Source organism: Poecilia formosa, unplaced genomic scaffold (assembly GCF_000485575.1).
Source record: "Poecilia formosa unplaced genomic scaffold, Poecilia_formosa-5.1.2 Scaffold2, whole genome shotgun sequence".
In the NCBI taxonomy this organism is placed as follows: domain Eukaryota; kingdom Metazoa; phylum Chordata; class Actinopteri; order Cyprinodontiformes; family Poeciliidae; genus Poecilia; species Poecilia formosa.
This window is the reverse complement of record NW_006799941.1, coordinates 6310534-6438033: the sequence shown is the minus strand read 5'-3', so window position 1 is coordinate 6438033 and position 127500 is coordinate 6310534. Positions and strand designations below refer to the sequence as shown.

At 38.9% G+C, this 127500-nt stretch overlaps 3 protein-coding genes across 10 annotated transcripts; 1 reads left to right on the top strand and 2 right to left on the bottom strand.

The window, feature by feature from the left end:
* Positions 1-6426: 6426 nt before the first annotated feature.
* On the bottom strand, positions 6427-98659 carry bsnb (bassoon (presynaptic cytomatrix protein) b). 6 transcript variants are annotated; one of them, XM_016671740.1, is made up of 14 exons: positions 98326-98659; positions 84728-85118; positions 61871-62716; positions 28777-29562; positions 20358-26642; positions 16434-18510; positions 15407-16051; positions 15198-15307; positions 14720-14831; positions 13655-13804; positions 13471-13526; positions 11651-11763; positions 11130-11265; positions 6427-9424 (listed from the first exon to the last, which is right to left on the bottom strand). In XM_016671740.1, exons 1-11 carry the CDS (start codon positions 98502-98504, stop codon positions 13486-13488), a joined length of 11622 nt encoding a protein of 3873 aa, XP_016527226.1. In that variant the 5' UTR covers positions 98505-98659; the 3' UTR covers positions 6427-9424; positions 11130-11265; positions 11651-11763; positions 13471-13485. The 6 variants fall into 6 exon arrangements, with proteins under 6 accessions (XP_016527226.1, XP_016527228.1, XP_016527221.1 ...); XM_016671742.1 differs by having other exon boundaries at positions 15419-16051; XM_016671735.1 differs by having other exon boundaries at positions 6427-6663; positions 7109-9424; positions 15198-16051; positions 98326-98658.
* A 1718-nt stretch (positions 98660-100377) lies between these two features.
* bap1 (BRCA1 associated deubiquitinase 1) lies at positions 100378-110380 on the bottom strand. Its single transcript, XM_007552101.2, has 17 exons — positions 110213-110380; positions 109975-110004; positions 109801-109855; positions 109545-109677; positions 107962-108081; positions 106930-106991; positions 106614-106756; positions 105687-105765; positions 105464-105587; positions 105177-105273; positions 104469-104644; positions 104050-104183; positions 102857-103320; positions 102526-102752; positions 102260-102352; positions 102092-102164; positions 100378-101168 (listed from the first exon to the last, which is right to left on the bottom strand). Exons 1-17 carry the CDS (start codon positions 110250-110252, stop codon positions 101035-101037), a joined length of 2184 nt encoding a protein of 727 aa, XP_007552163.1. The 5' UTR covers positions 110253-110380; the 3' UTR covers positions 100378-101034.
* A 62-nt stretch (positions 110381-110442) lies between these two features.
* On the top strand, positions 110443-127249 carry rad54l2 (RAD54 like 2). 3 transcript variants are annotated; one of them, XM_007552089.2, is made up of 22 exons: positions 110443-110530; positions 114317-114519; positions 114772-115051; positions 115150-115286; positions 115375-115515; positions 115983-116215; positions 116314-116496; positions 116589-116722; positions 116804-117000; positions 117790-118132; positions 118227-118404; positions 118491-118715; positions 118810-118928; positions 119866-119984; positions 120210-120309; positions 120380-120585; positions 120706-120881; positions 122023-122219; positions 122790-122974; positions 123111-123200; positions 123280-123372; positions 124303-127249. In XM_007552089.2, exons 2-22 carry the CDS (start codon positions 114366-114368, stop codon positions 125286-125288), a joined length of 4476 nt encoding a protein of 1491 aa, XP_007552151.1. In that variant the 5' UTR covers positions 110443-110530; positions 114317-114365; the 3' UTR covers positions 125289-127249. The 3 variants fall into 3 exon arrangements, with proteins under 3 accessions (XP_007552151.1, XP_016527205.1, XP_016527198.1); XM_016671719.1 differs by lacking the exon at positions 110443-110530 and adding an exon at positions 112133-112303 and having other exon boundaries at positions 124306-127249; XM_016671712.1 differs by lacking the exon at positions 110443-110530 and adding an exon at positions 112133-112303.
* Positions 127250-127500: the final 251 nt, after the last annotated feature.

Below are 127500 nucleotides of genomic sequence, written 5' to 3'. Positions count from 1 at the left end.
GTCTTTCAGACAATCAACACTTCAAAATAAATAAGGTCTCAAAAATACAATTAACACTTTACAATAAATAAGGGTTCAAAAATTAAAATCAACCATTCAAACTGTATAATGGTAACTGTTTCTGTCTGTTCAGTCCATAAACTAAGCCTGGGATCAAAACATGTATTGAAGATGTTGCTACATTAGCCCTCAGTCCTGGCTGAGCAATGAAACATTTCTCTCCTTATGAGCACAAAACTGAAGACTGAGGAGGCAAAGTTGTAAAATATGTCATGATGATGTATAAAATATCTTTCCAACATTTAATGAGTGATTAAAACTATTTTTTTGCATTTCTTCTTATTCATCTAACAGATTAGTTTGGTTTTCAGTTCAGTTGAGTAGGATTATGGTACAATGAAGTTGGAAAAAGTTCAGAAATGATTTATTGTGGTCTCACACTTCTGTATCCCACAAACAAGGATTTTTCTCAGGGGTGGACAAAGTTTTGAGAGCCACTGAATGAAGGTGTGATGCAACGCAGAAAGCCGAAGAACATTTACAGATTTTCCAACATTTCATGACTTTGACATTTCAGACTAATTTTCTCTTTTGACAGTCATGGCAAAAGATGCTATGAAAAATATAATCAACCAAGTATCTAAGCCTCAAAATGTGAGAACAAGGTTACTATCTGCTAAAGCTCCGGCATATTCCTGTAGTATTCAGGCTGCCCCGAGGATACAGTGACTGTCTGCAAATCCCCTGAGCACTTTTCTGTTGAAACATAAATCTGTCTGATCTCATGACATCATAACTGCCATCATGAGAGGTGAGCGTGTCCTCCATAAACGTGTGAAGAGAGAGCCCGGCACACGTTTTCAAAGCAGAACAACCCCTCCTGGCTGCAGCGCCGGCTGCGATGCTCCTCCTTCCTTCATGCAAAAATGACATTATAGGTACTTTGTGCCGTTTTATAAACACTGACTGTAAGTATAGCTGACAGGACGTCAGCGTTTCTGAACAAACACCGGCTCTCTGCTTTTCCCTGTCAAACTCTTTGTCATACCATACCATACCATACCAACTTTATTTATAAAGCACTTTAAAACAACCACAGCTGATACAAAGTGCTGTACATCAAAACACAACATAACAATAAAAAAACATAAAATAAAAACTTACAGTTTAAAAACAAAAACATACAATTTAAAACTAGATCCCGCTAGAGTTGAAAGCCAAGTAAAACAGATGGGTTTTAAGACGAGCTTTAAAATGGACACAGACAAGCAGTGAAGGTGTGAAAGGAGAACGTTACGAACAACAAAGAAACTCTCTGGCCTTTGTTACTCTTGGCTTTCCATTAATACAGAGTTAGGTTAAGGTTTATATATCGTCAGTCGTATTTTAACGTTTTCGGAAAACAAGAAAAAAAAAAATTTTTTTAGCAAACACATTGGAAATTTGCATTCATATTCTGACAGAAAGTTCAACCGGAACAAGTTTCCAAAGAAAGTAAGACACAACATTGATTGCGTAACAAATAAAAACAACTTAAGCAGATATTGCATTGCCTTAGGTAATTCTACTCTACCAGATAAACACAATATCCTAACCAGTGTTGTTTTACTCTCCTAAACATAAAGTTGAATTAGTTTAAATTACAAAAAAGATCTGGCTTGTTCATAGAAATGCATAAAAGAGGAGAGATTCGGCGAAACAAATCACCATTAAACACCATTTTTCAATTCAGCCTTCCTCACTGTCATCACATCACTCACCATGTGTGTTTGTTACTTTCTTTCCCTACAAAATCTTTACTCACTTCACCTGTCCGTATCCTGCAGATATTTTTCATGCCCTGGTTGTGTGTGTGTGTGTGTGTTTTCCCTACAAAATCTTTACTCACTTCACCTGTCCGTATCCTGCAGATATTTTTCATGCCCTGGTTGTGTGTGTGTGTGTGTGTGTGATGGTTGTCAGTAAACACGTGGATGAGTGACGGGTGAGACTGGAAAACCTGAGCTGGCAGCTGTCCTTCAGCCACATTAGCTCCATCATCCACTCCACAGCCTGCAGGATTCAGGGCTGATTGGGTTATGGATCTGCTTCCTGTGTTGTGCTTAAGCCTTTTTAAGTGGGTTCTTAATCACTTGTGTGATTTATTAGTTTATCCCATAGATTTTAAGGAGCAAAAAAAGCTTAAAAATGTAGTTTTACATCACAAAATAATGGCACAAGCTGGTGCTTGCCATCCAATGAATCCAATTCCATTTGACACTCAGTTCCAGTTATCCATGATGGTACTTTGACTGTAACAATGACAAATATCTAATTTGCAGGATAACTATTCAGCCTCAAGTTCCTGTACTTCCCATCACTTGCCCATGAGTCATGAACTTCTTCTCGGAGGTCACCGCCGACGTTAATAAGTGGTTAATCTTCAGAGGCACAGGCTCTTGTCACGGCTTTCAGGAAATGGATGAATGCAGGCACCCCAATTACAGCTTAATGATTTTACATTTATGCCTTTGATCTGAGGACACTGAGGTCAAGCAGTCCAGATGATAACCAGAGACTGCTAATCAATCGGCTGTGTGCAAGCAGCGATTCTACTCATTCAGAAATGTCTAAGAAAACTATCCTTCATGTTTCATGTTAAACTTTTCTCAGTTGTTTGAGATTAAACGCAAAACACAAATGTGCATTATCAATTTGGCAAATATTTAAACAGTGCAAGCTTTTTAAATGTGCAACCTGAAGAGAAATCAAAGAAGGAAAGAAGGACACAGAATGGAACGAAACTAACAGAGGACGAAAGGACACAAGGAAGAAAAAGATAAAGGAGAGAAAGAAAAACGATAAAAAGAGGGACAGAAGGTAAAAACGGACATTGTAAATGTGTCTGACCCCTGGGGCAGGAAATAAAACTTGGTATCACAAATACTTATCCAGACCGGGAGAATACTGAAATTCTTCTTTAATTTACATACGGAAATCCTGCATATAACAAAAAGATTACAAAAGTGAAACTTACAGGAACTAGGGTACTTATTTATTTTTTAATTCATGTGGGTTTAAAATTACACATACAGTCACAAGTATACAAACACCCTTAATAGGTGGTAAAATAGGCCTTGCCAAATTATACCTCAATAAACATTTTCATCACCAACAACAAGTTCCTGGCATGTTTGATCACTGCTTTCAGTAGAAGACGTGGATCCTGTTTAAATTGATTGGTTTCTCGTCAGAGTGCTGATATTAAGGCATACATTTTGAATAAAGTTCAGCTTTGTCCCAGCTAAAAACAGCATGATTAGGTGTTCAGGATCATAGTCATGTTAGGAAATACAATTGTGCCCAAATTTGAACCATTTGGCCCAAAAAGTAAAGGACATTGATCATGATGTTCAGGAACAATCCAGGAATCACAAAGACTCGAGTTTCATTATATCTTGGGAGATACTACACCAGCGTCACCGTCCACACTAGATTAACATCACCATGAACAGAGCGGGTGCTGACCAATAACCAGATCTTTCACATCTCCACCAGGACGATGATCCCAAACATTCATTACAACCGTTTGTAGACAAATCAAACTAGCATAAAACGTCTGGATCAACCTTTCCAAAGGCCCCGTCCAATCATTTAAAGCACAAACCAACACGACCCAAAATACAACAAAATTGAAATGCAGAACTCCAGGTGCTCAGAACAAAACAAAACAGTGAAAGCAGCAATAACTAAAATGTTAAACACTCAGGAATCCAATCAATCAATACACTGTGTAGTTGCTACAGAGTTTTGTGCATGTATGGCTCTGGGGTAGAAACATTCTTTAGTACCTTTGTTTCGGTTTTATGTGCATTGTACAGTCTGCAGAAGCTCAAACAGATGATGTCCAGGGTGGGAGGGGTCTCTGGCCATGTCTACTGCCTTCCTCAGGAAGTGACAGGTGTACAGTTCTTCTAATGATGGCAGGGACAGCAGGTGATCCTCTGGGCTGCGGTGATGACCTGCTGGAGCGTTTTGCTGTCGGCAGCTGTGCAGCCTGAAGGTCAGAATGCTCTCTGGGTGAAAGCTGCTGATATAAAGCTATCAACAGTTTTGATTTTTCCTTATATTATTATGTGTACTATCAGTACACAATAATTATTTTAGAAATATTTTTGATTAATTATCCTACTTTTGGAAGCCGCACAATGTTTGTTTGACTTTGTGCCGTCAGTTCTGTTCTAGTCCAGTAGAGGGCAGTCTTCTTCTGCAGATGGGATTGTTGGCCACACAGAGCTTCTCAAAAGTCCTGTTATTAAAGTCAAGCCAATTTGTTTTTCTTCCAAAATTGTAATGATATATTGTAGAAACAATATCAGCACTGGGACATGTTTAGTGTGGAGCAGTGTGGATGTACATCAGGTAAGAAACAACAAACTGAAAACATCAGTGAAAGTAATCCTAATATGAATCCTTTATGCATAAAGTTTTCTGACTGACTGATTATATGACTGGATTTTATGTAGGCAGATAAACTCATGTATGAAGGTAATTGTGCCCAAGAACTGAGAAATATTTTAAAGACAAAGAACAAAGAAAGAGAAAAGAAAATAAGTGCTGTAAAATTGCATGCACACCCATAAGATGACAACCAGAAGCTGAAATACTGCAAACAAAATATGAACCCAGCTTAATCAGGTTTTGCATTAATTTCTCATCAATAAAACATGAATGGAACATCAAACTTAGCAGCAGCAATGATTTGACAGAAATAATGGCGATAATGCAATTAGGGGGGTGGGCAGGTTATCAGTTTTCTGTTTGTTCTCTGATGGAGGGTGGTGGATCGCCCACACTTAAAATCTTTTATCTAAAGGTTTCAGGTATTCGTTAAGGTTGCCGTCCTGAAGGTGAAGCTCCACCCAGCTCTTTGTGGCTCCTAACTGGTTTCTTTAAACCTAAAAGTCAATGTTTGACTCCATTAATTTCCCCATCTCTGCTGGGAAAAAATGACATCTTCACATCATGATGCTGTCACCACCATGTTTCACCACAGGGTGGGCTGGCATTAAGATGCAAAATGGTTTTTGGACTTTGGTCGAAGAGTTCACTGGTGGTTTCATTTGACCAGAGCACTTTCTTGCATCCCCTACATGGGTTGAGCAAACTGTCAACTGGAGTTCAAATGGCTCTTTCAGCAAAAACATTCTTGTTGTCCCTCTTTCATAAGGGCCAGATTTGTGGAGTGCATGACTACTGGTTGTAGGCACTAACCATGGACACAGATGGACTCTATTTACTAAAGCATTTATATAGCAATTGTTGGACATCTGCCAGCATGAGTGCTAAGCCATGTCAACAAAAAGATGATCTGATGTTAAAGTCTCTGCTCTCAGATTGTCTGTCTGCATTCTGACAATGCCAAAGGTCTGGACTGAGGATAGAACGAGGCATTCTTTAATTCCATCCTCCTGGAATTAGCTGCAGAATGTGTTTTTTAGATATGGAAAAATATGCAGATGTTTTCATGCTTAACCCCAACTTTGATTGTATTTGACAATATTAAAAGTGATGAATTAAACATTTTCCTTGACCCTTTTCCATGACCCTGCTGAAAAAGGATTTTAAATTTTAACGTAGTGTTTCCTGAAATAATAAAAGTGAACTAAAACTTACTAATTAGGTGACTAATGAAGGCTTACAACTCAGAGCAAAGGGGGATGAATACATCAGCATGCCAAACATTTCTGACTTAATAATTCCCCACGTTTTCATTAAGCAACTGCCCACACTAAAGTTTGCAGTGGCAATGTTATAAAATGTGAACAACTTCAAATAGGTAGTTTTCCAACCCGTTGTTGCATTTTTACACAACAAAAACAACATAGTAATAGCCTTCTCCTGTATTTTGCATTTACAAATCCACAAGCAACAGACGGAAGAGCTTGATTTCTCTTTCTTGCACAGAATCATCCTCACACCTCCATCTCTCCCAGCGCATTGCCAAGCACGGCTCTTCACACTTCTCGCTCTCTCTACCACCCACACCAGGATAAATCATCACCACCTCTGCAAGCAAAGCGCTCTCTTATCCGAACAGTCTCATAGCTGTCGAGGTCTTATTCTTGATCTCTCTTCTGCATCGGCAGTAAGCCCTGAACTAAACTTACCTTGCTACGGCCGAGCGCGAACCACACACACACGCACGCACCCACCTTGACACAGAGTCTGCACACAGTAGTCACAATAAACTTTTTTTCTTTTTATTCGTTTCTCCGTTTGGAAATTGCAGGGTCAATATTTTCACATTACTTGACATGATGCACCAAAATGTACTCTATCTGTTTACAGGAATACACTGAATAGAACACAAGGGTTTCACAATGGATACACGACTGACATTTTGCCCATTGCACTTACAACAGTGAATGACATTTTCCAGATTTCTTTTTTTTTTCCCCCTCTTCTCAACCTCCGAGATCACATCCATCAAAACTGATAGCCTTCTGTTAGCCTGACAAAGGCTTCTTGAAACGATACGAAGGGAAACTCTACACACACTGGATGGGTGGATATGTGCACGAGTTTTGTTCCACTGTTGTAAAGAGTTAGTACAAGTCAGCCACATACACTAGGCTTAGGCAACAACAGTAATAATAATAATAATCATTATTATTATTATTACTTTCATCATCATTATTGTGATCATAATAAATATTTTTTTTTATACACAAAAGTTGGCAGCAAATACGGCATGGGGATGCACATGACAGCCGTACTCCAAACTGAAAAGCTGTACAGAGTAATGAGGTTGTATTTACAGTAAGGAATGTGAGAATGTGTCCGTCTGCCTCCCTGCTTATCCGCGTGGCTGCACTGAAGGCTGTTTTCATCTCGTATCGACCACACTGCACCTCCGCTTTGTTCTGCCGCACGTCTTAAGAGAGGCGCTGTTACGCACCCTCTGTCCCTGCACTCTGCCGAGCTCCACCAGTCAGGCTTGTGCTTTCCAAATGACATGCCCTGATTTGTGAATGACTGGCTGAACATTTCAACTCACTGATATTATCATCATTGGCCGGTTGGAGTCGAGGTTTGTGAGGCAAACCTTCTTAAAATCATGCTTGACTTCTCTTTTTTATTATTATTATTATTTCTACTATGACGTTCAAGAATAATCTAATCATGCACTTTTCAAATGACTTGGCTGCTGTGTGGGTTGAGTCAACAATGACGTATATCCAATATAAACATTCCATTCACCCCACAGGTTATACTGACACCCAAATATGTACACTGACACGAATTGATGAGAAGTGCTCGACCATCTGCAGTACAGGTTCATAGCAGCACAGACAGTCACTGCAAGCCAAACAGGTCAGCCAAAATGCACGACGACTGAATGAGGGATTACAAAAACAAAAACAAAACAAAAAAAACAAAAAAACATAAACAACAGCCAGATGAAGCCAAGCAAAACCCCATGCTTCAAAAGCAACATGATGGTGGACATTCATAAAACTGACAGTCTACACAAGTTTACCCTTTGGCAACAAGTCCCCCACAATTCCCCATTTTTTTTAGGGAGCGTGAGGAGGGTTAAGAACATGCCACGAAAATAAAAACAAGTCTAGATCAATACTCAGTATTCAAATTCATACAGACAAGATTCCAGGTAAAAACATTTTCATTTCACTTATTTATTTTTTTTATACCTTTTTTTTTTTGTTCATGATTCTAATGTTTTGTTGTGAGTACAGCGACGGTGCTAAACTGCTTTAGAGTGAGTCACTTCCACGTTTCAAAATGAGTCATTGCATAGAACGTTTGACTTTGATAATTGCTTTTTGTCCTCTCCTGTGTCTGTGTTGTTCTGTGTGTGTCTTGCAGAAACAGAGGCAGTGGGCTCGGCTTGTTAGTGGATTGGTAACCCCATTAATCAGCAGGAGGTTAACAAGTCTATTTGGTGAAAACTCAATTAGCCTTGGCTCTGAAGTGGAACTGGGATTGCAAAGTGTTGGGTGTGTGTGTGTGTATTGAGCTTGTAACAGACACATATATATAGAGAGAGTGTGTGTCGGCCTTTCTGCATGCTCTTACGCATCCAAACGTCATCATGCATGTCTGTACATGTGGTGCTGTGGCTGTAAACCCTCTGACAGATTTTTATTAGTGATTTTTCTTTGATATTCCCCCTCATCACTGATTGAGAAAAAAAAAAAAAACATTTATACCATTGTGCTATATACCATTTGCTGCATGCTATTGCTTTTAAAAACCAAGAAGCAAATCATTTGATGCAATAACAGAATCAAACAATTACAAAGTGAAAATATAAACTTTTACAAAAAAAGAAAACACATAGCAACAACAACAAAAAATAAAGAAATTCACCGGAGAGTGACTCATTAAATACACAAAAGACAATTTACATCATAGATCTCTGATTTGTTTTATGTACATACAATAGTATACAGTGTAAAAAGAAATTCATGATGATATGGACATCTTAAAACATGAGGTATACAAGTAAAAACATAAGTGAATAAGGCTCTTCCATTCATTATCAGGCAAAAGAACAAGAAAACAAAAATAAATAATAAACAAAAGATGAGACAAATCAATAAATGTCCATAACGATGGCTTAGCAATGGCTGATAAAGAGCCGTGGCCACTCTTTCATTTGGTCCTCTCATCTGTGTGACTCTCACACGTATGGGCACGCTGGTAGTAAGTCCCTTCCTTTAAAAAACCAACACCTAATGAGTAGCGGCATCTTATATAAGTGGTGAGAAAAAAGAACTGATATGGGCTTATTTTTTCCAGATTTTTTTTCCTTTTTTTTTTTTTTTTTCCATTTGTGCGTGCATTCCTGTGTCCACATTTACACAATGCATTCTGTAGACACAGTAACGAAGAGACGATAAATTAAAAACACATTCAGAGAACGGGTCAAGCTCCCTATACTGGAATGTACTGTGGAGAAGCATTTCCAGGGTTTCCAAGGAATCTCCAAGCCGGTTTGTTGTTGCTGTCAAAAGCTTTGTCGTTTCCGGGTACATGTTGTCATTGTCGGGTAAGACTGGTTCCTTTGAGACGAGGAAAACCTACGCAATACAACCTTTTCTTTTTTTCTTTTTTTTTAGAATGCTCCCAAAGCATCAATGTGGAATCTAGAGTCCTTGTGCAACCTACATTCCTCAGAGGCGAGTGGTGTTACAATTAAAACTCTGCAGAGGGCGCTGTGAGGCTCCTTTTTGCTGAGCTGAATCAGAGGTGACATGCATGGACGGTTTGTCCAATATGCCCCTACCCTTGCTTCTGTTAGTGAAGATTGTACTGCTTTCTCACAGAGTCCATGCTGGAGCATTCCTCTGCAGGATGAAAGAAATGCAGAAAGAAGTGCTGCTTTCTCCCAGAACTTCACCACTTCCTTATTACTCACCTGGAAATAAAAAAAAAAAAAAGCAAATCAAACAGAATTGGAATGTGAATGTTGGCTGTAATAAATAAACTGCTGGCATAGAAGAAGCATAAATTACAGTTTCCTTATATTGAAATGTAGTTAAACTAATATTTACATTATTAAAATTATTTCTAGATGAATTTGGGCAGTGAACCTCATCTTCACCCAGTGCACTATTGAATTATTAATGGTGCATACACAGTTCAATAAAGAATTCAGCTTGATCAAATGAAAACAAGTCGATATAAGCCAGTAGCTAATTCTTGTGCAGGGGAAAAAAATAAACAAACAAAAAAGCTTCTTTCTAAGAAAAAAAAAATATATATATGGCAGTTTCAAATTTAAGAAAAATTCAGTCTGGTTAAAATTTGTGCTAAACAACTTTGGCTACTCTCACCTTCTAAGGTGAACTCCTCAAAAGAAATCAGCAGACAGTCACAGGAGGGTTTTGAACTTTAGTCGTTATAATGAGATTAATCTTGGGGGGCATGTTCTTAAATAAGACAACTCAAAATCAGATCAATTGATAAAGGAAGTCCATTGCGAAGCTCATCCATAGCACCTGATCTGGTTTACAAAAATTTAAATTAATTAATTTGTTACAACTATGTTTTTTTTCATTTGGTAGACCAAGAAGGACATACTTGTAATGTGGCAGGAAAATGACACATGGTTTTCATAATTTTTTACAAAAACATTCTGAACAGTGCATCGATTTTTATTCATACCACTTTGCTCTGATATCAGATAAAATCCAGCAAAATGCACTTTTTCAAAAGTCAGCTATAAATAATTACTTGGGTGATTTAATTTTCACCTAAATTCAGCTGTGAAAATCTTACAACATGGTGGTGGCATCATGTTATGGGATGCTTTTATTCAGAAAGGGCAACAAAACCAGAGTTGCCCCAAATTTTTAACTAAAGTGAATAAACAGAAGGGCAAAATTTTGGCCCAAATTTTGTAAATGACCCCTGCTTTAGGCCTTGAGAAACCCATCACCATGCTTCGACTCAAAATGGTTCTCCACACAATACATTACTTGTGTAAAATATGATTGTTGATTTTAATCTTAACCAACAAAAACAGAAGCCAAATAAGATTCTCAACTGACTCAGCCTTGGCTTCATGTATAAAATGCACGAGACGTGTTTTGATAAAAGCTAAATACAGTGAATTCAAATTAGCTTTATCTGCACTTCTGCAGCTCTGCTCAGCAGAGCAGAAATTGTTCAATCTACTATGTAATGAATGATGCGTACCATGTGTCATGATTCAAAGAAGCCACGCATTCTCTAGATTGTGCCTTTGCGTGTGTTGACATTAAAGCCAAGACGTGTTTAGCTTTCTGAGGCTGATTCCAGCACGCCTTGCTTGGTCCAGATTATTGCAGGTGTGCAGAGTGAGACGCTGCTGACTCACTCTCTTCAGGCTTTGGCCTTTCCCCTCTGCAGCCAAAGTTTCAAGCATAGTGTAACTTTATTTTCCGGCCTTAATATAACTCTAAACTCCACACAGAAACCATAAAATATATATTTTTTAAAAATCTAAGCAAATCTGTGTTGGGGAATGCAGAAATATCTATATGCACACTCAGAAACATCTGCAGGTATCTTTTAGCAACTTAACATTGTTCTAATGAGGTCTCAAGCATCTCCACAGCTCTTTCAAAGCCTCCACTTACTTTCAGGCCTCTTCAGTCCTCCTCTCATGTCTTGTAACAGTCTGCTGACAAAGCGATCCCCCTTATTTAATTCACTTCAATCGGGAGCCCGTGTCTGGGGAATTCAGTGCTGACAAGGCATCCTTTGATTCCAGCTCTGTTTGGTAATTTGGGGTAAGGGAAGGGTGCAGAGAGTCACAGCACTTAATGAGTCATCACTTCACCTGAGTCTTCTCATTATGCAGACATAAACTATGCTAATCTATGTAAATACACATATGATAAAGCGCTAAGCTATTAATCCAAATGTAACATGATTTTGTTTTTTTGTTTTTTTTTGAGAACCAGATTAAACAACTTAATCTTGATTAAAGGAAAAACATACAAAAGTGCCAACATTCACCATTTTTTTCAGTCCATTGTAAAATTTAGCATAATTAAATACAATTTAAAATTTGTAAAGTATTTTCTGCGTTATCATGTTTTCACCTGCTTAATGATATAAGGAACAAAAACAGAATAATAAAAACATCCATACTGACTGATGCATTAAGGATCATTCTTCTTTTTCATGGTGGATTTAAAATATATTTAAGATGGTGTTGTAGGTTTTCCAGCACAAAGAAACCAGTCCATCTCATTGTATTTGTGTTCTCTAAAAGAAAAAAACACACAGTGAAGCCATAAATCAATATATCATTATTCCACATGAATATCATACATTACGTTCTCTGCGATGTTTGGCATCTCATAGGAGATTTATGCTTCACCCAATTCTTTTTTTTTTTTTTCTGTCACTTGCACGTTTTGTCATGTTGCAATAAGGAACATCAATCTACTTTTTTGAGATTTTATGTGTTGTAGCAACAAAGTACCACGATTATAAAATTGGAAGGAAAAGATGGTTTTCAAGCATTTTTTACAAAAATAAAAATTTTATGAATGTGTCGTACATTTAAATTCAGACCCCTGGTAAGAACACTCTGCTGTGAGTCTGCAGGGATATGTCTCTATTAGCGTTGCACATCTAAAGAATGACATTTTTACCCTCTTTCTTGCAAGACAGCTCCAGCCCAGTAGGATTAAGTGGATATTATCTGTGAACATCAATTTTCAAATCTTGCCCCAAACGCTCAATTGGATTTAGGTCTGAAATTTTACTGGGTGATTCTAATACATGGATGTGCTTTCATAGTAGCTTTTAAAGTAGTCCTCTTGCAATCCAAAAGTTGTGGGTTCGATCCAGCTTCCCTCTGTTACACGTGGACCTACCAATCTGTGTGTCACTGAATGTAAGTCTGCACATTAATGAGTGTGATTGGTTGGCTGTGGCTTTTACGAGAGGTTATCATGACTCGAAAAGGACCATATGCATTCAGTCCATTTGATCTAAACCATTCCATCTTAGCTCTGTCTCCATGTTTAGACTCATTTTCTTGCTAGAAGGTGAACGTCAGCCCCAGTTTTAAGTCCACTGCAACCTCAAACAGATTTTCATTCAGGATTGCCTCAGAGGAAATCATGTCTTACAATCATAACTTTGCCGTCCCTGCTGGGGTGTTGAGTTTGGCCTGATGTGCAGTTGTATTTTTCCACATGTATCATTTTGGAAATAGGCCAAAAAGTTACATTATGGTCTCATCCGACCAAAGCACCTTCTGCAACATGTTAGTTTCACCTCCTATATGGTTTCAGGCAAAGTACAAACAAGATTTTCTATTATCATGTTTCAATAATGGCATTCAACTTGCCTTTCTTCCATAAAGCACATGTCGGGGAATTCATGATTAACATTTTACAGTTTTCCAATCATCAGATTATATAATCTGATCTCCTCAAGAGTTACAATATTTTAGATTAAGGCTGGACCCAAATACAAGCAGATCGAGGCAAGAAACAGTTGGTGAAAGTTTAACTGAAAAAATAATAATACAAGAACTAACAAGGAGATAACAGGGAATGAAAGCTTGCTATTATTGTTTTATATCAACTATGCTATTGACAAACCTCTGAGGTTTTTCACTGAACAGATGAATTTATACTGAGGTGAAATCAGACACAAGAGGACTCAAGTTACCATTGAATTCGATCAATTTCAATGGCACTTTTATTTCGGGGTTTCAGAGTCAAGTGCCAGTCACACTTTTTAAATACTCATCTATGACAAAAATAAAAACTGCAGTAAGTATGAAAGTTTTAACCTTTTCTCTAAATAAAATATGTTTAAGTTTGTGGTTATAAGATGAGAACATGTTAAGAAGATGAAGAGGTCCAGAAACTTTTCCAAGGCACTGAAAAAAGTCTAAATTAAGGTGTACATTGTGATCAATTTGTGTGAGAACAAAAGCTGCAATGTACTTACTCGCCTCCTGGTATTTCACCAGAATGAGGTGAACTTTTTCCCAAGGCCAGACAGAGCTGCCAGATGGACAAAAGAGATTTAGAAGTACATGTTACAGAACTATGTGCAAAAAAAGTTGTGTTTTTTTGCCCTAGTGATATTGAAAGACTAGTTCTAAAACAAAAGTTAAAAGAAATCATCATACCATCTCCCAGTTTTCCTGCCTGCTCGGCTGCCCCTCCCTGCAGGATCTTGGTTAGAACATTTTCCCCTTCAGGACCTGGGGGCTGACCGGCTGCAGCGCTGCCTATGCCTCCAGGCTTGCTACTGATTCCAACAGGCGCTGCCTTGGAGCCTGGAAATATAACAAAAATGATTTCCAACCCTACGCTGTGGTTATAAGTTATGTTAGTTTGCTGACACATTAAAGAAAACTAACAAAGAAAAACCGGTTAGCATTGGTGAAAGCGAAGTGTTCAAAGCTACATGTAGGATTTAGTATGCTATGAAGATGATTAAGCCTTTTTTACAGCAAAAACAAATGTATTATTGAGAAGTGAAGTGTTTTTTTTTTTTTTTCAAAATGTGGTACTGTTCATTATTGCCATTAATCTTTCCTTTGGAGTCCAAAGTTTGGACTCATATAATGGACGACGTCCTGGAGGTCCTGCGGTTTGTTAATATGCAACATTGCAAAAGCAAGTTTGCTGCCGTGTTATTTTCAGTAAGGAGTCAGTACAACATCTAAACAAGCCATATTGACATGAACTGTAACATTTAAAATGCTAACTGAGACATATTTAGTCTGAGATGGAGTTCATACATTTTTTTGGAATTTCTCTGAGCATTGGCTGGTCTGAGCTTGAGGAAAATCTGGTGGGACTGCCACTCTTCGATAGATTTACAACTAACTGCCTTAAATGTTCTTCACTCAAATAATGTTCCAATAACCTTCTGAGATGGAAAAAACAGCAGAGCAATGACTATTTTCATCATAGTTGTTGATCTCTTTCCTCCTTGCAATCATGATCTTTCTCTGTTAAAGGAATCATGGCAGAAAATATAAAAGGAGTTATTTCAAATATAACTTGTCACCTCAAATCACCCCTATTTAATAATACACACAAAAGGATGCATATAAATGAATATCTTATAAAATTTGAAAGGTAATTTAGAGAGTAGAATAACTAGTGACTAATTATCAAGAGAAAAAGGACACATGAGTAAAATGTCTTATCTTTGGAAAAACAAAAGAAGGATTTAATCTTACCGATGCCAGTTAGCGGTGGTGTGGCTATTTTGGTAGGCTGAGGTGGTGCCGCGATTCCTGATGCAGGTTTCATTCCTGGACTAGCAGCAGTAGGGGTGGCATCCATTTTTCCCTGCACAATGTCAAGTAGACATAAAAATGTTTATGTGCTTTTAGCATAGCAACAGAGCAGCAGATGGTAAAAATCATTGTTCTTTACATTATTTGAGGTCTGAAAACAATACTTTTGTTATTATAATGACTTTCCATTTTCTGCAATTAAAGTCTCAAAATAAATATTGCCAGTAAACTGCAGAATAAAATGAAAGTTTTCATTTTTAAAAAGACACACACTGCTAAATCTAAATCTAGATTTTTTTTTTTTTTTTTTTTTTTTTTTGCAATGGTCGTAATGTTTTCCAAAGCTGTTCCTGAAAAAATATCACAACAAAAGAAGCAAATTAATCGAAGCAGGTAAAGTAAAACCGGACCTACTTACCACTGTTGCTGGCTGCCCTGCTGCAGACCCCACTCCTGGTTGGCGTCCCTGTGATGCAACCTGCCCAGGTTTGGCTTGCTGCTGCTGCTGCTGCTGCTGCTGCTGCTGCTGTGCTGGTCCACTTCCAGAGTTCGTAACTGGTTGGCTACTCTGTGGAGTCTGACTATGCTGTGGCGGCTGCTGCTGTTGTTGCACACTCTGTTGTTGATGCTGCTGTTGATGCTGCTGCTGCTGCTGAGCCTGCTGGCTACCATCAAGTTGTTCAGAACCCGAATGTCTTCCAGTCTGCCCCTGACCTCCTGATCGCTGCTGCCCTGCGTGGCCCTGGGGTGGCTGCTGGTTCTGTGGCTTAGAAGGGTCTTGTCTCCTGCCCATTGTGCGGTCACCTTGAGATCTCTGACTCCGACCTCCAGTGCCATGGTGATGACCAGGGACCGGCTCACGAGAGAAGTCTCCTGAGTTGCGTGGGCTACCGTGGGCAGACCGAGAGTCTGTACCGCTCCTTCTTTGTGTGGATGAGGAGGTCCTGCTATCAGTGCGACCAGATGGGTCTTTGGGGTGTGTCCTGGAAGAGCGTGAAGACTTGGGGTCCTCTGAGGAGTGACGAGAGGAAGTGTGTCTGCCAGAGCTGCTGCCGTGATGGCGGTGGTCCCGTGACGAAGAGGAAGGGTGACGCTGGTTGTACTCATCCTGTTGACTGTATTCCTCTGGAGGCTCATCATAGTCATGGTAAGTATGTTTACTACGTCTTCCTGTGGAAGAGTGACCTCCACTCCCATGATGTCTTGAGCGATCAGAGCGGGCCTCCCGTGGTTTCTCAAACCAATCAGTCTCCTCTTGACCCAAATGATAGGCTTTTTGAAAAGCAATACACATATTATCAATTAATTGCTCTAATATGGGGAGTGGAGTAGCATGCAGATTCATGTGGAAGTGAGAAAACATGCTCCACAGTCCAGAGCCATGCAGATTCCAACAAAAAATTAAAATATAAAAACAGAAAAAAAAAAGAAAAAAAGCAAAGACCACAACTCACCAAAAACTTAAAAGCCATGCACGCAAAACTTATGTTCAAAATACTTTGGCTTTTCATATGAATAAGACAAGAAAGAGACAAGAGAACAAAAAATAATGGAGTTCTCCTTCAGAGTTCACATGCAGTCTTTTCATCACACCTGAAGGGTGGTAAAAAAATATATATATATATCACAGAAAAATTAATTCAGCACCAGTTACCTTCGCTATCAGAAACAGCACAGTGCATGTCGTCTACGAGGTAAGGATCATCTGGTTTATAGACGTGACTTCTGGGAAGGTCCTTCTTGTGGTGATCTTGCACATCCGGCAGCGAATGGCTGGAACCGTACTGGTTTCTCACATCGTGGGCCTCTGACATGGCAGAACTTCTTCCCATACCTACAGGCTTCCCTACAGGACTAAGTGGGCTCTCCTCTTCTGAATTCTGAGTTCGCATCGGAGGACGTCCACTGCGGCTACTTCGGTGAGATCGCTCCATAGCATCTCTCTCGTAGGATTTGCTGCGGTGGCCTGTGGTGTCTCTGGAGGAAATCTTATCCATACCGTATCCTGTAGATCTGGACCTTCCGGAGCTGTACATGCGGTCATCCTCTTCAAGACCCTCATGACTCGTGCCATAATATTTCTGTTGATCATATGCATTTTTCTTCATGCCGTAGGCGACGTCATCTTGAAGCTTCTTTGATCTTGACCCTACTGGACAGGTGCCTGCAGTTGATGTTGTCATTGTGTAAGAAGCAAGGTCTGACTCCACATCCCTAGCTTCCTCAATAGGTGAGAATTTAGAAATCTTCTGCTCCATTCCCTGTTTTCTGTGCTTACTTCGTTTAGAGGAGACTACAGCAGGAGCAAGATTTTTGGAGGAAATTTTGTGGCCACCGGAGCGAGAAGAATGCTTATAATCATCATAGTAGTAAGATGAGCCTCCACTCACTGTGGTGCTGGTCCGACTGTCCACTGTGCTTTGGTAACCAGCTGGTCCTGCAGGTCTTCCATAAGAATCAACAGGCTCCTCATATCCAGTTGCTCGTGCAGAGCCATTCTCACTGCGATACCGCCCTCCCACAGGATGACCCAGAGCGTCAGTGGGCTGACCAGTGTTGTCTTTTGTCAACTCACTGATGTCATCAATCATCACATAATTCCTTGGAATATTCTGCTCCAGGTTGGATGTGTAAAGACCATCTGAAGTGTATGCAGAGGTGGGACTGTCCACAGAGTGAGTTAGCCCAGGCTCAGGGGGGCGGTATTGTCCATATGCATTACTGTAAGCTGGTCCAAAGTTGGTATCTGGAGCAGAAGTGGCCACTGAGACTGCTGGGTTGCTAATGACTTCATAATTTGTAGGGAGTTTTTGTTCAAGTTCAGCCAAAGAAGTTTGCCGCGGTCTTTGATGGACAGTAAGAATTTCTGCTTGCGGCTGGTAGGCGAGGCCAGGCTGGTAGGAACTGTGAGTAGGATAAGGAAGGCTCTGTCCTGGCATAGGCTGACCAGGTGAATGAAAGCCCTGGTGACCATGCTGCTGCATGGTGAAGTCAGTTTGATAGGAGGACTGGCCATACATGCGGGAGGAATAAGTTCCCTGGTTCTGGTACCCAGGGACTGTTGGAGGATGAGGCTGGAATGTTCCAGGCTGAGGTGCAGAAGATGAAGGGTATTGAGGAGTTTGGAAACCTATTGGCTGGTAAGTAGAACCAGGCTGATGTGTAGATGGTTGAGTTTGAGGGTATGGGTAGGGCATATAAGATGAGGTTGAGGGATACTGGGATGTTGCATTGAGGTCATTAGTAAACTGACTCAGTGGTGCAGTACTCGGTCTTGTCAGTAAACCATTAGCATCATATGTTCCAGTTCCCGCACCCATCCTGAGGTTATTGAGCTCACTGTCTGACATGTAGTCTCGAGGATCACCCATACATCGCAGATAGGCTAACTCTCTCCTCTCCCTCTCCTTCACCATGGTCTCCTTACGCTGAGTGATGCCCAGTTCCAAATACCGCAGCTTGGCATCAATCTCTTTTTCTTCTTCCTCCAGCTCAGCCTGCTGTTTGCGTAGCTTTGATGACTCTTGCTCCACTGCTTTTAATTCGCTTAACAGACCCGCCTTGGTGACTCCTTGGGCTGGTCTTGGAAGCACCCTCTGAGGCATGCCAGGGGAGCTGTACATTTGTGCTGGAGTAACAATGGGGAGCGGAGCTTCCTCTGGAGGGGGGCTGGGAAGAGTCCTCTTTACTTTCCTCATCAGAGAGTTCTGCTGCTGCTGCAGGGAGGCCATCTGCCATGAGAGCCAGAAACACAACAGCAAACACTCAGCTACAAACAACAATGCATTTATGTAAATTAAATGTCTTACTATTTAACTGATATTTGGAGAGGACCAGCACACTCTGTATCTCAAAGACAAATAAAAATCAGTCTGCAGTGTTGTCAAAAATACTTGCTGTTAAATGTCCAATGCATCGATATTTCTAATACAATTTATTATTGTTCAAAATAAGATGAAATTACTCTGTAATGCTTTTAATTTATATCCGCTGCATTTTATCTTTATTGTAAATGTAAATCAGTTGAACTCCACATTTAAAAGTAAAAGCAAATTCAATCGCAATAATGTGATATATTCTATAAAGCTAATTCTCCTATAAAAATAAGCTATTTTCATAATACTACATCTGAGCAGTTTGGAAAGTGTTAACTGAAGCCGAAGAAATCTGACAAATTAACATGTACATGACAACAAGAAAAAAATCATTCTCCTAAGATTTTATTCTATCGGTTAATTTCCCCACTGGTCTTGTGATTAAATATCCTTAGTATTTAGTCTGCTACATAAATATTTGAAAACTACATGCAGGCAAGAATTAATCAAACAATCAATATGAAAATATAGTAATCCAAAAGAAATATATGGTATTGTATTACTTACAAAATATCAATGTTAGGTAGATCCATGATGATTTTATCAAGCATTCTCCAAATGAGCCTTGTATTAAATACTAAGAGTCCAGATTGTAAGTACAAATGTGAAGACTAATTTCGGTCTAAGTGCAAAGCAGTATTAATTGACTTTGCCCAGCTGCTAACAATCACACAGAGAGCAAAGCAGCACCAGGATTTCTTCACATTATGTGTCCTCTTGGCAGCACTTTAGGGGTTTTCCAGATATAGAAGGCACTGCATGAACACAGTGTGTGAGAGAGAAACAGACTGAGAAAGTATAGAGGGAAAATGAGGGAGGAGATACAGCAGAGAGGCTTTAACGGCATGGCCAGATGCTCATGTGAGAACATTCTGTTTCCTCCTTTCTAATACGCCAGATCTGGTATGAATACATTAATTAATCTATATGAAGTAGAAAGCCATTTAAGCTGTATGTTTTCCCATTTATCTTTACACAGTTAAATTGTAAAGATAAATTTACAGAGTACTGTACCCCATGGGAAGATGGGTTATTCTTACGCCATATTCCCATTTTTTAATGCTACTTTCACAAACTAGAATGTCTTTTAAAGCAATTTTATAGGACGGAACATCACAAAGTGGGGGGAAAAGTTACACTTGCTGTTTATTGTGTTGCAAATGAAATGTACTGTATTTAGCTTAATTTATCAAATTTGTTTATCTTACTGGTCTTTTCTAATGAAATACATTAAAGTTTTGGGTCAAAATGGGAAAAAATGTGAAAGGGGTGAGTTCTTGAGGCATACCTACAGCTATTTATGTATTGGAGCCTTAATATCTTTCTGTTTCTCCTATAAATCTCAATATAAGTCTTAATTTAACTCATCCACACAAAAAACAACAACAACAAAAAAAAAAACATTTGTATATACATTATTCTAAAACAGGGATCCTCAAATCCAGGCCTTGAGGGCCAGGGTCCTGCAACTTTCAGATGTATCTCTGATTCAACACATCTCAGTCAAATGACTCAATTACCTGCGAGGTATGTAGTCAATCTGTCCAGGATCCTGCTAATGACCCAAGTATTTGACTCTGGTATGTTGAAGCAGAGACACATCTAAAGCCTTCAGGATACTGACCCTCAAGGCCTGGATTTGAGGATCTCTGTCCTGGAATGTATACTTCTTGTCAGACAGACAAAAAAAAATTATACTGTACCTGGCTATTGGACAGCACTTGATGATAGGGGGAGAACCGATTCTTTGTGGGATCCTCTGATGTTGGGCTGAGAGGTTTTGGATCTGACATGGAGCGTTGTACACTTTTAATGGGCCTTGGCAGCGTCTGATGGCGTGGAGATTCAGCAGTGAAGGATTTCTGCTGGGGTGTAACATGGGCCTTGTTAAGCTTCTCCTGAGAGGCAAAAGTTGTCTCCAACATCCGATGAGGAGACAATGGAGAAACTGGGGAGTACAGTACTTGGGGAGATTTTGGGGGTTGGCGAGATGAAGACTCATTATGTTGATGATGATAGCCTATTTCCAGAGGATCTGGTTTCCTCCTTTCAAACTTAGCTACTCCTTGGAGTCTGGGAGAGGCTGTGTCAGATGTATTTCCACCTACTATATGGAGACTTGTAGAGTATGGACTAATAGTTGTAGGGACACTCAGCTGAGGGGCTACTACTCCCTGAGAATGTGATTCTGGTTCTGTCTGGCATGCTAAACTCTCACCTTTGTGAGTTCTTTCTGGAGCTGCTATATAATGCAGTAGGTCAACTTTTGAGGTCTCTGCCATAGTAATGTGGATTGCAGGTGAAACTCTGCCAAGTAGGTCTGACTCTGTTTGACATGATGAGTCATTAGTGGTCTGAATAGCTATACTTGCTGAAATTACCTTGGAAGAGCCATCAGATTTTGCCTCACCACTAGATTCAGAGTGCTTGGACACACGAGACCGTCTGCGCCTTACTGGTTGTTGGTCCCATTCTCCCTGGTCTTCCTCATCAGTCTGTACACTGCAGTCTGCAATTCGTCTTGTTCTCCTACGCCTATTCATGTACCTTTCTTCACCATCCTCATCATCTGTTTGCACACAGCTGTCTGTAATTCTTTTGACAGAGTCCTCCTCTGAACCATCCCTCAGCCGAGGCATGGAATTCTGCTTTTTCATAGTCTTGGAATCACCCTGCTTGTCACTGCTTCTCAAAGACATTTCAGAGGTGGAGCTATGAATGGGTCGAGCAGCCACTACTGCTTGGACAACTTGTCCATCCTGCCAAAATTGCACACTTTGCCCATCTTGCTGAAGGACTCTACCAGTCTGATCACAGATTATAAATCCTTGAGGGGCCCCTGCTCCAACAACTACTCCTTGGATGGCACTCTGGGCTGATGTTGCTGCAGCCACTGCTGCAGCTGATGCAGCAGCCACCTCAGCAGCTGCAGCCGCTGCTGCTGCTTCAACTGCTGCTGTTTTTTGCCTTTTCTGCTCCTCCAGTTGCTGCTGAAGCTGCTGCTGCAGGGTCTGAATTTGTTCAAGCTGCATTCTTTGCTGGGCCAACTGCTCTCTTTGCATTATAAGTTGTGTCTCCCTCTCGGCTTGCTGTTGTTGTAGGACTTGCTGTTTTATTGTCTGCAGTTCTTGGATCTCACGTTGAACAAGAAGTTGTTCTTTTTCTCTGTGACGCTGAAGCTCCATACGATCTCTCTCTAGCTCCTCGTGAAGGCGCAACTGCCTCAGTTTTTCTAATTCAACCCGTTCTCTCTCTAGCTGCAGAAGTTGTTCTTGTTGCTGATTGAGTTTCTCATCTTCCTTGTTCTTTTGTGCATCAATGGGAGGGGACAGTTTGGAACTTGATGCCTGGGTACTTTCAGCTTGTGTCTGTCCCTGAGAGAGGACTACTGGTTGAGGCTGACTGGCGGGTTGTGTTTGAGGTTGGGTTTGAGTCAAAGATAAAGGTTCTGTCTGTGCAGGTAACTGTTGCGGTTGCATTTGAGCCTGCACTTGAGCCTGCACTTGTTGGGCAGATGACGGTTGGCCTTGAACTTGAGAGAGAGATGCAATACTTTGTGAAGTAAATTGAGATCTGTCGATTTGTTGTTCTGCTGTGGTTTGTATACCAGCTCCAGGTACGCTTTGTATTCCTGAGTGCGCTGCAGGTGGTGTCGGGGGAATGGTGGCAGCTGTTGGTCCAGATATTGTTGTTGACGGCTTCCCAAGGTATACTGGAATTTCTTGGTGAGAGCTGCTTATTACAACACCACTTCCTGTTGGTGTGACAGACAAAGGATACTGGTTTGGAGGATAGGAATATGCTCCTTGTGTGGAAAGAGGCATTCTGGGAGTCAACTGAGGCAATCTGGTAAGACTAGCCAAAGGTACAGCAGTTACACCTGCAGGGTAGGGTCTGTAAATTCCTCGGGGCATGGGACGAATTACTGGGGCAGGCTGTGTAGTAATTGGTAAGGTGGAAGCTATGGGAGTGTTTATGGTGGAATATATCATGCCATCACCACCTCTCATAGCAGTAGGGTATAAGGCTCGTATACTTGCTTGCCTCGCATTGATTAAATTTGTTAGAGCTTGGCCATTCACAGCTTGTCTACTATCTGGACCATAAAGCAAATTTGCCCTTATTGATGCTAGGCTTTGTTGAAGATTTAATCTGGCTAAAGGCCCACCTCTTCCAGCACCATATGCTGCCAATTCAGGGTTATTTCCAAAACGGCTTCCAAACTGGTCGACAGTGTTAAGGGCTGCACACATACGACTTATCTCCCTAGCAGTAGTTGCACTATACTGAGCCAGATTGGAATCCTGTGAGCCTGTAATATCACGTGAAGCACTGGTGTAATCAGAGTTGATATTTGACATGGAGCCATACCGACGAAGGGGTAATGAAGGGCCTGTAAAATCTTCCTGATGACGCAAATCTGTGTAAGATCCATACTGTGCTCCCATGCCAAGGTATCCACCATCATAACCTTGATTCATACTACTGAGATCTACAGCCAGTCCACCCTGGAGAGGATTCTGATAGGACCCAGCATCACTCATTGAAGGCAGATTAGTATCAGACATAGAAGGCTGTAATCTCCCTGCAGAAGCTATAGGTGGTGGATATAGTTTGTGTTCGTCAGGAAGTCCTTGTGTAATTTGAGGCTGGAGTTGTGGCTGTTGTTGCTGGCTAACACTAAATTGGGGTGGCTGAGGAGGGTGGGCTGCTTGAGACTTTTCGGTGGTGGGACTTTTATCTGAGGACACTGTAGCAGGCTTCTGAGAGAATGTCCCTGAACAGGTACCAGCAAAGGGCAATTTGTAAACAACATCACAACAAGCCACTTGGTTTTCTTGTTTAAGCTGTCCAGTTAGATCCAAAACCTGAGGAGGAGGTGGTGGTGCAGGGGGATGCTCTTCTCTTTTTACCAGCTGAGTCACGGTGCCACTTTTGGATGTGTTATTCTCATCAAGTTGTACCATCATAACATGGGGTTTTCCTGTTGACAAGTTTATAACAGTTGGCTTATTTTTCAGCTCTAAGGCAACTCCGCCATACATTTCGAGGGGTACATTAGAAGTAAGGGCCACAGATGCTGATGGAGGAGCGAGAGGAGACACTCTAGGAATGGCATTAGCAGTCACCACAGGCTGACCAGTGCTTGTCTGACTCACTACAAGGTCTTTTTTCATCAGCAGTGGCTGTACCTGATTGGCTAAATTATAACGAGCAAAAGAAGACTGCTGCTGGTGCTGCTGAAGCTGCTGTTCAAGAAGTTGTTGCTGCTGCAGGAGCTTCTGCTGTTGTAACTGCAGTTGCTGTTGTTGTATGCCAAGATTTTCCAGACAGGCATCAATTTTGGGTATAGTTGGATCAGTAATTGGGACTTTGCTTTGGGTTAAACAAACAGCTGATCCAACACCCTGACCCAGATCCACACGGTTCTGCAATGGGTCTCCATATATGACAGGTTGTTTGGGTTGAGACATGAAGGTTGACACAGCAACTGTGACACTTACTGTTGTTGGAGTTGAAACAGAAACATGTGGTTGCTCTTGTGCATTGAGGTTCATAATAAGAGGCTGCACTGCTGTGTGTCTACTCGATGACTGCTCTGCTCCTAATGAATATCTTCTTGTGTCAGAAGCAAGTGATGTGAGATCCATTCCTTGATCTGTCATAATAATTGGAGCTGGTCTCATTGGAGCTCTCAGATCTACAACATTTGTGCTTTGCTGTGTTTGACTTTGTCCCACAACCTTTGAAGCACGAGTTTGTGTACTTGTCGCTCCTGCACTGATACCAACATTTACTTTTTCAATATTGTGCCCCATTTGTGAAGAATGTTTTAGCTGCTGAGAGGAATGCATTTGAGGTGATGTTGGCGAACTTGTTGAAGGGGGCTGTGAGCTATATAAGGTTTTACAACTGCCCTGTGTTGGTGAGGACAAGGGGGAAGTGGATGAGTTTACAGTAATTGGCTTGGCAGGGCTTGACTTTTCAGAGCCTAGTGTTATGACCATCACGGGTGAATCTTGGGATGACTGCTGTCGTACAAGACGAGGTGACATTGTCCTTTGAGGTGCTCCAGTATGGGATACTGGAGCTGTTGTTGCTCCAGAAGGCAAAGATGGTAGCTGCCTGCCACTACCACTTGTGGGTCGAACAGATGGTGAATGTGTTGGACTTTTTGTTGGAGAAGTAGTGGGTGAGACTGGAGGACTAGGTCCTTTGAACATTGAAAAGACTTTGGAGGTCAAAGATGATGATCCAGGGTCGGGTGTTGCTTGTGTTGACCTCTGGGGGCCTGCTCTGTTGCTAACAGGCACTGCATTTCCTGCCTGCCGAGCTGAGGCTGCCTGACTAATTTGAGCTTTGGTAGTGGCAACTCCAACAACTCCTTCAATTTTGGCACTCTGTGTCATCATTCTGTTTTGTGTTTCTTTTGATAAATGCTGTGCAGCGTGCATGCTGCCTGATGTGGAGAAGGACATGGGTGCAGTTACTTGAGTTGGGCTAGAGCCAGGGGTTAGGGAGGTTCCAGCATCAAGATGATGGCCACTGTCTGGCTGAGAGGCACCTTTTTGACCCTGCTTCTGCATGAGTTGTGCTTTCCTCATCATCTCTTCATATACCTCTTCTGCACTTTTTAAGGTTTTATCAGATGGCAACATTGCTGATGTCTTTTCTGTTGGTGAATAGAGTGATGTGTAGGTTGGAAGATTAAATTCATTTCCTGATTTGTAAAGCTTTCCACCTATCATCTCAAAACCTTCTGCTTCTGAGTCCATAGAAGGTGAGTATTCAGAACATGATGATCTATGAAGCTCCTCCATTTCTGCAGCCTGTCTCAGCTCCTCTGTTGGTGATGCATCCTCAATAGGGGAAAGATTACTGGGGGGAGTTTTGGATCGTTCTCTGCGCCTTTGTGCCCGAAGTTCTTCTTTATCTCTTTTTGTTTTCCGAGCAGTACTTCGAATCCTCTGTTGCTCCAGATCTCTCATCTGCTCCTGTTCTCTTAGTAGTTCTTCTTCTTCTCTGAGCTCATCCTCCTCAGAGGAGTCTTCAATTGTAGGGAGGAGAGGCCCATGAGACCGATGTCGAGCTTTCCTTTGCTGCTTTGCCTCTTCAAGTCGTGCTCTTCTACTAGGACTGCTGTCACTGTCATCCTCCATAGATGATACCGATGTGGGTGATGTTCCAGAAGTGTAGCTGGGAGTCGTGGCCGGTAGGGTGGATGAATAATCGCCCTTAGATCGCTCCTCTGGTGAACCAGTCAGACTTTCCATTTCGAGTTCTGGCTCTCGAAGGTCATGTTCATTACTGAGCTCAATGTCTCGGTTGTAGCTGTTGGTATTATTCAACTCAATCGTTTTAAAACGCCGAAGTCCTCCAGCCATAACAACATCTTCCTCTTCATTTGCCTTGTAAGCACCCTCAGATACTTTTTTGTCTTCTTCAAAACTATTTGACTGATGAGAGAGTCGCCTTCTCTCTTTGCCCGACTCTCCACTGGTTTTATGAGTCTTCTTGGTTTTCTGGTTTCCATATTCTTCTAATTCTTCTTCATCAGCACTCATCTCCATGATCTGCCTCCTCATGTATTCTTCATCTGTTAAGTCTTTATGGGACTTCTTTTGTCTTATTGGCAATGGCGAGAGACCACTTTCACTGCTGTCTTCCACATAATCATGGCGAAGTTTACAACTGAGGTCATCTTCTGATTCATCCCTTCCTGCTTCTTCATCAGGATTGTAGTCTCGTTCTTGCCCCACAGAAAGTGAATGCGGTCTATGCTTTGGGTCTGAGGCAGACTTTGATTCGAGCAGAGGTTTCATAGAGCTCTCTAATTTGTTGATGTCTGAAGGGATGGAAGCACCTCTTTCATTAAGCTTGATTCCCTCTTCCCGGATCTGACCTGTAATCTCCCCTTGTGAGCTGGAGATCCCATCTGAAGAGTATCCAGTGTCACTTAAGCTCTGCGTACTTGATTTATTGGAGTCCTAAAGAAAGAGAGAACATAGGGATGTTAGAATCTAGAAAAGGCCTTCATAATTACTCATACAAGGTACATTACAAGCTTCACTGCACATTTCATGTCGCACTATTTCATCCAGTTCATCAGCATTGACATTTTTATGCATATTGTCAGGTGATTGTAGGTAACACAATTTATTTGCAATTATTACAGATGAAATAGTCTCTAATAGTAAGATATTAGAGAATAATTACATTGGAAATAATTAACAAGGTATTTTAACACTTTAGGATAAAATCAAACCAAATATTAACTTTTGTAACATTAGAATGTTCAAATAATAATAAAATAAAACATGAACAAATGATATTAAATTACCTGGATAAGAATAACTTTCACTACACAATTAGGATCATATTCCATTAATTCGGATTGAGTTTATCCTTCAGTGTATTGTGCACACAGATGGAAAAATTGACATTGACAGAGAGTGAATATAACAAACAGTTGGACATACAAACATCTACAGACAAATGTCATTTGGTTACATGCTTGTTTGCCATCTTTGTCGCATTCTCCATTGCATTCTTCGACCCATTGAAGAATAAGGAACATGCTCGGAATGCTTAAAATGTCATCACAAAGTGTCACATTACACAAAAGCTTGTGATTTGTTTAACAAAAGAACAAAAAGGTTTTCAAAAACAAAACAAAGAAATGGTTAAGTGGACAAGAAATGAAAATTTGCCTTTAAGGCAATAATAAAAAAATTAAAAGCACAAAAAAGCAGATGGTTTTGATGTTGATTGTGATGATGACTGTTTAAAAAAAAAGATGATCGTAATAATGAGAAAGTTAGAATGTCCAAGACATCTGTATCAGTGGGATTGGGTTTGGTTAAAAGTTTGATTTATGTTATGATAAACTACAACATCTGATTATTATTATTTATGGTTATGGCCAAAATTAAAAGTAATTAATTAAAGTAAAAACTGATACACTTTGGCTATTATAAATCTAAGGACCATAAACATAGTGTATGTTCCTTTTTGTTCAGTATTTGAAGTATTACAGCATTTTTAACCATATGTATGCATACTCATGTCTTTCGTTTTCACCATGTGATTGCAATCCATTACAGTTATTGAATCAATGTATCAATAATGTATCCAACTTAACAGAGAATGCCTTTATTCAGATCTCAAAATTCAAGATTAATCTTGACATAATGAGGACCAAAGAGCATGCAAGATACTTTTGCATGCTCTTTGCCAGAATAAAGTGTTTCATACACACAGATAAATTGGTGCATGATTTATTTTCTGAAGGTTATTGTAATGGTGTCTTTACTAGTCTTCATAAAAATCAATAAAGTGGCAACAGTTCATAAAAAAGTCTACTACATGAGTCTTGTAAAGTACAAGACATATTATATCCGTTCCTGTTTGTGTCACTATAAAATTTAAAGTCTTGTTATTGGTCTATAAGGTGCTGAATGCTGACACACATGTCAAAGTTAGTGTGTCAGGTATGAACTATCTACACTCCTTTGGACATTAGACACTCTTCCACGCAGTTCTTGGGGACCCAAACTAAACAAGGGGAGGCAAACTGTCTATGTCCCTCAGCTCTGGAGTCACTTTACTGAATAATTAAGATGTATACAAACTGTTAGTTCTTTTAAGTTATCACTGAAATCATTATTGTTTACTTCATAAAAGTCAACCATTTGTAAAAGTCACATTTTAGTTTTGTACTTTTACTCGCTTTTCATTTGTCCTAACTGTGCCTTTTAACATTTTTTCTCTTTATGTGATGCATACATTTCACCATTATACTTTGGATGTATTGCATTAGCTTTTTTATCTCGCTACCTACATTTTTACATTTAATTGTCTTGCATAAAAATATTGCAATTTGAATAAGTTTTCCTTGACCAAAAATGATGATGGTACAGCAAGAATAATGTTTGTGATAAAAAGTGTTTAAAATAAAAATAAAATAGTTTTGATTAGCTCAAAAATAATACATAAAAAAATAAACATTATGATTTAAAAAAATATATGTTTCCAGTCATTTAAATGGAGCAAAGCAAAATAAAATGGTGAATCAAGTAACAGGAGTAATAGGTGAAGGCGAAGAGGTTGCAGGTAGCTCACTTCGTGGTGTCTTGACTTCTTTTCTTCCTCAGTTATCTTGATCTCGTGTGGGGAAGTCACAGTCTCTGACAAAGCCTTCTTGGGTAAGACTTTGGTATCTTCTTTTAGAGATTTAGATGCAACTTTCATCTTCTCCTGGCTTTGTGGGGTCTGTTGTTTGCGGGTCTGGTTGTTACCTGTGGGTTTAGACTGAGTAGGAACTGGTTTTGCAGGTGTGGAAACCTTGTTATGGTTAGGAGCAGATTTATTAGAGCTAGGTGCAGCCTTGGCACCAGAAGGATGAGAAGGGCCCTTAGTCTGAGCAGAGGGCTGAACAGATCCTTTTGTCTGAGTCGGCCCTTTTGCCTGACTTGGGCCCTTCACTAGGTTAGCAGGCTGTGCAGGGGCCTTATTTTGAGCATGTGACTGGGCAGGACCTTTAATTTGAGCAGGTCCTTTACTTTGAGAGGAAGGCTGTGTTTGACTCTTAGCTTGGGAGGGTGGCTGAGCAGAACCCTTGGTTTGAGGGGAGGTTTGGCTGAGCCCTTTTGATTGAGGAGCAGGCCCAGCCTGTTTCACATTAGAGGGAGGGCCACTTACTTGGGGACCCGTAGGTTTCTGTTGTTGAGGACCTGTAATCCTAGGCCCTGAACCTTGACTGGGTGCTTTCTGCTGAGGTGTTTGCTGTTTGAATGGAGCAGGTGCCCGAGGAGATCCCATGGAAGGGGCTGCAGGAGGTGGAATATCTCCCAAACTTCCTGACAGAGCCCGCTGTGTTTGGCAGTTTAAGCAGAGCCATTCTTTCTTCTGAAAAACAAGAACAGAAGGCAGGAATCAGCAAAGTCACAATGAAAAAAAATTTAGTTTAAGTTATAAACTTAAATTATAAGAATCTATGTCTATGGGGACTTCAAGGACAGTGAAGCTCCGTTCAGCTGACTAAGTATGTTATTGGCAGAGAATACTGTGATTAAAGTGCAGCTGTAAAATGGTAAATGGCCTGCATTTGTATATAACCCTTTATCAAGTCCAAAGACTCCAAAGCCCAACAGGACGAATAGGATGAACTCCTACCTTCTGCACTAGTTTAAACAATGTTCACATAGATATTTGTACTCTCTGGTACAGTACTTGACTGGAGCAACTCTTACCTAAAGAACAGTGACTTCTTCATGCCAATAGGCAACTTCTCATCAGAGCGTACAGAATTGGGGTACCTCAAAGTTCAATCCTGAACCCCTCCTACTACAATAGTAGTTACCAATACCTATGTAGATGATACACCGCTCTACCATTAAGTGACCTTTCAAGCACTGAGCAGATGTTTAAAACAAATTGTTCTAGACTGCTCGACATCTCCAGAACCAGAACCAAAGACGGAGAAGCAGAATTCAGTTGGTATGCTCCACAAATCTTAAAGAAACTTCCAGAAAACTGCAAAACAATTGAAACGTTGAGTTTCTTTAAAATGAGGATAAAAACCTACCTGTTGCCTTTGAGTTGGATTTTTATGGAGACTGGTTGGTACAAGAGCGCAGAATTGCTAGTTTGGTAAATTAAATGCTAATGCTGTTGCTTTATAGGTGATCATGCAGTGCCAAGCATTCAGTAGGACCCACTCTGAACAAGTGAGTACTGGAAAGCCTGTCCAAACAAGGCCTTTCATCTCTTGAAGAAGACTTAATCTTTTGACAACATTAAGCACTCTCAAACAGGGTACACAGAAAAAGAGCACAGTGTGAATACAGATGATCGTGTCTGTAAAGAGGTGCAACAATCACTAGACCTTTGATAGAGCTCACAGCAAAGTCTCCTGCTTCTTGAAGCAGGGATTTGCCCTTCACATTCACCCTCACAGTCTTACATTGGGCCATGGTTATATATTCTGACACTGCTAAAAATCCAGAACAAAACCCATCAACAGTAGGATATTAACATAAGCAGATTCAATTTCAGGTCAATGCAACAGATCGATGAAAACGCTCGCTGGAATAAAACGGTTCTATTGCGAGCAATGGTGCCATGTTAGTAACACAGCCCTTCATTAATGATAATCATCTGTGCCTCAGGCCTGAAGACGGAGTGTTTTCGTGTCACAGACTCGTTCAACAAAACAAATAACCTCATAAACACCTCGACTGCTGATTACCATCTGCCCAATAAATCATGTATTTTATTGCTGTCACATTTCAAAGGCATAAATACGGAAGATTTAACAACAGGCTCTGTCAAATCTATTAAATAAAAACAATTCAGGTGTTCTGGGACTGAATCGGAGAACATCTTTACATCAGTGCAAAGATCCAAGGCACCAAAGAAAGCAGAACATAAATTACTGGTTTTAAAATACTTTAACGTTACATTCATTCAACCAAAGAGTGAGCATGGATCATCCTAACATCACAACAGAAATCTTAGTGTCGAGATTCAGCAGCTACAAAGAGTTTATGGTAGGACAGTCCACCACATCCTGAACCAAAATAGAGACATAAGTCAGAGGGACTTCCTCCTTTTTCTGAAATCCTTGTCCAACATAATTTGTCTCTTTGTCCCCGAGGAACGGTGAACATGACAGTACATTTCGACCAAGTCTTATCAGATACAAGATGATGTGAGAGGTGGTAGATAAACCTCAAGGGTTTAGAAGTAAGGATGTAGGACAAAGACAAAGTCAACACACCCCTGTTAAAATGTCAGACTGTTGTGATGTAAAAAAATTACACCATTGTGAATTATTTCAGAACCATCTCGACCTTTAAAGCTGCAGTAACTTTTATGAAAATATGTTTTATATATAAATATAATTGTTAAATTTATCACTAGATGGAGCAAAGAGGAAAGGGAGAGTGTCATTTACTGAGAGTGATGTACACATGTTGACATAAAATAAATATGATTTTATCATCAACAATGCAATTACAAACAATTTTCTTTTTAGCATTTAGATTTTGGCATTTGTACAGATTCTGAATCTCAGTGCATATGGTATTAAATATTACAAGACATTTATGAACAGCATCAAATATTAAGATGAGTGTAGTGGATATATGGATAGCTTTTTATATGTTTAATTTTTTTTCTCTACTGGTCGCAGATATTAATGTCTGCAGATCCAAAAATGTTGCACCTGGTGACACATTTTGGTATTGGTGACAATAGTCAGACTCTGCTCTGCCAGTTAAAACACGTTCAGAGTTCATAAGAAGGAAATTATTATACAATCTGGACCACAAGTAGGATGTGATTGATAGAATACCAGACTACTCTTTGCAGACAGAGGCACTGACACAGCAAATATAGTTCCTCATAAAAACTCAATTAGGGCTATTATGCAATGTGAGTGACAAATTATGCAGCACCTTCCTTTAGTAATGATGTCATTTAAACCTTGCATATTATGAGAACATGCATTTCACATTTGATGGTGCAGCAAAACAAAGAATGAACCAATCCATCATATTTTTTTTAAATTTCAAACAAAGATTAAATGTAAGAATCTTGAAGACTTGTTAAAGCTGAGCGTGACAGTGAGGGAGTGCTTTACTTATAATTTTGGCTTCTTAGTTTGACAAGATAATGAGTTCAAGTTCAGTAACCTTTCAAAACAAATCATGAAGCATTGCAGCGAAGACAAAGCCCCCACACTGGAACCTTTACATATGAATGCTATTTTTACTGACGATTTTTCGTACAAGATAAAATCTAACTGTGTCCAAATCCATCAGAAATCTGTTGTCTCAAGTGAGACCATGAGGCGTGGATGCAGCCATTGGTTTGCCAAACTGACAGCTTTGCTTTGTTTTCATATCTCTCAAGTGCTCTACTGAGAAGCTAAATATAAACAGGTGCAGCTCTCTCAGAAGCAGCCATCTGTTCTGGTTCTTTCATGACCAGCGACTGTGTTTGTGGACAGCAAGTTCACTATGGGACCAGCAGACATTTACTGAAGATGCACGCCAAAATTTACCATGTATTCTCACTTTATGGCCATCACAAACCAGGTTTGAAGTTTCTATGAAGAATAAATTCAAATTTCCATTGTTGAATCAATGTCTAATTAAAATACCACCATGCGATCCTAACTTCCTTTCCGATAGAACAGCTTTCTTCCTGCCATGTTGGCTAATGCCAAACTCCCCTATTTGCTCCTGAATCAGCATAACACGATTGCGTGGGTAAGAGAGAGAGAACCAAGGCCAAAACGAAGCTGCAAGTATCAAATTATTCATGTAGAGTGCTTTAGCTTGTACAGCAGTAAGCTATGTGGGCAGTGCTTCCCACCTCAACCCACACAGTGAAGAGAAAATCGTGTCTGCATAAGATGAAGACTCTGTTGCTTCCGAGATGGTCTTTCGGTGTTCTCTGAAAACAGAGCAAATTATGTAATTTCCAATATTTCACTCGGCCTAAATCAAACTGTAGCCAAACGTTTGAAACAAATAACAAAATGTCCTGAATGATATAGAAAGACTTCTTTAAACTGGATGTTTATTTTATTTTATTTTCTACAGGGAACCTGATCTAACTCTACTTTTGCTATGTGTTAGAGTCACATAAAAATTGTCCAAAATTGTTTGTTTTGAAGTGAGGTATCATTTAAAAACAGGTGGGTTAGCTATCCCCATGTAATGGTTCCTCTAACTTGTCTCTTATTTCGTAAAAACAGAAAGAAGTGATAATATTTTGCAAAATAAGTATGTATATTCAAATATGTCTACTAAACCCAGCTTGTGTTTATTACATATTTTGCTTTAGTCTTCCATTACTGTGTGCATCTGTAGGAAATAAATCTTTTAAAATGAACTACTGTTTCTGCCTGACAATAAAAATTTTAATTTAACTGCATTTGACAGAAGTAACATTTAATTATAGACTTTTCTGGAAATCTTAATCAGAAAGAAGTTATTTAATTCATCATCATTAGTATATAAATGTATGTGGCTGTGCTCTCAATAACACTATATACATTTTACAGACAACATCTTTATACAGCACCAATCATAGCAGCAACTATACATTATTACATCTAAAAATATAAGTATGTAATAATTGATGCTTTTTTGGTACCTTGAAATCAGTCTCTTGTATGTATTCAGCCATACCCCAGGAGAATATTAGTAATTAAAATCATTTATTCTTAATTTTATTTAACAATAATTTACATTTACATTTTTTATTGTTGTGATCTTTTTTTTATTAAAGTATCAACATATAAGTTTAAATAAACTGCTTATTTATATATTTATTTACTTAAATAATATCTGTTATAAGTTATATTATATTAATTCATATTTTATTTCAATTGTTATTAATATTATTTCTATACGTTTATCCTAATTCTGGTTATTTCATTTTCAGCACTCTGCCAGTCTTCCTCTATGTCAACTCAACATCACTTTTAGCAACATATTTACTGTATGTACATCATTCATGGTTTGTCTTTGCAAGCTCAATATTTATTTTCTGTTAGTTTGGTTTGTTGTTATTTTTTACTGCCTTCTGGTTTTATGTTCTATTTGGCACTTTCTGTTGTCTAAGCTATTTATGGAAAGTGCTCTATAAATGCGGACTGATTGAGTGATTGATAAAGCCCTGCCAGTGAAAGCGCGGTCTCTGGGATGAAGAAGATATCGCAGGTACTTACACATACAGCATGCCTTCGTTAATTCTCTTTAGAAGAGAGGTGATTACAACGTGTGGGAGTGGATGATTGTTCGACCAACTAATATGTGGCCATAGATTCCAGTTTTGAGTCCACTTTGCATATCCAAAGTCCATTACAGGCATCGGCTGGGAAACGTGTGCTGTGTTGTTAAAATGTTGTTACTGGTGAATTCCTTAACAGTCATCTGATGGATAACACAGAAAGAAGTGATGACAAAATGCAGTGGTTTTTTTTTGTGTGTTTTTTTTTTTGGTGGGTGTGCGGGAAAGACGTTAAACACGACTTGTCAGGTGCATTAAAACTGCAGTATTGAACTTTTATAAAAAAAAAAAAAAAATTACATGTTTGTTGAAACTATCACTATGTCATGACAGTATGGTATGAGACAGATAATCTGAGAAAATGTCAAGCTCCTCTGCCTACTCCCGATGCTAAATAGAAACAACCAATCAGAGCTAGAAGGTGGGTTTTAGCGCTGTAAATCACAGTCTTGTAAGATGCTGCTCATTCCCTGCCTTTCCCCATTCCTCTCTGCTATCAGAACCTGTTGTGAATGCTCAGGCTAGTTAGCGTGCCCCCCCCCAACACAGCAGATAAATAATTTTCCTGAAACTGAAACTTATTTCTCCGCCATTAGCACATTTAGCAGCGAGAACATGAGATTGATTGGCAGCACTAAGACCGTCTATCTGGCTATGATTGGTTGTTTTTGGTTGGGAGTGGTGGACAGCAATAGCAGAACTCGGAGGAGGTGCAGAAGATTTATTTTTTTCTCAAATTATGTGCCTCATAACATATTGTGATGGCATGGTGGCAGTTTTAACAAATATGTAAAAAATACATGTATTTTATAAACATTACATACCGCAGATTTAAGAGTTTATTATGTCATTAACAGCTGAGAATGTAAGAAAGTAATGACTAAATTTAATATACCATGCATCACCTCTTGATTAACAAATACATAACATAATCATACTGTAAATTCACATTTTTTTGTTAATTAGGACAATATTTTTATCTTGTCAACCAAAAAAATCTTATTTTGATAATGCATCCTATGCATATAAATGGTGAGAATAAACAGTCTAAATGTGTTTTTTTTATTATTTTATAGTCAACAGTGTGATTTTTGCCAAATGTAAGGTTGCTCCTATTCATTTCCTGTTTGTTTAAACCTTGTTTCAAAAAACAGGTTTTGCCAATCATTCTATCAGGTTGCAAATGTCTTAGCTTAATCCAAAGACAAATCCTACAAAACACATGCACTTACAAATCTGAGTGCACACAGACTGAGATGCAGGTTTACAACCCTTAAGACGCATTTACAAATAACCTCTTCCTACAATAAGACACCCAGGGGTTGTTTTCTTTGATAGGGCTTTATCTGTTTGTTTTTCTTAGATGCAGTCTGTGGAGCTTACATTGCCCCGTGTGTAATTCCCGAGAAAACCAGCAGGAATTGGCTTGTACCTTTCTCCAGGAGAAAACACATCAATAACACAGAAAATAACCCCCAGCACCATCAAGGTACTGGCAGAGTTTCAGTCTCCGAGAACAAAGCAGCTGAGGAGAAAGCCTTTTGTTGCATTTGATGCAATGTAAAATATCAATTCAGCTCCATGACTGAAGTTGGAAGAGCAATCAGAGTGTGATGCTGGCTTGGTCATGATATAAGGTGAATACCCTGGACATTTTTGTAGTAATGCTCCATCCAGATGGCTCGCAGCCCGAGACGCTGCCCTTTCACTTTTAAAATAAGGAGAGATTGAACATTGTGAGTGACTAGCGGGTAAAGGTCGGAGAGATTGACCCCATTTCACAGATTGATCTCACTCTAACTGGAGCCTGCTGAGATATTACAGCGCCGCTCACATGTACAATGTCTGTTGGCCTGCTGAGTGTGCTGATTTGAGCTTGAGTGCACATCTGACTTAAACATGTGTCTGCGGAGGTGATCGGCAAGTAAAGTATGGATCCCATATGCCTACACTGAGTTTTATAGCTTGTACTGGCAGAGTTTCAGTCGCCTCACGTTACAACTACAAAGAAAAGGGATTTTAAAGGGATTTAAAGCCGTAGACCATAATCACCTAACTGCAAAGCGAAAGGGAAAGGACCCATGGTTTTATAGCATTTTCTAAAAATTGAAATCTAAAAATTGTGACATGTAATGTATGATCTGTGAAGTGTGCGACTGATAGGTGTCCCATCAGCAGATTCTCCCACCTGAGCACAGGTACCGTAGACCTTTCTGATTAATGCTCTCTGCATCCAGCCTGTCAGGTTAGGAAGATGGAGAAGTTTGCAAATGTGCCATATTAGATTAGATTGAATGAACACTGCACTGTGATACGTACAAACCTTGAGACATTCTTTTATAACCTAACCCTGCTTTAAACATCCCTGACCTATACTGTAATCCTTGGTCTTCATGATGCTGCTTGGTCATTAATTTTTTGTAATAAATCAAGCTCTGAGGGCTTCATAAAACACTTTGAAATCATGCACCATGTCTTTATTGGTCTATGACAGTAAAATACATTAACATTTGCAGTTGTAAGGTAGCAACGTGAGGGGAAAGTAAAAGGGCTATAAATCAGTTTTTAATGCATTGTATCAAAAGATCAAAAGAAACTACCTGTTCAAAAAATTGTGATTTATTGGCAGCTTTATTAATGTTGAATAAAACAAAAACAAACATAATAGGAGCTAAATAAATGAAACCAAAATAAGGAGAAGCTAAACTCCAGTTTAGGTGCTATTTAGTTTTCTGTAAGTGATCAACCACAAACAGCATAGATGCTTCAAACTGCAGATATATATATATAAAAAAAAAGTTAATACAGTTTTACAAAAACAGACATCAAGTCTCACACGAGTGTGTCTGACTGCTAGCAATACTGGGGCACATTACAGAGAGGATTTAACCACATTTACAGCTCAACTTCCTGAATTTCAAACCAGCAGAGGAAAACGCTTCATTAGCAAGTTGTTAAACTCTAACATTTTGCATGTCACCATTTTCTAGTTTCTTGCTTTTTCTTGAGATGAATATGTGCATGTGTTCTACCTGTATAAGAGAAAATCTGCAAGGAAACAACTTTTTTTTGTCAGGAGATAGAGCAGAGACAGAGAGGAAGAAACTCCAAAGAGAAAACAATCCGGGTGCTGCAGATGCGCTCAGTGTACTTCATTGCCAATAAATCCCAAGTGCTTTTGCTGCCATTAGTAGAACTTGGCAAGGGCACAATTTCAGGATCTATCCAGCAGGAATCTTTAGTAAGTTTATATCACCCAACAGTAGAGAGTTCCCTGATCTCACATATCCTGGTGAAACACTGACTTGCCTTTATTTTCCATATAGACTCTATATCATAGCTCAACAATACAACAAGAAGCGCATTCTAATTACCAATGTTAGGTGTAGGCTTTAAAATTTCCTCAAACTTTATATTTAAAGTAAACAAAAGTACAAAATGTACTTGTCATTGCAAGCCTGCCTATTAGAGCAGCAGTATTTCTCAGCAAGCACTTTCCTTTTATTACACTTCATTTGACTTAAACATGCTCTTTGAAGTGCACCCCAATGGGCAGCTGCTCCATTGTTGCTAGTGGCATCTCAGCATCTAGTCGCAATGCAGCTATTACCAATACCTTAAAGTTGAACCATCCATCCATCGATTATCCAACATGCTTATTCCTTGTGGGGTCATGAGGGCTTCTGATGGGGAACACCCTGTCAGGTCGCCAGTCCATCGCAGGGCAACAAGGGGACAGACAAGGACAAACAACCATGCATGCACACACCCATACCTAAGGAGAAAGACGCCGGTCTGGGATTTGAACACAAGACCTAACAGGGATATCAACCATGTCACTGTGCTGCGATTACATGTTCTCTACAGGGAAAGCGATTTAATTCCACATTTGCTATGTGATGAAGCCACATAAACAACTGTCCAATACATGATGGACATCTGCATCCCTATGAAGCATTGCATCATGTGGATGCAATACATCAGTTGGATGGACAGTTGCAGTTGGATGGACTCTAATTTTCCATCAGACCTGGTGCAGATGTTTGGTAGCTGAGAGGCTTAAGCTCAGGAAGATTGAGGGACACGGTGATCATGGACGTCCAGAAAAGGCATCTTAACCTTAATTAATATTATAGTCACAAATTATTTCAGCAATAGTATCACAACATAGTCATTGTTCTAAAAACCTGACCAAATGCCTATTATTTTCTGACGCAAATCCCTTTAAAATGTTTCAATCATTTGAATGAGATTTACAATACAGCTAAATCAATTTCAGTTTTGACTGATGCAAGTTTTAAAGGCTGTTTTTTTTTTTCTCTCTCTCTTCTCTCTCTCACTCTAAACCAAAAGAAGAAACAATGAAAAAATGTATAGAATAGAAAATGATGGCTTCCTACTCCCTGAAAATACTGACAAAGCAGTAAAAGCAAAAGAAAACCACAAAGTCATGGGTCATAAAATCAAATCCTGCAAGGACTATGGAGGCAAGTTAAGGCAGATAATCCTTTAAAAGGATACCAAAAGAGTTACTATAAACCGGTTACCACATTAATGTACATATTTCTTTCTCTCTGATTGGATTTGTAAAAGCTTTCTTTAAACAGTTTCTCTTCTATAGTCAATATTTTAAAAAGTAGAAATAATGAGACATTACTTCTGAAGTAAATCATTTTAGATTTGCATTTTGTTTCCATTTATTTAGTTGTGGTATTATGCATATATTTGTTTCCATGTCTTGTTTAAAAACTATTTCATTTTTACATGCATTTTTAACTTTCAGCAATAATGTACCAGTTTATCTTTATGAAAGCAGGTATCTAGTATAATACAGCAACTAGAAAAAACTTTGCTAGGACGGTTTCCACTAAGACGCTGTCCCATCACTTGGTGTAATACATCTTAGATTACATATTCATGTGTGAAATTACATGTATATATCACACATAACTAATTAGATCAATACATTAAATCTCTAAATAATTGTTTTATTTTTACAACTTTAGTCAGAAACATCTGGAATACAGGTACATCTCAGTAAATCTGAGAAATACTGAAAGGTTCATTTATTCAATAATTTGGTTTTAAAAGTGAAACTTGTGTTCAGACAGACTTATGTATATCATGCAATTATTTTTGCTAATTTTGAAAACTTTAATTTCTCAGGAAATAAGTGTATTAAATAAGACTAATAAAGAAGGTATTTACCAAAAGCCCCCTTTGTTTAGGGCAATGGCACTGATCCAAAAGACTCTGGGAATCAAAGGTTTAAAACAGAGTTCAAATGGCCTATGCAGTCATAGGAATGACCAATGACTTCCACAAGAAGGTTAGATGAAAAAAAAAAGTTAAAGAAGCTGGCTGTTTCCAGAGTGATGTGTACAAGAATATTAATGAAAGACTGAATGGAAAGAAAAAGTGTGGTAGAGAAAAGTGCAGAAATAATGGGGGAATTGGAGCCTTGAGAGAATTGTGATGCATAGTTCATCCAAAAGTTTAGGAAAGATTCAAAAAGTGTGCAGGGTATCCTGCAAATTTTAGATGTGACCCTGGTCCAACACACCAGAATCAAATGGCTGAATGGAATCAAGTTATCCACAGTCCTGCCAATGAACTGATTACTTAACTAATGTGTATTGAAGCAAAGACACATGTAATAGTTGCAGGACACCAGATCTGCAGGCCTGGATGTGACGACCTCTGGACTGTTGCTCAGTGATCCATAGTCCTCTTTTAGATGAAAGTTAAGTTTGCATTTCACTTAAAAATCAAGGTGTCGGAGTCCATAAGAAAAGTTAAGAGGTACAGAAGCCGAGCAGCTTGAGGTTTAATGTAAAGTTTTCACAATGAATTTGCCACTGTGTTTTATCAAATTCAAAATCAGTGCAGTTATCAGTTATCTGCCAGGAGATTGTCTGGACCTTCATGTTTCCTTCTGCTGTAAACCTTTATGGAGATGCTACGTTGCACTTTTCATCTGCCAACACTGCCACAAACTAATACCTGCTTTAATGTATCAAGCTGACCTCTCAAGAGCCAGATGACACATCAGGCTTCAGGTCGCTACTAAATCAACCTCATCTTATTTAACACATCAGCAGAGCCACAGGCTGATCACCTCCATATCTTGCAGCATTACTCCAGTAAATTATGCAAAAGGAGCCTCAACCAAGTATTGTTTGCATATACTATGTAGTACAAGGACATACTTCTACCATTGGCCAACATTTCTGTATTTTAAAAAACTTATTTTAATGACCTTATACAATGTTCTCCTTTTTCTAGAATATTTGCTTTTCATTAGCTGTAAGCCTGAATTGTTAAAATTTACCGAAATAAACACTTGAAATAATAACTATATGTAATGTATCTACAAAATATGAGTTACAGCTTTTGAATGTATTTACTGAAACAATTCTTGTTCGAATTACAGATCTAAATCTACCCTTTGCCATCAAATTACAGAAGTGAAAATCATTCTGTCATTTTTGGTGTTTCATTAAAACTTCAACTAAAAATGCTGGCTATTAGCCGAAATTGAGAACCATTTTCTTCAACTTCAAGGAACAAACACAGAAATATCTCCAAAAAAGTGCACAGACTGCAAGTGACAAGTGAAACAAGCTTTACCACTTCCTGCCCATGGAGGGAGTCAGAGAGTTCATTCACAAAGAGACTTACAGTCTCTGGGAGTGTACACACATGCTCTCTCACACACACATCAACATGAACCCCAAGACCTATAAACCAAACACTACATCCTTAAAGTCAAACTTTTTTACTTTCAAAATCAATTTTAGTTTGCATTCTTCATACCACTGCCCAAATTTACTTTTAATACATACAGACATATTTATATTTTCTAGCCCAAAAAGTCAAAGAACTCATGTAGCAGCACTTGTGTGTAAGCTTCACAGTCTCAGTTTTTGCCCTCTTACTGTCAGTCAGCTCACAGCGAGAGTCAGTTCTCCACATGGTGCCTCTGCCAGGACCTGACAACAAGCTGTGAGCAAGAAATGTCAGCCATCATTAAAAGCAGTCACATATCTCATTGAGATGTTGTATTTTAGGTGATCATTACCTGCAGGAAAGAGGACGGTCCTTTCAGTTTGAGGCAGCCAATCATTGACACAATAGTGCATTTAAATGTTATGATGCCGAATGTCTATGAATAAAATGTTGGTCGGAGTGAGGTGCAACATTTTCTGTACACACATAAGTTACAGCTGAGGTTGTCATATTAAAAATAAAACAGGAGTTGTGGGACCATGACAGTTACAGTATGCACAGTCATAATAAATCATGTGCAGCAGCACAGTCATACATCATATGTCATCCTCTAGAGCCAAATTTATTTTGTCTGTTCTCCTTACACTACTTAGCTGCAAAAATACAACAGCCCAGTTATCTATCCCATCAACACAGCTTTGGTCATCCTGTTGCCTGAATATAAATCATTTTGGACACGGCAAAAACAAAACCTGATGCCACGTCCACAACCTTTAAAGGAGCAACAAAGCATAATTCAAAGGAGCGCAACGGTCCTTTGCAACGCCAAAGGCAGAAATCATCATTTTAATCCTGCGAGTTATGTCCCTCACAGAGATTAATGAGGCATACAACGAAGGAGGTTATAATTAATTTGTAACAAGTGAAGGTCAGGGGAGCAGAGGGTCAGTGTGAATTATTAACTAACACTTGCACATGGGTGTGACACCAAACAGGTATGAGTTTTGGTGAGGAGGAAAATATCCCAATGTGTTTTTGGCCCAGAAACGCATCGTTGCAGGAGAGAAAAATATGATTCCACACCACATGGGTGTATGCATATACCTAAAAACAGAAAGTGGAGAGGTTGCATTCAGTGTTTTGTAAATTTACAACCAATAAAAACATGGTGAATATTTCAAAATATGGTGTGTTAGAAAAATATTCATCCCCTTTGATCTTTTCCGCATTTTGTCTTGCTAAAACTACAAAACCTCAATGCCGTTTAGTGAGATTTTATTGAGGTATTGCAAATTAGGAGATAATTATAAAAACAAAGGAAATAAAGGACATAAAGCCACATAAGATGCTTGTGTAAAAATAAGCTTCCATAATTTCCTATCAAACACAGACTGGCAGAGTCAGATCGGCGGGCGACGCCCCAAGGTGTGGCACCCAATGTTTTCTTTTTTTAACCTTTTCTAATAAGAAGCAAATACTGCTGATAAAACTGTGCAATGGTGAATTCCAATGATGTGTTTTGTTCTAGCACACTTTAGAACAATGCATGTAATGTGTGCAAAAGGTGCCAATTGATGCAATTTTTGATGAAGTTCTGCTAGCAGTTTGCCACAAGCCATTGGCAGTCCTCTTGCATGATTGCTGCAAATATTTGAATGAGGGTCCCCTGAACTATGCAATAATGCATTCATGCAAAATTATAATTATGACAGTAAGCAAACACTGCACATCACTCTGAAAACACAGCAATGGTAGCATAATGCTGTGGGGATGATTTTTTGTCTTCAGCTGGAACTATTAGGGTTAAATAGAGGGCAATTATGTAAAAAAAAAAAAACTGTAAGCAGCTGCAGACCTGCTAATGGGGTGAAGGTTTGCCTATGAAGTGACTGACAAGCTTAAACAAAATTTAACTGCTGTGAATTGTGGCTAAATAACATAATGTTTCAGTGGCTCTGAATTCAAATGCACACCACAGATTTAAATTTTCACATAGCCTATGAAAACCATGTGTCATTTCTATTACTATAGCACTTAAAATACAATAGGTTACAACTAAAGATTATACAGTAGTTATATAGAAATGTTAAGTGGTTTTCAAAGTACTGAAAATCAAAATGGATCACTACATATCTTTTGTCAAAGCCCCGTGGGAAACTATTAAGCCACTGCATCGATTTCTATTATGCACGGCTTGAATGAGCAGTGGTTTAACGCGCAGCAGGTAGCATGACCGAGCACATGTCTCAGCAGTGTGCCAGGCTGAACCACGGCATAGTTGTGACAGGTTAGTAAGAGTCAGCAGGTATATAGGTCAATCCCCCGGTACTCCTTCAATGGGGTCACATGGTGAGGACTCTGGATTAGAGAGGAAATGAAGGATCATCCATTGAGCAAGCAGGACTGGGGTATGATCACAGACACTCATGTACAGTCTGATGAACCATTCAAGGAGTGATTACAGAATAGATTTAGAAGACAATGACAAGCCAATGACACAAAGTGAAGCGGAGATAAAACTGCCAGTATCTTTTATGGGATGTTCTTGCCATCCAACAACTTCAAGGTCACAGGCTCGGTTATTTATAGGCTACTGAGTCAGTTTTATTTGTAGACACTGAGACAATGTTTATTAAAGTAACATTTCCAAACTAGTATCAGGTTAAGCAAAAATATGGTTTCATTCTTGATGTTGACAGAATTAATTGAAAACACAAAAAGTTTTAAATAGATAGGTGTTAGAATTTCCCCTTTCCCTTGTTCTAAAATGGCAATTGAAGTGTACTAATAATAAGTCCTATCCCAAGGTGTGTGCAGGCGCAGATTAGATTAGAGGTTTCCAAAACAGTGGCACTCTGCACGTGATATATTTGTGTGTGTGGTGGGGGGGTGTGTGTGTTTGTGTGACTCCTCCAGTGTGTTCCTGCAGGTCAACAATATGTCATGGGCGATTAAGCGTGCGGGTCTCTGCTGTCCCTTCAGGGTCAGAGTAACACAGGCTCAGGTCATGTTCTCTGCTCTTTATTTACATATTGTGTCTGTTTCTGTTTGTTTCAACGTGGGTTACAGGTGCCCTCTTTTTGTCCAGTAAACACATGTGGCCTGTCCACGCTGGGGGGTAAATGTCTTGTCTGTATAGAAGGAATCTCAGAGTATAATTAGAAACCATCTGGAGAGCGCTGAGGTATTTTAAACCTTAAAAGACAAAAAAAAAATCTATTTTTAGCCACATGTGAAGATATAAATTTGATTTTATTGGTCGTGTTTTATATTTGGACACAGTTTGTATATTTAAAAAAACTGATATTGTCCTTATTAACTTTCTACAGATCAGTAATTGCTTCTCTTCTATAATAAATCAACGATATTTAGCATACCTTGCAAAGTTGTAAGTTAGAAATGTATTTGGTTAAATATGAAAGCTGAGAGGTAACACTCCATCAGAGTTAAACATAGTCAAATATTTTCTTGACAGGCATCACTTCAAACTAAATGTAACATTTATACGACAACCAGTAAACAGTATTGGTGATTATTAGAGGCTATTGCAAAATTTAATTTGTTCACAGTGATGTGAAAAAGGATTTGTCCCCCAACAGGTTGTTTCTGTATTTACTTTTCTGTAGGACTTGCATGTTTCAGGTCATCAAACCAATTTAACATCTGACTCAGATAAACCAAATAAATTCAAAACCTAGTTTTCAAATAATGTTTTCAATTATTAGGGGAAAAAAATCTACATATACATATTGTCCTATTTAAATAAGCCTTCACCCTCTGGTAAATCAAAACTTAACTCTGAAAAACAAAATTATGTTGAAATTCACAGTCTAAATTAGGGTTTTTGAATCAATATGCAGTATTACTTCAGTAGAAATTGTCAACATGAAGCAGGAGGAAAGGTATAAAAATAAAAATATGTTGAATCTAAGGAAGTTTGTGACAGTCTGAGAAAGTCACAGACATCTTTCAATATAAAAAGGATTGCACAATTCTTAAGGCTTCGGGATTCCAGTGAACTAAGATGAGAGTCATTTTACCCCCCTAAAGAAAACATGGAGCTGTGATGAACCATCTCAGAGGCGTCTGGTCTAACAAATTTACCGTAGGACTGCATCAACGTCTCATCCAGGAGGTCACAGCAAAGGTCACAGCACTGCATGTGCTCAGTTAAGGTCAGAAATCTCTAAGGCCAGTGTTCATCATTCAACATGAAGAACGAGACTAAGTAAAATTGACATCTGATGCAACAATAACACAAAAAGAAAAACAAAACTTCATAGTTACAGTCAAATGTTATGGGTGTAGAACTACCATGAAGCTTTTGGAGCGATCTAGTCAAAGTCCAGACATAAATTTGATTGAGATGCTGTGATATGGCCTTAAACAGGCTGCTTATAGTTGAAAACTCACCAGACTGTCTTAAATAAAACAATTCTGCAAAGTTTTCTTATGGAAATTTAAATGTCCTGTTCATTTTTTTTTTCGTTTTGATCCAAAGAAATAATGTAAAAGGGTCCGCAATGAACTCAAGCCAAATCTATTCAAGTAAGTACCACTCACAAAGTGACACTATTCATTTTCCTCAAAAATTGGAAGTTGAGGAGGAGAATAAAGCTTTAATAAGGTTGTCTTGACTATGATGGGTTTCAATGCAAAACTTTAAATATTTTTCTCTCACTATTCTGTTGTAGACATGCAGCAGGATTAAGTATATTTGTTTTGATGAAAACCCTGCTTTAGTTGTCGGACTTATGATCTCACATTTGACCTTAAAATAAAGATACAGAATGTGGAATCAACCCTGTGACTGCAAGGCATCTAGAGGCTTTGGCTGTAAAACAGGGCCAAGTCATAACCCATCTACCACCAGAGTAGACAGCTGTTATGAGGTGTTTTAGTGGATATGCTGTTTTTGGTTTTTGTGAAATGTGGCGCAATGCCTTGAGGCCAAACAACAATAAGTCTTTTCTTTTTGAAAGAACCGCAAATAATCCATAGTTGTTGCTCACTGAAGCAGAGGCTGATATGAAGCTGTTTTTTTGTTTTGTTTGTTTTTTACCAAACTCTCTAAGTAATTAGACTTTGGGTTGGATTTGTGGAAATTCTGTTTCTGGAAAGACAGGCTACTAATTAAAATGTATTACATTTTTGAAAAACATTTCTCAGTGTAGAATACCACGTGGACTCATAGACTCTTTTGAATTACTTTCTAATGTCACTGCTGATTTCTTAGCAATTTCGCATCATGTTAACACACACTTACTCACTACAACCCTGATGTGTCCCTTAACAGCACCTATAGTTTATGTTGGCAAGCCCATTTTGACTAAAAAAAGTTCATACATGACATTTTGACTCCCTGATATTTTAATCATAATAACTACAAACATGGCTTAAAATTACAGGTCAACATCACAAAGTGTATAACTCCCAATCCTAGTTTCATAATAGGAACATTTGAATGTAAACCTAATTTATTTTCTGTGGTACCCTTTCAAACTGCAGGTTAGATTTGCCCTTGTGTTTGTATCTTCTGGAAGATCAAACTTACACTCTTCTTTCTTGCTGAGAAAAAAAAAACAAGAGTGTTATTGAGAAGAATGTGACGATCTCAAGGTTCTTTTAAAAATGCAAATGATATCCTGCTCTCTCTCTCAAAACTATTGCTCTTCAATTTCAAAGCATTGTGAACACCTTTTGGGTAGAATAGGTTATTTGGAGTTTGGCAAACCAGATTCCCTTTGTATCCATCATTTAGCAGCCAAGGCTCTACATACGCAAACATGTCTAAATTAAACCTGAGACTTGGCACATTATTTTAAGCATCCATTATGTAACTCAAATTGAATGTGCTGAAGCTCAAACCCTGAATAATCTAAACTGTTAATATCAGAATAGCTGTTGTATAAACTATAACAAAAGGTAGGAGGTACTTCTACAAAAGCCCTTATAGGAACTCATCACCTCTTTTACTGTTGACAAAGACGCAACATTTTTTATTATAGCATTTCTCAAATTCTCTATCTGTTCAGACACTTCATGGACTTCAAGCATTTCGACATTGACAGCTTAATGGTGCTTAATGCTGACTGCTTCCACGGTTTTTCATATTATTACTCATCTCTGCTAGATTGGCCGGGAAACATTTAAAAAGTTTAAATTATTTCTCAGAAACATCCCCATAAAAACTTAAAAGCTCTTTTGAGTAACAGCACAGAATTTCAGAGAATACACCTTTTTGTGTTTTGCTTGACTGCATAGTTTTATTGCCCATTTCATCCACTGATCCCCAGATTTGCAGGCTGTAATTTACCCACTGACCTAAAAGCAGTGAAATAAATGAATACAGAAATGCTGCTTGGTTAAATGAGATTACATCAGATACAGAACATGAACAGGTTGATAACAGTGCATCTTGTTTGGAGCATCCAATAGTAGATTAGTAATCCCATGCCCAGTGCTTTGAACAATAGCTGCCCTCCAGTAGATTTCTTCAGGGTTTTTTTTGATTGTTTGTTTGTTTTGGGTTTTTTTTTGTTTTGTTTTTTGCTTTAATTGCCACACCAATACAGTATAGGTCATTAACAACATGTTTATATCAGACTGCAAAAACCCAGGTATATAAAGATGCCGTTAACAGATGATGATTTAATTTAATAATAAAAAAGCTATGCAAACCAACTTCTCCTGTATGAAACATAAAACATACTTGTGCCATCCTGTGTTAATGAAAACAGACTATGATTCTTTTACATACAGATAAGATGCAGAATCTGCAGAATCATATAGATAATCATAAGTAAATACCATGTGTAATGAAGACTGTGATTTGCATCTTGCAAAAGTCGTCCAAGCCGAAATCATAACATAGACAATGTCCCTAATAAAAGGTATGCCTGTTATGTACGTCTGTCACGCAGGAGGACAATGAAACTGCAGTAAACACAGCGAAACAAGTCCTCTTTACACTGCAAGCAAAGTTTTGTCAACCCATACACAACCCATACATCTCATCTTGTCCCATATGTCAGTCTCAAGGACAAGTTAATCAGCCTTTTTCCTTTGCTCTGAATTATTTTCAAATCCTGCCACGAAAAAGCTACAACCATGAGCCAATAAAATACAATCCACAGACCGCACTGCAGAAAACAAGACAAGTTACACAAGCTGTAACCTATCGCCAGAATGTGGTAAAATGACAACTTTAATCCAAGTCTGGGAGTTTCACAGAAAGGTTTCTTATTACCCCCCACTCTATGCACACATGCATATTTAAACTGCAGTCTATAGGGGAGCTTAATCCAACTAACCAGAGCAAACAGCAAATCTACAAGCTGCAAAAAAACCTTGTTACAAAGCACAAGAAGTATAAGGACTGACACATATTAAGGATTATCTAATATGACATCTTAGGAGCTATTAAAGATAGCATTGTTAAGGAAATGAAACATATTTCATGAAAAAAATAGGACAAATTTATACAAATTTATCAAAGTTTGTGATTTATTTGTTAGAAATATTCAAAATTTGATGGATTTTTGTGAGATTTTAATTAAGTTGCTCTACATCTATTAGAACAGATTATGAATCTGTTGGAAAGCATTTATTAAGACAGATCTGTTCCACAAAATAGAGCAAATCATTACTTGAATTTGGCTTCTTATAATGAATAACATCTGTTTTTTATATATATTTTTACACATAGAATTTGAGATGTATTGTTTGAAAATATACTGATCACCCCGGAGTCAATACTGCAATCAAAGCTGCATGACTTTTATGGTGTGTCTGCACCAGCTTTGAACGTCTAGAGACTGATGTGTTGTCCTGCTGAAAGACAAACCTGTGCGAAGTCTTTTGCAGGCTAACAGGTTTTCATCTAGGACTGACGCTCCATTATTTTCTCCATAAACTCTGAACAGTTTCCATGTCTCTATGATGCTTCCACCATGTTTCATGAAATGAATGAAACATGGCGGAAAACAAACTGTATATGCAGTTTGTTTTGCTCCGCACACACACAGTGTATTTTGCGTATTTGGCAAAAGTCTCTGTTCTGGTCTAATCTGAACAGAGCACCTTTTTCAATAATGTTTCCTGTTTCCATTACAAGGCATGTGGGAAACTGCAAACGGAGCTTCATATGGCTTTCTTACAACAGGGACAAATTTGTGGAGTATGTTAATAATTATCTTGTTTCAATTGAGCAGTGGATTTCTGCAGTTCTTCCAGAGTTGAATACATTGGATAATACTCTTCTTGTCCAAGGTTGCAGTTCAGGTTGATGGTAATATCATAGTAGCTTTGCAGTTGTGTTTTTAAATTATGGATTGAAAAGTTCTGTATGAGATGTCTAAAGCTTAGCAAAGTGTTTTATAACAAACCTGCTTTAAACTTTTCCACAATTTTATCCCTGACACATCTGCTCTGTTTATTGGTCTTCATTATGTTTTTTTTTTTTTTTTTTTTTTTTTTCTAATTTTTTAAAAAAAAAAAAACTCTGATGCCTTCACAAAACAGATATACTAATATAAAATACAATTGGCAGACACCCTAAGGTGGTTTCTGTAGGCAAAACATTGCATTGGGTTTTATTTATGGGTATCTGAATAAAGGGATGATAGGATGTCAGATTTTTGTTTGTAAAACAATTTGAAACCATTTAACTCTTTTTTTCATGTCACATGTATGTGTCACTTTGGATTACTTCATCTAATAAAATTCCAATAAAGTACATTAAAATTTGAGGTTCTAATGTAATAAAAATAGAAAATTTTCAAGAGGAGAAATACTTCGCAATGTGGGGAATATCTACAGTAGGGGTGCTGGAGGTGGAGCTGCAGTGCCTTCACTAATGGAGGAATGGGAACACAATCTTCCTGGTTTCTTGCTCTGGTTATCATGCAGTCATACTTTTTATACTGATGCTTTATAGTGACAATTGTAAGGCCACTTCTAACGGCAGGAGCTCAGACCCTCACCAACTGATCTGATCATCTTCATTCCTGAATGACAGCTGCAGCAGTGAGAAGATTAGCAAGGAGTTAAATGTAATATCAGAGCAATCTGTGAGCTTTATCTCTTTCATTTTGTTTCTCAATCTCCTGCTTTCACTCTGTGTTTCTGTATTTCTCGGCATACAACTGCACGTCAATAATCTCACATTTGTCTCACCAGCCTTTAGTACTTGCGGAGCGCTTTCCCCTAACCCCCAGCCCCAATACCAGCCTTAAGGAAAAGCTGCATGCCTGAGGTGCTGCACGGCCAAGAGGAGAGCCGGAGCACCAATGAGGCGGGTGAAGTGATGTGCTAAGACAGAAAGGCACAGTTTTAGTAGTGGGTAGACTGCACCAGCCCACCTCTGTGATTCTGTCAGGGAGGATAGACATTACACTGGCGGGAGCCCCTGGAGCATAGCTAAAGCTCGTTAGCGTCGCCACCAGGCCTTGAAGATGATGAGTTCTGAAGAGGTGATTAAGCCAATGCTAAGGTCACTTGCAGGCCTTGAAGCACATCTACTCACAAGGTGAGAGAGACAGGGTATTTGCAGAAAAACAGGAAAGAACTGGAGGGGTAATTCAATTTCAGTCTGGTCTCTGTCTTTTTCAGGTAGTCATTCGTCAAGAGCACCATTGGTGCTGCTTGTGCACCAACAGGGTTAGAGAGTGTCTCATAAACATCTTGTTCTAAATAACAACAGAACCACCTTTCTAGTTTCCTTTTATCATTGTCTGGCTGGTCCTGCAACTAATAGTCACTTGTATATATTTTTCCTCTTCGTGACGTAGTTTAGACTGATCCATTAAATGTTAATCGTGGGCTCAAAGCAAGATGGCTAAAGCTGGAGGTACGAGTCCACATATGGGTACTTAATGAACATGGTGCCAGGAGAAGCTTATTAACAGTTCAGTTACATCTCCATGTACTGGTAGTTACTAAGGAGATGAACAAAAATGGCACTGCAGGCGGGTCTATTTCTTGTTACTGCTTCATGCTTCTCTATCACCTTGGTTTAATGCTGCATGCGTCTCCACTCTGCTGCACACTTTACTAGTGGTGCAGAGTCGTTCCTGACTACCTTGATTTAGAACATAGTGTCTCAGAAACTCCCAGCAGACTTGCAAGCCAAAGTTAGGAGATTGTTGAAAAGCAGGTAACTGACCATGTGTCACCGGATTATATATGGAAGAGGTCCCCACTCACGTTTGTCAATTCCTCAGTAATTGCAACTTATTTATGATTTTCCCCTCTTCACGCTGCATTCCTTGACTGATGTGACTAGTGCAACTTATTCTCAGGAGCGACTTATTGTCTGGAAAATATGGAATTATAACTTGAAAAGGAAACAAAATATCTGAAAAACTTAAATGCAAAGAAGAAGATGCTTTGTGTTTCATCTGAACAGAGAAGTTAAGACCAAGAGCATGCAACTTAGTCTGAGCCAAGAGCTCAATGCCAAAACGAAGGTCCCACAGAGGAGAGTGAGTGGCATTTAAGCCTCCAAACCAGCATGCCATCTGTGCTGGGTGCCACATAATCTCAACAGGAAGCAGTCATTGCTGTACATCGTCTTCCTGTCACACGGCAGCACAATAACACACTAAATGTTATTAACTGCGCTGAATAAAATTCAAACAACGCTTATCAGAAATGAAAGGATTCATGATACTTCCATGTTTCAGTCTCTCCCAAGCTGATGTGGTTATCAGCTGAAGCCAAAATGCCATTGTCTCAGTTTAATTATCTGACATGGCTTACTATTCTCAGATGACATTTATTTGTGTGGGTGAGTCCTCACGATGATGTAGTGGGGTTAAGCCCTGTACTCAAGGGGATCACTACGCGTACTGAACATGGATTAGTAACACTCAACTATTAGCTTTTTCGTCAAGACCACCCCTCCCCCATCCTCTCTACACACACAAGTGCAATGTCCTCATGTGGACTGTCCCTTGACATTATCCTATATGTTCCCTAGCTTCTTGCTCTGACAGTAAGATTTAACCGTTGCAACTAAATATTAGATTTTAACCTCTAATGTACTCATAACTAGTCTCTTATTTCTAAAAAGGTATGAAAAATCTAATTTCACTTGACTGGACTGCCAAGTGGATGCCTACATTTACAGGATGTATTTAGCTAACAAGTAAAACTTTATTTATATAGCATCCTTAAAGGATAAAAATCACAAAGTGCCTCACAAACAAAACAAAACAAAAAAACTTCAAGACACATGAGCAGATTGAAAAGAATACGTTTTTTAGCTGATTTTTATTTTCTTATCTCTTTATATGGTTTGAGTAACAATAAACTTTCACAAATACATAGATGTTCACAAGTCTTTTGTTAAGTCTGGGTTTCAAGTCTTTGAGGTGCAAGACCAATTAAAAGCCAAAACTTTAAGCTTCCAGTTCAGATTTGACTTGGCAAGTCGAAGCCCATACTCAAGACTTTATGGGGAACAAACAAGTAAAGTAAATCTCAAGTAGACAAGGGGGAACTCCAAGTCAAGTCTTTAAAATAGCTTTAAGCACCGCTCTGGCTTTTGAGGAGTATTTAAAGCTACCTTAACAGTGACAGGATATGATGTCAGAGATAAATTGAGGTTTTGAAATGGATTCTAAAATTATCCATATCATTTAATACATAGTTCAGGTTAATATCCATATGGTCATTATCAGAAAGCTATCACTAACATGAATTGTTATGAGTTAGTAATAGCCCACGGTTCATGGAGGTCCCTGACTAATAAATGAAACATATGGACATCTCCTGTCAGAGCTGTGGCATTAGTCTGACATGATGGCTTGCTTTCAACCATGATTACATGAGATAAAAATATTTAATGGAATGTGAGTCCCAGACGTCCAAGTCAAGTCTCAACAAGTCAAGTGTGAACTCTTTGGTATTCCAATTAAAGTGCCTCAAGTCTGTGACTCTGGTCTCTGTCTTTGACACACAAAGAAATGCTTTCCTTGTGTCACTTATGGACACTCTGCCTTCTTACATGCAAAGCCTAAATCAACACAAATCAAAACTCGTCATAATTAGCACATAAATTAATAACAACATATTCCCAAAAGTGCTAAGATGTACTCTGATGGCTTAAACCGTACAGACTTGCATTATCTTAAACCAGCTTTCAGTCGTTTTCAACAAAATCGCCACACAGATGACCAGAAAGCCTGTCTGCATTATTATGCTCTGGGCAGGACTGGCATATATTGGAACAATTTTATCGTCTTAATAATAAAGTTTTACTGTTGTAAACTATCCAAGATGACTGAACCTCCGTCTGAACATTTATTGATGGAGACTTAAAGCCTGATGCAAAGAGAAAATCTTTTCAAAGTGTTCTCAAGACTCAGTCTCAAGTTGATAACCGCCTTTTTTCTCCAACACCTTTCTAGCCATCTTATAAATTATTTTGGTTTCTCTTATTTTGATTGACATGTTTTTGTATGTGTTGTACTTTCTGTGAATACTTCATTTTGGTTTTGTTTGGAGCTATAATGACACTATATAAATACGTTGTAAACTAAGAACAAAAGATAATATCTGTGCAAATTACTTGTTGTGCAAATAACTATAACAAAGTTCATGTTTCCAGGCCCTCTTGAGAGCAAAAATGAATCTACTATTAGATACTTATTCATTAAGTTGTATGTGTTTTGTTCCAGCGTGGTAAGCAGACTTCTTGAAGATAATATTAAAGTAATAGAAGGAAGTACCCAGCAGATTTGGAGCGGATGCGGGATTGAATCATGTGACGGGGCACTATCGTCACTTTGGGAGCAACCAGCATGAACACGGCAGTTTCGGATGCCTGATGCCACCTGCCATCTGGCTTTGTATAAGACTCCTGAGGGAGACACAGGCTGGTGCCAACCTTCAGAAAGCATTTTCAGGACATTTGAGAATAAGAGTGACATGTCCATCCAAACTGAGTCTCCATCTGAGAGATATGTGCGCATTCTGCATATGTTCTATAAATACCTGCTTTATCTACAAGGGCACTCAGTCCTGTGTGGAAGAATACAAATTAAAAATGAGAAATCCTGAATATGTGACACCTCGATAGGATATACCTCTCTCAGTGACAGATAAATGAGCACCACGCTACTTTGCACAAAGAAATGTTTTCACGGTTGAACGCTTAAGTGGAATTTTTTTTGACAACTGGTGAAAAAAGCAAAATGTCTCCCACAGCACATATAAAAATGAGCCAAAAATAGCACTAAGTTACTGCAGATAGTGTGACTGAAGTTAAATATACATTTCTAAGCAAAGTAATGGCTGCTGCTCTGCCAAAGATGTGCATATAACACAGTGAGGCTGCTTTTGTGTGCCACTGTATAGATACTTTCCTCTGGGTACCAATGGCTGGATCTTACAGTAGGAAAGTGAAAGAATGAGTCACTGACTGGTTAGTGAGTTGAACTCAGATTATTTTCAGTGAGTTTACTGAATAGATACTCAGCATAAAGTACATCTGTTCATAACCCAATGGATCTTTTCTCATTTTGTCACCATACAACTCCATACTTCATTGTGTTTTATTGGGATGTTATGTGACAGAGTAACACAAAGTAGAAGATAAATGAACTGAACTCATGAATCCCTTTAGAGCCACATTCACCCAGTGGCACTTACAAACATGCATAGATGTATACTAATGAACAAATTAGTAGGCAACTTGGAGTTAAGTGTCTTGCCAAAGCACACATTAACATGTCACAGGAGGAAGCCGGAATCAAACTCTCAACTATGGGATTGCAAATCATTTAGACTGAGTGTCTAACTGAGCCACAGCCTGTACACAACTGCAAAGTAGAAAAATACAGCTCTGGAAAAAATTAAGAGACCACTTAATATTATCAGTTTCTCTGATTTTACTTTATATAGGTATTTGCTTGAGTAACATGAACATTGTTCTTTTATTCTATGAACTACTGACATGTCTCCGGAATTCCAAGCAAAAATTTAGTATTTATTTACAGAGAGTGAGAAATGGTCAAAATAACAAAAAAGATGCAGTGCTTTCAGACCTCAAATAATGCAAAGAAAACAAGTTTATATTTATTTAGAAACAACAATGCTGATGTTTTAACTTAGAAAGAGTTCAGAAATCAGTATTTGGTGAAATAACCACGAGGTTTTCAATGCACTGCACTCTGGTTCAGTGCAGAGGTCTCTTTCTTTTTCCAGACATAAATATTTTTTACAGTTTTAGCTAGTAAATACTTATTTACTAGCTAAAACTAGTATTCAAGTCAATAAATCAGTTTTTTTTAAAAAATGCCTATGTTTAAATATTTATTTATTAGAGAAATTTTATGATTGCATTGTGACAAAATGTGAAAAATATCAAGGGGATTTACAACTCTATGTATTAACTTAAATTAGTCTGATAAATCTTAAGGTCTCCAAGCCAGAGAGGTATCCAAAGTCACTCCTGCATGTTTCAGTTTTCTCCCTGTTGGTAGTTACATCTCCTCAGCATGTCAATGTCGTGCAGAGGCCTGCTAACAAGCCATCATTTGTTCCAGGTGTGTTGAGCCAGGAAGAGAACTAAAACATGCATGATACCAACCCTTGTGAGGACTGACTTTGGACCTACACAGATCCAAGTAGAAAAATAATAATTATGTATGCAGGGTGTTTAATACGCCCATAAATCTTATGCAACAGTTAAATTAACAGCTTTCCATGGACTCATGCAAGTACACGTGTGCATTTCTCTTCAGAGATATTGTGCATGGACGTATACAGCTCACTCAGACATCGACACATACCGACCATGTCTGACATGTGGAATCAAACAGTTCTCTTACTGTTCCACACCCCATGAACTATTTACAATGACCGTCTGAAATATTGATGAGCTATGTTTTCTGTTTCTCTACACCTTTTCTGGAGTTCTGTGAAAAGCTCACTGCCTTATTTATGACCCACTCAGAGCTTCCACCTCATTATAAACACAGGGCAGGCTTCTTTATCATAATAATAGACACGCAGAGTCAAAGCACACCGCCTGCCAAACCATAGGGACGAAAAATTTAGCCACATAGGAAAACTGACAAGGAAAGAAATACTGCTATACAGTTTGCCACTGCTGGGCTCTGAGGGATGATGAATTACAACATCCCTCCGTCTACCTGTACGTACAGTTGAGGAAAAGCTAATGTGGAGCACCAACCCTGTAACTCTGTACTTAGGCTGCAGTATAAAGGTAAATGACAGAATAATGAAGAAATTTAGGAATGAGGTTTGACTTTAGAGTGCTGGAAATCAGACTGAGCAGCAGACACGTCAGTAAAAATACCGTATGTCGTATCTACAGCCAAATCCAAGGGAAAAAGCAGTGACACTCTTTGGGCTTTAATCTACTTGAGAAGCATAACAAGGGAGTAAAAGTCCCAAAACAAGGACGTCTTATTTACTCAGAGCCACACATGAGTTGCAGCTCTAATTGATGTGAAATATTTTGCAATGTGACAAACATTTGGTTTCCTTTCACTCATTAGCTCTGATTCTCACTTTCTCCACAATCTTTCACCTCATCCCTTCCTGCCCCCACCTTCTCCGTTTCTTCCACTCGTTCTCGCACAGACGCCGCCGCTCGTCATCTCATCCGAGATCAAAAAGGAGCTGACTGTGTTTTTATGCGGCTCAGCCTGATTCTCTTCAAATGAATTATGCATTGTGTCACCAGTTACATGACAGAAAACGAAGTTTTATACATATTTCCAGTATAATCTGATTCTCATATGCAACAAAACATCACAAAAAATGATGTGCTAATAAATTCTCAAATTATGTGGGAGGGCTAGACGCTGAAAAAGAGCATAAATGCTCATTAAATCAATGTTTTCAGAAGTTATTATACGCTGATTTATTTTCACACATACAAAAACAAAGTTATGGCACTTTCAATTCAGCCCACGCTCTTGCTGTTTTCTCTCAGTTAGCACTGGCATTCTCTAACAAAACCATTTTCTTAGCTGTCAGCTCTCAAAGGGAACCTTTTCTTTTGCTATAAATCCATTTTCGTGAAGGGAAAGAAAAACATTCAGTAGCATTAAAATCAGTTGTGATTTTAACTAGATATTAGAAATTTGTATTGAATAAATACATTTTAAAAAAATAAATCATTTTGACTGGCAATTATTTATATTTGTTTTAGCGTTGAGAATTCGACAAAATAAAACAAACCGTTTCTTGGCCACATCTGTTACTAAATGCAAAACTAACTTACCAACACACTTCCCACATCAACAGCTCGCCAGAAGAATAATGCAAAAATGGATAAATGTCATCATTATATGATGCCACAATTTTGTGTAACAATAAACCAAACAAATGTCTACGTTAGTGCTGTCATTAATTTAAGCACTTTTTCGTAACAAATTATTCATTCTGCATTTGGTGTCTAACTAAGAGTGCTGTGAAAAACTATTTACTCCCTCACAGATATATTTGGGATACATGTCAGACAGATATACCGTGAAAAAATACAGAAAGTAGTAAAATTGGGGAAAAAAGTTACCTAAACAGCTTGACCCTGTGTGAAATACTATAGCCTCTCCTCAATTGATTAATCATGAATTAATTGTGATAGCTTCATTTTTTGGAGAACGGAGGTAAGTTTCACCACACCCATGACTGATTCCTTTTAAACCTGCACAATAAAGAAATTATTCAAACTGAATATTTCTAAAAGATCCCAAAAAGCAACACATCATGTCCAAATCTAAAGGAACTTGAGATCAGATGAGAAACAAAGTTAGTGACGTCTATAACTCTAGAAGGGTTTACAGTGCCATGTCAAAGCCATTGCTGACAAATAAAGAAAACGGAGAATAGGGAAGAACCTTCTTAAGAATTTTTAATGGTGGTTTGTATCTTTTTTTTTTTTTCTTTAAAAATTGCATTTTTGTATTTGCTCAGGTTTTAAAATGTGCTTGATGTGCTGAAACGTTGCATTGCAAAATAAAAAGCTGAAATCTGTTGTCTGGCAATTACTTTGTATCAGCATATTTTTAGGCTGGACTACCAAAATCAATCCACTTTTAGATGATAATTTAGTTTATTGAGAAGCATAATTTATAACCATATTTTTTAGATCTTCACAGCTACTTTTTGCTGCCTTTTAGTGCACTGAATAAAAGAGAAGAGGCTGATGGTGTTAAAGTGCAGAAGGCAAACCTCTGCTTGTACAATGACTTGCACAGAAGTGAAATCAACATCGATCCAGCGCCCAGTGAAGCAGATGAAAAACAAGGTGCAAACATTGATGGCATGATTGATATTACAGGAGCTGAAGACAAAAATATTGACAACTCGCATCATCGGCATCAGTGTTGACGGTGGTATTGTCACTGATATTTTTCATCTCTTGCTGAAACAAGCATGAAGCACTACCTTTACTTTTTCCCCCTAACACCTTAACAGAAGCAACATTGAGTTTCAGCTTCAGAGACAAATGTGGCAAATTGGCTTTATACAAATAAACTGAAGTGAACTGAATTGAATGGAACTGAACTGAATATTTTTCAGCAGTTAAAACAGATAAACACAGCTTGGGTGTGTTTATCTGAGAGAAACATCACTCTTTAAGTAGCTCTTACACAAAAAGGCTGCTACAGCTAGAAGCCTGAACACTGAGGCATAACAAAACAATACTTTTATGTTGTTTAAGCCAAATTCTGATCTTAGCATCTGAATGTTGCAGCTGAAACTAAGAGTCATTGGACCAGGAAACATTTTTCCACTTGTGGACCAATTTTTGTGAGCATGTGCAATTTGGAGCCTCAGTTTCCTGTTCCTAGCTGATTGAAGTGGAACCTACTATCATCTTGTGGTTCTGCATCCCATGTGATTCAAGGTTTGATGTGTTGTAGGTTTAAAGATGGTTCTGACATGAACTGCCGCTCACTGGACATTTTCTCTTTTTCACACCATTTTATGTAAACCTGAGAAATCGTCGTATGAGAGTCCCAGCAGATCAGCAGTTCCTGAAATATTAAAACCAGATAACACATACCTACATGCTATGTTCAGACTCATTAAAAACAAACCCTTTTATTCCCTACTGTGATGCTAGGCTTAACTTGCTTCCATGTAATTTGGCTGACTTCATATCTTTGTTAATTATTGCTATGACTCAATGCATTGTGCAGCTTTAACAATAAATGATTTTGTTTTACCAGCAGTGGTTGTACTGCTTCCAATTATGTTTTTAAAAGCAGGCAGTTTTAATATGTTTATTTAATGTTATTCTGCAATCCTGTCAATACCCGAGGTATTTTTGCTTGAGGTTATCATATCAACAGACTTTCATACCAGCCTGAGTCTGAATGTGACAAATATTCTTTAAACCCAAGAGAAAAAGCAGAGAAAGTATCAGACGCAGCAGTAGATATAGTGCATCTTTTTCTGCTATAGCTACGTCACCACACCCACATTAAAACTAATGCAACACTGCCAAGAAAACACAAAGGGAGAGAAACAGAAATGACAACATTTAGTGAACGAATGGATGTATGTCAAACTGACAGTCAAAATATCACTAACCAGTGAAAGTAAAAAACAAAAGTCTCAGAAATGTTAAAAATTTTATTTCACACTCTTGAGCAACCCAGCTGAAGTTTGCAGGAGAAAAAAGTACAACAATAGAAAATGCACCTTGTGTTGAAGCAAGTATCCGACCGTAGCTCAAGGAGCAGAAACGAAACACACCCAACAAATACATCTGTCTTGAATACAGAACAGCAGCAGCGTGAAAGTTTTTGGAGACATTCTGCATCGCAGCAGCCAAGCATGAAAGGGGATGGCTGACAGACAAATTATCTCTCTGTTTCCATAGCGATCTATGAATGGCCTCTGCTAGTGCCTGTGACAACCAGATGCCTAGAAAGACAAGACATTCCCATAAAAAGCCAACGCTCTGTAGCAACCCTGTTATTACTGCTATCATTCAATTGGACTTGATTTGCATAATTAAAATCTGTTATTGCCTGGCTCTGGAAGGTATTGCAAGACCCTGTTTTTACCAACTAGACCCCCCACCATGACACAAAATGAGAAGGCCCTTACAAGAGGAATATAGCCCCTGCGTGTCTAATAAATACAAAGATAATCTATTTAATTGACCTTAATAAGGCTCTTTTTCCTGCAGACTGGTCATATATTGTGTGCTGCCCCAGGCCAAAATCACTGATGAGGTGAGTCAGAGCTTGGACTTCACTCTGTTACCTAGATGAAAGACTCTGACAGCGCACAACCCAGCAGGTGCTGACTAAGACACACTGAAAGAGGATGGAGAAGGTTTTTCTTCTTTCTTTCATGAAAACCTGTTGTGATTCCACAGTAATCAGCATAACTGATATGGTGCTCACACCTCAAATAGCAGTTAATCTTCTGTGGAAACATCCATTGCAATATTTTTAAATGATCAGTTCTAATCAAACACAGTGCAATACACCAATACACACAAATATGAGGAAGACTGCTGACATGACGATTGTACAGTAGAGTCACTGACTCCCTCTGCAATGAGGGTAAGTCACAAAGGGGCATTGCTTAAGAAGTTAGCAGTTCATAGGGTGCTGTATCCAAGAATTTTAATGGACAGATGAGAGGAAGAAAAAAGGTTTAGTAGAAAAAGGACAACAGGTAGCACAGATAATAACAGCCTTGTGAAGATTTCCTTAAAAGTTAAGATTACAGGGGAAGAGTGGAGAGGCACAAAATTGAAGTTTTTGGAGATCCTGCATTAAGTTTCCCCCCTAAGCAATGATTTGGGAAGCAACGGCAACTGCTGCGAATAGTTTGAGCAGGCCTGACCTAAAACCTGTGGAGCATTTATGAGGTAGGGAATCGTTTTTGTGAGGAGCTTGGCAGGAAATTTGGCAGGCGTAGGAAGACCAGCAACCAATCAAAGCTCTTCAGAGCAGTGCTTAAAACACATCACAAGCACCACTTGTTCAAACATCGTTACTACACCAAGTTAAATCGATGAAAGCAGTGCAACTGTTTGCAGGGATACTGGATAAATAATTCAGTTTTGTAGTTAAAGTGTCATCCTTCAAGAAAACTACTAAAGCAACCTTCTCAACACCTCAGCTGATCACTTCAGTGTTACACCACATTGATGTAATAATCCATTCAAAAGGAGTCCTGATCAAGTATTAAGTGGGCCAATTTTTCTGTCGGAAAATTCCTTTTCCGTTGGTCTTAAACTGAATTTAAGGTTTTTAAGATATAATCATCCCAAATTAAAGCTTGGAAAATATCCTTTTGTGAGCAATGAAGTTGTGAACAATGTGAGTCTCACTTTCTGATTTGAATTACTAAACTAAATAAGGACCTCAGTACAATTTTAAGTAAAATTGCATTTGTTGAGATTTGCCTGTGAATGCAAAGGTATGAAACAGGATAATGACAAAGAACCTTCTGACCCTTTAGCAGCATTTGGAGTAAACATGAACAGGGAGAGGATGCAAGCTCAAGACAGAAAGGCTTCGGTTGGGATTTACATGTTTTTGCTGTGAGCAACAACAACAACTGGCTCCACCGACAAAAACAAAACAATAAATAATTTAACAAAGCCTAACTTTTGTCTGTGGAATAGCTGAAAAACAAGAAGCAAAGACAAATTGACTCGGAGCCTTACCTCAACTAGGTGTGGAGTGGGATTGAATCCACACATGTTGCACACCTGGGAGTGGCACTGTGTGCAGGTGTTGTAGTTGGGTTCCTCAGAGGCGTTGCCGATATTAAGGTTAGTCTTGCAGAGGGGACAGGAGGCTCTGGGTTTAGAAGACTCAGGGGGAGCATGCCGTTGTTGCTGCTGTGGTGGGGGTTGTGGCCCTTGTTGTGCAGGCGGTCCCGGAGATTTACCTGCTCCGGGTCCTGGACCAGGAGGCCCCCCAGGTTTGGGAGCCGGTTTTGGGGGCTGCTGCTGTTGCTGGGGTTGAGTGGTCTCAGATATGAGAGTGCTGGCCTGGTTTAAAAGGGAAGCGCCGAAGCCAAACAGCTTTCCAAATGTCTGCTCGGGGGGAGGGGGCTGTCGTGATGGGGAGCTTCCAGCACTGCGAGTCTGATCCTGGCGGGGTTGCTGGGGATGGTGGGCAGGCGAGCCTCGAGAGAGATCTGGCTGGGATGGGGCCTTGGCCATTCCAGGGAGAGGGACCGCCCCTGGAGGCAGTTTGGGTTGTTGATGACTGGGACCACCTGCGGCAGGCTGTTTGGTAGGGCCAGGCGCTGGATGTGGCTGAGCCATAGGCTGTTTTTGAGGAGTGGGTTGAGGCTGAGGCTGAGGTTGAGGCTGAGGTTGAGGCTGAGGGTGAGGCTGAGGCTGAGGCTGAGGCGCGGGCTGATTGGTAGCTTCAGGTTTGGGCTCAGGTTGGGTTGGATGAGAAGGAGAGTGAATCTGCTGCTGACTCTTGGAACGTGGTGTGGTCATATCCATCCCCAGCGCTCTCTGCATCTGACAGTTCAAACATAGCCACTCTTGTACCTGAAAGAGGAATAAATTCAACATTAAGCCACAAAGCTCTCCGACAATTCACAGCTTCTGTTTGGATCTGCAATTTCAATAACACATAAGACATAAACCATATTATCTTATATCTGCGAGTACAAAGTCAAATCCAGCTGAAAAACATAAACACCTTTTCACTTTGGAATTTCTCTTTTTTACGTATACTTCCACATATCTTTATGTATACAGGCATTGCTCTACTAGTCACATAATGTAACATTTTGAGAAATAGGGCAATACATTTGAATGAACTTTACAGTGCAAAAAGAAAAAATGTTTGACTTGAGGACTCTGCGTTCAAGCATAAGTTCAGCACTCAAGTGAAGTGCAAGAAAATCAGCAACGATACAGTAGTATACCTTCTGCTCCTAACTTTCAAGCTTTTTCCCCACTGAAATGGATCTGAATCTTTGAACACCAGCAAAAACGACCTTAAACAGCAGGTTTTCTGAAGTGTTAAATTAGTCCTCTCATTGTGAGAAGTATTTGGAAAGCTAAACTAGCGGAAACACTGCAGAAAACTAAAAATGCGGGAGATGATGAGAACAAAAGAACAAGACTTTCTTAAACAGATACAGTAAATTATCGTCAGTGCTGTTTGAATGCTCCCCATACTTTCCCTTGGGTATTAAGTAAATACCCCACTTTCTCCTTGCTGTCCAAAAATATCCAAGAAAGTTAAACTATAAAGTAAACTACAGTCAATGTGTGGTTTTTCTTTGCTGTAATGCAGTATGCACGTTTAATTGTTTGTCTGACTGACTGCATGTTTACCACTCATCCAGTGCAGCTGAAAAAAACCCTTCAGTCTAAATGAATAGGGGGAAATTTGAATGTGGAAAATGATTGAAGTGATTCATAATTGGGAATGATGTGAAATGTCTCATTGAGGAGGGATTTAAGCATCCATAAAGCTCAGCACCACCATTAATTGGTAAACACTGTTTACCCATTTACAAAAGCATGGCAAATAAATGTGACAGATGGAGACAACTTTGGACATCTTTAATAATCCAGAGCTGACCCTCGTTATACGATTCCCCCAAATGTATTATTTGCACCTCTTGCCTTTCTTCTTTTTTTCCATCTTTATTAAAATCCTCTAAACAATCTAATCTACTTTTTTGAATCCACAGTCATTTCTTCTTTGTTTCAGACTCTTTTGCTTTTTCTGCTGCCTTTTTTCTTTTTTGCACCATTGAGGTGTATGCTGAAGAGAAGGCCACTGAGAGGTGTTAGTGATGGCACATGGCCATAAGAGGTAATTGGCATCCTGGTGCTTTGACAGCTGCCACACTATTGTAGCTGTTGTGGATTCATGGTCATTGCATAATGCCTTCATGCATTATAAATGCAGCCAGAGAAAGGCTGTGAGAGAGCAGGGGATCCCTTAGAGATACTGGGCACAAAGAGTGATGCTACAAGCCTGTTGTTCACTTTTTCTTAAATAGTATTAGGTCAAAATGCCTCTTAAGCCAATTTTGGGTTATTTATAGATTAAAGTTTAATGTTTGCTCTAAAAAAGAAGCGATTAGAGACTTTTTTTATAAGTGTGAAATTTAGCACCAATCTTTACATAGTGGTGATTAAATGTTAGTGACCTGCAAGTCCGAATTACAAAAGAGTTAAAAACTGTGACATTATGGGCAGCAATGAATCAAGCAAAAGTAAAAACAGTAGAAAAATAAGAATAGAAATGTGATTCAGGTACAAAGTGGTTGGCAAAGCCAGCAAACTCAAGAGTAGACAAGAAATAAACTCAAAGCTAAATAGTTTGGGGGTTTTTAATGACAACTACAGCCAGAATGTTCTGGATTTTAATCGTGGCCTGAAATCTTTCCATAAGGAGTTTGAAAGTTTTTCCCATGTAAGAATGCCTTCTCTCCAGAGATATAGTGGCAGCCAATAACCAGTCAGTGTTTTAGTCCCAGTGAGGAGTGGGGGATGGTCATATGACCCTCCTCTCATTCCCTACTTTTGCAGTTTTGATCTTTTCGTACTAAAACCTCTGAGATGTTTCATACCTATACATCCAGTGATTCAACCCTTTTATCTATAGTAGTTACTAAAGAGCAAAACCTTTAAAAATCCCACCTTTTTGTATGTGTGTTGCAGTTGATGGTACACTTAAAAGTCACCTTTTTGGACTCTTGTTTGCCCCTACATTCAGGGCTACCTACTTGCCAATCAGTGTAAGTTCACAAACCCATTCTTCAAACATTCTTCGAATGGGAGGCACTAAGTCAGAAAGGATAAACACCTGACAAATATCTTGTCAGTCCTAGAATAAGATCCTTCCAGGTAAAAAAAAAATATTTGTAGCATCAATAAATGGTATGACCAAAGAGCTGAAAGCGGGATGAAGAGGACAGGAGCATGTTGCAGTAGTGTAGCCAATATAAGAGATTAGAAATAATGTAACATACGTAGCCACATTAGTTACAATATCTTACATTAAAATATTTTGTATTATTTATTTGTCATGTACATATTTATAGTATAAATGCTTGTTTCCACCTGAGACCAAAACTCTTTGAAAGGTTCATGGTTAAAAAAAAGCTAAATTTCCCATTTGTTTTCATTCTAACAGCTGATCCAATCAATTTAGGGACAAAAGTGCTGAATGAGGTTTTAACTCATGCATGAAAGAGTTAAAGTAATTTTCTAAATCTACCCGTGACTACTGTAAGGATTATCAGACTACGGTAGGTAATATCTATCAGCAGGAGGTCGCTCAGAGTAATTTTGTGTTGATCGGGGGTCATTGTCTGTCATATTGTACAAGTCAGTCGGCCTAAACTTGAAACAGAATTAGAATTAATAGAAATATTAAGCAATATAAAGACTTCCGAAGAAAACACAGGCACAATTAAGTTAAATAATAAGCGAGATTTTGCTTCAGTTATAATTAACTTCCTAATCAAACAAAAATACTTAAATAAAAGATAAACTAATTCAAATGCAATGGAGGAAGGAAGGGATGAAATAGGATGACACAGTAGTGAAGAGATGATCCACCTCTCATGCACAGTATTGTTGCACTTCTTTTATAGTGCAGAATTAAAAATAAACATTTTATTTTCAAAAAATGAAATGCATGTGTTTTTTTTTTGTTTTGTAATCAACATAGATAGGATTTAAACAATGTAATTTAATATGTGCCCTATTACATTAAACTTAAATATATGATAATGACGTCATACCACTATATCAACATTTGCTAATTACAAGACCTCTTATCCTTCCCTCTAAGCTTATTTGGCTCTCTGTGTAGTAGCTGCTGAAGAAAGCTGATAATTGTACAATTAATTTAATATTGTACATTATCATAATACAATTACAGATCAAAACAATTATTATAACCTTGCAGGCATATTATCACTTCACAGCTTAGCTACAACAGCATGAGTCACTGGACCTTTTGAATTCTTGAATTCCTGCACAGAGCAGGGAACAAACTATCCGCCGTGCTGGGATCTTGTAGCGACACGAGAGGCTCAGAAACTCCAACCTGAGCCGATAACATCTAATTTACACTGTAGCATAATAATCAGATTGCACACCTGTTTCTTTTCACTTTGTTATTCTTTCCTAACTGCTCAATGTTTGGATCAATGTGAGGAAAAAAGAGACAGAGACAATGAGTCACTGGTGTCAAAGTAGGATGGCTCAGCCTTTAGGACATCAAATTCATCATTTAAGTGACGTAGAAAGCTAATTTTGTACGGTGACATGACCCAATTTCTAGTTTTCAAAATGAAAAGCAGCGCTATTAAACCTATAATAATATGATTAGTCAATTATTGCAAACACAAAAATGTCTGAAATTAATTGACTGTTGCTTTGATTTAGATGTTGACAGTCGACGTGTAAGGATTTGCAAATCAGTTTGATTCAGGTAAAGATATTACTCTTAGATTCATTTAAAGTCAGTGTCAGGAGAAACAGTAGCCCATTTTAAAATTTTATTATTTTATTTTTCTTAAACAGATTTATGTAGTGGTGGAAAACCAAAGCAAAATGTAACATGAATCCCCACTGGATTTAATATCAGTTCTTCATTAATTCTTACACGTAATATTTCCTGTAATTAATGTCTGTATGCTGTCAGTGTATGAATCACATGAAGCTGAAGTTACATTTCTTGTTTGTGGACACAGTGATGGTCAATAAAGTCTATTCTGGTATTAGTTCTTCTTCTCCTGTTTATAGAGTAACGATGCGAATCTAGCAAGCCAACACTAGCTGGTTAATTAGCTGAAACATGGGATCTTATAGCTAGCCTGCTGTCTGCTGCTTACCATAACTTATGCTCCAGCATATTAGTGTGCAATCCCATTCCAACGGTAATTGGTGTAGTTTATTTTATGTCCACACAACGATGCAACAAATAACATATTTTCTATTCAGAACAAACCTGTGTGTTCAGCAACATAAGGAAACCCAGTCTTTGGGTTGTGGCCTTCTTTGCAATGTTCTGATATTCAGTACTGAAGCTGATAAAATTCTAATCACAGGAATGTGTCAACAAGCACAGTCAATTAGAAAGTAAACAAGTAAAATGGTATGTATTTTCAAGACAAATTTCACAAAATGCTTTAACAGACAAAATAAAAACCCAAAAGCAGATTTAAAAACACAAGTTTTTAGCTGACTTTTAAAGGAAGCTACTAAGTTTTCTCTCCTCCTTTCTCGTTGACAAAGGAGGAGAGGAGAAGAAAACCATGTTTCCTTCAGTTTTCCATTTTTTATTGGGGATTATAAGCAGCCTTTGATCACAGGACCTCAAGGACCTGATGGAGATGATGGAGATGTAAGGATCTGGTAGTCCTTACATCCTTACTGTCCATACAGAGCTCTCCAAGTCAAAACCAGAATCTGGAATAGCACTCAAAAACTTAGCAAGCACAAGTGTAGCTGCATTAGAGGAGTAAGGTGGAGTGCAGGCGCATACTGATCAGATTTCTCATATTTTAAGAGATGTACTCAATGGGTAGTGAGAACTGTGAATATTGCCAATACTGCTCTGACACACATCATCGACTTGTGTTGTCAGAGTCCAATATAACTCTTCAAGAAAATGATATTTATTGATTGAAGCGACTGCTTTGGCTGGGACAATGTGACCTGAAGCACAGCAAGAATCCTCCGAGAACGTAAAGAGCACAACATCTTGACTTAGCTTCCAAAATTTAAATACAATTAGGGGATTGTGGGAGATTCTGGAAAATGGCATTTGATCAATGCACATCCCTGCTCAACAAAACTTAGAAATTGAAGGATGAATGATGACTTGGTGCCAGATAATGTGGAAAAAGCTGAGTTGAGTCCTCGTCTTTAGAGGTCAGCACAGGTTTAGGAGCCAAAGGAGGAACTGCGCTGTAGTGTGTCGTTGCTACGATGTCACAGCTTTTTAGTGTTTGTGGGCATCAAATACACCCACATATACCATGTACATGTACAAATGTGACGCCAATTTGTTCCAATTGCTGTTCTTTAAACCCTCACACCCACATGCTGTCACTGTCTGATGTCCACACACCCTCTGTCCAGAGACTACAGCTGAAAACTATAAAGGGCAGGGAAAATTAGAGAAAACAAGCCAGAATAATAAACTCACGTTTCCAGTCAGCCTTATTAGTTACTTTTTGTACCACAGTGTTGCACTTATTGTTTTGTATTTGTTGCACTTTGCAAAACGAGTTATACTTGTTGAAGTTTCTCACATCACAATGACAATTATTACTGTATTTCATAGAGATTTGTGTGATGTAATCACACAGAGTAGTGTATTATTGTGAAATACCTGGCAGTCAAAATGTTTAATTCATATGAAACATATGAAAAGTGTAGTGAGCATTTGCATGCAGTTCACTTCAACATGAAACTCCTATAAACAAAATGCAGTTCTACCAAAGTCACTTAGAAGTAATGCAATTACTAAGCAGAGTTCAAATATGTGGAATTTAATCTCAATATAAATATAGAGGTTCTTTAAAGATTTCAGAGGTTTGTTAGAGAACATTAAGGAACCAAGAGTATCAAGGACAAAGCTGCAGAAACATTTAAATTGGGTTAAAAACAACATCTTACGCTCAGAGTATTCAACACCATCTTTCTGTACAAAACCAAAGCTACAAAAACATGGCTGCCAAAACATGGCTGCCACCTGAACTGAAAGGCTGGGAAAGGAGAACATTAATCAGAGGAGAAGCAACTGCTAACTCTAGTAGAAGAGGCAAAGCTTCGAAATCTGAAATAATAGATATATTAAAAACTATTAGCATGAGATGTGAATACTTTTGCAAGGCGCTGTAAATCTAGTCAAACAGGAGTTTTCAAACTATAGTGACAGCATTGAAGGCTTCAGCACCTGCTCCACCTGCTATATGGTAAATATTATTAAGCTCTCAGTCAATCAGTAGGTCAGTCTGTCATTCAGTAACTTAGACAGAGCATGTCACAGGCTCAACAGGATCTTAGCCTGGCCTCCTGCCAGCCTGTACAATAAAAAGTGATGACGCCCACATGGTTGTCACTGTAAGTCAGACAACCAGAGATGGCAAACGTCAAAGTAATGTGGACGGTGTGCAAATCAGGGCGACTCCTAACTAACGCCACACTTCATCCAATCGCTGATTCAATTAAAATTTAATTTATTATGTCTTCTTTCCTTCATATTGTTTTCCAATCCTCTTTCTTTCCAAATTACAGTTTGGATAATCATATAAAGCTCAACAGGAAAAACACAAGCCGGAAAAACAAAGAGAGCAGCTGCAGGGAGGGCAAGCAGCTATTTATCAATTTCTTCATGTCTCTGTTTGCCTCCGCCTCATATCTCCATCTCATTCCTCTCTCCATCCCCTTGTTATGAGGCAGTCATGTGGATCTTTATGAAATCTGATCTGTATCAGCAGAAAACAAGCACACTGCACACTCCATCTCCTGTTCTGCTCTTCTATCAGCTCACTGAAACACCAATCATGCGCTCCTTTTGATGCCTTTAATTCTTCTTATCGGATTTTTTGTTCTATCTAGCCCCCCTTCCCCTAGCTTCAATTTTTAAGCTTATAATCATATTTCTTTATTTATTTTTTTTTACCAGCTCTCATTGAAACACAGACTCCATTCAAACTCTAGCTTAGTAGACAAGAGTGTTCTCTGGAGAGATGCATGTCAAAGGTTACGAGTCAGGACATGGAGGTCGTCCTCAGCCAGAAAGATGCTTGAGTCCTTCATGAGGAACTCGCTGCTAGAACAGGGGACCCACTAACAGTTGGTTATTAAATAATAAAAACAAAAAAAATTATTGGTAATATGTGCAGGTATTTACAATATATATTAAGTCTGACCTTGAATATTATTTTTCTTTGAAATATTTTAATTATTTAGTCTATTACATTTCTAAATAGTGAAGTAATAATATATTTATTCTAGCAAACACAGCAGTATATATAACTATAGTCTGAGTTCTTCTTAAGTCTTGACCAACATAATGAGTTCAATGGTAATAAATTGCAGGTTTATTACCACATAGTAACACCTATTTGAATCTATGGAGGGTAATTTTAGTAAAGTACAGTAAGAAGTAAACAAAAGCAGGGTTTAAGTTTTATTTTTCCCTAAATATCTTCCATTATATAAAACATTTGAATCAACACAATATGATTTATTACATGAATGAGAACTAAAATGCATCAAATCCTAAATCAGCGATGTCCAGTTTCTATTTTTCAGGTTTACCACAGTTTTAAAGAAAATATTTAAAAGCTACTGCACTTTTATGAGCATTTTAAATGGCATGGCAAGGATACTGTGGGTTTTCTCTGGTCATGGGCAGACAGACATGGTCAAGTCAAGTCTCAGCTCACAAGTCCCTCAACTCGGTACTGACCCTGTATGTGCTTTTTCAAGGTTTTTTATGTGTAGTTTCGGAAATAGAAGATTTAATTTGACAATATGATCTTCTGTCTGACTGACTGAGACTTTTTCCTCGATCCTCTTGAGCATCGCAATAAGGTCGCAGGAGGGTTAAAAACATACAAATTTAACATGTTTATCCTTTTCAATAAATTTAATCCAATGTGTGAAAAATACTGTTAAACGCTCTGAATTACTTTAAAAGGAGGGATGCAACTGAAATGCACATTCACTGCACTAAAATATAAACAGTTAAGTTAAAAAAGACAGTAAAAATTGGTTAACTCCAATTAATTTCACATTTCTGAATGAATGAATCACTAAGTGTTTTTATTTTTGAAAAAGCATCATCGCATTAAAAAATAACACGTCAGAGGTAAATTAAGATATTACTTCGTTCTGAATCGATGAGAGTAATCCATGTGATCATCATTATGATGATACAGCAAATGCTGACAGGTTTAATGTTGAGTCAATAATAGCATGACCTGCAGTGGTTCTGGTTATTAAACCAAATGCAGGAGGAAAAGTAATATCAGTCAGAGATGTGGTCTGTGCCTCACTCACTGTAAACACACGTCCGATAGCATTATCAAACACAGACGAACCTGGAAGCTGCCATTCAGTCTTTTTACTGCCACATGCTGTTGGGGAACATTACAGATATAAAGTGACCGGAAAACCTGTCATTTCTACACAATGGCAACTCAGAGGTACATTAGTCATTTACTCAAATGATCTACACGGACCAAGTCACATTTACCCTTGATTACACGGGATAAAGATTGTTCATGAGTTAAAACCTAAAGTCTCAGTCGAGTCGTGAGTGCTTAGACACCGAGGCAGAGCTGACATATAGATGGAGGCAACTGATACTTGAGTCAGCCGTCTGGGATTCGACTCTCAAATCTCAAACCTTTCGTGCATGTCGTCCCTCCTTCTCTCTCTACCTGTGAAATGAAGATCACTAGAGCTCAAAAAACCTTCACAAAAGAGTGTTTACAGCGCGAATCTGATGTCTGAACACCTTGAGCCCATCCTACGTTTCAGACTGTGATCGCTACTTCAGTGTGAAAGACAAATAGAAACTTCTCCTCCCCATTCGGTTCCAGCAAACTGTCAGTGAGCTGTATGTGAAGAACAGGAAGTTACCTCATTGTATTAAATCATTTATATCTCACGATATGCAACACTGATGTTTTGCTCAAATTTGTGGCTCCATCAGAACCTCATTTGAGCCTATAGCTATTTTAGATTCACAGCCATACAACGTTCTCTAAGATGAAGTTACTTCCCCACCTGCTATCATTCATGTATTTGCTGACTGATGTTAAATGCAATGCAGTACATTCCCTAAAAAACATTCCAATCATCAAACTGCGTGTGATCACGATGAAGGAAGAAGCTCTGCCTAGATATCAAGGTGGGGTATCTCCCTGAAGTACATATGGCAGCTCAGCTGACTGCAGTTTCATAATCAGGATGACTGAGATGCAGTGGTTTAATCATTCTTTTCAAATTGGGCCAAAGACATTGAAATTCCTTTCACTGCTTCTCTCTCGGTCTATTTCTCTCACTCGCTCTTTTCTTTCTCTCTGAGTTTGTCTGTCTATGCTCGATTCCAACCCGGCCAGCACTACAAGCAACTACTCAATAAATGCTGTGGCTTTACTCCTGAATGTGGCCGAAGCAGCTAATGGAGTCCATTTAAACAAACTGAGATGAATGAGAATGTTTTAGTGGATGTGTGGAAACGGCTGATGAATTTCTTTTCATTCTGCTTATTGAGAGGCTCTCAACAGGTGAGCTGGTGCAGTGTTAGCCGCAGCAGGGAGCCAAATTGTTAATAGGATGCGGGAAAGTAGTGCGTACTGACTAACATTTAATCCTGACACACGCTGCAGAATCTCAAAGTTAAAACATGTGCATTCAATGATTTTCGCTGTGATCTGTTATGCTTGTGCAGTTTTTATAATTCTGGTGTTATTGAGTTCATGGCACAAAAATCTGGGCGTTATTTAATGTAATGATTACATCAAAGCTGGAAAGCTGTAAGAGATTGAATAAATACTTTCTTCCACCTTAATTTTAGGTACATGTTACTGTGGAATTGCAAACAGGATCACCTGTGAAATAGATCTAGTTGTGATGAAATTATACTTCTCAAAAAGTAACAAAAGTAGTAACCAAACATTTTAAAAGCAGGTATGTATCATAGGACGTGTTGGAATTGAAATGATCACATTACAGTAAATTAGTAATCAAATTATATGCCGTTTTTAGCAGTAATAAAAGGAGCTTGTCAGGCAAAATCGATCTAATAAGCATGAATAATTCCTCCATGTGCTGACGGGATCTGCTGTTTTCTGTTGTTCCTTATTGTGGAGAGAAGCTAAAGTGATAATAACAAGCTGGGACTTTAAATGCAGTGAGCTATGGAGTAATAATTAAATCAGTGTCCCAGATTTAGTCTCTGGCAGCTCTTATTGCAAAATATTTTGGTGTATGCAAATATCAGCTTGTATGCGCCTCGGCTGGATTCCTGACCCAGTTCCCACCATTTGTCAACCTAAAGTTCCAGTTAATAACTGCACCCAGAAACGTTGTGCTGAAAAGCATCATGAAATGATTAGATAGGAATATTTCAGATAGAAAGGAAAATACAGCCTGACACTATTGTGTGAGACTGCAATACAAGCAAATGTTTACAAGTTTTCCCAGCAGAAAGCACATCGTTAACATGCACTGGAGGAAATGATGGAGTTTTACAAATAAATGGCTTTTAAGACACTTCAGTTCAGCCTCCATCCACATTCTCTGTGAAACATGATTTTTCTGGATGTGTAGGTTTTCTTATATATAGCAAAAACAGATTTAGACAGGCATTAGAAAAATATCAGTTCAGATTTTCCTGATTGGGTCCTATAGCAGCGCTCAAAAGTGTAGGAGTCTTGACTTGACTTATCAATATTTGCCCACTCCAGCTACTGAAAGCTTTCCAAAACTCTATGATTGCAGGGAGATCTCTTATCTACATCCCTCTTCAAATAAACCCACTGATTTTCCATCAGATTTAGTTAGGGCAAAAAAGATTAACCTCTTGGAACATTTTTGATACAATTTTGGTATTTAATCTATTTGACTTGACATCTTTCTTCAAACACAGAGAACCTGATAAACGTATAGTAAGTTCAGATGTCCTAGAGGAATGTTTTTGGCCATTAAAGCTGTATTTTGCAGAAAAAAGAACAAAGCTACCAGTCAGGAAAAAAATAACAAAAGTTCATAGAATTTAATATACAATGTGCCTCAATAAGTGGAGAAAAAAACTTGTGACAGCAGTGACACAGGATGCTTCTCTAAAATTAATGAAAAGACAATATGGAAGCTGGTCAAAGAGGCTGCCAAGAGGCCAGTAGCAACACTGAAGGAGTTGCAAGATTTTCTGCCAGGAAAAAAAGAGGATTTCTGCCAAGCACTGGTTGTCTTCTCCATATGTCTGCATGAAGGATCAAGACTACATGAAAGATAAAAAAATAAAAAATAAAACTTCTTTCTTGCTAAAATCCACCCAAACTTTGTAGGATGTATTTTGTGTCATGATCTGAAAAAATGACAATATTGCATTACAATTCCAAAATGTATGTTTGACAGAAACACAACAATATTTCTGTCATTGTTGTGAAAAAAAAAAAGAAAAAAAAAATGAAAGTAGTATTGTTTTTAGAGGTGACTGAATCGATGGTCAGTCAGTTTTTATCTGAAACCTGATCCTGTCCAGAAAGATGAAGGTAAATTTTATCTTCCTCCTTCACAGCGATTCCAAGAATTCTTCCAAATCTAAAAATTATATCTCCTCACCAGATACAAAATAAAGTTTTGAACAAGTAAGCTAAGATTTCTGAACTAAATCTAACAACTACCAATTATTTCAGTAATAAATTAGTTTATCAATTATTCTGATGATTTATTGACTAATCAGATAAAAAGTATTAACACTTTTTTAATATATTTATGTCAAGGGTGTGTGAACACGTCCACGATCAAAGTATTGTACATTTTATATTTTTGTTTCCATCGTGTATTCCTGACAGCCCTCATCTGCCTATGATCACTGAGTAGCAACAGAAATTACTTCCAGGAGTTTAAAATGTTTCAAATTTTCCACCCCTAAAACATTTATTTGCTTTCCAGCTAGATACTTGTGGCACGAAAGGGGAAAAAGTTTCAAGAACCACTATACTTTAACACACATTAACCAAAGAAGATGGGAGAAAATAAATCTAATGAGCTTTCATAAATGTTTTCATCAACCAGTTATTTGTGCTTATATGCAAACAAAAAATAAATAAATAGGCCACGAACAGCAACAAACTGTAAGTAACAGGCAAACCGAGAAGCTCCCAGTACGAGGCATACAGCACTCTTTTGAAAAGTTTAGAAGTAATCACAAGTTGAAGTTGCAACCAAGATCAATACCATACCCAGGACGCTCACTGCCTATAAAGTTTACTTCAAGTGCACTTACAAAAAACATAACCGAGTGTTTATTCATGACACTGTGGACAACTTGCTCTCCCAAGTTAATGCTGCTGTGGAAGCTTGAGAAAATCAATTTTGAGCCTCAGGATTACAACCTCGGCAGCATTGAAATCAGTTAAAACAGCCTGGGGAAACTTACTACATACTGTATGTCCTTATGTCACAGTTTTGGCATTAGGTCCAGAATAAAAAAATAAAAAAAGTCAAATATTTTTAGAAGAGTGCCTATGACTCATTTCCAGAAATTGAAGTTACTTGTGAAATAAACCTCCAGAGAGATTACATCCACAACTTTAAATGTATGTTTCTGCTGTGCATTTGCCACAGGCTGCAGTCAAAGGCAATAATCAAACATTAGAAAAGAAAAAGACATTTATTAAACTTGCACTGACACTGGCCTTTGCACCAATAGGACCAACTGTGCCTCAGCAGATAGAATAGTAGCCACACAGTTGGAAAGTTATGGGTTGAACGTCAAACTGGCTACTGATCTGTGCATCAGGATACGATTGTGTTACTGAATGTCTGGTATAAAATGTTTGAAGTGGTCATTAGTGGTCATTATGTCACCCTAAATGACAGAAAATTGGTGGGAACAACCCATGAGCACCGAGGATCAAGCCTGAACAACAGTGTTACTGTTCACTATGAAGAGAGTTAAGAAAAAAAAAAAAAAATGAGAAGATGTCAAGAAAAAAAGCCCTTGCTCTAAAATTGACTAGAATCAGCAGCTGTTCACATGGACAAAGCTAAAACCGAGTTGTTTCACTACAATGACAAAAATTATGTTTGGATGAATCAAAATGAAGCTTTAAGACCTAAAGACGTTTTAATACCTACCATGTATGATGGTGTTAGCTTGATAATGAGGGCTTGCTTTGCTGTCAGTTACTGTTGCATTACATAAAGCTGGTGGAATAATTTATATGGAGTTAGGCGTCCAAGTTAAGTATTATGTTAACTCAACAGCTGGAAAATAATCCCAAACCTACATCAAAACTTGTTTTAGAATGGTTTTAACTGGCTAACATTTAGCTTCTTGACTGTCGAAGAAGCTAAATATTAGGCCTGTATTTTGAAATCCTACAGGCCTCTTTCAAAATAGGTCTGTAGGATTTATATTTAATTTACTATAATACTTAAGTAAAAAAAAACTCTTTTATTAGGTTTCTCCGTGCCTATATATTAAGAATCAGGAATCCCCTTATCCCAAGCACAAAAATGGCTTAGCCGCTGACACAACTTCTGACTTTGAGTTTAATAAGTCCACACCGTAAAATTATTTAAAATACTTGGTGCACTACAGCTCCAATCTGTTTTTCTGCTTTGGCTCAGAGAACTGGCCCATCGCTTTGATATAAAGAAACAGCTCCGCTACAGTCACCGGAGGAACATGCCGTGGTTCGCTCTCCAATCCTCTGTCACCTGCAGCTGGACCTGTCTCATCTCCGTGTCTTCTGCTCTACTGGTGCTGACAAGCTCAGCAGCTTCTGTCAGAGACCTGTGTATTTTTACCAGTGGAAGTTATAATTATAGCAGGTCCGATTGGCTACGTTTGAACGCTGGCAAACATTAGTTCTGCTGTTTTGTAACTTGCGCTAGAGTGACGTTTCTACCAGGTGCGTCATCACTGCTGCATACAGGATTTGACTAGAAGTGAGAAGCTGTGGAAGAAATGAAGATGCAGCTGTGAACCTTTTAGCTGCTAAAGCAAGGTTTGGTCCATGCTTTTTAGGTTTTAAATCTAAACATCGAACACAGGAGACTAAAATATTAATAACTTACACCACACAGTCTGTATGGAAAGCACAGAGTGCCACAATTCTACACATAAAAAGGCTTTATTTGTAGAATAAAGTAACTTTTAAGAAATGTGAAAATTGGAATATAAAGGGAGCTGTAAGCATCAAATAAATTAAACTGTGTTTATCTTAAATATTGTCTTATTTTTCTTCACAAATTACAAAGCACAATTACTCAGCAAGTCAAACACTAATATAGAAAAGGATGTAATAGTAAATTGGTTCATGATGAACTGTAGCATAAGAATCAAAAAATTTAATTAAAAAAGTTACATTTTTATGTATGATTTTAATATCTAATTTAAATTTAATTTAATTTAAATAAAGTGAACTATTTAAGATATAGTGAAAAAAAATTATATCTGTCCTGTAAATTGTATATGTGTTGCTGATCCAACACATATAAAGTCAAGTATATCTGGATAAAGTCAAGTTCTCCAGAGTCATTATTTGATTATATTTCATTTTCCACCAGTATTAGATACTGCGAGTAAAGACTCTTGCAAAACAAATACAAGTAATATAATTCAGACTATATAGAGTGCAAACTGTTAATCCCGACAGCATGTATTGAACAGTGTGGTATGAAAGCTGCTTTGTTGAGCAGAAAGTTAAAAGATGAAATACCTCTATGTGCAAATATGTTATGAAAAAGTTCAATGTCAATTAAAAGCTGTTGACTTCAAAATGAATTAGTGTTTTCAGAAGGCTGGCATTCAGTGCTTGAATCTGACCCAATATGAATAGAGGTTATCTTGAATCTGCCTTTGAAAAGAGATTACTTCGCCTGCTGTCTGCTGCAAGTTAAACACTGACAACTAATTACTCTCTTTGAACACTTTCAAAAACAAAACCTTTTATGGAGACATTATGATAAGTCTTTGCCTGTCCTGTGACTGCTCCCCTTATTCTCCATGTGTGTATTTAGAATGTCTTTTAATGTGGAAAAAAGGCAGGCCTTTTAACAATAGAAATAACTGGAAAAAGTGTTAAAATATTGTGGAAATCTACAGGAAATTGCAGGGATACATTTGTCAGTTCATCAATGAGTCGTCCAGTGTAAGGGGATACGCTTTAGCAATTTTTACTGTCTTCATATGCAGTAAGTCTGACATGTCTTCACCATGCCTGCGCAACATCAGTTTCAACCTTGCTCCAGACAAACTATTCTGACATCTGCAGCTTTAAATCCAAGCAATGTGCTGCTGCCCGCTTTTATCACAAGATGACTTTATCTGCCTCCGTTCTCTTTAATAGGTGGATAAAAAGACCTTGCCTGGAAGCTATACATAAATGGGTGTGTGTAAGTGGAATAAAAGACATTCTTTGCCCTCTAACTTCATCACTGATCATTTTAAACATTGATAAAGCTGAGCTCACAGTGCAATAGTTAAGCTTAACTTTTATACTTTATACTTTTCATGATCATATCAGAGCACCTCGAGGTTATAAAATAAGACTTTTAGCTGTTCTGAGATAAGAGATAAAATGTCTTGAAGGGTGCAATCAGTAAAAACAAGGGGTAACATAAATACTTAAGTGCCCACCATAATTACTGGCACCCAAAGTGAAAAATGCATCGAGCCTTTATAATGAAATATTCATTTATTGCAGTAGCATAAACTGAGTAAAATATTGCCTGCAGTTCTTGACTAGTCAACTTTAGAGATATTTTTGTACTATCCCTGTGATTCTCACTGCCTACGATGGCATGTTTGATTCTAATCCAGCTGGATTTTTAATTATTGCCCTGAATATCGATATGTTCAAGTTCAGGCAAGTATCTGTTTTTGTACAAGAGTCAACACCAAATCTGCCTCACTTTAATAGCAAGTTCTCCTGTGTTTCCCATTTCTGAGGAGATCCTGAGAGAAACGGTGTCTGTGTCACATCATCTTAATGAAGCAGGGAAACAGAAGGAACAAATCAAAAGTTCCTAATTACTCTAATCAACTTGTAACATTAAATTAAACATTTTAAGAAATGCTGTGGCTACATTTGTTTTGCACAAGTTACAATAATTATTACTCGTTTTGTAACTATTTTTCCCACTAAATAGACGTACTGAAATCACATCACAATTTTTAGCACAAAATTGTGCCACTACAAGAAAAGGTTAATTTATTTTAAGGCTTCATGTATATTTAAAATGAGGAGGTGTAAACAGATATAAAGGTATACATGTGCTATGCTATCTAATAGAAATCTGTTTAACACTTGTTTTGTTGGTAGTATCAACCTTTATTTTAGTGATATATTTTAAACCAGTAAAGTTGATTCTGTCATGCAGTTTCTTAAAAAAAAAAGAAAAGAAAAAAAGGATGAAGAAAAAACATGGATGATCTTAACTCATATTTTGTGTCTAAACACATTGCAGGGTTGGTGTTTATCCAGGACATTCCAGGAAGTATAAAAGAAATAATTATTTTTGCTTTATTTAAATGTGATTAATACTCCTGCCACCTGAATTATTGTGTGCAGAAAAGTAGAACCAGTGGGCCTATGTGTTTGTTAAAAACAACTCTCAGCTTGTTGGATTGTTGGGTAAAAAAAAAAAAAAGAATAAAAAGACCTCCAAGGTCTTCTTCAGATTTTGAAATTGAACTATCGAAATTTTGCCAGTTTATGTTTTAAAATTCCTGTGGTTTTTGAGTGTCACCGGCTCCTTTACAGAGAAGCAGTTTGCCCGGTGCAAAAATTATTTGTTTTATTTATTTGCACATTTTGTATTTTCTATTCTTCCCAGGTGCTGAATCGTTGTACAGTTGCTCTGCCGTGTTATAAACACTGCAGCTATTATGGTTAATTTATGATGATGGTTTTCTCTCCTGTTCCATCTCCTCCTGCTGCTACACAGCTTTTTCACACTGCTCTCTCCTTTCAGCTGTGGCTTCTCAGGACCAGGCCATTGCTGCAGACAGAAGGAGGGTAGGTTCTATAAATAGAAATTGGACCAATTATAAAGCAGATGTTCTCCTGCATGGTGGTGGGAGAACGGTGTCTGGGGAGTGTCTGTGGTATTTTCACTATCTCTCACTGTGTGCTCATGTTCTCTGTTGTTTGAAGGCTGTCTTCAGACGACCTCGTCTCTCTGAATCTCTAGCTGCTCTTCCCCAACATCACTGGTTTCTCAACTCCTTCGTAACTACTCTTTTTTTTTTTTTTGAATTGCGGAGCACATTCATTTCTTTACCCAGTTATCTCCTGCAGAAGATTATCACATGTGAACAGAAGTCAACTGCATGATTGCTTGCAGGTCTCAATTGTCAGACTAAATCTGTAAATAAAACAGTTCCTTTCAGCCTGACTGACAGCCCTGTAACACACTGTGGCACATGACATCCATTTGTTGCTTGCTGTTTACATCTGAACTGCATTCCCGTCATTAAGTTGCTTGACACAACAGTGACTTATATTTCAAGAACAGTCTTTGTGTCCCAAGTCGCTCTGCGTAAACAAGGCTAGCCCTTAATATTTTAAATGAGGACATATTGTACTAAATGTTTTAAGTAAATCATTAAAATCTTTTGCTTAATACAGAGACAGGTGGAAAAATATTGAGTTTGTGGTAAAAAAAAAAAAATCCACTTTATCTCAGCAGTTACTAGGTAAGGTTGCAAGAAATGCAACAGAAAAGATTACATGGCAGAGATGCAAACCAGGGAAATAGTTTTAAAGCAGTTCTATCATTCTATCAAATACTAGCCACTTTTGTGAGTTTTTTTTTATGTACATTATTCGGCTGCTTTGACTTTTTTTTATTTTTATGTTTATGCTTCTTCTGAATGGAAGACGAAAGATTTTTCAACTGATTTTTGAGATGTGTATAAATAATTTTTATCATGTCATTTTCTAAAACAATTTAAATGAAGAAGGAAAAGCTTTGATTAATTGGTACACTCTTCTTAGAATTGTACAATCTTTTTAAAGATGTCTGTCATTTCCTATCGGAAACAAACTTCTGGACTGAGTGATATGAATAAATTGACCTTAACTGTAGCTTTTAATTACCGTGTTTTTCATCAGTTCTTGAACACCTTTAGATCTGAGGTTGGCATGTTGCTTTTTAAGATCTGTTAACCTTGTTTTTAAGTTATTTATTGCTTTTAGAGCTCTTGCAGTGAACAGGGTTTGATTTGGGTTGGAAGGTGAACTTGGTTTCCAAAGATATGATTAATGAAATGTTTTATAAATATTAGATCACTACTGTTTTCCAACATTGCTTTCAATATATTTTCTAAATTCGTATTTGAAATCATAAATTCAAAATTAAATTCTGTTGATATCAGTAATACAAAAATAGAAGCAATAAATCTATAATCAATCTGTAACAAATTCTACTCTTACTGCTGTAATCTGGAAGAGGTAATTTGGCTTGAGCAAAGCATTTGTTAACAAACAGACCTCTTACAAAGCAAGACATAATCTCTGACTAAACATGTCAACAAGTGAGTAATCCTGGCATGTGTAAATGCTGCAGATGTCCTTGAAAGTCCAGAGAGAATGTGCATTTTATGATGTGTAATGCAAACTTCCATTTTGTATATTTCATGTGAATAGTGATAAGGAACATAAAATCTAGAATGTAACTTTTAGAGTTAAGGGCTTGATTTCCAGACGGGGAAGTCTAATGGCCCAAGTTTTTGCACGTCGTCCATATCAGAAACCATTCCTGCTTTAGCAATTAAAATAGGCCTGGTAGAAGCACCAAGCAAAAGATCCTGAAAAAAAAAATACAACCTATCAAGAGCTGATAACCCAGAAGAGATGCTATGATGCTGTAGATGACCTAGCCAAGTCAGAAACTGTAGACTGAAAGGAGACGATTATTAGAGATCAGCACATGAATGAATGAATCACTCAATCTATTAGTCAATCAAATTAATTTGCAAAGTACATTTCCGCACTCAAATAGACTAGAATGTTGTAAATAAGGAAAAAAACAAAAAAAAAAAAAACTCCATGTCTTCAGAAGAGACACCCTCAAATTACCTCAAAGTATCCTGAAGAAGATTATAAATACTGGGCCTGAATTTATTTTAAGACTTTATTAAATTTTACGAGGGCTGCCAGTAAAAATGATGGAGCTGTACGTCCATCTTCTATAAAAGCTTGATAGGATTTTAGGAATACTTGGTGCTGCTCCTGTGAAGGCAGCTCAGTATATTTCCCCTGCCATTAACAATCATTGAAGTCCATCTAAGCATTTATTTTAATGAACAGGTAGCTGAGAAAGCCTTTTGCGTTGATCCTAAAATAAATCACATTGCTAATATGAATTAGGCCATTCCACAGTGTTACTGTGAATCAAGTGTGGCTGTGTCATCTGTCATAAAGTTTCACATCAACTTCAATGAGTCATGTGGCAGAACTGCAATAATGCAACGTTAGTTAAGCTGGCCTACAGGCTACAAGAGGAGCCGCAGGCTTATTATGCACTGGGTTATCGAGAGTAAATGCTTATTTTTTTGTACAAATGCAGCGCCGATGTACGTATACTGGGTAATGGCTGTGTTTTTAGGCTTGGGTGCATCCATGCATGAGGGTAGCATAACTCTGGAGGCTTCCATTGTTAGAGGAAAAGAAAAGAAAGGCGTAGGAATCGGAAGGACAAGAAAAAAAACCTCGTGGACCAAAGCGGAGACAGATAGCGGAGAATGGATCGTGGCAGGGAGTGAAGGAGAGCGAGGGAGTAAAGAGAACAGCGGAGGCGGGTACTTTTCAGCTCAGCCTCAGTGAGCTGGACAGATGCTGACAGGAAGAGAGACGTTGAGGGAAAGCGCTCTGCCTCCGGAGACCTGAAGATTTACCCCCATAACCTAGTTAACATGGACTGAGCTTCGGCTTTTCTGCAGCCTATCTAAAACACGCCTTATCGCTTAGAAGGGAAATTGATTATGGGCAGATCAACGTGATGGTGTTTATCGAGGATGATGATGAGTCAAACTGCGATTAACAGTGATGGTGGCTGGCTTGGATAGTCGAGCTGAAAAGGTCATCAGGAGCAGGCAGAGATTTTTTCTTTTCTGTATGGTTGTATTTCATAAATTTATGATCAACTGATGAAGGATTGTACTCTTAGATTACATTATATGTTTTTTCTATGCTATGTGGATGAATGCATTATAAGTTAGTATTTGTTATATAAATATTTGACCTATATTTCAATTGGGCAAACTAAGCTAAAATGAACTAAGCTAAAATCTTCTTGACTCCAAACAATTTACTTGTTGAAAGTCACAAAGATCTTGAGCATAATTTGTCCTAATCAGATTCGTATACTTTCACTCTATGACAGATTGTTTTCCACAAAACACACTTCCTTTTCTTCACATGTACAACAACATACATGGCAAGATAAAAAGTACAAAGTTTGGAAATAGTTACCAAAATTATCTTCTTCTCTAAATGCATTGATATCTACATTAACAGTATCAATTAAAAGTTTAATATTGACTAAAATTGTGACAATTAAGGCTGAGGTTGGATGAAGTTTATCTTGCCACCCCACGCAGTGAAGAGGATAATAAGTGAGGTAAAAAATTATGTTTGAATGTCACTGGTAAGAGACTTGCAGCAAAGTTTTGTGTGTGAGATTCTGCTACTGTAACAAAAAATTAATCTAATTTGAGACTTTCCACCTATTTTTAAATGTGGACAGTGCCATACATCACTAAACATATACTGTCAAGATTAAATTACAAGAATATCTTATATTGTTTTAATTAATTCTGCAACCTGATTAATTAAGCTTGTGTTTTTTTTTTCCCTCATATTCTGTTACTCGCTGGTTTCTGTTCACAAACACATTTTATGACTTGCAAATTACATCCAACAGATTTAAAAAATCAAGACAAATTGTTGTTAGAACAAAAGGTTCACAGCTCTCAGTCAGCATGTAACTGATCTCTCATGTTCCCTCCTGTTCAGCTGCTGCATTACAGACTGTGAAGCAGTCAAAGCCAACTCAGCAACAATAGTCATCATCAAAGCTGCTCTTCATCGGCGATTAGAAAAATCTTTCCACAGAATGAAAATTTAATTAGAATGTTTTAAACAAAATTGTCACGCATTTAGTATACTGATACTGATATAATACTTGAAGTGTATAATAAACAAACACACCAAGATGCAAGAAGATGTTTTTACCAAACAGAAATAATTGTTGTCAGATTGTCAAACAATCTCTGATCCCTTCAAACATTCAACAGTTCCAAGAATGTCCTGTAATTCAATTAATCAAGGACAGGTTTTTATTTTACATTTTTAAATCTGAAAATTACAAGCCAAGCAATAAAAAGTCAACTTGATATTACTATTCTTTATAGCAATATTTCCCATGTGAATGCACAATGACACACAGTCAGCATTTTTTGTTGCTCATAACTAAGTTACATCATACACTATCACATATATTAAAATCCCTATTAAAGGTATTTTAATAGAAGACATTTATCTCAATGTTATGATTTTTACAAATATCTTATGGGGGTTTTGTTCACATTTTTTATGTATTAAATTGTAATTAATATATTCTAGTGGTATGTTTTTGATGAAATGGTATTTTGACTCGTTTTGATTATTTTTCAAATTTTATCCTGTTGTTTGCAACCCTTATCTTCCACTTTGAATAAAGATTGTCAAATAAAAATATCTTATGTCAAACAAACAACAATAAAACAAGCTTCTTTTTTTTAAAATGCCATAACTGAGCACTGCCTACCTCTGTGAGGTGAGGGTTGGGGTTGAAGCCGCACTGGTTGCACACCATGGAGCGGCACTGTGTGCAGGTGTTGAAGTTGGGCTTGTCGTCCCCAGTGCCCATCAGGTCGGTGGTTTTGCAGACAGGACACAGCTTGCTGCTGGGCATCGGAGCAATTTGAGGCACAGAATAAGGGGAGGTGGGGACGCTCCCACGGTCCGGGGACACAGAAGGGGACCTTCCGGTTCTGCCGCCCCCCAAGTCAACCTGCAGATTCTTCCTGGCTGCATGCCCCTGACCCTGGCCTCCTTGAGGCGCAGCATGCTGACTGGCATCATGGGAGGCCAACCTGTCGCCTGGCCCATGGGTGCTCTGCGCTCCTGCTTTAGGCCCGGGGTCTGATAGAGGTGGTCTGGAAGGGAGGGAGGAAAAGAAGGCGTACAATAAGTTAGATAATTAATTTGAGTCATGAGTTTAATGTTTTACTCCACCAAAACTGGCAATACTTCTCTCAGGGGGCAAAATAGTTTCTTCACACTTAATATTACAATTTCGGCTAAAGGGAGAAACTTTTACTTTTTCAACCTGAATATTTCATTAGGAAGCTCATATTGATTAAAATTTTCTAAAGATTATTCCAGAGCTGTTCTGTCAAACGGCTATTTCCCAGCACTGATAATTAATCTTCATCTCATTTGCTTTGTAGTATGCTGCTGTGTAGCTGACAAACAATCAATAATGGGGTGATACTTGCATTATTTATTAGATATTTTACTACTCACATTGTCATTTATTTTATTAGCAGCAGCAAATGTAACACAGTTCAAGTAAAATGCATGCAGCCACCTTATATCTGACAAATAATACCCAATATAATTTAAAAGAGTATTAGATCTTTAAATACAGAAAAACATATCAATGTCAAACAGAAATCTCTCCAGAACCAAGGAAGACAGTAACTAGCATTTTCTTATTAATTTGCCCTGAATGATCTGGAATATGTTTTTAATCCACCACTAAGCCTTAGATCTCATTTTATTATTGAGTCCATACAAAAAAAGGTTTATATGCAATATAGTTAAATAATTGTAAGAACCTCAAAGTCAGTAAATCATACAAAAATCCCTGAAAGCTAAAACTGAAATGTGACATCTGCTTCATATAATTCAGAATAAATTAACCAAAGTCAATAAAAGAAACATGACTGGAGCACATGGAAAGTGACTCATGGAGTAATTGTGAATTTTAAGTCACGCTGCAGTGTGGCACGCTTGCAACAAAGCAGGTCCTTAACTTCAGTTCCTGACAAGCAGTACAGTCTTTTTGTAAAATCTGCCACTCACTGCTAAAACTGTCGACATATAGGCTTAAAAAAAAAAACCTTATTAACCCATTTTATTTCACTTAAATATGTGGTCCAATTTTGGACCACATATTTCCACATTTTAGCGGAGACACTTCTGGACAGGTTGGACATATCTTCAAACCAAAATGATCGCTTGTTAATTAGGCTTGCAGTAGCAATCACTGTGCACCATAACCACGCATATCTTCCTAGGGTGAGTGAGGGACAGATTGAGGAGGCCGATGAGAGAAGAATGAAGGAGTGGTGACAGTTATTATGGGAAAGAAGAAATTAGTGATTGAGGGGGATGATGGGCATAATTACATGACGAATAAGTGAAGAAAAACTATTTCTGTTCTATACTTTTAAAATCTGTACAGCAATACACGGAAGATAGCTTAAAAACAATGAAGTGCTTTTATTATTTGAATAGTCAGGATTTTATGTTTGTATTTAAATACTTCTATAAGTATATTAAAGCATGCATTAAGATTTTATTACACCTATTTTAACACGTTTCACTAGACAGTAACTGTTGTTAACCAACACGTCCAGTGATACACAGTGCTGGGTTAGCATGAAGAACAAGAGACAAGATTTTAGAAATATTTTCTGGAAAAAGAAGAATCACCACTTATTGTTTTCAAAAAATAGAGTCAACAGGATTTTAATTTATCCTTAATCAGTGTAGAATAATTCAAATGAGGTTTCAGTCGTCAATTTTCTGCAGTTTCTAACCTCGTCTGAGACTGAAGAAACATCCCAGGAAGCCCCAATGCAGATGCCAGCATCAATGTCAGAAGAAGCAAACATTTAACCTGTCGGTGTGTTGTCAAAAAGCTTATAAATGATTCATGTCCTGTCACAAGTCTCCCCGAAATGCTGACAAATTATTTAGAAGTGGTCAAGACTTCTTATGTGTTTACTAAGCCAAGAGTTTAAAGGCAGCCTGATGAGGAGTCTTTGTCTTAGCTGACTCTCATTAACACAATAGGAAAGATAAAAAATGATCTCTATGGTCAGAGCTCTGTAGTTTCAGATCAGTTGACCAAGGAACATGCTTCCAGTATGAATAATCTTTTGAGGATGCAAAAGGATGTCTCCTTGGAAGACATGGTTGTTCGTGGTTTGTTCTAATGATTGTAATCAGGCCAAGTCATTTGCTAACATCTTGGCAGTAGTTCTGGATTAATTAGAGACATCTCGCACTAGTTTTCTTGAAGGGTCTTTGAAATCTTTCACTTGGTAGCTCCAGCAGTCTGGTTCTGTGCTGTGTGGTTCTCTTTAAACTCCAGTCCAGCTCTTATATTTTTTTTAATCATTCTCCTGCTTTGTGAGAATCCGCAGTTATTTTCTCTGTTTTTATCAGAGAGTTTTCCCAACTAACACCTAGGATTTTAACTGTATTTTTTAAACTGTGTGTAAATTAAGAGAAAAACATGTTTACTGTCCAAGGGCTAAGACTACTGACAACTCTTTTTTGTTTTTTTTCTTTGATTTTGTGGAATAATTTCAATTTTGAGTGCAGAGTAAGAAACGTTAGAATCGATTAGAAGCAGGACATTTGAAAAAGCTAAATCCTTCATTTATTATAGGTGTTTCTAAGCTGAGACAAAAAAAAGTGTAACTGTTTTAAACTTTCGTTTTCACACCCACTCAGACCTTTAGGCGTTAGAGCAGACACTGAAATATGAGCAGCGAATTTCCACTGTCATAACAACTTATACCTTGCTTTGTCAAGCCCGTCGTCTTCAAAGACGGTCCCAGCAGCAGCTCGACATCCAAAGCAAAGCGAGAGTGAAACTAAAGGGAGGACTAAAAGAGCTGAAGTACATAAAATGTTAACCATTGTGAGTCATTTTGAAATGGGCTGAGCTGCTGCATAACTTCAACCTTGGTCAACTCTCCACAGGAGTCCAGATTTCACCGCAGTGAGCTCATCTGCACTGTTAGTCTGCTACATCTGAAAATCAACACAAGTGTTCACAGTCCATGGCCAACGTCTCTCTTCAGTTTCATCAGTTATGCACTCTGTACTTAAGGTGTAAGTATAAATATTATGCTCCTGCTGTTCTCACAAAGCACCAGGTAGTTTCACTTGAAAAACCTCCCCTTGAACAGCTCAGACATCAAGTCTCCAATGATTTATACAAAGCCTGAGGCTTTACTTAATGAGAGCAACAAAGAAAAAGTGGAAGTGGAAGACACCTTTTCATAAGATTCCTTTAGATACAGGCAAACAGGAGTCTACTGAGAACAACTTGCAGACACTTTGTCTAAGGCACAACAAATTGTTCGCATTATCGCAAAACGAGTAGAGAGTCATTTATTCAACGACAGCTCATCGTAACGGGAAGACCGAGTAAAACCTCTCATTGTAAAGCAACAGAGAGATGCTTCCACCCTTCACTGTGGCAGCAGTGCATTTAACAAGATCACGCTGTCATCTAAATTAAACTCATTAGCATCACACCTGCGGGGCAACATGAATCTTTAAAAGGAGTTCAACATTTTGGGGGAATACGTTCCATCGGTCCCAGGAGTCAGACGAGAACCATTTACACCACTCTCCTATTTGAACAGCAATAAGGGGAACTAGTCATGCATAACTGAACGGGTCAACTGTGGAGAGTGGTCCCCACTGCACCGATCAACTATTGAGTTTTAGAGTATCTTGCAAAAGTAATTTAACAAGTCTGACACTGACACCTCTAAATAAAATCTGAAACTAATTAGAATTTATCTAATTAGTAAAAAGAGTCCATCTGTGTGTAATTTAATCTCAGTATATATACAGCTGTTTTACTGTTCCCTCAGGAGCTCTTTAGAGAGGGTTAGTGTACAAAGTACACCGATTCAATATAGTCCATTATCCAAAAATATGCACTCCACAAATCTGACAAGAAAACAAAAATTTCACTGTTCAAAGAAACCCAGAAGGAATTTCATTTACAGTTTACAATAATTCAAGCTGGGGATACAGCAAGCTCTGGTCAGAAGAGACTGAAATGTTACTTCCTGGCTTACAAAACAGAATATGAAGAGGAAAACTCATACTGCACCCTGAACACATCAACCCCATGGTGAAGGTGGCAGTGGGAGCATCATGCTCTGGGGTCAGAGTACCAGTGTGATGACTTACATTTCCAGCAGAACATCTACAAATAAGCATACAGCCAGAGCTAGAAAACCCTTTTTGTCATTTGTGTCAAATGCACACCACACCTTTCAGATAATTACATTTTAAAAACTATGCATCCTTTTTCTTCCACTTCACAATTAAGCATTACACTTTGTGTTGCTCTGTTACATGAAATCCCATGTTTAGTTCTGTTGTTGTGACAAAATGTGAAAAGATTCAAAAGGCATGACTAGATTTCAGAGGCACTGTAGGAGAGAGACAGCTCTTGTTATGACAGCTAACTAATGCTTAGACCAGAATGCAATGATGCCCTTGCTAATTAGTTAACGAGGTGTTGGTGTCAACAGCTGGGAAAACAAGAAAGGTGTCACAGTCAATGTTTACATTTTCTCCTACAGCTCCTGCAACCATTTACTGAACAATCCAAGCAACTAAACACATACTTTCAGTACGAATGTTGCCATCATCAGAGGAATACTTTTATTTTTCTTAAGCACACCGACTCTGATATGCGTGATGTCCTAAGCATTAAAAATGAAAAATCAACTACTTTTGTATCTAAAACAAAGAGCCCCGCAAATATCCAATTTTAAATCAGATTTTTACGCACATTGTTTCCTGCAAACCATGACATGAACACTTCCTGCATTGGGCGAATCCGAGGCAGCTTTTATTAATGCAAGAAAATGTTTTGTCATGAACATTGGTTGTTTGAGTTTTTAGGGTTTTGCCTATTTATGTTGCAAGTATTAATCTCTGTTTTTTTTTATATGTATCCTCCTCAGTTTCCTTTATTTCTTGTGCTGTTTCTGAGTTCTTGTAAGTCTGCAACTTTTATTAAACATATCTCACTGCATGAAGATCTCTGCGCCTCAGCTTTTTCATTTCCCCAAGCCGTGACCTGTTCTGTTACTTTTATTATTTTTAATTAAATATGATTACTTATTAAAGTTCCAAAGACACTGAATTTATTGCTCCTAAAGAACAAAAATAAAATAATTTTTTACTGAGTGGAATCTGGCCGAATATTAGCTGCAGAAGCCCAGCCTAATCCATGACTGTGACACCTATAAAATTGTATTTTAGGACCAACGCAGTGATTCCTAAAGGGCTATAATCTGAAAATATGGCACAGTGTAAATGGATTAAGTAAAACACAATGTCTCTCTCAGGTCCTTGCTGTCCAGCTGCAGAAAGCAGCTTTTTAGGTCTGGCACTTATTTTGGTCTCCACTTGTTAAATTTACACATTTGAAATTATACATTGTCCAAAATGCTTTTATGACTGGCTCTAAGGACCGTAATTTTGTGGGAAAAGTAGCCAAAGTCTAGAAAAACGCAACTTCAAAAAACTTGAAGCATTTCTGTGACTTTGAAACAGAAGAGTCTGTTTTTCCTGCCAAGCAAAGTAAGCAATTACCAGACTTACCCTGCATAATACATTTTTACACATATATTTCACAGGCAAACAATTATACTATTAATCATACTTCAGTCTTTGGTAACTGCTACAATAGGTTATTTTTATGTTCGTAGTTTACTACTTTGTTTATTAGATATAATGCATAATAGATTAAAGGTAACACTTCAGAGAAATGTTTTCCAATTTCACTTTGTCTTTCACTGGTCACCAGCCTTATATTTTACCAGGCAGAGTTTCCAGGTGGTTTTATTTTTGTTTTGCTTTGTATCCTCAAGCTGCACACTAACAAGCAAGCAGTGGACATGATGAGAAACAGACAGTAGTGCTGGAAGCTTCAAGCAAGAAAACTGAGACCAAACAAAGTTACGAAATCCAGAAAATACTTTTTGTAGCAAAGAAAGAAGAGCGTCTTCTGCCAACGCTGCTGTTGTTTGCACAGGTATTAATCACGGTGCAGAAATATTCCCACTGCCTAAACTATTTGTCATGCAACAAACACAAACACGAATGTATTAATTGGGGATGTATGCGATAGACAAAGTGAAAAGTTGCACATTACAGTTAAGTGAATGGAAAAAAAACATTTGGTTTTCTAAACTATGTAATTCTGCAAATCTTGAAAGTGAGCCGTCCATTAGTTTCCACTCTTCTACGTTTTATAACACGAAATAAAATCTGTGTAAATTCATCTCAGTACAAATCCCGCAGAAGGTGAAGGTCTCACAGGTTTGTAAGAGAACATTAAAGCACAAACATCATGAAAACAAAGGAACCCAGTCAAGGGTAAAAATTGTGAAGTTTAAAGCACAATTAAGGTATCAAATAAGAGAACAGTGGATTAAAACTGATTAGATGCTTATTTTTGTGTCAGAATGTCCCAGTCAAAAGTCCATTTGAGAATCTGTGGAAATAAAATTCATGTTCACTTATGTTCTCCATACAGTCGGCTGAACTTTTCTACAAAGAAGATATTTTATTCTCTAGTTTCGAATTACAGCTGTGTACAAAAGGTGCAAAACTTGGAAATGTTTGAAAACTGCACATACTTCTTGATCCACTTCACAATCATAGACTATGTTGTGTTTGTCTATCACATAAAATCCCAATAACATTAACTGAATTTGGTGGTTGTAGCAAAATGGTAATGTATTGAAGGAATAAGCATCCTTTTTAAAGGTTCAATAAATGTTCAATTCAAAAGCTGCTGCCACTTCGAAGACTTTCACAAAAAGCTCCTGAGCAACGTAATCCAAACACATAATAACAGAAGATGGTTTTTGAATAACAAAAATTGTTTGTTTCACTAAAATCTAATTAGCTAAATGTATAGTGTCACTCCTTTATCCGCCAAATGGTGTTGCAGACTCTTTTTATTGAAAACATTAATTATGTTAACAAAAACATAAATCCAGGCTTTCTAACGCTTCGCCACATCGAGAGTCCAGACAAAAAACTGTCTCATCTGTTTTATGAATGAGGTAATCTTTCCGTTCAAAAATGAATATAGAACATGTATTTTGCAGCAGTAATCATAATCTGATATGTGTGCTAAACCTTAGCTGGATAGTGTATATCTGCATCAATGTCCTTTTATCGGCGAGGCTACATGTTTCTTATTGATTTGTACATCTTTCACTGTAAGCGAAACAGGCGGATTGAGGCTTTGGATTGAAAAGCTATCCTCTGCGCTCCATTTAGTGATATTTAAAGGTCAAAGCGGAAACGTATCTCAGTTGCACGCGGCAGCGGCATTCATTGTGAGTTTTAAAATAAATACAAGAGATTTGGTCGACACCCTAAATCTGCTCAGTAAACATAACATCAGCAGCAGGATATATTTGTTGTTTGCACATTCATTAAATGTCACATCAAATGAAAGCATTTTTTTTTTACCCAGAGGAAAAAACTTTCAGCTTGATAATTAACCAGCAGGACTGATTTAATTTTATCCTGCAAGTAATTGTGGAGAGTTAGACATTAGGGAAAAGAAAAAAACACCCCGAGAATATTTTAGTTACAGCAAGACAGAAAACACCAATGTGCCTTCTGTCTAACAAATAAATGTGACTGAAGAGTGAAGGCTGAGCAGCCGGCGTCTACTGATGTCGAAATGTAGGAGAAAACTAAAGTTTGATTTCGTGTCCTCACCAAGACCGAGTTTTAATTTGATGCTGTAGTTCATTTAACAAATATTCAAACTATAGAAAGACATTTTTCAATATAATATTTTTTAATATAAACAAACATCAAAAACAGCATCATCATAGAGCCTTTAGCTATTTCTGTCAAAAATAATGCTTATGTGTTGCTATATATTTCATAAGTTATGTATTATTACTTTCACTGACACAAGACGGTAAGAAATTAAACACATACAGTTAAGATCAAAGTTGTACACAGTTGAAATTCATGCCAATACTGTACATATGTAAACATCTCCCCTGCAGTTGAACACTATTATATTTTTATCTATTAGCCTTAAGTGTTAAAAAGTCAATATTAAAATGCCACAAGGGAAATTAAACTAATCATTATGTTTTAGAAAGTGGATAGAAGTGTTTCATCGGGGTCTGCTTCAATCATCACCAAAACATTTTTAGTTACAGCTCACCACACTTTTCATTTTCACATAGACTGTTTTATATGCTTAAATCAGAGAAGGCAAGTTTGTTTCTTAAAAAAAACTTACATTACAGAGAGTGTAGTGGCTATGAATCAGTGGCAAGGTGTATACCATCTGTGCACATAAAAATAAATCCACTACTGTAATTATGCAGACGAAACACTCAATATGCTGCATGAAGGATGATCAGAGTTCACATTAAGCCACAGCATTTCGCCGCCACTTAAAATACATAAAAGATATGAAAATAAAACTCCAGGAAAAAACATTAAGATTATAATAAAGACTCAACAATTTTTTGTGTTTTTTTAGATTTTTTTTTTATCCAAACAATGGGTCAGTGTCCATATGCTGCCAGTCTCTCCCAGGTACTGTAGGTATTGATTTTTTGCACATAAAAGCATAATAAATAATGAGAAAGAATTGCTTTTCAAATCATTTATGTGAGGGCACCATAAACATTCGGCATGTCAAGTCTGTGCAGGCTGCAGTGCTCTTACTGCTGATGGTAAATTAATCATGAGGACGTACTGCCTGAGCATTACGTCCTAAAACATGATGGCATCTATTATTAACACAGACTTGTACTTTTGTATCAGTTTAAAAAGGCATAAATGCTCCCAACATAAGTTTGACAAACAAATCTATCCTCGTAAATTTCCCCTCTCGCAACATTGTGACGAAAGCACCATCACTTGCAATATTTCGCTTAAATTCTAGACAATTAAAACAATTGACATGTGTAATGCATCGATATTTATCTATTTTTAAGACAAATTTCTGCAAAAATAACCTTAGAATTAATTGTCATAAAAACTCGTGCATGCATCACTCATGTTAACGTAGCTGCAGATCATCCACAACTCCTCATGGACACCACACTCAAGGGAAATGCACATGAGGAGAGTTACGGTGTCCTGAAGAGGCTGATGCCCATCAAATGTCACCTCTAAAACACCGTGTGTTGTGCTGAAGAGCACCAAGACAGAGCAGATTACTGAGCTTTAGCTGTGGATAGTTTTGTTATAAGTACCGACGCTTCTGAGTAGGACAGGCTCCAAAAGGATCATCTGCAGACCAGATGTCACTGGTGGTTGGTTTGTTTTTAAAATAAAAACATAATAGTGGCATATATTTTTTTATTCACAGCATAAAGCTAATGTGTGTTGCTCTTTAGTTTCAGCTCTAGTGTTAAACCAGAGCTGATGTTGCAGCCAAAATGTTCAATGGCTGCATTAAAACGCATCAAGAAATCTAGAGATGTTCCACATTGTAAATGTGAATTTAAATGCTCATAGCTTGCTTGTTACATTGTAAATGTAAATTCACTAAAACATATTTTCTGGTAAAACGGTTATTCCCTCCTCAGCTGTATTCTGAACACAAACAGATTTCCTAATATCACTATCTCAACCTATAAAGAAGTTTTTAAAGAAACAGTCAATGTTTGCAAACCCGATTTAAAGTCCTCACTGGCTGCTGCAGTTCTGAAAATGGAAGGCAAACCAATTTCAAGTGTGATTTATTAACACAATACAGCACTATAAAGTCTGACAGAATATATAAATTCAGTTAAAAAATCGTGAATGAGTGCAGGGTAAAGGTTTGAGAAAACAGAGATGCACCAATCAATCAGCCAGACATCATGATCAGCCCTTTTTCCCTTGATCACCTCAGCCTGGTGATTCACCAGATTTCTTAATCAGATCTTTTTTTTTTTTTTTTTTACACATTATTTAAGGAATTCAACCTATTTTTAGGCTAATAACATCTGCCTACAGCATGTGCTTGATTCCCTGTTTTGAGTTGAGTAAAAATCAGGTACAACTTAGGCACATATGCTAATGAGAATCTCAAAACTACTACTTCCTTCAGGGAGCCTGTTATAGTGCTTAGAAATGTTTTGGCAGATTAGTGCTGCAGTACCACACTGAGTATGTTGTTGTAAACAGGAAATATGTGGAGCTTGTGTCAGAATGCTCTTCAGTAACGGTCAATGCTGGGATGACTGTGCACTTAGAGAAAGCTGTTATGATAAGAGTAGAAAACAATTATTGTGGTGCTCACCAGAGCAGACGGGTCGGCCAGATAGGCCCGAAGAAGACTTCTGGAAAGGCTCGGATTTAGCCCTCTTTCTGTGACTGAATGTAATACAATTTGGTCTAACACACAGCAAAAAAAAAAAGTCCTGGGGATCTCACTTTTAAGTAAGGTAATATAAAAGATATAATATCCCTATTCGCATTACCAGGCAACTCATTTCAATTAAAATGAAAGTCGTCTATCAAGTCTAAAGCCAGACGCTGTCTTCTTGCTGCTGAAATTCTTATGGGTTCTTCACAAAGGAATATGTTAAAGCCAGATTCATGATCTCAAGAAAAACCATTTAAATCAGCCATGTGCTGCGATGTTGCTCTCTTTCCTTCTGCTCATTTCTCATTCTGCCTCTCTGTTTGTTAGCACACTCAGTCTCTGCACTCTCTTTATGAGGAACCTAAGGGGGGATACTAGGAAGAAATCCAGATATAAAAAAATCATGAGATAACAAGCAAGCTATGAGCATTTAAATATACCCCACACAATACACAGGCAGGACACGGGGATCTTTTCTACAAAGATATGGTACAGATGCTTGCAAAAGTATCCATTCCACTTGAACTATTTCATATTTCACTTATGGATTTTATGTTACTGACCAACATGAAGAGGTGCACAATCCATGCAGAGGATGGAACATGATCCTTAAATTCCTTTTTTTTTTCACAATTACAAATCATAACATTGTGGGAGTGCATATGTATTGTGAAGATCAATGGACACAGCAGACAGATCAAGGATAAAAGAAGGGAATAAATTAAAGTATTAAAGCAGGATTCAGTCATAAAAACATGACACATTCAAAGCTTTGAACATCTCACACAGCTCCGTTCAATCCATCCTCTGGAAAGTGGAAACAGCATAGCACAACTACAAACCTATAGCGACAATGGCAATTCACATTAATTGACAGGCCAAAAAAGAGGAGCCAGACAAAAAGGCAACTCTGAAGGAGATCCAGAGAACCGCAGCTCAGGTGGAAGATGCAACTGACAGGCAACTATTAGAAATGAAATTCACAAATCTGCACTTAAGGGAAAAGTGTCAAGGAGAAAAAAATGCTTTTCCTAAGCAAAGACAGGGGAGTTTAAAGGAAGATAGACATTACAAAATATGGAGCAACAATGAAAGAAAGCCTGCTATAGTTACAAAGAACTTGAGACTCGGGAGGAGGGTCATCTTCCAGTACAACAAAGACAATAAATATACAGTCGGAGTCATATTGGAAAGGTTTAGTTCAAATCATTTTCATGAGCTGAAAATGGTTCATTTCCTTCTGATCAAAGGTTCCAGTTGAGAATCTGTGACCAGACTTGAAAACTGATCTATGCAGAAACTCTCAGCCTACCTGAACAAGAGCTATTTTGAAAAAAATTAAATGAATAAAATAAATATCAGTCCGTAGATGTGGCAGGTACAGAGCTGGTTTCCCCTAAAATGTCTGCAGTTGTAATTACATAAAAATGTGGTTCTACAAACTATTGATTTGGGTAGCCTTTAACACATATGCACACCACACTTTTCAGATTTGTAATTCTGAAAAAGGCTAGAAAGCTTTGTTTCATTTCCTTCTTCTTCACAGTTATCCACTATTTTATGGTGGTTTGTCAGATATGCCAAAATAATATATTAAAATTTGCAAACCTAATGCAACGACATAAAAAATGTCAAGAGGTATGAATAGTATTGCAAAACACTGCACATAAGAGCAGAATGTTTTCATAAAATGTTACACCTCTGAATTTCTCCCTGCCATAAGTCATAGTCTCAAACAAAGCATCAACTCTGCACCTTGCAATTTAACCACACGAAGGAACGCTCGCAGCAAATCTATAAATCTATTTGCACGCCAGTCTCGGAAACTGTTGCACAGCGACTGCAAGCAGGTGCGGCAAATCCACGATGCAGCAATGTCTGTGTGTGTTAAGGTTTACAACTGTTGAACTGTGTAATTAGGCAATATCAGATCCTGTTAGAAGGGTAATCCCTAACACACACCCACACCGAAAATACCGACATCCAAGCTGCCACATGTGCCCACAGACATGTTGCCTGTTAGTATTTGATCAGTTTACGGCTGCATTATTTTAAGCCATCAATGTGGGTTTAATGGTAGTAGGAGGGCAAATACTGAAATGGCACAAGATTTCTTTTAGGGAGGAGATAGAACAGCACTGTCTCTAGAGTAAATGACCCATTTCTGACCAGCTGCAATTTTAATCTCACAGCATATTAATTTGAGAATGAGATCTGGTAACTAAGACGGCTATGGCATATGTTTTGGTCCTGCACTCTCAATGACGTTGGTGATATCTGATGGGAGCAGTGACATCCTACACAACGCTGTCATCAGGGAGACAGACGTCTGCTGCTGGCAAGGAGGAAGGTGTGTTTTTCAGAATGACCCTGTATTTACTGGAAATCACGTCAAAGAAGCCTGTAGTAGAACCGACCCACCCCTCTAATACGAATTGGAGACACTTTGCATTTTTTTTTCTCCGCCTCATTTTATTTTTATTATTAAATTCTGAAAATCATCACCTTGAATATGAGGTGAAAATTATGCTTCTAAGATTCAAGTTGTAACATTTACTCGGTCCTGCCTGAAATTGTCGCTTTCATTCATGATACTGAATCCTCAGGGCAGACATCGTAGAAAAAGGGCGTAGAAATTCCTGTTGAAATTGCTTAAAGCTACATTTACGTACGATTGCTTCCGTTTACTTGATCGATTGAAAGCAAATCGACAATGACAGACTTGGTGCCAAAATTAAGGAGGTTTCAAGAAGAGGTTGTTAATAGTGTTGACAAGGGTATTGAAATAAATAATTAAGCGCCCATTCATGTCTATCTACACGCAGTCGGTTGAGCCTATATCTACGCTGGTGGTTGAACTAATGTACGCTACAGCACGCTGCCATGAATCCTCCCTGATTTCGCTTCATTGCCCACACTTTGGGTAGTGAAGCCTTCCTAGCTATCTCGGCTACCTGTTAATCCCCGGCCCGGACGCAGCCCCACTTCCTCCGGCTGGCGCTCCATTGCTGGGCTTGATGAGCTGTCCAGAGTCCGGTGGTGCTGAAATGGAAGTCGGAGCCCCCGCTGCAGGGACGGCGGCGCCGGGCTGTCCCGCCTGTCCCTCCCCCTCCATGCTGGCCTCGTTCCCCATTGCTTCGGAATAGGTCTCGACGGAGAGAAACGGTGGTTGTGGGTGGTTTTTACAGCTGGGGTAAAAACTCGGATGGAACTCAGCGTCGCTCCCCTTCCGCCATCATCACCTACAATCCAGCATCCCGCACGGAGCACGCGCGCTGACGGCGAGGCCGAAGGAGCGCGCTGACGCAATGGGTGGTGACTTGTAAGGCTCGTACGTGCGCGTTCACAGTGATCAGCTATCTTAAACAGCACGCAGCCACCCTTCTCAACCCCCTACATCAGGATTGAGTGGCATTTTATTGTTAAAATTTAGTAAATATTATAATTATGAATGACATACTAAGTTTTTACAATAATAAAAGAACTCACAAAGTCAGTCTATAAGCAGAATTTAATTTAGGGTACCATTATCAGTAAATCACCACCAATCTCACCAATAATATCTCTTTGAAATAGTCCAAGCTTGATTCTTTGCGTATTGTGCATTTAACACCTCTTAATAACTTTGAGAGGTGTTAAGGCATTCCTATTAATAAGCAGTAGAAATCGTGTTCTGGGAGCAAAGAGAATGATTAAAATTTGATTTACTTTTTTTGTCCCATCATGGAGGTAGAAGTTCAGTCCTCAACAGCTAGCATCTTGCAACCTTTAGATCAGTGGTGTCAAACTGCATTCATCGGGGGGCAGAGTTCTGCAACTTTTAGTTGTGTCCCTTGTTCTCCACGCTTGAATCAAATGGCCAAGCAGCGTCATTAATATTCAGTCAAGCTTTACAGAGCTCTAACTTGCAGATTAACACTGTCAAGAACTGGATTTGGCCACCCCTGTCTTATGGCATCGCATGCTGACCAAGTCAAAGACTACCACAAAGACTGGCAGTTGTGTTTTCACTACAGTATTAATAGCTTAGACTCAGGAACGTCTGGAAGGAGGGACCAATATAATTGGTTGTGCTTACAAGCACACATGGAAAATTGCCATTCATCGATCAGCAGATTTACAGTTATGTAGGCATGCATAAATCTGACTCCAGCACAGACACAAGTGGTAGAAATAAATGACGAATGATGAATTACCAGCACTAAATAGAAAATAAATATCGAACTACAAATATTGTCCTTTGTATGATTACAAGGACATTGTTCAGTTAATTTATGACTCTTTTACATGTGCTGTTCACATATCTTTAGAGTCAACAAATTCAGGTACATTCTGCATACATGTAGATCCAGATTTGAAGTTTTGACATCTGTAATTCATGAGAACTAGCCTGGAGGACCTAGGCAGCATCCTGGGCCAGCTCTGACAGCACAGCAAGAAGGCAAACACTTCCTCTCCTATGTGTTAAAGTTTGGAACAAGGAGCTGCACTACAAATGCACAACTTTGCATTTACACATAACTAAAGCTTTCTACCATTAATAATTTTAAATTAATATCAAAGCAAAAAAAAAAAGTAAACTGCTTACTATTTTGATACTAATTTAAGTAGCATAGTTGCATAAACTGACAAACTAAAAATCATTCAGAAAATTAAAAGTAGAGGAAAATTAATGACAAAGGCAGCCGATTGCTATTTACATGCAATCAGAACAAAAACTAAATGGGAAGTTTTAAAAATCTGCCTAAGTGACCAATATTTTTTTTTTTTTAAATGTGAGTAGCTTTCGTTACAGCAAATAGATCTGAAACGGTCCAACTTGGTCTGAATGATTACTCTCCCTAGTGTATGGCTACTGTCACTACAACCGATCCACAAAATCAACCAGTGTACAAACCTATAAAAACTTTTTTTTTTTTACATAAATCTAAAGCAACTCATTTAGTGACTCCCAATCAGTCACATTTAAAACTCCAAAAGTCAAAGAAATTTGGCTTAGACTAAAGTGCTTTAATAAACCAACTTTATTTCAGAATAAACTGGCAAGCACAGAGAATTACCGAATTTAGTCTACGGGCCAAATAACATGTAAATATATACAAAAATATAAAGCAGCACAAATTCAACTTAACTCACTCCGAGATCCAAAATGGGTACAAACACAAAACCTGTGTGTATATCTGCAGAATCCCCTAAAGACACATAAACAAGTAAAGACCTTTAAAATAAAAAAGGTATTTCAAACCCTTACAGTCATATTGTCAGTTTTAAATAACATGATAAAAAGACAACAGTACGTTACTGGGTAAATTCCTCCACTGAATGTGTTGACGCTGAAATTTACTGAAAGAGTAAAAAAGAAAAAAAGAAAAAAAAAACCCACATTCAATACTTCATTGGCACTGAGAAAATATCAACTTTTAGTTAACAGTTCAGTTTTACATAAGCTCGAGCTGCTTGAAAGTACTGGCGATAAAAACAATGCAAGCATCACACGAACAAACATTTACGAGAGCACGACCAAAAACAGATTTCATGAAGCACAAAAGAAATAAAACAAAATACAGCACAATACTGTCGAAAGGAATGATTTTTCAGAAGTGAAGCGACATCATGTTATTCCTTACAGTGATTGCTTGGTGTTCATTTGACTTTGACTGTGATTACTGGCGTTTGGCTTTGTAAGGTCGGGAGCGTTTCCTTCGATCAGGCTTCCTCTGCTTGTGCAGCCGGCCGATGCTCACTCCCTGCCGGCGGCGCACAGAGATGTTTTGCTCCACGAGGCTGGCCAGCATGCCTGTAGAATATGCACCGAAATATCAGGGAAGGCAAGAGGACAATATTAGCATAAGTGGAAGGTAGTTTTTTTTGTTATTAATCTTGGGTCAAACAGATGGAGAGGGATAAAGGTTTATGTAGCGTGTGACAGTGTTTTTTTTTTTTTTTTTGTCTAACTGGTGAGATTCTTCACAGCTCAAAAGCTTAGGGCAGACATCCCGAACTAACAAGTTTCAGTGTGGAAACGTCCAAGAGTTTGACACGAATGGTTTAACACAGACCTACAGAAAATACACCCGGTCCTGGGCTTGTGGTCAATCTGCATAGCTAAGCAAGAAAAACATTAACTGTCTAAGAAGCACAAAGTTAAAGATCAACACTTGTAAAACATATTAATCATCCACCCATCCAAGTCCATCTCTGTCGCTTTTTTGAGTGTCTTTTTACTATTTTTGACATGGAAACAAATGCAGATATCTTGACCTTGGAAGGTCAAATAGAACTGATTGTAAAACATTGTAAAGAAAACAACACGTGACCTGTGAAGCCTTTTTGGGGGCATGAGATATGTGAATTTTCATATGGTAGGTTAAACGAGCCTGAGGCAGCTCATTTTTTAAGGATTTTTATAAGAATGAAGATCCTTACAAGCAAGTTAAGCCCAAGACCAACACATTTTTACAATTTAACATTAAATATCCTGAAGATAAGTGAAAGTAGGGCTTCTTTAATCTTTTTAATACACCCGATCTTGTTTAAATATTGAAAATGTTTTGTTTTTAACCTTGAGCCAACAGCCTAGAAGCAAGAAGCTGTGCAAAATTTTTACTAGCTTTCGTTAATTAGACCACAAGAGAGTTTTAAATGACAGACTTTAATAAGAGGGGGAAGAAAGATTAAAAAACAGCAACAAGTATCAAAAACCACTAGTTTTTTTTTTACCTTCTTGGGCCAACATTGATATAAATGTGCAGATAAACTCGTCGTAATTGTGAGTCCTCCTCTGATCATCTATCTGCACAAGTAAAATAAACATTTAGACTCAAAGTCGACAAAAACAAATTTCGACCAAAAACAGTGAATTCAAGGTGAAATAACAAATGCACTTACTTTGAATTTCTTTCTCTTTTCTACTTCCTCCTTTAGAAACACCTCATAATTGGCAATGTCAGCTTCTACACACTTGAGTAGTGCAAGCAGCTCCTGCAAAAGGCAATGAGGTGACTCGCTGCTTGTGTTTACGTGTTTCTACCCATCACAGGCATCAGCTTTCTTACCGGCAGCACAAGCAAAAAAAACAAGATCTAAAGGTGCTATACAGTCCAAATATGCCTTGTAAGGATATGTAGTGCAGCACTTTACAACAAAGGACTTACTTTTGGAGAGTACTTATCCCCTGGTGGCTTGCTGTCTGCTCCAGACTCTGTAACATTGAGCTTTTCCTTGCCAGGTTTCAACTCTGCACCATCTTCGTTCTCGTCTTCTTTCTTCACCGCTACAGATGGTCCCTCATCTCCTTCCTTTATGGCATCTTTTTCATCTTCCTTCACTTTGAGTTTTACCTTCTCAGGGGTGCAGAGCTTCGTGCCTTCAGCAGAATCTCCTGTACAGGTAATGAAGACAGATGCAGCATGTGGTTTACAAATTAGGAACTCGAGTTTTACTTGAGAAAACTAAGACGGCGGCGTTCACTTCCTGTTCGCTCACCAGATGGAGGGAGAGCATAAATGACTCCGTCGTCTTGCAGGTGCAACAGCGACGCACTGACTGAAGGTCCCAGCTCTCTTACGGCGCGGTTGTGTCTGGAGTCCAGCCTCAACATTTCATCCTCTCCGAACAGCACGCGGGACAGATGGGACGCGACTGGGCTCGAGGGACGAGTGGCCGCCTGAGAGCGGGCCGGCGAGCGCAGCGGGGAGTTGAAGGCGCTGCCAATTTCAGAGGCCGTGTCTGTGCTTTCGTTGCTGGGCGTGGGGGAAGGCTGCGAGGCGGACGTGATGCAGATACCCCCGGTGCGACCTTCAGTGCGCACAGACAGAGGGGTGTTTACGCCGTCTTTTCTTTGAGCTTCCTTCTTCAGTTTCTCTGCCAAAACGTTGAGGGCGATCTGGCTCTCCATCCCGGTCCCAACCCGTCCCGTTCTGGACCGCAGGCTCGCCTTTCGTCTGAATCTGAGAAATGAAAAAAAAAAGAAACATATTTTACAGATCTTATCAAAACAAACATATTCATTATTAAAATGTTTAGAATTCTCTTTTAACTTTAACATCTCTTTTTTTTTTTTTTACCCCCAACAAACCTCTGTGATTTTTGGAGGGATTTGTCTCATTTAAAGGAAAATCTTGTTTGTAAAAAAAAATATAACAAAGTTAAATTTAAAAACCCTGATTCTGAATGCTTCACTTTCTCATTCTGACACCCTGATGTGGTTACCAGAATGTGTCACAGTGGGAGTAGTTTGTTCAGAATTGCGTCTTTTTCTTATCAGGGCCAAAAAGTTACATTTTTGTCTCTTCTAACCACAGAATCTTGTTTCACATGATTGCCGTTTCCCCAACATGACGTGTGGCAAAGTGCCATGAAGATTTCCCCAGGTTGTCTTTGACTTTCTTCCTGCCGCTCTTCTGTGAAGAGAATTTTTGTGAAGCGCATGACTAACAGTTGCTCCACAGACAGATTCCCCGCCCAGCGGTGGGTCTTTGACGCTAATTACCAACTTTTTCTCCGGCCTCTCTGCTGTCGTCCTTCCACTTCACTGTACCGTTTGTTCAGTTATGTTCTCTAAGCAACCTCGACCTCTGAGGCCGTCACTGAACAGCTGGATTTATACCGAGAACAAATCGAAGCTTGTGGTTTTAAAAAACTCTTGTAAGACGCTACATAGAAACTAAAACTCTTGCCTGCTGGAAGCACTGGCGGAACCTGCTGCTTCTTCCTCGTCTTCATCAAATTCGTCTTCGTCGTCTGAGAACGGAGGCTGAGGAGGGCCTGCTGTCCGAGAGCGTCCGACACCAGCTGCTAGGTCCTCCTCCTCCTATGAATCAGAGCAAAAACGATTACTGCAGGGTAATTGTTCAGATTTAAGTTTAAATGAAACTTTCACTGAAGGCATTGAGTTTAAAAGTTATTGTGTTTTCAATCGAAGATAAGAGGTTTGCAGGGTTTTAAGAAAAAAAGCAATACTGTGATATATTTTGGTATATTTTTTCGAGACAGCTCAACGTTTGATGGCATTTTCCTTTTTTTCCATGAATGGTGACACAAAACTGCAGTTTCATTACAACCGAAGCGCCTGGAATATCTTCACGCTCGTTCTCACCTGCATCGGGGACTTGGCGTAGTTGTGGTTGTCGAGGAAGGCAGGCAGGCGCTGAACGATGGGGTTGACTTGCTGGGCTCCTCCTCCTGTGGGGGCAGCGGGTTTTCCCATGACCTTTGAGCTTCCAGAGGGACCAGCTCCGTCCTTGGACTGACCCCCCGACTCGTCCACTGAATCTAGAATTAGAACTGGTTGAGTTTTACGCTTCTGAAAAATCCAGGCATGGACTATAAGGGTGTGAGACGAAGACAGATGGCACGGAAGATGGAGAGGGTTTATGAAAAGCGAAGTCTTGGCAAACATTCTCAATTAAATTTAATGTATCTGGCTCACTCTGATGAAAGATTATCCTTTCTGTTTTCTTTCTACAAGGACTGGCCTGTGTTTATCTCCAACCAGCAACGCTGACCAGCTTCTATTTCCCCTTCTACAGACAGGCCTCCTCACAGCATGATGCTGCCACTGCCGAGTTTCACTGTGAAGGTGTAGCTTTCCACTACAAAGAGCAATGGATCAAAACCAAAGACTTAAATTATAGTCTCATCTGATTAGAGCACATCCTTCTGGTTAGCTTGTTGAACACTTCAAACAAGGTGTCCTATGACTTTCTTTGAACATTGGCTTTCTTCACTGTTCCATAAAGACAAGATTGGTGAATTGAAAGAACGGAGTCGACAAAGTTAGCTAAAGTCCTTCTTGGGACAGTACCTGCATCTGCTTCTTTCTTGACGGTGTTTTCATCTGGAGACGAAGAGTTCTGCTGCTTCTTGTCCTGGACAACCTCAGGCTGAGTGAGCCGGATCATCTGAAGACGGGACATCATAATTTTATTAAATCATTATTAGGTTTTCATTAAGACACAGACCTCAGTCTGCAGGAATGCTCGAGAAGATTTTGCTTGGGTAAAGTTTGAAGCCACTGAACGTCGACAAACGCATTTCCACTGAGTCAAGAAGCGATTTAGGATTGAAACTTAGTTTGGCCCAGTTCCTGACCTTCTGCAGACCCTCCAGAATGGTCTGTCGGTTCCTCTTTAGAATATCCAGCTTGGACTCATACTTCATTCTGCGGTCAGGCACCACTGCCATCAGGTTGAAGCGGATATCATGGTACGGCTCACTGGAAAGAGGAAGAGCAGCAGCAGAATGAGAATTAAGCCCAAAGGGCTGGCATAGAAGGTAAAGCACTACTGCTTTTGCTAAATGGTGCGTGACTCACCCAGCAGTGGCCAGGCCGATCCTCTCCATAATAACACGGCGAGCCTTGTCGGTCCATTCCTCATCCTCTCCCCAGGGCCCTAAAGGATTGTGTTATAAATCTACATCATTTAAGAGCAAAACAACTCCAACGGCTCACAGAACAACCCTAGATGTGATGAAAAAGTTCAAGTGAAAATTTTAATAAGGCGATTAAATGCCTTAAGATAAAATAAAGGTCTACTATATTTTCAGACAGACTGGTCTTTTATTTTGTATTTATCTTCGACACCAAAAGTCCTAATGAGACAACATGTGACTTCAGTTAAAATTGCTCATAAATAGTTTTGTTTCATTTTTACTTTGAATTTGGTATTACCAGCATTAATGTAGATGACAGAGTGAATGATAAATGAAATCATAAATTTAGAACTACATCACTTAAGACAAAAGAGCTATTCAAACCAATTTGGAAATAATGAAAATGTTATTTCTCTCCGAACTTAGAAACAACCACTATCAAGTCTTTGTTATTACTGACTTTTAAGTGTTAGCCTTTTAACTGTAGCATCTTCATTTCATTCCATTCTGGACTTTGACTAGGCCACTCCAAAACCTTAATTTTGGTTTTGGATTTTCGTTGAGTCCAGAGTTATATAACCCAGGTACTCTCGAGCTTAACTTCACAAACTATTTCCTGAACTTTCTTAATCAGGCTTCATTGTATGTTCAATTATGACAATTCAAACCCTGAAGAAGTAAAACAGTCCTAGACCATCTTATTACCACCTGCTTATGCCAGATGCAACAGGAAGTTCATCTTCCAAAGCATTTTGTCTTGTCAGTCCACAAAATATTTCATCAAAAGTCTTGACAATTATCATAATATTCTACCTCAAGGGCCAGTGTACAAAAGGAATATATATATATTACCCATATAAAGTCTCACCATGATCAATGGGATAAGCCTTGAGCCCATCAAGCTCAAAGAGGCGGTCTTTGATTGGCACGTAACTGACAAAGTGGAAGGCCTCCATCGTCCGCACTGCACTGATCCCGTTCTGTTTCTCCGGAAGGTGCCTGGGCTCCGGTCTCCATGGAAACATCAAAACAGGGAGTTTGAGAAAGGGATAAATGCACAAAAGCATGCTATGTTACATAACCTGTCGGATCAGAAAAGGAAAAGTTTTTTTTTTTTTGTTTTTTTTTCTCTTCAGACCCAAGGCCATCTGAAAGTTTCTAAAGTAACACAGACTGTAACCTACCTGGCATGGCTGTTGTGAGCCCTGGCGAGCTCTGGAGCATTTCCTATCGCGTAGCCTTTGCTCTGGAAGCAAAGAAAAGCATACAATGTGAAAATTTTGTTGAGAAAATACAGAATATGTTGAAAGAAAAGGAAACACTTAAACTGAATAATTGTAGCTAAAAATAGTTTCACACAAAACATTTACTTAAGTATCATTAAAAAAGAAAAAAAAAGGAGTAGTATTGATGCATTGTATTTTTTAACTTCTACTTGAGAAATATTTTGTAGAAGTGCTATGTTTACCTGAGTACAATTTCTGGCTACTCTACCAACCTCAAGTTACTCCACAGAAAGACGAAGAAACACATTTTAACCAAAAATACACATGTCTGGTGAGACTTATAGTTTGTACACCAGTCTATCTGCTGTTTTCTCAGCAGGTAGAAAAAGTATTGTTCTACTTTTTTCTATTTGCTGAGCCTGTTGTGCCACTTGGAGGCCAGGTGAATATACAGCAGATATAGTCACTGGAAGTACTCTGCACAGTTCTAGCATTTATATTTTACCCACTGTAAGCAAGGGTTTAAAACGTTCTTTATTGTGGAAAATTATTTTGTAATTATGTAATTTATTTACATTTTTTTATTATTATTCTAAATACCAGAACCAGCACAGAATTTTTTATCTGTCTATGAATATTTTGTGTTCAGATCAAGCAAAACTATTATAGTTGCATTTTACCAAATACTTTTTTAGGTAATGATTTAGATGATCACTTTTTACTTCTACTTGAGTAAACACATAGTGAAGTAGCTCTACTCTTACTTGGGTGCAATTTCTCACCTCTGGGTTTATGCTACAAAATGATAGAATACCATAATTAATATTGTGTATTGTTTTAATGTATATTTTAGTAACACTCATACGAAAAGCCATGCTATTTTATTTAGCTGTAAGAATCACAATATTTTACAGCTATATTTTTTTTAAACATGTGGAAAACAAATCCTTTGAAAGCAGAAGTTAGCAGTTGAGTGGAGGGATAACTTACCTCAGGACTGAAGCCTTTAGTAAAAGCCTTAATGCGACTGAGGGTGGTGCCGAGTTCGACTCCACTGCAGTTCAGAAGAACACTCAGCAAGGCATGAGTGGCACATGAGTTTGGTATCAGCTAGAAAAGGACAAACAGATAAAAATCTTGAATGACTTTAATATTTTTTTTTTTTTTTGGGGGGGGGGCAAAGGGCAGAGGGTGGTTTGAATCTACATGCAGAAAGGACAGTGGATTTTTTTTTTAACATGTTACAACCCCAAACATTAGTGCACAGCTGTGATCTATAAAGGTAAATTGCTTGCTTATAAATCACAAGGATTTATGAATCTCATGTTTGTTTTTGTTTTTTTTTGCGTAGACCGTTTTCCGCCTTTTGATCGTACCTACACATTTTAGTATGAATCCCACGTACATTGACTCTGTTGCTATAAAGCCACTTTGTAAATAATTTGATAGTTTAACTATAGTAATTAACCACGACTCACTAGGACACAATCTTTAACATCCTGCCTGTCATTGGAAAGTGTTGCTTAAATATTTCAACACAATACAATCTTTTTGGTGAAGTGCACTGGCCCATTTTGCCCCTTCAACATGATGTGATGGTGTTCTAAGGCACAAGCTTCTCCCTTTTTCCTCCAAATGTAACAGCAACTGTTGTTGGCAAACACTTTTCTTATGCCCGTTAGGGATGCACCGACTGCAGTTTTCTGGCCAATCGCCGATAATCAATCTTTTAAAAGGCCTAATTTACCGATTCTGATTTTGGCCGATACCATTTTTATGTCTGAAATGTTGCTCAATACATCAATAAAGTTGCTAAATTGGCAACAGTGGGATGAGTGTTAACTGTAAATGTGCAGACATGATCTGGTCAGCCAGTTTGTCAGTCAGACCTCTCTAACAGGAGAAAAGAAAAGCACAGTGGTTGATTTTTAGACCTTTGCCGAGGTTGAAAACATCAGTGGATAAGATCGGCTTCACATGTAAAAATCAACCGATCACCGATCTCCAAAAATTAAGAATATCGGCACTGATAAATCGGCTGGCCAATAAACCAGTGAATCCCTAATGCCTGTTTTATTCTTCTGACATGTATCAAATAGAAGTTATCCATGGTAGGAAAAGCTTAGTTTGAATTAATGTCAGACAGTTAGGAAAAAAAATGCCTTTTTAATTCTAACAAAAATCAACATATATGAGCATGTACTTTTTTAACCCAAAGGAATTTTATATCCATTATTTTAAAATACAGTAACTATTCTGATTTTTCAAACATGGATGCATGACTTCAGCATTATTTAAAAGTATAAACTATTTTAATGAATGATTCACTTCTTTAACTTCTTTTACTGACAATTACTACCAAATCGTGACATTAAACATCTTCAACTTACAACTACTTTAACTGTTATTGTTCTACTCTGACATACATAATTTTCATTTAAATATGTATATATGGATGTATAATTTTCATTCATAGTAATCTACACAAAAAATCAAGAATTACTTATTGAAAGAAACACATAAAATAATACTACAATGATAAACACTGTTATATCCATGAATAAAACGGTTACCTGATGAGCAAAGAACATGTCATTTACAATTTCCTCATCTATAACTGAGGTCTCATCCACCAAGGTGTTGACTTTTCTCCTGGACCGCCGCTCTTCAATCCACTTAAACAGGAAGATGAAGCCATAAACAGGACTGAAAAGGAAAATGACACACACTTTTACTGCTGTTAAAAAAATGCATAAACATTTCTATGTTTTTATATGTATATATAAAATGTGTACTCCTGAAAGGTTGTTGTTTTGCAACCAAACTGACCTGTGACATTTACTTTGCAGATCATAGATTTCCTCAACTTGGACGCCTTTGACACCTACAGAAAAGTCCCAAAAAGAAACGTTAAAAAGTTAGGATTCGTTTTATCTTCTTTGTAAAGAGTTTGCAGTTTGCAGCAGCTCTGTGAAAATTTTAGTCTGTAAACCAAATGCTTACCAAAATCTTCCACCAGCAAAGTAAACAGCCCTGCAAAAACAAAACAAGTCAGTTGAAAGTGCAAATATATACACTGAAAAGCTATAAAACAAAATATTAAACTTTATTTTACATGATAGTTGTTTATTGTTCTACATTAAGGTTCATTTCTAAACGTTTATTTTGTAGCTGCACTGCCCAGTTGGCTACATGTGGAAGCTAATGTTTGTTAGCCTAAATATCTACCGATATTTCTCACCTGGATCACTCTCCAACTCCAGCCAGCCTTTGTTGTTCATTTTGAACGTCTGGAGAGGAGACTAATATTTAAGATGCATTCCAGTCCATGTCCAGAGGCGGCTGAAGATGTTTTGTAGCTGAACTCAGTTTCCTCTCGCGTAGCAAACGAAGACAGATCAACATAAACACAATAGACAAAACTGGTCGCTGACCAACTATGTCATCAGAAGGCGACAGATGGTTGTCACAAAAAAAACAGTCCGACCTAACTGGGATTCGGATCGCCTCATCAAAAAGAGAAGGATTTTTCGAATCCCAAACGACTCTTAAAGAACAAGTAAGGAAACGTTTACAGTATATGTTGTGCTTTAGCATTGGAACATTTCTAGGGGAAAAACCCTACAAGCTTGAATTAAAAATGTATTCCCAACCTCAGTTTCTAAATCCAACATGGCTTCCCCAAGCATAAACGAGAGCTGTAACACTAATAGTAAAGTTTTGTTTGCCACCATATAGAATAATTATTACATGTACTAAAAATTGTCTGTTGGTGAACATGTTGCTGCAGTGAATAAATTGGTAGTTTAATGTAAAACAATGATTCATAAAGAATACTCCATGCAGCATTCCTATCATTAAATTCTCACATACTAACTGAATATCAGTATTTGATTATAAATATATTTTTCTGTGCAAATACAACTGGTAGCAATTTCTGATTCAATTCAAATTTTCACAGATTGGGTGTATATGTCCGATTCACATAATGTAATTTCATGAAACTTTACAAGACAAAAATCTTGTCAAAACCATAACCAAAAGAGTTTTAACAGCCATTGTTACAAAAAATAAATAATACATAAATAAAACCTGTCAGTCTAAGAAGTCAAGATTATTCTATAAAATACATTTTTCCACATATCTGTTTTCTGAGTAAAAATCTGATCCCTCATGTTGAACAAGCATGTGACGACAGTGTGAATGAAGGAATCCCTTTCAACTGGAAGAATCTCCAGCAGAACCTGGCTCAGTGTGAACAGTTTTCTGTCATAACCAACTAGAAATCTGAACTAAGTACACACAAAAAGGTCAAAAACTTCTACATGTTGAAGAAAAAGCAAACTGAGTTAATGGCAGCAGTAGAGTTATATATCCTTGGCTTTTCTAGGTTGAGCATGACTCACACCATGTATTTTCTTATGTACTTTTTAATCTATGTAGAGATTCCGTATGTCATGTTTTTCTCTCATTTGTTCAATTTTTTCCCTATATTTGTCTATTTATTAACCACTGTTAACTAGCACTTTGGTTAATTTTAGTTATTTTTAAAGTAAAAATAATAAAAATAAAAAAAATGTTGGCTTAAGTATTCTGGAAACGTATGCCCCTCTAGGACAAAAAAAAAACAAGATGAAGAAAAAAACCGCTTGTACCTTGCAAGCAGTTTGAGGTACAAGGCTGTCTTTACACTGTGCAGTTAAGCATTTAAATTTTAATTTTAAAAAATAAATATTTTTTTAAAATATCCTTATGTGTCTTCAGGCTGGAAGTAACATTTTGGGGTGGCAAAAGATTATTTTGAGGGCAGAAAAAGATTTTCATCAAGAAGCCTCCAACCAAAGAGCTCTACACTAATGTTGAATCTTCAAAAATAGCAATGGAGACATTTATACATCTAAAAGGTTTGATTACAGCAAATAAATATTTTTCCATTAAGCATTAACAGTGAAGTAAATGTTTTTTCACTGTCCTCTTATTTTTTCCTAAATTAAGTTTACATAACGTCCCTTCTTTTATCAACTTAGAAAATGTAAGAGCGTATAAACACACTCGTCAACTTGATTGCTTCTTTTGATATTTACAAGCGTTGTCGGAAGTGTAATTTGTGATATAAATGTAAAAATCTGCATCTTGCTCCATCTTCACTGAAAGTAGGGCGCAGGAACCTTCGTTGGAGTTCCGTTTTCGGGGGCAGTATTTATGGTCACACTGGGAAAAATGGAAATTAGCAACGTTTATCGTTTCATTTACACAATTACTGTACTTTTCGACTGAATGTTGGTTGCATCTACTAGCAGGCTGACTACCTGAATGACAGAGCGCACAGAAGGTGAGCTCTAACTACACCTGAGTGATTTGAGGGCAGCTGATGCGCATCAATTAGCCGAGCGTGTTAGCCTCGCTGTGTTTTAGCTTAGCTTTAGCTACGTTACACCCACACATTTATCAAATCATTGTCTAGCAGGGACATCCAACTGGACATCACTATTAGTGGGATAATGTATCGCTTGTTGTAGCTCAGTGTTCAGTAAAACATTGCTTCTCCAGCACACGAAGAGCTTAACTGTTTTCGAGCGGCTGAAAATACCTTTGTTGTTTAGTAATTAGCGAACATAGAGATTTAATTTAGCTTGAGAAAGCGCCATATGTCTGGACGCCGCGGTGTTCCTCGTTGAATAGCGAATCAATTGCCTATAGTTTGTTTTTTGCACAATAATAATAATACAACACAGCAGAGGTGGTTTAATGTTAACTGGTAGGTTTCTAATTTAGCTCTGAGGCAGTGGGGTAAGCTTAGTGTAGTGGCCCCACTGAGAAAAAGGACCAGAATTGTGTTTTATGTTTTAAACAAGTTCATTTAAAATAACATAAAGAGACATTTGAAACAATGCTAAAATTTGGGTTGTTAGCTAAAAAATCAGACATGCAGTATTTAAACACATAATTTAAGGATAATGTACATCCATCAAAAATCAAATGAAAAGTATGTTGTTGTTTTTTTTTAAATATTTCTAATCATACCAGTTAGCTTTTGTTAGTCTATAAAGATCAGAATGGCAAATATATTTAAAGCAATACAAATGTGAAAAATAAATGCTCAATGTAGCTGTTTTTTAATGAAACATTTTTTAAGTCCATGTATCAAAATTACAGCTGTAACAGTTATAAAGCTCTGTTGTTTTGACTTGAATAGGAACAGTTGTTGCCCTCCTGTTTTAAACAAAACTGATAAAATCGTGTTGTTTTAATGTTGTTTATGTTGTGCTAATGTTGTTATGTCATAGAACTGTGGTATTTTTACTGAAGGAGACCATAGAACCTCATATCAGGCCCTGCCTACTTGTAGTAGTCGGCGAAGATGTTTTATTTGGATAAATGATTAAATAGTTTTTATTATTGCTAAGCCTGTTCAAACACCGAGATAAAATAAAACGAGTGTTCATCAGAATGACGAATCGATGGAAATGATAGAATAAAGTTACACAATATTTATTGAGCCATTTTTATTTACAGTTCCTGTGTTTCACTCATCCATTTCTGGATTTTTTCTGATGAATGTTTTGTTTGTTTATGCAAAACAAACTCTCAGTATCAGTTGATTGGACAATAGCAGTTTGCATTTAGTGGCACGAAATAAGAATTCAATAATAAAGACTTGTGATGAGCAATGAGTAGATTCCAGAACAAAAGTAGTGTAGTTTCAGACTTTGCTCATTTGAAATTAAGATAATATTTTCTAATCCTGTGTACCTTTGATAGGAATCAATCAGCTCTGCAGATGACATGAATTAGGGGGAGGGAAAGTAGCTTTCTGGAACAATGAATAAGTGAATGAGTCTAGAAAAACCTCCAGGTAATTTATTGGAGAAACCTAATCTGGTCTTTACACCGCAAACGTCTGTAATTGTGTTGTGTTTGTCATCACCCAACTCTAGTAAATACTTCGTAAAAATAAACCCAACACACTTCTTACAGCTTGGCCATCATTTTACAGTAAAATTGTCAGAAATCTTATTTTGAATTTATTTTTAACATAATTGTAAATGTTACTTTAAATATTCTTATCAGACTTTGACAGCGTTCCATTTTCTTCCTGTTAGGCTGGAAAATAGTTGCACAAATTAAAATGTTTGTGACCAAGGTTTGTTTATGTTCAACAATTTGTAAAGCACGTGATCTTCAAGCTCTGAGAACATAAAGTTTTTAGCTCCTTACTGGTCAGTCACTTACTTTGAATGTTTTCAGATGCCAGCTTAATATTCACAGAGGCCACTGATATCAAACAAATGTCTTTTAGATGCATATAACTGGGACAGAAAGGTGAGACTTTTTTTCTCTTAAGTTCCTGATGAAGGCATGTAGGTAATACTTTGACTGCCCTGGAAGACAACATGTCTGAAGAGGCAATTTCAGAAAGTGACCTGGAGGCCAGCATTGACAGCGAAGAGGAGTGTATGGAAAATGAGGAGGAGGAGGATGAGGATGAAGAAGACCTGGAGGAAGACGAGGAGGAAAATGATGGAGACGACGAAGATGATGGACTTGGTGGGTGACGATATTTTATATTCATCCATAACTCATTAACATAGCTCTTAATCAAACTGTATTTAAAAAAGGACTTTGTGTTGCAATGGCCTAATCAAAGTCAAACCCTCAAAATGATTAAAACTGTGCAACGCTAATTCCCTTGAAACAAAGCAATGTGTTTTAATTTAACTGTCTTTTTGTCTGAATATACAACATGCAGACTTGGATAGTTGGGCGTTACTAACTGTAATAAGTCTTTTCTCGTTGAAGAGCGACCTGCAAGTGCCCAGAGTCGAGCCGATGGGGACGGCAGGGACTCCAACTCAACTACCTCTGGAGAGCCTTCCTCAGAGCCTCCTTCCCGGCCGTCCTCCAGACCCGCCTCTCGATCTCAGCTTCCGACCGGGGCGGGGAACTCGAGTGAGAGCAAAGCCTCGTCTAGAAAAACAAAGAAGGACAAAGCCTCTAAATTAACAAAATCACTCAAATCTTCAAAAAGCTCCAAACCTCCAAAGCCAGCCAAGCCAGCTCACATGAGGAAGAACATCAGGTATGTCTGTATGTATGTGTGTTTTACGTTGAGGTGAGCCGCGTTAATGTCTTTTTCGGTTCACGAGCAGGTTTGCTTCTTTTTACTTCTGCTCACAGAAAGATGCTGCAAGAGGACCAGCTGGAGGCTGGAACCAAAGCAGCTCAGCAGGAGGAGATGGAGAGGCGGAAACGACTGGAGCAGCAGAGGAAGGACTTTCCTACGCAGGCCCCGTCTCTCGCGGACGCTCAACTGGGTGAGTGTTTGTGATCAAGAAATTATTAATGATTGTCCTGCGATATTTTAATTGTAAATCTCCTGTTTTCTTCCAATTTTTGCAACAGTGGAGACGGCAGCTTTATTAGCAGAAGTATCTCAGTTGGTTCCTGCTCTCCAGGGTAAACAGGATGTGATCTGTCTGGATAGTAGCGGTGAGGAAGATGAGAAAGCGGATATAAATTTGCCCGCCCTCGCCATCGGAGATGGTGAGTACATAGCACAGCTCTAGCCAGTTTCAAGCAGTATGACTAGGGGTGTGCATTTATCGTGAAAACTTTATAACCATGATAAGAGTTTTGATTTATCGTTGCCTCGATAAATATCAATTCATGATGTTAACTGAAAATCCAAATTAACTGTATTATCAGAAATGTTATAACTATTTTCTCCACCGTTTCATGAGAGCATCAATAAACATCAGTAAATTTGTAACTATTATTAAATGCAGTCACTGTGGAAAGCTCAGTGACATAAATCACACTTCTTTTAACTGAGCAGCGTCTTGAAGAAGCCTGTTTTTTTTTTTCAATTGGAATGTTAAAAAGAAGTAATAACTGGATGTTGTCATCATTTTTATCATTATCACAATGAAATTCAGAGTCCATATTGCCCACCCTTCGAGTGGGATTTGATTACGCACCAACAGTTGTTTATTTCCTCAATGGTGTTGCAGATATAATTGAGCTCAGTTCGGGGGACGAAGACACCCTGCAGATCAGCAGCGAGTCGGCTGACGAGGAAGCCGACGCCGCCCACGGCTCGGAGGAGAGCAGCGGCGCTCACATAAACGATGCGCTCAACTTGCCTGACGCCCAGGGTCGAGTGCTGGTGAACATCAACCACCCTCCGGAGGAGAAAGACGTTTACCTCGCCCCGCAGCTGGCCCGAGCTGTTAAACCTCACCAAGTACGACTGCGACCTCTTTCTACTCTTCTTCACGTAAAGCTTAACGTGTAACTCGCAGGAAGTGTGTGGTAAGCCTCATTTTTTTCCTTTCCTTTAAGATTGGGGGAATCCGGTTTCTCTACGATAACCTGATCGAGTCTTTGGACCGGTACAAGACCAGCAGTGGCTTCGGCTGCATCCTCGCTCACAGCATGGGCTTGGGCAAAACGCTGCAGGTCATTTCCTTCATCGACATCCTTCTGAAGAACACGGAGGCCCACACTGTTCTGGCTATCGTCCCTGTAAGTGATGAACATATTTTGAAACATCACGTTCTGGATTCTTGCGTCTCCTGAGTTTCACCTCTCAATGCTTGTATTTCTCCGCACCCCAGGTGAACACGCTCCAGAACTGGCTGACAGAGTTTAACCTCTGGCTCCCACCCCAGGAGGCACTTCCTCCTGACACCGACCCCGCGTTCGTCACTGGCCGCACGTTCAAAGTTCACATCCTCAACGATGAGCACAAGTACGTAACGTGGCGGCCGCTGTGACCGTTTACGTTGAAATATTTTTTACCCATTGATCGTTCTGACCGTGTGACCCTCAGAACCACGGTGGCCAGGGCCAAGGTTGTGGAGGAGTGGTCCAGAGACGGAGGTGTGTTGTTGATGGGCTATGAGATGTACCGCCTGCTGTCCATGAAGAAGAGCTTTGTGATGGGGAAGAAGAGGAAAACAAAAAAACCAGCTGGGCCGGTTATTATTGACCTGGACGAAGAGGACAGGCAACAAGAGCTCATGAAAGGTAACCATAGCGATAAGTAATGTGTGAAAATATACAGCGGCTTGTACTAGTCGTGCACCATTTGTAGACATCCGAAGGCTGAAAATGACACCCAGAGGAAAGACGTTAGCTGCTCAAGCTAACCCAGCTAAGCAAGACTGATGGCATCAATTAACTCGCTCACTCTTTGGTTACCTAGCAACGACCTGTTGAGCAACTTGAGCAGCAGCAATTTCAGGATTCATGCCTCATGACAGTTTAAACGGCCTGGATAAAACGGTAAAAGTCACATCACCAGTTTGGCAGTATTTAACAACCACAAAAATAATCAATCATTATCGATATTGACCGATAGCATTTGCCCAAGAGGTAATTAGGTTTAGGGGGCTATGACTTTTTCACACAGGGTCCTGAAGGTTTGGATTGTTTTCTCCCTTAACAATAAACACCTTCATTTAAACACTGATTTATTTTTAATTTTACTTTTGTTACTTTGACTAATATTAAAATTGGTTTGATGTTCTGAAACACTTAGACATGCCATAAAAATAAAAAATCAGGAAGGATTCAAACACTTTTCACACCACACGAAGGTGAATTTTGGGGTCAGTTTGGTGAACGGGATTTCATTTAGGAGCATCAGAGTAAAGGGCACTGAATGCACATGAATGCTACTTCTTGTTTTATCACATAAAATTCAAATGAAACGGCTGAAGTTTGTGGTTGCAACGTAACAAAACACGGAGCAGTTCAAGGAGGATGAATGAATTGGACGGCGCTTGTTAATAATCGCACTGCCTCATCCACCAGGGATCGAAAAGTCGATATCACGGCCCGGTCCCGACGTGGTGATCTGCGACGAGGGCCACCGCATTAAGAACTACCACGCCAGCACGTCGCAGGCCTTGAAGAACATCCGCTCCAGGCGCAGGGTGGTTCTGACGGGGTACCCGCTGCAGAACAACCTCATAGAGTACTGGTGCATGGTGGACTTCGTCAGGCCCGACTTTCTGGGCACGCGCCAGGAGTTCAGCAACATGTTTGAGCGTCCCATCTTGAACGGTCAGTGCGTGGACAGCACGCCCCAAGACGTCCGCTTGATGCGCTACCGCAGTCATGTGCTGCACAGCTTGTTGGAGGGCTTCGTTCAGAGGTGAGCCTTTCTCGCTTGGAAACGCTTCACCGAAGGGTATCTATTATTACATCTGCGTTGCCATTGTTTTCTGCGTCGCTTTTGTCCTTGGCAGGCGAGGCCATGACGTGCTGAGGCACCACCTCCCGAATAAGGAGGAGTTTGTGATCCTGGTGCGGCTCTCTCCCATTCAGAAGGCGCTGTACACCGAGTTCATGAAGCGCTTCCGAGAGGCAGGGAACAGCGGCTGGCTCGGCCTTAACCCACTTAAAGCTTTTTGCGTCTGCTGCAAGGTCAGACTGCTTTTGTCTCGTTTTGAGAGCCGCCTCCGTGTCGCAAAGTTCCTCGGCAAAGCTTTAACCTGTGGTTTTCTGGACAGATCTGGAATCACCCCGACGTCCTCTACGAAGCCCTGGAGAAGGAGAACCAGGCCAATGAGCAGGACCTGGACCTGGATGACATCACCTCGGCCAGCAACCCGCGCTGCCCTGCTCCCTGCGCCGGCCTGAAGACCAAAGTGGCCGACTCGAGCAAAGGCAACAACAGCCTGCCGCCGCTCAATCCGTCTCAAGAAAGAGCCAATCAAGTCATCACATATGAATGGGTAGGTTAGGGCCAACCCCGGCATTTAGATGCAGCTAAAGCAAAGCAAATACCAGGGAAATCCAGCCAACTTTCTGCGCTTAATTCTTTCTCAGGCAAAGGACATCATGTCAAACTACCGGACGGGAGTTTTGGAAAACTCAGCTAAGATTGTTCTGCTCTTCCACTTGATTGAAGAAAGCGTCAGAAGAAGAGACAAGATTTTGGTCTTCAGGTAAGTCTTCTGTCCTGCATGAGTGAGAAAAAAGACATTTATGTATTTATTATACTTTTCTTGGACAGAAAGTGGAGTGTGACAGGGTTACTGTGCAGGAAAAGTAACGATTTGGTTTTTAATAAATTTCAGATCTGAAAAAGTGTGAAAAAGCTTTTCTGTTACTCCTGTTTTACATCTAAAACAATAAAATATGATGTTCTCTTAAAACATTCGGCATATAAACAGTTCTCACTACCCTCTTTACTCTAATACCCCGAATGAAAATCCAGTCCAGCCAGTTGCCTTCAGAAATCTGTATAAATACATCTGTCCTGTGAAGATGTTAGTTAAGAAACGACTTCAGCAAAAACAAAAAGGACAGATCTAAATTCATTCAAGAATCTGTAGAGAAACTTGAAAATCAATCACACACACACACGTTCTCCTTCCAGCCTGACCGGATCTTGAGCTGTTCTGCTAAGAAAAATAGGCAAAAGATTTATGATTTTAATGTAAAACGCTGTTAAAGACGAATCCTAAAAGACTAAGTATTTTTTCCACAATTATCCACTTTTTAGTGTCAGTTTGTCACATTAAAATCTCTCTAAAATGCACCAAAGTTTCTGATTGTAATGTGACAAAACGTGGAAAAGTTTAGTGGATGAAAAGAATACTTGAGCAAGATGCCCAAATCACCGTCTTTTAAGAGGAAAACAATAAAAAAACAACTAAATCCTGCTTCATAATAAGTTTGAAAATGTTTAGAAGATGATTGTTCAGGATTTTAACTTTTAAAATATGCAATTCAACATTTCTTCAGCTCGCCCCCGTTTTTGGAGCATACAGATCCAGCCAGTCATTCGTTGCATGCAGCTTAAATAATATGATGCCTGTTTTCTTGGCTGCGCCTCTGAGCTCAGTAAATGTTCTGATGGATTTTCATCGTGTCCAACAGCCAAAGTTTAAACACTCTGACAGTCATCGAGGATTTCCTTTCAAAGAGACCCATGCCCCCCGGCATCGCCCCCAGCGACAGCCAAAACCAAAACTGGGTTCGCAACCTCAACTACTACAGTAAGTTGTCCGACTTTTGCCTTTTTTCCCCCCCAAACCAGTCGCTAATCATAAAGTGTTTTGCACTAAAATCAACTTTTTTCACATTTTTGCTTCATCTCTGATAACTTTTTATTTACATAGCAAGTGATTTTTTTTTTTTTCTTTTTCAATATTTCATCTCTGTCAATGCTTTCTGAGTTACCTAGCTTGTCCAGTTGTTTCAGCGCTGATGTGTGTCTGCAGGACTGGACGGGAGTACATCTGCGTCAGAGAGAGAACGTCTCATCAATCAGTTTAACGACCCAGAGAACAAAGCAGCGTGGCTGTTCCTGCTTTCCACACGGTAGGCCGCTTCGTCTCGCAGCCGGACCTCGTGCTTCTTCTCTGCGCTAAACGTCGTCGTCTTCCCGCAGAGCGGGCTGTTTGGGGGTGAATCTGATCGGGGCCAGCCGTGTTGTCGTCTTCGACGCGTCGTGGAACCCGTGTCACGACGCCCAGGCGGTGTGTCGCGTGTACCGCTACGGCCAGAGGAAGCCTTGCTACATCTACCGCCTGGTCTGTGACTTCACCCTGGAGAAGAAGATCTATGACAGGCAGGTCTCCAAACAGGGCATGTCGGGTAAGAGCCTCACATTTTTTTTTTTTTTTGATGGATATTAACTCATTCGCAGCTTTCGTCCTTCTTAGAAAGTTGCCAATGTTTTCTGAAACAGAACTCCCTTATCTTTCTCTTTTAAAGACCGGGTGGTTGACGACTTGAACCCAGTGCTGAACTTCACCCGTAAGGAAGTTGAGTCGCTGCTGCACTTTGTAGAAGAGGAGCCTGAGGCTGAGAGGATCTCACTGGAATCGCAGAGAGAGTTGGAGTCGGTGATATATCGAGCTTGTGAGCTTTACCCGAACCTCATCACCAAGGTAGAGTTACTTGAAAGGCGTTACTCCGTGTAACAACTTCAGAAGCTTCAGGCATGCTTCTAGATTTGTTGCTCTTCAAGCCTAACGGGAGGTTTGGGTGTTTTGCTGCAGAATGAGCCAAGGGGCTCAGATCCCTACAGGCTGGGTTGATGCGTCTCTCTTTGTTTGAGGAGTGCAAAAACACACAGATGTCTAAAACATCTCCAAACTGAATAAACAAGGAGGACATTTTCAGGTCTGCGAAATTTACTGGAATGTTAAAGTCCAGTAACAAAGTCAGTCAGCTCTTGTTTTCGTTCAAGGAAACGAAGCATCTGTGTTTTGATGGCCTCATTAAATAAAACTCCTCAATTCAACTAAATGCCCAACCCTGAAGTAGAGTGTTAAGTCTGTGACTTTTTGTTACTTTTAGGATTGAGGTAATAAATATCAACTGTTCTTATAATTAGCTCTGTAATTAAATCCAGAAATTTAGAAGTTTACAGTTACAGATTTAAAATATTTGAGCTTATCAATAACAGCAAAACAATACAGTAATTGTCCAACCCCGAATCTGTCTGCTGAAACGTCGCTGGCAGAATTATGTTGCTGTTCTGTCAAAACGAGTCAGTCTCTAGATGTACGAGGCTGGTAGAAACTCAGAGAGCTGTGAAAGTATTGAATCGCTTTTCAGATTTTGTTTAGACAAATTTCTTCTACTTCACAACTCTGCGCTGCTCTGTAATTATCACATTAAATTCAAATGAAACACATTTGTTTTAATAATGAATCGTTTAAATATAACTTTATTTTTAGTGTTTTTCCTGTTTTTATGGAGAGAAAATTTACTTATAACATTTTTTTTTATTTGTAAGTTCTGATAATGCTTTCATTTTGCTTCACCGCATGTTTTCTGTGAAGCACCTTGCGTCTTTAGTCGCATTTATTTAGTTTAATTCGGCTACCAAATAAGAAATGGTTTGTAAGAGCCCACAACATGAAAAAAACACACATTTCTCCAGTATATCCAGTAGAATCTAACATGAAAAGATTTTATGTTTTGAGGTGGTGAATAAGTAAGTAATCTGAAGTCTCCAAATATCCCTGATGTCTTTCCTGTGGAGCTGAAGTCCATCTTTTTCTGTCCGATGTGTCCCTTTAGCCACCTTTCCACCATGAGTCGCTGCTGATGGACCGCAAGGAGTCAAAACTGACCAAAGCAGAGAAGAGAGCTGCAAAAAAGAGCTACGAGGACGAGAAGCGAGCCTCTGTGCCGTACTCCCGCCCGTCGTACGCGCCCTACTACCCAACAACTGAACACTCGCTGGCGAGCATCGCAGCGTTTAACCAACGCGGCTGGTAGGCTTCACCGTTTTCAGTTGATTATTGCTTTATTTTTAGATCTTTACGTCTGTAACCCGTTAATCTTTACACTTGTTATCACAATAGTGATAGATTGCAGCAACCTGCGCCACCCACTGGATGCAGGGAGTTGGTTGGGTGAACAAACTCCTCCCCGAGTCAGTAGGTGTTGGTGATCAGTAGCACACTGCTGGTGGATGTTTAGTGCACTATGGAGCAGAAAGGTGACGTCATCGTTTCTTCCTACATCCAGTGGAGGGCGCAGGTTGCTGCAATCGATAGTAGCCACACAGGCACGCCCTCTAGAAGGAAACAAACGCACCCAGTGCAACACTTTCATTTTATTGGCAGAGAGGTTGCCAGGCGACTGTGCCAACTGGCGTTTCCAAAAGTGAGCAGAGAGTGTGAGCGTGAGGAGAAGTTTTGAGTACAAGCATTACAAGTTTTGAGAAGAAAGACATGAAGTCCTGTTTTCAAAATGAAAATGTGTGCTATTGGATTTTGGCAGAAAAATCGCCCGTGATTTACTATTGGAACTGCAGCTCACGTTTGTGTTTGTCTCTCCAGGCGCCACATAACGCGGCCGGACGACAAGCCAGTCGCGAGTGTCAGGCCCATCCAGTCGACCCCGATCCCGATGATGCCTCGGCAGGTCGGCATGGGAATGGCCGGCTCCAGCTCTGCCGGCAGCCTTCCTCTCAACTTCCTGCAGAAAGCAGGAGTTTATGTGCAAAGGATTGTCACCACAACAGGTATCTAACAAATAGCTACTGCAAATAAGAGATTTGTAGCAATTCAAGTGTTTCAGACGTTACCAGCAGTAAAATGTTTAACGAGCTTTTGAAGTGTAATCAGATTATAACGTACAACTTTCACCCGGATCCGCAGACATTGTAATCCCAGGAGCAAACAGCTCCACAGACGTTCAGGCTCACATCAGCGCAGGAGAGAGCATCCACGTCATTAGAGGATCGAAAGGTAACATCTTCATCAAGAGACCTCTTCAAACAGAACATCTTGGCGAACCTTTTCAGTCGTTTAATTTTCCCTAATACAGGTACTTACATCAGGACGAATGACGGAAGGATTTTTGCTATTCGATCTGGAAAGATCAGCCGACCGGCAGCTGGAGCGTCTGCTCCATCTAGAGGTGCAAAACGTTTTGCTGTTTCATTGACTTCTTCCACATCACTTTGCTTTTTTAATTGTCTGAAGGGATTATACTACACACGTTGCTGTAATCGTAAAGCTCTTTCCTTGCCACGTACATCAAGTAAAGCCTGTATTAAAGTTTTAATCGTGCAGCGTGGGGGTAATGAGTAATGATCCCCTGCTCATTTTGTAAGTTTACTCACCTGGAATGGAAAATTAATCTTTAATTCAATGCAAATCTTTTTAGGGTGATTTTATTTGCTCTACAGAGGCAGAATATCATCAAAACTCTAGAACAAATACTTTACATAAAAGGTAAAAAAAAAAAAGGTTATGTGTCGCTGAGTAAAATAGTAATAATTAAATCCCCTTCAAACAACCAGGATTCTGAATTGGTCTGGTGCTCATCATGTGGAGCACAAATACTTCTGACCACAAGCTGTGTGTGTAAAACACACTCCTCCATGGAAACACTTTCTCCACGTTTTTCTTTAACATCGGTTGTGGAAGATGCTGCTAATGTTCCTACAAGACAATAAACCCCTTACCGCTGCGCAGCTCAACAAAGCAAAGTTATAAGTGGCGTTTTGTTTGGAAGTGATCTTTGTTTCACTAAGCGGCTTCTTTATTATTTTCATGGATGCGTTTTTTTGGGGTGGGGGGGATTTCTAACAGATATTCTGTTTCTCCGTGTTAAAATAAAAGCTACCTGAGAAGTTGGACATTGTTTATATTGCAGGGGAACCAACAATGCAGTAGCTAATCGGATGTCTCTGTTTCTGCTTTGAAGGAGGATCTTGTAGGCACTATCAAGTTATACGTCATTTATATTAATATGTGATTTCCTGCCATTATCTGATTTTTTTTTTTTTCAAAGTGAACTAGGGTTACTCCCACATCTTCTTCAATATCATCTCTATCTCTTCAGCAGACACCCAAGCCTCCCTGATTCACCCAGTGAGCAACGGCTGCTCGTCTCCAGTCGACCAGCCGGGGCGCTCCCCCTCCGCCGACCAGCGGCCCCCGTCTCCCCTGAGCTCGGATTTTTTCCAGGAGCTCAGCCATTACGCGTCGTCCACAGGCAGCGGCACTGCCGGCAGGGCGAATGAATCGTCGTCGCTTCTGGATTTGCCGTCCGCGACGGCGGGGGACCAGGGCGGCTCTCAGACCGGCGATCAGAGCCGACAGCTCGGCAACGACCTGCTGAGTTCAGCCGCGGAGGCGCAGCGCGGCGGCAAGCGGAAGCGTGACGGCGGCCAGGACGACGCGCAGACGGGAGGAAAGCACACCTCGGTCCCGGCTCATTTCCCCGGATTGTCGGTGAACTCCGGCGGGCTCAGTTTCCCACCGGTGGGTCTGAACCTGGGGAACCTGGGGAGCCTGGGTCACGTGAGTCAGCCGCTTCTAATGCCAGGAGGAGGATCTTCGTTCCTCCAATCTCCGGGACAAACGCTGGCCGACCTGCAGTCCATGTTCCCCTCGGTGAGCTCGGACCTCCTGAGGCAGCCGGCCGCGGGGAACGGACACCTCCCTCCCTCGTCCTCGGCTTTCTCTTCCGCCTCCTCCACCATTCCCATGTCGTCGACGGCAACCTCCTCCTCCCTCCCGTCTGGCACTTTGCCTCCGTACTTGATGAACCCCAACATGGCCGGCCTGCTTTCTTCAGGTTTCCCTCTCAGCTACAGTCAGCCACTGCTCTCCTCACCAAGAATGTTCCCCGGCCCTTTGCTCTCGGGGTCGGGGGGCTTCTCCGTGCCCAACTCCAACTCTGCGACGCCCAGATTCCTCTCTCATTTTACCAACCCCACCTCCAGCCTCCTGGGCGCCGCGCTGACGCAGCCGGACAGACACCCGAGCGCGGTGAACGGCGGGGACAGCTCTGATGATGACGTCATAGAGGTGACGGGACAGTAGGGCTTCAGAGTCCCACTACAGGTTTTCTTTTGTTTGTTTGTTTGTTTGTTTGTTTGTTTTAAACAGTTTTACAGTCAGAAAATAATCAAAATACATTAGAAATGGGAATTATTACACAAAAGCGATAAAACTCAGAGGCAAAAGGCCTGGAATAATTCTGTGATGATTACATCCATCATGGTTTGAAAGTGCATTCAGAATCCAAATGTGACCAAGAAGAGGAAATGTGAAACTCAGCTCTGAGTTTACATCTAAAGTGGGTTAAATGTGAATAAGTTGTTCCTCAGACATAAAGTTGGCTACTTCTGAGCCAGTTCTTTGAAATAAGCAGGTCACACGGGTTCTGTTTCACTCGGTGCCTTGCAGAAGTTTCCGTATCCCTTACAGCCTTTCACACTTTGTCATGTACCAGTCACACACCTCAGTGTATTTCATTGCGATTCTATACAATAGACACACCCGTGTGCATAATTGTGAAGTCGAAGGAAACTAAAACGTGAATTTGTTTTCACAAATAAAAACCTTTTGAAGTGTGGTATGCATTTCTGTCCAGCTCCCTCAGAGTTAATACTTAGTATTTCCACCTTTATGTGCAATTACAGCTGCGATTTCTTTGACAGTTTTTCATACCAAATGCATAAGTTTTTGCCCATTTTTCCATCTTTCAAAATAGCTCAAGTTTCATCAGAATGGATGGACGGTGAACATTCCCAGTTGGATTTATGTCTGGACTTTGACTAGGCCTAGGCCTCTATGATTTGATTTAAATCATTCCATTATAACTTTTTGGCCTGTATTTAGCTCCATCCATCTTCAAATCAACTTGGATCAACTTCCCTGTCTTTTGATTAAAAATCATCCCCTCAGCATGATGCTGCCACTGTCATGTTTCACTTTGAGGATGGTCTGTTTAGGGTGTTTTCTGCCTTAAATAACATTTTGTAATGTCGTCTGATCAGAGCACCTTTTTCCACATAGTTGCTGTGGCGCCTTCAGGTCTTTTTATTGTTTTCTTTCTGCCTGTTCTTGCCAGCCTTTCATTGGAGTGGAGTCCTGTCAACAGATTACCCTAACTGAGTAGTGGATGTCTCCAGCTCCTCCAGAGTTCCGAAGAGTCCCTCTTTTTGCTAAAAATGTTGAAATCTTTGGCTGTCATCTCACAGCCCTGATTTAAAGTTCACACCTTTTCCCTCTGACCTGTCTGCTGTGTTTTTTCTTTACTAATCATAAGCTGGATTTACAGTCTGATTAAATTCCACGCTGTATTTACTAATCAGGTTTCTTCCGAAGACATTTAGCTGTACTGGATTTTATTTAACGGTGTCAGAAAGAAGGGGAGCTGCCACACTTTTCAGATTTTCATTAGGACAACATTTAAACCTGCATTATTTTCCTTCCACTTCTCGATCATCCACCACATTATGCTGGTGCGAAACACAGAGTCCCAACAAAACGCATCAAATGCGTGGCATGGTTGTAATGTGACGAAATGCGAAGAAGTTCACGAGGGATGAGTAATTCCCATTTCTAATGCTCTTCATCGGTCAAACACACACACACACACAGACACACACACTGATCTTTGTCTCGAAATACGAGAATCGGACCGTAAAATCCTACAAAGTGCAACAAAATCCTTATGCTGAATGTCTGCGTCCTGTTCAGCGGGAGCGTCGGGAACAGATCCGTCAAACGAGGACCAGTCGAATCTTATCTGGCGTTGGCTCCCACAGCCTCTGCTACATTTTTACAGTTTTCGTTCCCAACATTTTAAACGCGTGACGAAAGCTGCTTCCTGTTGGCTTTTCTCACGATGAATTGTTGTCAAACAGTCGAGTGTGGACAGGTTGAACACTCTGCTGCTGAACACTAGTGTTCTCCATTTCCTCTGTAGATAAAGGGATCTTGGCGTTTGTCACAAAGTACACAATCCAGTGTGTATACACTATAAAGGTTACCTTGAAAAGCAGAAATTTTAGGCATATTTTAGTCTTTAGCAGTTTGATAGACATTGTAGCAACCCCCTGTTTAAAAGATACTTGTGACGCTGTTATTGGACATGTGGATACTTTGTAAATAACAGTCTTTATCATTGTTTATATTGCAAGTCGATGCCGTGCAGTGTGTAGATTTTGGTCGTAGAGCGATTGTTTATCACAACAGTGACCATAATGACAAGCTCACCCCGGCTTTGATAAGCAAGGATAAAAAT

Bases quoted from the DNA above. Each gene is read 5' to 3' on its own strand.
- bsnb (XM_016671738.1), bottom strand. From the start codon at position 98,504: ATGGGGAACGAGGCCAGCATGGAGGGGGAGGGACAGGCGGGACAGCCC. The intron at 18,511-20,357 runs GTACAGTATAAT...CTCTCATGGCAG, and splicing joins AAGTGCTGTCCAATAGCCAG to ATGGCCTCCCTGCAGCAGCA. The intron at 13,527-13,654 runs GTATGATGATTT...TCCATCTGGCAG, and splicing joins GGCAGGAAAACTGGGAGATG to CTCTGTCTGGCCTTGGGAAA.
- bap1 (XM_007552101.2), bottom strand. From the start codon at position 110,252: ATGAACAACAAAGGCTGGCTGGAGTTGGAGAGTGATCCAG. The intron at 105,274-105,463 runs GTCAGGAACTGG...TCCCGTCTTCAG, and splicing joins TTCTGGAGGGTCTGCAGAAG to ATGATCCGGCTCACTCAGCC. The intron at 103,321-104,049 runs GCAAGAGTTTTA...TTCATTTCTCAG, and splicing joins TCCGCCAGTGCTTCCAGCAG to ATTCAGACGAAAGGCGAGCC.
- rad54l2 (XM_007552089.2), top strand. From the start codon at position 114,366: ATGTCTGAAGAGGCAATTTCAGAAAGTGACCTGGAGGCCAGCATTGAC. The intron at 115,516-115,982 runs GTGAGTACATAG...ATGGTGTTGCAG, and splicing joins CGCCCTCGCCATCGGAGATG to ATATAATTGAGCTCAGTTCG. The intron at 122,220-122,789 runs GTAGGCTTCACC...TTGTCTCTCCAG, and splicing joins GCGTTTAACCAACGCGGCTG to GCGCCACATAACGCGGCCGG.